Raw genomic sequence first — 105433 nt, 5'->3', positions numbered from 1 at the left:
TTAACTACATATCATATATTGGTCAAATATAAAACAGTTCTTTTGAAATTTTAATATATATAAAAAAAATATTTTTCTTTCTTCATACAGGGCCTGTACAATAAAAATCACGAGTAATGTGGTGTCATCAATATTCACTAAATACCAGTTTTCATGGATTTTGTTGCCGAGTTGATGCACGAAATTAAATTGATGTTCATTGGAATGTAATAACTAATAACCGACTATTGATAGAATCATTGGTTAAAATATCACGTACATGTATCCCTGAAAATGATTTTCACTGTTTCCCCGAAAATTGACGCCCCCATGTAATAATGCATCCACAGTTTTTCCTGTGGTACTTGTTAACGTGACCGTGATGTCTTACAATTAAATGAGAAACAATGCACACACATTTATCTGCAGACATTTTAATATAATCACTCTACAAATTACATGTGTATGGTTTATGATACAGTCAATTCTTTGATCACACCAGTCATGTCAAGTTTGATGAACATTATGAGTGAAAGAAGAATAGAGTGAGTACAAGACAGAAGGAAGATAGATCTTTATACAGGTACAAACTGATATCTATGAATGTTAATACTCTGTTATTGTGAACATTTATTAACAGGTATCTAAAGCTAAGATCAATTTAAATGTACAGTACATATATAATAGAATATATTTCATCTTGTTTGCTGCCAAATTTTTAGATGAAATTCACTGGTATCTACATGTGCCTTGCATGTCAATTTAGTTCAATGCACCTATACAATAAACAACTGATTTCAATTCATATGAACTCAAAATCTTCCACAAAATAAAACCTAAAGATAGCACTATGCAGCTACTAAATGTACTACCTGTATTACCTGAGTTCACTAAAAATGTTGTGACCCAGAATCTAACAAAGCTTTCTTTACAATTATTAGTTGTAGCAAATTCAATAGCACTCCTAATAAACTTATGTACATTTTCAACTATGCCATTCTTACTTAAACTAGCTAGCCATTTATTTGTCAATGTCACACACATTCATACCAGAAATACGGGTATCTACATATAATATAAAATAATTTGATTCTTGTCAATCAATGCTGTGATTTGTGACATGGGATTTCATTTTTATTCTGTGAACACATTATAATTGCTGATATCAATGATATAGGCGCCAAGCTCATGTATAGATGTCTCTGCTCATCAATGGGTTTGTTTAAATACTGCTTAAGTTTTAGGGCAGTATTATTAGTATGTATGGTATCTGTATAATTTTATATAAACAAAGTAGCATTTTGTTTTTCTAAAATGTATTATTTATAATCAGCATTTTACATTTCCTTTAAATGCTACCCCTTTTACAATATATCTTTCTTTAATACATTACCGTATTGTAACTGACAAATATACATAAGCACTCCATACCCTTACGTTTTGTCAAAAAAACTAACAATTATCCTGATTCTTATTATGTATATGTTACACTTTCAAAAATTATTCAAGAACACATGAACATATATTTTTGGTTTTAAAAATATTGCATATAATTATGCAAGTCTCTGACTGAGAATCAAGATGTTACAATACAACTGCTGCCAAATTGAGAGTATATAATAGCTGTACATTTTATACCTGTATTTTTGAACATGAGACACAAAGACACAAACTTTCATTGAATCATTCACACAACCACGTCTAACTCATACATTATCACAGCCTTGTACTTGGATGTACACACACAAACACTAGCACAATCTTTATACATCATGATCTTAAATGTCAAATCTAAAAGGTACATGTTATGCAACGGCATGCAAGTAGCGGTAAAACTTAATTCCCAGTTTTTGAGCTGCTACAAACACAAAACAGAAATTCAACTCCATGAAGCTTATGCACTACATTAATTAAAAACATAAGAACTATGATAAAATTTTACCAGACTATATGTACTTGCACAAATTTGTAAATATATTTAAAAAATGTATATGATAAGAACAAAATGATTTACACATGATTAAGAAATTATTTAAACTTATTAGATCTAAACATAATTCCAGCACTTTCATTTTCTTTATACATGTATAAACGTTGTACATAAAACAATCACTCAATATTCTATTGCACATGCTGCCCGTAAGTATTGAATCTAGAAATTTAAGACACTGACCAAAACATCTCTTTTTACTTAAAACACAGTTAATACATAAAAATTCCTAAAAATACATTTGGAGATTCGTTAACAAAATCAGTGTACATATTCAGTATTTGAAGGGTTAATTTTTTGCACTATAATTCAAAATATGTTTTTCTAGTTTTTTTTAACAAACATTCATAAACAAGAATGAATAATTCTGGATAATTAAATCTCCTGACAAACTCTTAAGTAACAAACACAAACAGTTTGCTACATATGTCAACCATACCAGATGTGAGAATAAAAATCTTTTTGAAAAATGCTTCCCCATAAAACTCATCTACAGGAGGAAAACAAATAATAATTTTGGAGTCAATTTTATCTAAAGCACTTGGACATGATCAAAACCAATGCTTTTTAAAATTACCTCTGTTAGGATACTCTCAAAAATTCAGAGATAAAAGTAAAATCATAGTCTTTAAAATACATTTCTATGCTGCCAACACTCTCTGAAATATATAATGGTATTAACAATAAGTTGATACTCAATCAAGCTAAAATCATCTTGACTGTACCCTGAATTGTTTCCCTACACATGGGGCACTTGTTCTGAGGGAGACTGGGCACACACCCCTCACAAGAGACCAGGTGGTTACAAGGGGAGAATACCACCTGAACCTCCTCCACTCTACAGATCTTACACACAGCACGATTCGACTTGGCAGACAGTCGTCGGTTTTCCTCTTCCAGCTCTCGTAGACGTTTCTGGAACTCACCCTCAGGGTTCTGCTCCAGCTCTCTCACCCTCTGTCTCTCCTGCTGAATTATTCTGTCCTTCTGCTCCAACATTCTGTCCTTCTGCTCCAACATTCTGTCCTTCTGCTCCAGCATTCTATCCTTCTGCTGTAAGGCCTGATCCCTCTGTCGCAGCCTCTGTTTGAGAGACCTGTACTTCTGGCGGGACTCCACCACTTCCTGTCTAGCCTCCACCACTTCCTGTGTGGTTTCCTCCACCACCCTCATACTCCTCTCCAGGGCCTGATGGGTCTCCTCCACTTCCTGTCTAACCTCCTCCACTTCTTCCTCCAGTTCAACTACAATCACATGGTTGTGTCACACTGAGTCAATTATTCACTATAGATTAATTAAATAGATTGTACTACTGGTACATGTATTGATTTTTTATTAAAAATAATATTCTATTGATATATCCAGTATATTTTATCATATACAAAGTAAAACTTCTGATATACATTAATACAATAAATCTGTAACCTCTCCGAGTTTCATATAAAACAGTAAACATTTAAATTTATGTATGTCTTTATAATATCTATTTTAAAACAAATAATATTAATTTTGATACATAAAGATAAAAACAACACAATTAATCACTGGGTATGCTTAAAATAATCAATTACAATTTTTAAGATCAAATAAAAGCTCTGTACATATAGCCCAATAAAAATCAAACTGTTATTACCTATACCTTTCGTTTCATTGCGGATTTCCTCAAACTCCTCAGGAGAAGGCAGGAAACCTGGGAAAAGAATTGAATAAAAGACTTGTACATGTACAATCAAATTAATTGAAAGAAATCAGTGACATCAAATGAAAAAAAAGGTTAACATAATGTTTTTTGTTATTCATCTTATGTAGATGTTTCTCAGACATTCTCTGCTGAATACTACTTCATCATAATATTTTTCATTGTACAGGGAGATAATTATTTATCATTCACATCTCTTAGACTTATAATTCCAGCAACTCTGATTAGTTTTCAAAATATATTTCATGCAGTATTGCATTATTTTACAGTTAAATTATAAAAAATTTCTGATTTTTGAAGGATTCATGGGATTCATTATTTAATTGTGTCCAACTGTTGCACAAAAACGTTCAATATAGCGTATGTCACCATAAAAACTTTTAATTTATTAATGAAATACACAACTTCTGTTTGTAACACACCATTTCATTCATAATAAATGAACAAGTTTTTGCTTGTAAATAAACTTTTCACTCAGACCACAGATTATTTTTGGGGAAAATTTCTTTTAAGTTTCTGCAGATGTATGTCAGTGAATTAATTTGTAAGGAATAATTGAAATAAGTATAATTTATTCTCATTTGAACTTGATTGAAAGTAAAGTTTTCTTTTTTTTATAAACCATTTCACAGTTTATAAAATGTAAATCACCCAACCAAGTTTATTGTTGTATGAATTCATTTGCTGTTGAATCCATTTCTATTTCCTAACTTTGACTTGTCGTCACTTACCACTGGTCTCCAGACATATCTCCAGCACTCTCCAGAACTCCTGGGGTCTATACTTCTTCTCCTCTACCATGATGTGGCGCAACTCATCGTAGGAATAATCCTGCGGGAATCCCGAGTCATCCAGGCGTGAACTCATTGTGAACTTATCAATGTGGTCCACTGCATGCATCAGCTTGTCAAAATCTCTGTGAGCAGCAATACCTGATAAACAAGCAATAATTTTAAAGAAAATACGGAATCAGGTTCCTCAACCAGATGCTGAATCACAGGTATATCCTTAACATTTGATTGATTAAAAGAATTTCAGCACAGCAATAAATAATGGATACAGCTAAATGTACTACATGTATCACATTATAGTTTTAAAACAAGATATCAAAGTGTACAGTCATAGACACTTTGGTTTTTGTGATTCATGGATCTAAATGTTATTCAATACAAGCAAAGTTTAAATTTCATTAAAAATAGCCATCGGTTTCACTTCAAGCTGAATAATAGAATCTCTTTAATTCAGGTTGTAGTGCGTACCTTCAATAAATATTGTAAACCAACTTTTATTCACATGTGATAATTTCTCGATGTTAACCAGTTCTCAAATGTCTCTCTTCATTTTTTTCTCAAGATAATATAAATCTTGATTGAGAAATTTAGTTGGCATTAACCAATTTTCTTCGTAAAACTGCGAAAAAAAGTCATAGCAAATGAAGTTGGTTTACAGTATCAGAAAAGTGCAATGTAGATATAAAAGTCTGCTTTACTAAAAACCCTAAGATATATAAACACTCAAGAACCATTACTGGGAGCACAGCAAAAAGTATAATTAACAGAAAAATAATAAATAAACTTATTCAAAATGTAATGTTTAGCTATATTTTTACACCTCAATAACTTAAATTCAAAAAGATTCTAATGAACATGTATTTGTAGGTAAAACAGACGAAGATCTGAGGGTAATGTACCAGGTACATATGTATATTGGTGATCTGTGTCTCTCACACTGTCAGAAACAACTTACAACAGGGGTTGAAATATTCCAGGAAAACTCACTAGCCCAGGGGCTACTGGTCAGTAAAAAATTACAAGCCCAAAGTTCAAATCAGCTAGCCCAACCATTTTAAGATGCAAAATAAAAATACATGTATAACACAATTACTGCTGTTTATTTCATTTTGAAATGAGTTCTTCTCAGAGACAACACATTTCATGTTCAAACTTTTTTCATATCATAATACAGTTCATATCATTATACAGTTCTGAGTTCTGATTTGCTAGCCCGATGGACTATCAGTTGGTAAAAATGAGCATGCCCGAGTTTTAAACTGACTAGCCCAGGGCGTCGGGCTACCATATATTTCAACCCCTGTTACAATACATACATACATGTAGTACAGTGTAGTACATTTCTTTTTCTTTAAAGACAGTTTAAGTACAACAAACTTTTAGTTACCCAGTTGCATGCCTAAATGATTTCCTTTTAATATGAACACTTCTGTTAATCTAACTAATGTTCAGTCAATAAGATTGGATTTGACTTACCTCCCCTGCGTGTGTTCAAATACTTGATGGCTGTCACCAGTTTCTCCTCGGGAACAATCTCTTCATCAAACTTTTCCCGAAAGTCTTTAACGTACTCCTGCCTCATCTCCTCCTCAATGTCAACCTCAGACTGAGGTTCTGAGGAGGAGGGAAGCAGAGACAGCAGGGATTGAGGTATCCCCTCCTCACAGCAGGTGGAGACACTGACTTCCTGGTCCCTGGTAACCAAGGACTCTCCCACTGACTTGTTGGATACCTTTATCTTAGAGGTACCAATGCATTTGTCAGACACATTTTCTAATCTTGTTTTACTCTGGAGCCAGAATGACAGCTGGACAGCAACAGCAACGAAAATAATCCTACAAACTTCCATGTCAAAAGACAACTTCTTCATGTAGATAATGGCAAGAGCCAAAATGACCAGACATATGTACACATCCTGCCTGATGTTGCGATATCTCCATCGAGGGAGATAACTCAGTATCAGCCTGAGCAGTGACCTCTCCAGGAAGCTGTGGTTCCAGTCGATCAGAATCACGGCCAGGGAGGAGGACATGAAGATGGAGTCCACCAGTAGGGGGAATACTGAAGTTAGGTGACTCACATCAGAGGTCATCTGTAACACAAACAATTAGTTAGCATGGTCTGAGTATATCATAACTAGGTAGTGTTAGCATCATAGAACATATATTGTAATATTGTAATGATAATGCCATTCATGGTAATCAAGTGATTCTATACTCTCAATACCAAGTACTGAGGAGATGTACTTTGAGGAAATAACATTAAAATTATGCCAGACTGAATCTGATTTTAGCTTTTCATATTTTTTTAATATCAATCTTTATATATATATATATATATATATATATATATATATATATATATATATATATATATATATATATATATATATATATATATATATATATATATATATATATATATATATTCATGGGTATTATAGTTTCATAGGGCCGAACCAATTTAATTTCTTGTTTGTCGGACATCCAGTGAAAAAAGGTATGATCGGGCGAGCGATTAAATAACAAAAGTATTGATTTTTGTAGCCAAAATTTTGGGCGGTTCATAAATAAAATTTGTGTGGACAATTATATTTTTTCTACTTGTTTCTGATAAATAAATCAAAACTATCTAAAATGTGAAAACTAGAGCGGAATAAAAACAGAAAACAGCACAGAATTTTCTGGATGTGGGAAATTATTAAGTACATTATTTGTAAAGTTTAATTTAAATTCAAGCACTTGGGGTACGACGAACAAGAAATAATATTGGTGAGGCTTATATTCAATGTACAGTGAATAAAATCTCTGAGTCAAAATAGATGAAATTTACTTTAATATCTAAATTAAATGAAAATGTTTACAATATGTATTAATTTTGATTACATTTTACTTCAATTTAATTTCTATTACAACATGCATTTTAGTACTAAGGTGTAATATTTAAGACTTATCAACAGTTTTAAATTTATGAATTATTCAGATTATGAATAATTCTGATTTGATTTCAATTATTTAAAAAAAAAGGTAGAGGCTCATGTAAGCAGTTACTGTAAAATACATCATACTTTAAGTAACATTGAAAACTGCTGAGAAATATGGGATGTAGTAGGAAATGAGATTTTTTTATCAGCAGAATATTTCCAGACAATCAATGAAGAGTGTGTACACAGATTTTGTCATTTAATTTATTCCAAAGTATAAATACTAAATGTTTATTTTTTTTAATCTTTTTATATTTTAATTTTGATTGTAACCCTCATTTGATTGGCTAAACAAATTCATATATATCGTATACCATAACTTGCCTATGTCACAATACAACGTGCGTGCGAAACATATTAATCCGCTTGACGTTACGTTTAAATTTTGTACAAATTAACATATTTTAACTAAATAACAGGGTTTATAAAGCTTAAACTGCCCCAAGTTATGTAATATTGTATAACATACGTAGATATTCATTCCTTAAAGAACACATATTTTTTTACACTCAGAATATTCTAATTACTTATCATAGACACCAATATCTACAGAATAAACACATTATAGATCTAATGTAGTCTAAGTAAGATAATAAATATAAGCAAAGCATCAGACGTATTGATGCTAGTATGCTGTAGTGTAAGTGATGTGTGGTGTAAGTCACTTGTTAAGGTGTATCACAAATCTACTATCCTACATGTACATATATACTATGTTATAAAAAGTAGTACTTTTGGAGAAACTCGTTCGTTTTTAGTTATAATCATTATAAGAGCTCGCCTACAAGGATATTGATATGACATATGAGATGCAGTTTTATTAGAGCTGTTTAATTAGAAATGAATATGACAAATATGATGCTTTGATGTCCGAATTTCCTCTGATTCTCTTTCTTCTATACCCCAACTGAGTATAAAAAACACACTTCTATATATTTTTTATTATGTTTGTGCAAAGTGCCATTGATTTTTTGATTCATATGTTAATATCTAATTTAAATACTCTTGATACACTCAATCATTTAAAGAAAAATTGCCTTTATTATTTTGTCAAAACTAGATTTTTCCCGGGAGGGGGGTACTAACTTTAAGAGATTTTGGTGGGGAACCCAGAATAATAATGCACTTGACGATGATCCGAATGTAAAGATTAAGTATAATTCTAATGGGTCTTACCTTTAAATGGTTAAAATCCTGTCTTAAACCGTTAAAATAAAATAAAGTTCGTATAAATATTCCCTCGAGATGAGTGTAAACAAACAAGATGGCGGCTTCCTTTCGGAACTCTCGATTCATGGAAAACGCCGGGGGAAAATTCCGCGAAAATATGAACTGTCAAATATTGTCAAACACGTGTGTGGTGGTACTGAACTATTACATTTTTCACTACCGTTTTATCGTGGTTGATGTAAAATCTTATGAATTTAGAAGTCTAAACAATCTGCATCTTCACTAGCCAAGGTTTTCTGATCCGCACTGCTTCTCAAACCCTTGGCATTGTAAATAACATGTTGCGTGCCAATCAATCCAATTTTCAATTAATATATCGCTATAGAATACATGCATATAGGTATTTATAATATAATTAAAACAGCGATTGCATAGATTATAACAAATGGTTTCTAATATGCATTTTACCTGCAATGCTAGTTACCATCATACCTGCATGAAACACCAAAAAAAGTATGGAACGCCAAATTAACATATATTCAAATATTTGTACCTATCTTCAAATAATTGTACCTATCTTCAATTAATTGTACCTATCTTCAAATCATTTGAAGATAGGTACAATTGAATTAGAGATAGGTACAATTGAATTGAAGATAGGTGTAAATAATTATACCTATCTCTAAATAATTATACCTAGGTACAAATGAATTATACCTAGGTACAAATGAATTATACCTAGGTACAAATGAATTATACCTATCTTCAATTCAATTAAAGATAGGTTCAATTGAATTATACCTATCTCTAATTCATTTGAAGATAGGTAAAATTCATTTAAAGATAGGTACAATTGATTTGAAGATAGGTTCAATTCAGACATATCTACAAAGTATTTGAAGATAGGTACAATTCAATTATACCTAGGTTCAATTCGTTTTGTGTATTGTTGAAAATAATGAACGCTCCCTTTAAGACAATTCAACATGGAGGGAAACGAGTGTGTGTGTGTGTGTGTGTGCAATATATTTGCAAAAGGCATCATTTACTTATTAAAATATACATGTATATCAATAAGTAAGCCAAAAACATGTATACCCGAATACCCCATTCAAAAGTGACGGAGTTAGGGTAGTGACGTAGTTAGGGTCACTAACGTTATATACCTAAATAAAAAAACTGGCTTTATTTTTTTCCAAAATTTTATCAAAGAATGTATAATTCAGTTGATATTCACTCTATTTATTAACGCAGTAACAATTATTATGAGTTTTTGTTTGTTTTAAGGCTCAATCTTTCGAAAAGTTGACAAAATCATATTGTCTATTTTATCATCCCGATCCCGATTTTATTGTGACGTAACGAAAATGACGTACTATACAGGGAGTATTCATTATTGCCAATATTTTAGTAATTGAAGATAGGTTCAATTCAATTGTACCTATCTTTAATTCAATTGTACCTATCTTCAATTCATTGCATTTGTACCTATCTTCAAATCAATTGTACCTATCTTCAAATGAATTAAAGATAGGTATAATTGAATTGTACCTATCTTTAATTCAATTTGAAGATAGGTACAATTGAATTGAAGATAGGTACAATTGAATTGAAGATAGGTACAATTATTTGAAGATAGGTACAAATATTTGAATATATGTTAATTTGGCGTTCCATAAAAAAGTGGCATAGCCCATACGAAATAAAATGAGCGCTGTAATTTTTTATACTGGCAAAAATCGTTTTACAAATAAATGTCATTGGCGGATCCAGAGGGGGGGTTCCGGGGGTCGGACCCCCCCCCCCTTTCTCTGGGACATATACATTTTTTTTGAAAACTTTTAATGCCTATTTAAAGGCAATTGTTCCCATTTATAATATAAATACTGTATTTATTTCAAATAAATGCTTTTAAAATTGCTGATTTAGAGAATTGTTTACAACGCACCGTAATTTACATGTACGTGTACATGTATTTCTTATATGAAAAACCCTAACGATTTTTTTTTTCGAAAAAGGTACTCCCCATCAGCATCTGGTGCTCACATCTGTGAGTAAACATGTGGAAAATTAAAAAAAAAATTAACTAAGCAGTGTCGCTAAAAACACAGATTTATAATAACATCTACAATGTATTGTCTACTCTATTTCTTTAAAAAATCAATTATAGTCAATTTTATGCAAGTTATGCTATTTTTCTGGAATACTAGCTATACCGTACCTTCATACCCACATGAAACACAAAAGAAAGCCCTTTTTTGTTTTGTTTCCAAGAATCGGAAATTATGTTACAAAATACCGTGTAAGGGGTTTATATATAAACATTTATAAAAATGCACAACTTTTCAAAACTTTCCTGAATAAGATCGCATCTGTACTAGTGCCGGGTGATGTGGCGCACCCATTATACAGAGGTCACATCATGGGAGGGTAACAGTTGAAATTGACACCCCGAGAAAACCATTGTCAACCGACGCGAAGCGGAGGTTGACAATGGTTTTCGAGGGGTGTCAATTTCAACTGTTATCCTCCCAAACAGGCACTATTTATTTTGTTATACTGAATGTCTTTTTTAAAAATTTTAAGAAAATTTTACTGCTTTTATATAGGAATAACGTGAATTCTACAGCGAACCGTACGCGCATAATTTTCGCGCATGTAACATTTTTTAATGTTACCCGTTGCCAAGTGCGTTGCTAACGCTGAGGGTAATAGTAAATATTATTAACTGCGTCTTAACCAATCAGATTTCAGTATTTAACATGAAAGTATAACAATCTAGTATATTTACATCTACCAAGTATTATTCCCTCTATTTCTTACGGAAACTTATAGTTAAATTTTCTTCCCACGAATTACATATATTCAAATGAAATTACAATTAACTTTTATTTCGTGGGAACGACTTTTATTTTGTGGCCACGAATTAAAAAAAAAATATCTCAAGCATATGTCCTATGCAACCGTAGGTTATGAAGGTACGATCATTGCAGAAAAAATTTACATAATCCGCTCACGCGGGTTATGTATTTTTTCTGCAATGTCGCTGCATGCCTTCATATCCCGAATGAATCACCAAAGAAAGCATTTTATTGTTTAAATATATTTTATACAATAATTTAAATTTGTGATAAAAATGGGAAATCAATAAATGTTTAACTTATATCTGAATACATGTAATACGATCAATCTCCGACTCCTCTTCCTTAAAAGGCCGTAAAATAGAATTTGAATTCCTTTAACAGAATGTGTACGTGTACATTATAGTCAATCATTACACGCATGCATTGTTGGTAATTTATTTAATTTGACAGGGTAGCCTGTCTGTACGTGTACGCACCGGCTTTGCCGACCATTGAAGAATCACGGCAAGTACAATAGAGGCATCTCCCCACTTTAGGGGAAAATTAAAAGCAAATACACAAAATTACGTCTTCTAAAAGCGGTCAGAACTTGTGATTTATCATTGTTTTACCAGAGAGGCAGACAGTTTTAACTACATATCATATATTGGTCAAATATAAAACAGTTCTTTTGAAATTTCAATATATATATAAATAAAATATTTTTCTTTCTTCATACAGGACCTGTACAATAAAAATCACGAGTACTGTGGTGTCATCAATATTCACTAAATACCAGTTTTCATGGATTTTGTTGCCGAGTTGATGCACGAAATTAAAATGATGTTCATTGGAATGTAATAACTAATAACCGACTATTGATGGAATCATTGGTTAAAATATCACGTATCCCTGAAACTGATTTTCACTGTATCCCCGAAAATTGACGCCCCCATGTAATGATGCATCCACAGTCTTTCCTGTGGTACTTGTTAACGTGACCGTGATGTTTCAAATTGAATTATATATTAGTGACTTTATCGACAGGTACTTGAATGTTAACAAATTTTTTTAACTTACCAGGTACAATTAAATGAGAAACAATGCACACACATTTATCTGCAGACATTTTAATATAATCACTCTACAGATTACATGTGTATGGTTTATGATACAGTCAATACTTTGATCACACCAGTCGTGTCAAGGTTGATGAACATTATGATTGAGTGATAGACGAATAGAGTGAGTACAAGATAGAAGGAAGACAGATCTTTACACATGTACACACTGATATCTATGAATGTTCATACTCTGTTATTGTGTACATTTATTAACAGGTATCTAAAGCTTAGATTAATTTAAATGTACAGTACATAGATAATAGAATATATTTCATCTTGTTTGCTGCCAAATTGTAGATGAAATTCACTGGTATCTACATATACCTTGCATGTCATTTTAGTTCAATGCACCTATACAATAAACAATTGGTTTCAATTCATATGAACTCAAATTCTTCCACAAAATAAACCTAAAGATAGCACTATGCAGCTACTAAATGTACTACCTGTATTACCTGAGTTCACTAACATGTTGTGACCCAGAATCTAACAAAGCTTTGTTTACAATTATTTGTTGTAGCAAATTCAATAACACTCCTAATAAACTTATGTACATTTTCAACTTTGCCATTCTTACTTAAACTAGCTAGCCATTTATTTGTCAATGTCACACACATTCATACCAGAAATATGGGTATCTACATGTACATATAATATAAAGTAGCTTGATTCTTGTCAATCATTGCTGTAGTTTGTGACATGGGATTTCATTTTTATTCTGTGAACACATTATTGCTGATATCAATGACAGAGGCCCTGAGCTCATGTATAGATGTCTCTGCTCATCGATGGCTTTGTTTAAATACTGCTGAAGTTCGAGGGCAGTATTATTAGTATGTATGGTACACGTATAATATAAACAAAATAACATTTTGTTTTTCTAAAATGAATTATTTATATTCAGCATTTTACATTTCCTTTAAATGCTACTCCTTTTACAATATATCTGTCTTTAATACATTACTGTACAGTAACTGAAAAATATGTACATAAGCACTTGATACCCTTTTGTTTTGTCAGAAAATCTAACAATTATCCTGATTCTTATTTAATATTATCTGTATGTTACACTTTCAAAAATAATTCAAAAACACTTGAACATGTATTTTTGGTTTCAAAAATATTGCATATAGTTATGCAGGTCTCTGACTGAGAATCAAGATGTTATAGTACAATTGCTGCCAAATTGAGAGTATATAATAGCTGTACATTTTATACCTGTATGTTTGAACATGAGACACAAAGACACAAACTTTCATTGAATCATTCACACAACCACATGTAATTCATACATTATCACAGCTTTATACTTGGATGTACACACACAAACACTAGCACAATCTTTATACATCATGATCTTATTTGTCAAATCTAAAAGGTACATGTTATGCAACAGCATGCAAGTAGCGGTAAAACTTAATTCCTAGTTTTTGAGCTGCTACAAACACAAAACAGAAGTTCAACTCCATGAAGCTTATGCACTACATTAAAAACATGAGAACTATGGTAAAATTTTACCAGACTATATGTACTTGCACAAATTTGTAAATATATTTAAAAAATGTATATGATAAGAACAAAATGATTTACACATGATTAAGAAATTATCTAAACTTATTAGATCTAAACATAAATCCAGCACTTTCATTATCTTTATACATGTAAATACATTGTACATAAAACAATCACTCAATATTCTATTGCACATGCTGCCCGTAAGTATTGAATCTAAAAATTTAAGACACTGAACAAAACATCTCCTTTTTGTTAAATCTTAGTTAATATATAAAAATTCCTGAAAATACATTTGGAGATTCAATAACATATTCAATTGTACACATATTCAATTGATTAATTATATTCAATTCTACACATATTCAATTGATTAATTTTTACACTTTAATACAAAATATGTTTTTCTAGTCTTTCAACAAACATTCATAAACAAGAATATTTTTCTGGATGATTAAATCTCCGAACAAACTCTTAATAAAAAAACACAAACAGTTTGCTAAATATGTCCACCATACCGGATGTTGTTAGAATAAAAATCTAAAAAATAAAAAATGCTTCCCCATAAAGCTCACCTACAGGAGAAAAACAAATTGTAATTTTGGAGTCAATTTTATCCATAGCACTCTGACTTGATTAAAAAAAATCAATGTTTCTTATGATACTTTCAAAATTTTAGAGATAAAAGTAAAATCATATCTTTAAAATACACGACTATTACAGGTAGCTGCTGCCAACACTCTCTGACATATATAATGATATTAACAATGAGTTGATACTCAATCAAGCTAAAATCATCCTGACTGTACCCTGAATTGTTTCCCTACACATGGGGCACTTGTTCTGAGGGAGACTGGACACACACCCCTCACAAGAGACCAGGTGATTACAAGGGGAGAATGACACCTGAACCTCCTCCACCCTACAGATCTTACACACGGCTCGATTCGACTTGGCAGACAGTCGACGGATCTCTTCCTCCATCTCCCGTAGACGTCTCTTTAACTCATCCTCAGGGTTCTGCTCCAGCTCTCTGTTCCTCTGTCTCTCCTGCTGCAGCAGTCTGTCCTTCTGCTGCAGCAGTCTGTCCTTCTGCTCCAACATTCTGTCCTTCTGCTCCAACATTCTGTCCTTCTGCTGTATAATATGTTGCTTTTCTTGTCTCTCTTGCTGTAATGCTTGCTGGTGTTGCTGTAAGGCCTGATCCCTCTGCTGCAGCCTCTGTTTGAGAGACCTGTACTTCTGGCGGGACTCCACCACTTCCTGTGTGGTTTCCTCCACCACCCTCATACTCCTCTCCAGGGCATGATGCGTCTCCTCTGCTTCCTGTCTAGCCTCCTCCACTTCCTGTCTAGCCTCTTCCACCTCTTCCTCCAGTTCAACTACAATCACATGATTGTGTCACACTGAGTCAATTATTCACTATAGATAAATTAAATAGATTGTACTACATGCATTGATTTAAAAAAAAAGTAGTATTCTATTAAAATATCCAGTATATTTTATTAGATACAAAGTAAAACTTCTGATATACATTAATACAATAAATCTGTAATCTCTCAGACTTTCATATGAAACAGTTAACATTTAAATTTATATATGTCTTTATAATATCTATTTTAAAACAAATAATATTAATCTTGATACGTAAAGATAAAATCAACACAATTAATCACTGGGTAAGCTTAAAATAATCATGTCCAATTTTTAAGATCAAATAAAAGCTCTGTACTTATGGCCAAATAAAAATCAAACTGTTATTACCTATACCTTTCGTTTCATTGCGGATTTCCTCAAACTCCTCAGGAGAAGGCAGGAAACCTGGGAAAAGAATTGAATAAAACACTTGTACCTGTACAATCAAATCAATTGAAAGAAATCAGTGACATCAAATGAAAAAAGGTTAACATAATGTTTTTTGTTGTTTCCTTATTTATCTTATGTAGATGTTTCTCATACATTCTCTGCTGAATTCTATTTTTCATCATAATCATTTTCATTGTACAGGGAGATAATCATTTGTCATTCACATCTCTTAGACTTATAATTCAAACAACTCTGTTTAGTTTTCAAAATATATTTCATGAAACACTATATTGCATTATTTTGAAAACAGTTAAATTATAAAATTCTTCAGACTTTTGAAGGATTTATGGTTTTCATTATGTAATTGTGTCCAACTATTGCACAAAACATTCAATATACCATACGTCACCGTAACAACTTTTAATTAATGAAATACACAACTTCTGTTTGTAACATGCTCTTTCATTCATAATAAATGAAAAAGTTTTGGCTTGTATATAAACTTTTCACTCAGACCACAGATTATTTATAAGGAAAATTTCTTTTAATAAATTTCTGCAGATGTATGTCAGTGAATTGAATTGTAAGAAATAATTAAAATAAGTATAATTAATTCTCATTTGAACTTGATTGAAAGTAAAGTTTTTTTTTGTTTTTTTTTTATAAACCATTTCACAGTTTATAAAATGTAAATCACCCAACCAAGTTTATTGTGTGTATGAATTCATTTGCTGTTGAATCCATTTCTATTCCCTAACTCCCCTGTCGTCACTTACCACTGGTTTCCAGACATATCTCCAGCACTCTCCAGAACTCCTGGGGTCTATACTTCTTCTCCTTTACCATAATGTGGCACAGCTCATCGTAGGAATAATCCTGCGGGAATCCCAAGTCATCCAGGCGTGAACTCAATGTGAACTTATCAATGTGGTCCACTGCATGCATCAGCTTGTCAAAATCTCTGTGAGCAGCAATACCTAATAAACAAGCAATATTTTTTAAAGAAAATACAGAATCAGGTTCCTCAACAAGATGCTGAATCTCAGGTATATCCTTAACATTTGATTGATTCAAAGAATTTTAGCACAGCAATAAATAATGGATACAGCTAAATGTACTACATGTATCACATTATAGTTTTAAAAAAGATATCAAAGTGTACAGTCATAGATATCAAAGTGTACAGTCATAGATATCAAAGTGTACAGTCATAGACACTTTGGTTTTTGTGATTCATGGATCTAAATGTTGTTCAAAAGAAGCAAAGTTTTCATTAAAAATAGCCATCAGTTTCACTTCAATCTGAATAATAGAATCTCTTTAAATTAATTTAGGTTATAGTGCATACCTTCAATAAATATTGTAAACCAACTTTTATTCACATGTGAGAAATTTAGAACCTTGTCATCATGATAATTTCTCGCCGTGAACCAGTTCTCAAATGTCTCTTTTAATTTTTTTCTCCAGATAATATAAATCTTGATTGAGAAAATTAGTTGGCATTAACCAATTTATCTTCAGAAAACTCCAAAATAAAGTTATAGCGAATAAAGTTGGTTTAAAGTTTTAGAAAAGTGCAATGCAGATATAAATGTCTGCTTTACTAAAGACCCTAAGATATATAAACACTCAAGAACCATTACTGGGTGCACAGCAAAAAGTTTAATTAACAGAAAAATAATAAATACACTTATTCAAAATGTAATGTTTAGCTATATTTTTACATTTTATTTTTACATTTCAATAACTTAAATTCAAAAAGATTCTAATGAACATGTATTTGTGGGTAAAACAGATGGAGATCTGAGGGTAATGTACCAGGTACATATGTATATTGGTAATCTGTGTCTCTCACACTGTCAGAAACAACTTACAATACCGGTACATACATACTTGTAGTAGTACATTTCTTTTTCTTTAAAGACAGTTTTAGTACAACCAACTTAAAAGATACCCAGTTGCATGCTCAAATGATTTCCTTTTAATATGAACACCCCTGTTAAACTAACCAATGTTCAGTCAATAAGATTGGATTTGACTTACCTCCCCTGCGTGTGTTCAGGTACTTGATGGCTGTCACCAGTTTCTCCTCAGGAACAATCTCTTCATCAAACTTTTCCCGAAAGTCTTTAACATAACTCTGCCTCATCTCCTCCTCAATGTCAACCTCAGACTGAGGTTCTGAGGATGAGGGGAGCAGAGACAGCAGGGATTGAGGTATTCCCGCCTCACAGCAGGTGGAGACACTGACTTCCTGGTCCCTGGTAACCAAGGACTCTCCCACTGACTTGTTGGATACATTTATCTTTGAGGTACCAATGCATTTGTCAGACACATTATCTGAATTTGCTTTACTCTGAAGCCAGAATGAGAGTAAAACTACAATGGAGGCTCCAGCAATGCGACAGTTTTCCATATTGATTGCAATGTTTTTCATTGAGTTGGTATACATAATGGCAAGAGCCACTCCAAACAGACACAGGTACACATCCTGCCTGATGTTGCGATATCTCCATCGAGGGAGATAACTCAGTATCAGCCTGAGCATTGACCTCTCCAGGAAGCTGTGGTTCCAGTCGATCAGAATCACGGCCAGGGAGGAGGACATGAAGAGGGACTCCATCAACACCGGGTAGAGAGAGGTCGAGTGACCAAGGTCAGAGGTCATCTATAACACAGAAATAGGTCAAATATATACTTGATAGCAAAGGTTTTAATATCATCACAGAACTAATTTTGTGAAAAACTGTAATAGCAATCAAATGGCAATCAAATGATTCTATTTTTCAATTAATTACAGTAATTTCATTACAGTACAGAAGAGATGTACTTCCATTAGATAATGTGAGAATGATAGCAGAGTTTTTTGTATAAATATTTTTTAAATCAAACTTTAAAACAAAGTAACTTATCCACAGGGAAAAAGTTATGAATAATTCAAAATTAATTTCAATTACCAAAAAAGGTAGATTGTCATTGACAAACAGTTACCGGTACTGAAAAATACATTATATTGTAAGTGATATTGAGAACTCTGAAGAATGGGACTGTTGTTAGACATTAGAGAGGTTAAATTTTTCATGTGCAAAATAATTCAAGAAAATTACTGAAAATGCTGAAGATTTTGAAAAAAGACTGATCGAAAGCGGTTCTCCTTTCACTTTTCAGTAAGTCACCTAGTTTTATAATTCATATTTAGCCCTAAACTTTAATGGTACAAATTGTTTGCATTTATTTACATGGCATAATGAATATGCAAATATAAAAGATTAAAGTAAAGTTTAAGTTATTTTGTTTAATTAATTATAAAGTATGAATTATATATGATTATATTTTAAGTTTATATTTCTATATCTCAGCGAGATTCGCAGTGACTGAAAATTTTCAGCCTCGACAAATATCGCTGAAGAATTAATACGTACTTTTTACCCATATTCTATAAATAATAATAATATAGCCTCCATTTATTACAGAATAATCAATGACTTATTAATTTGATGTGGTCGGAGTAAGATGTAAGCATCTAAAGCCTATAGAACAACATCTATACCTGAACAAGTGATAGATGTATAGTGAAAGTCAGAGTGACTTGAAGTTGTCCAGGTTCTATCACAAATCCACCCTTATATCATAAAAATATTATATTTGGAGAGACTCGTTCGGGTTTTTTTTGGTTATAAACATTTTAAGAGCTTGTCTGAAATGCTATTTGAATTACATATTAGATGCAGTTTTATTTATTAATGAATCTGACACTATGAAGCAAATGTGTTCGAATTTCCTCGGATACATCTTTCTTCAATAGCCTACCACAGGATAAACACATTCCTAGATTAACTTTATTGTATTTGTGCACAGAAACAGTGATGTGTTGATTGACGTGTTACTAATTGATTTGAAATTCCTTGATAAACTCAATTGTATATAAAGAAAAATCGCCTCAAATCGTAACTCAAAACTAGATTTTTACCGGGAGGGGGGTACTAACTTTAAGAGATTTTGTTGGAAAATCGGCAACAAAAATGCATTTGACGACGTGCTGGATATATAGATAAAGTATTATTCTAATGAATCTTACCTTTATTTGGTTATAATTCCGTTTTAAATCGTTAAAATAAAATAAAGTTGTTGTAACTATTGCCTCGAAGATGAATATAAACAAACAAGATGGCCGGTTTTCTTTCGGAAATCTCGGCTCTATTGAAAACGCCGGAGAAAAATTCCGCGAAAATATGAAATGTCAAATTGTCGAACACGTGTGTTCAACGCTGTTCAAGGTGATTTTTCACAATTGTTTCATGCTTATACTTTGATGTTTATATGAATTGAGAGAGTAATAAAAATATATGTACAGTACATTTTTAGAACAGTGGGATTTTTTTGTCATTGATAAAAATAATAAAAAATTTAATGTATAATGTATAAATTAAAAAAAAAAATGGAACAAAAATGGATTAAACCTGTTGAAAATAGCATGTTGCTTACCAAACTAGGCAATTTATACTCCAGTAATCAATAATGGTAATCTATGATTTTTTTTCTGCATGTGTCGCACAATAATTACAAATGAATTATTTCGCAATCCTAGCAACCTTCATAACATTATATAAGTGACATGAAACACAAAAAATTATGAACTTTTCAACTAAATAAAAAAAAAAAAAACCCAAAAACAAGATGCAGCTATTTTCGTGAAATAGAGATAAATCATTTTGAAGTAACATATTACATTGTGACTAAAAAAGTTCAATGTATATCATTCAGAATTATGTCATATGCATATTAATCAGATTACACTTTTTTATATACTAGTAGTACATGGAATATTAAGGCATTTCCAACCCATTCAATACCTCTAAGAATTGACTGTTCCTTTAAAGGGGCATGGTGACGGACAAATGCCATGATTAAGCAATTGCAAATATCGAATTTTTACATGATTTCCACATATTTTATTTATCATATGAAAAGATGAACTTTTGAAAATTTACGGTGTTCCAAAGTAAACAAATCAAATTAGAAAGAGAAAAATAGAATTACGCGTTGGGTCAACACACAAATATCGAGTTTTCCTTCCACTTCATAGCCACGCAAGCACAGGGGAATGTAAATACTGCAGCGTGGCATACATTGTGAGCCAGAAACCTCTCATTGAAACATGATGTCTTCAAGAACTATATACTTATTAAGATGCATTCTCTATGAATGCATATTTCTTACCACAGACATCGAATAGCTTTAAATTCAAATTCTTTTATCAGTGTGTCAATTCAATTGTAACTATTTTTAGATAGAAATCACAATCACGTGACACTAAACCAATGTCCAAGACAAATACAATATTATTTAACAAAATCAATACCTTCTACATATAAGAAACAAATTGCAAGAATTAGATTGTCATCTCATAGACTTGCAATTGAAAGTGGACGACACGCTAATGTACCAAAAGAAAGACGCTTATGTAAATTTTGTTAAGATATTGAAGATGAATTCCATTTTGTTTTGAAATGTCAGCAGTATAGAGAAATCCGAGTAAAATATATTATAAGAAATATTATTGGAAAAAACCTTCTGTATACAAATTAATACGATTATTAAGTGTTCAAAATTTTAAAGAACTGTATAATTTGGGGAAGTATCTCCATCTAGCTTTCAATATTCATGATAATTAAGAAAAATTCTCTGTTTTTTTCGCCTGTTAGTAAAATTTTATTTTATATACCTTGTCAATGTACTTTACATGTACATGTACATGTACCATACCATTATTTCAATATTGCTTTTAATTATATGTAATAACCTATGCCATAAGATGTATGTCTTGTGCAAATAAAGAATGTAAGGATGTATGTAACTCGGTTTGTTTACATGTGCAATTTCCGGATGAGTTTTAATGACCTTTGAATTAATAGGTGATGACTTATGATGCGTTAAACCTTCCATATGATGAAATTTCATGTATCTTTTTTTATTTCCGTTGTCATAATTAAAAAGTAAAACATCTATTTTTAGTCACCGTGCCACTGATCATGCGTCTGTTAAAGTTTACTGCATTTATAAAGTTGTCGTCATTTGTCTAAAATGTATTATATATTGCGCCTTCTTTATACAAACATTTATCTTTTAATTTCGCAGTTAATTTGTTTAAAGGAGATCTTATTGACTCTTTTATGATATAATTTACGGATATCACTTAATTTTTTTCTGCAGATGACAGTGTTTTATTGTAAGAGTAAACTTATGATTTACAGCAAGCAATATACATGTGCATGTAAATTGTAATACAGTAGAAATTGGAAACTTTAATACGTTGAATGTAAACAAAACCAAAGTCAAAGAATGTTACTATACCTATAGGTGTAGGTTAGTTCCCTTTTCCCGGCGACAGCCTGTAAACATTCTACATTTTGGACTTCTTATCCAAAACCACCTGGCCAAATTCAATTGAATTTAGCACAATGCATCCGTGAGAAAAAGGAACTTAGTACGTTTATGAAAATAATGGGCCACACCCTTTTTCAAAGGGAGAAAATTAAATGTGATTAGAAAAAGATTGACGCTTTTTAAACTACGTGTAAGAATCTTCTTTTCAAGAATCAGTCTGCATGTCTGGAAGCATCCACAGGTTTTGTAAATTCACGTTTGTTCAAATCATGATTCCCAGCGATACACGCAGTGGGGCCACAATGGCGTCTGAACTGTTAAATGAAATATTATAGAAAAGTATATTATTTTATTTTGATTTTAGAACTTAAGAACTCCAGTATTATAATTTATGATACTACTAGCTTCTTCTTATATGCAAGCACCGATTACGATTACTCCATGTATGGAATATGGTTACTGGTATTAAACCATGATATCTAGAAAATTTTTGGACCTAGCTCTGAAGGGGCTCAACATTTGATGTAGGAATTCAAATAAAAAATATGATCTCTAGAAAATTTTTGGACCTAGCTCTGAAGGGGCTCAAAATTTGATGTAGGAATTCAAATAAAAAATATTTAAAACTGCAATGTTATAGAATATGTAATATAACAATACAATAAGTGACGATTCTAATTACTAGGTCCCAAGGAGGTTTTTCAAAGTTAACTATTTGAATACAGTTTTGATTTTAAGTTGTTCAAACCATGACCCCTCGGCTAATGCTTAAGTCACTTGAAAAATCAGTATAGAAACGGGGAAATCTGTAAAAAAAAAAAAAAATACTCCATCAAGGAATGCAATGTAGTTTTATAATGTAGTAAAGCATCACATTTTTTTTATTCTAAATTGTTAAAACAACCATGATCAATGAAATAAATGAATAATAATATATATATATATATATATATATATATATATATATATATATATATATATATATATATATATATATATATATATATATATGGAAAACACCTTGAATCTCTTTTTAAACAAGATATATACTCTACCATATTATCCAGATATTCTAAATTTGTTTTCACACTTGTCAACAAATCAATGATATGCAATATCTTCTTTGATGTGGTTTAAGTGTTTTCATGATGTTATAGATGGAGTGCTCTTTTTCCCAGTATTCAAGAATTACTTGTAACACTAACTTTAACACCAAACCATCATCTCAGATATGTTCATTTAATTCTTGTCGTGACAACATTGACGCACATCTTTCACAAAACAGAATCAACCCTTCTTCACTTTTTTAAAGCTTGTTACCATAGCAACGGTTCTCAATTTTCATATTTAAATTTCTAATTGCACAATCATAATAGTGTTTACCAAAAAATCGAAGATTTGCAGTTTTTATTCAAATTAAATGGAAAAAACATTTTAAAATTTCGGTTTAGTAACCATGGAAACGCTCTAAAAATATGCGTTTCTCCACGAGTGTTTTTCTTTTTTTTGAAAAATGACACTATTTTTAATAATATATTCTACCCCGGAATCCCCAAGATCTGCCCATTACTCACAACTTGCTCTCAAATAAGCATTAAAATGCCATTTTTACATCTTTACTCTCGGTTACCATGGCAACGGGACCACATAGCAACAAACAAATGGTGTAAGGCTTTTTTACTCATGAAAGTGTATCAAATTGTTAAGTATGAAGAAAATCCGTGACTATGCGTGGCCACCGAATTTTGATTCTTACATAGAATTGATCTTAAGAGCATGTCTACGAGAAAACCATGCAAAAGGTGGTGGGAGCAAGGTTCTCTGATCAACTTCATATTTTGTGTGTAACAGTGTGCATCTATATGAATTAATTTGCCACAAAATTTTTTTTGATGTGGTCAGTCTAAACTTGGTTCTGCAGCACTGTTACTAAAAATAGCATTTTGACCCTTTTAAGAATAAAATTTTGTATAATTTACCAAATTACTGTTAAGAATTCTGAGTTTAGTTTAAATATGAATTCAAAAAGTCATTTAGAGTTAACACTAACAAGGTACACTTGTGTAATTCATTTTGTCAGAATTCCCATATATTCTTTCTGTTAAGTGCAGATAGGTCACGAATCTGGCATGTTTCCAACTTTTTGTAAAATTGTGAAAATATACATTTTTTAAATGCTTAAAAGTCAGAAAATGGCACTTTAAATTCACTAAATCTGTTTTTAGTTATAAGAGGATATTTATCTTTACAATATATCAAAAATCTGTCTTTGGACTCTCAATAATATTGCAAATATATTGTCTTAAAGTTGGACATTTTTCTACTTTTAAAACTCTCCAGAATCTGTAGTTTGGCATAAGCTTTACATTGTAACATGTATATTATGAGGAAAAAACCAGACATATTTGTGAGCCAAACAATATTTTACTGAACTGAAGGATTGCTTCAACACATTTCAGGTTTTTTTTAAATCAATGCCATTAAAACACGAGAATCATGGGAAAATGGGAATTTGAATATACATGTAAGCTGAATTGGACTTATTTGCCAGTGCTACACATTCACTGGCGTCGGAAGCAAATTGAAAGTGGGGGGGCTAGACTAATTCGTAGAAATATTGGGAATACCTATACTTAAAAAAAAATCTTACCTACCAAAATGTTTTTCCCCAAATCATGAAATTCCTAATTCGGGAAGGGGGGGGGGGGGGGGACTAGTATGCCTGTGACTCCAACTTCTCAATCTTTCAAGGTAAATGTAGGAACACTTATCTTTACTGCTAGAAAAAGTGTGTGGGGGGGCTGAACCCTCTATGATGCTATGTTCATAATGTTTAGGTCTAACGTTGCAAAAAAAAGTGGGGAGGGGTGCTAAGTCCCCCCTAGCCCCCCCCTCCCCCCGGTTTCCGACGCCTATGACATTAAGACAAGCAGAGTGCCCATTAGATACACAAATGAATAATTACAGGGGCAAAACTACAAAATTCAAAGTACTTAAATAGTCAAAGCCGGGCTCTTTTGGTGTGTAATTTTACATATTTTTTACCACAGATTGACAATCTCTCCTCCCTCCCTCTCTCTTTCTCTCTCTCTCTCTCTCTCTCTCTCTCTCTCTCTCTCTCTCTCTCTCTCTCTCTCTCTCTCTCTCTCTCTCTCTCTCTGTGCATGTATTATGTATTGATCGTTTCATTTTTTATACTTGAACTAGTGATTTTTTAATTCAGGAAGTAGGACCAAATTTCAAAGCCCCCCCCCCCCCCAAAAAAAAAAAACAAATAAAAAACAACCAAAAACCAAACAAAAAAAACCCCCAAAACAAGCAAACAAACAAAAACAAAAAACAAAAGGATCACCTCCATGAAAAAAAATGATTAAACATATCTTTGTTGAATTTAACAGAATTTTTTTAAAAATGTGGAAGTGGTGTGGTATCAATTGCCAATGAATGTCCATCACATTAAAATATCATAGAATAAGGTAGATTTAGTAATTATTTTTGTCCGACAGTATAAAGGATTGAACTTTTATTGTTTGAGGGGTAGAGGGACCCAATATCAAGCCTGAATTACGCTTAAAATTAGTAAATAGCAGCAGAATATCAGCGTAATATAATATAGAGACACATTTTATTAGCATTTCATTTTTTCAATTTTTTTAATCACAAGACAATAAGAGAGTGTAAAAATTTTGACTTTTTTATTAGACTGCTTCATAACTCTGGGACCAGGTCTTCTTATGATGGGTTATAATTAAATAACATCAATCCCACAAAAACAAGTTATGATGTCTATTTTAATATTTGGGATAACTTTTTTATACCGGTAGTTTATGTTTATATTCATATGTGGTTTTCGCAGGTTGAGATCCCCTGGGGAAAGGGTAACCTAACACCTCATTTTTTCCTTTACAACTATATTTTAATTTTAAGAAAAGGTACAAACTTTAATTTTTTCCAAGAGGAGATCAATTGCTAATAAAGAGGTAGGGAGTAGACCTCTCTATTAATTTCAGATGTACTTACTGTGTTACATTCTCAAGAACTTAAAAAACCCTGGCTCCCTCCCCGTCATTTCAAGATTCCATGAAGTCTAACCTTAACATCTAAAGGGTAATTTTTAGATGGCCAGTGAAATGTACACGTACATGTAGAAATGTGATGTCTATTTCAACAGACTCCGATGATAACGATGAAAAATTGCACGAGGCATTCCTTGTGAATTCCGAATTATTTCAACATAGAAAGAATAATCTTAGCGTGACCAGGCTATGCTCAGGTCTTACCCCATTATAAATTAAATCTTTGTAAGAAATCAGTTCTCGTTTTTGTGGATTTTTTCGAGTAAAATATGATAATCTGTGAATGAGATTATCTTGGAAAATTTCCCCTTCATCTATTTTAATTGTACTTCTATCACAAGTTTGTATATTTTGATTAAAATTCGTCCAAATGTGCTGCTTAATTGGGACAGAAAATAGCAGTTTATAGACTAGATACAAGTCTCCATCAAACTTCAATATGTATGTGATATAGTGAATAACACTAACAAGATGGGGCAATTTTTGTGCAATTAAAATCATTCAATATCATAACATATATTAACAACACTCACAGCATTTCTCAATACTTACACATGTAGCCTGAACTTGAACTTGTATAGCTTTGTCAACATTCTGACTAGTTTACCTTCTCTACCGAAGAGCGCAACAGGGGAGACAATTCTAACAGTAGTAATGAAATGCAAATGTAATGAATAAGAATTCTATGAGAAACAATGATATCCACTAATTTTTTTTTAATTAAAAGCAAAATAGGGTGGGGTTTTTTTCATGTTTAATTACAAATATTGACTTCAGTGGATTAAAATCACTTGTAACATAAAATTTCAAAAACCAAAAATTTTTTATTTTATTTGAAAATGGTATGTTTTTGTTAATTTATTACTTTTTAGTCCTTGAGAGTCCAAAGATGGATTTTATATATTTGTAACATTACATCAAACAGTTTCTTATTAACACAAAATTTCAAAAAATAATGTGCCATTTTCTGAGAAATTCTTTCTGAAAAATTGACAAAAATGTATAATTATCATTTCTTGGCATCCTGCCAACATTTACACCCTTGGGACTTCATGGTGTAAATAGATATATGAAAAAAAATATGCAACGATTAAAGGTTTGAACTTCCTCTTTAAGAATATAGTCTTATTTTTTTTCAAACATTGTTTATACATTTTGTAATTAATTACTGAATTTGACAATTTTTCTCTTAACTTTTCTAGATTTTAGAGGATAATTAACCAGAATGCAATACTGGCCGTTACTATAAATAGAAACATCCAGTGCAAAAACAAACATCATATATCTGACTCTAGATGGGTATCCTTTAAACCTATGATAACATTCTGTTCATTCTTGAGACTTGCTGCCGCAGCTTTTTTCCATATTTGCATGGTTTTCTCGTAGACATGCTCTTAATATAGTTGTTAAGGAACTGATTTGGTTGCTAAGGCATACAACTGTATAGATGGTTGCTAGGGAGAAATTATTTTTCAATTAAATCATTTTTCATGTTTCTTTTTGTTGTAAAAAGTTTGAATGCAACAAAAAACAATTTTTTGCATTTTTATTGAAAGGGGGGGGGGTTGCTATGGTGTAAAACTGGTTGCTAAGGACTTTTTCAGCTATATTGTCTTTTTTAATGCATATTATTTTCTTTCTATTATGACTAATCCTCTAAATAGCTCATTCTGCAAATGAATTTAGCTCTTTCATTCAAAATTTGAAAAAATGAAAATTAAGCAAAAATGTGATTTTTTAACATAATTTTCCAGATATTTTTATAAAAAGGCTTCTCTATTTTATTTATGATTTTGATAAAGATGCTCTTGGTCATTTGTATGCAACATACATATACATTATTTGCCTATTTTGTTGCAGAGTTGAAATATTCAATTTTATGTTAGAGGGCTATTTTAGAATTTGGTAATTTTCAAAAATGTCTCAAATATTGGTTACCATAGCAACCCAATAACCAAAACTATTTTTTCTAAAGTATGTTAGTTTAGAAACTTTGTTTATGTAACATTAATCTACTTATAAATTGAAATGTGTTTAACAGTAGAAAATGCCAATAAAATATACATGAAAATCATAGAAAATGAGTTCATTTTGGTATTATAAGCCGTTTCCATGGAAACTTCTGAAATCATTAATAAAGGTGACTTTAAATTATTCATATCCAAAAAAATACGATTAGTACAATTAAGATGGTCAATTTAGAATAGAAAAATGGGGGAATTTTTTTTTCAAGTTTCAATAGCCAAGCTTGATGATTTATGACATTCCCTCTCTTAATTTGAAATACAGTACCCTAGATATCGGAGTGTACAAAGAGACAGGCCTCTTGTTATTATTTTTAGAATTATATCTGTACCATTGTACAATGCTGTATCTCATGCAACGTTTTATATGTTTTATATGTTTTAAAAGAAACAAATAAATTGTAACTGAAGCGCCATGCAGTGCCTTAAATTTATTTATCAATGGGCCGACTCCTTACTTCATATGTTGCCACTGAAAATCGAGCTATTAAATTTTTGTAATGGGGACGTGAATCCAGCTAGAGTGTAACAGTACATAAATTTTGGCTTTCAATGCAAAGTACCTTAATTCTATAATCAGTGGAATTGACCCCCTACTTTTCTCTTTCCACGGCAACTATTTAGGAATTTCATCTTACATTCATAAAAGGATTATGCCCCTTTACACTTTGGTCAACTTTTATAGCGCAATTTTACGCAAGAATACCTAAATTGTGTCAAGTATAGGTAAAAATGCCTAGTGGTTCTTGAGAGTAAAAAATGTACTAAAATGTTAACAAATCTAATGGACATTGATGTATCTGCTCGTTGTATAGGAAGGATTGAGAAAATGGTTAGAGAAAAATTAAAAGATCAATATATGCCTTAGAATTAATGGAACTATAACATTGCTATACAGAATACAAATGTACGTGTATATTATCTTGAATGTGTCCCTTCAAAAACATTGTTTTTTATTCTGTTTAAGCACAACAACAGGTTTTCGTCATTATCAAAACAACACGACTTATACATTGGTACAATTTATTGTAAATGATATATACAAATGTATGCACTGTACAAATTAATATTATACTGGATATGCTAAAAATTCATATCAATATAATATACAACGGCCTCTGAGAGAACTTTATGAATTCAGAGTAGAATAGAGGAAGACAGTGGAGAAATTGACAAAATAGAATCATGTATCTTAAAATATATACAATTAAAAATACAAAAATGACATGGGTTTTGATGTACAGATCAATAAATTAGATTGCAGTTTAATCTTCTAAAGTTCATAAAACTATTAAAAATAAGTCATGTGTTTGGATAACTCTTAAACAATATTAAAATTCCCTGTTTCACAGAACATACACAGTGCACATATGTGTGGTACGTAAAATAATTAAAATAAAATCGACACTACAGCACAAGACATGGCTATCCAAATACACTTAGTACTTGAAAAACAAACTTGTAAAGGTTACAGGCAATTGGTTTACAGCTGTTTACTGGCAAGATACTATTTGTAACAATTTCAGAATAATATGAAAACACTACCATATATATGCACTTCACCTTTAACAATTAACAATATCATATGACATGGTAGTTCTCATGAACACATGCATAGAAATATTTCAAGAAATATGATTACTTTCTAAAAAAAATTGTATTGTGGCATAGAAATGGCCCATAACTGAGACTTTTAATAACATTTTATATCTGTAAAAAGTAAAATAAAAACTATTTTCCTCTGCCTTAAGATTTTTTTTGTAAGTAATGACCAGATCAGAGACTGCGCATTAAATACTTAAGTGCAGTGTCCTCCAAGTTACAAAATTGGCAATGTAGTAAGTATAAATAAAGCTGTAACATATATAATAATGGTATGCAACATTTTCCTAAAAAAATATTTACTATGCTTTTCAATACAATGCACTATTTGGGAATTACAAAGCCTTTAACTCATATTTAGGATACATACCGGGTAACCAAGTCAGTAAACTGTACAAGTGGTCTTTGGTTAAAATTGCTTCCTTATTAAGAACATATGATTTTGCATTAGATATTTCTTGGAATTTGGGACACACAAAGAAAAAAATTCTTAATACATTTACTGTATTAAACACAACCACAAAGACATACAATGTAATTTACATGTGATTTATACATATATCAAGAGCAAATCAAAGTATGTTGAACAATTTATTAAACCTACACATGAAAATACTTTACAATTATTAAACACCAACAAAAGCACAACAAATAAATCTACTGACAAAGCATAGATTAAAAAATCACACAAAATACAACATATTTGGCCTTCTCGGGGGCTACTCACATATAAAACTGAAAAACTCCTGGGTTGACACCATCAGGAAATTATTAGCTGTAACTTAAGAAACCCGGGTTGACACCGTCGGGTAAATAATAGTTCCCGGGTTGACACCATCGGGATTTAAAGAGTATTTCCCGGGTTGACACCATCGGGATTTAAGGAATGGTTCCCGGGTTGACACCATCGGGATTTAAGGGATGGAACCTGGGTTGACACCATCAGGTTTAAATGCAGGGACCCGGGTTGACACCAGCGGGTAGATATAACTAATTACATAATGCATAGAAATTTATCTGAATTGGGGGTAACCAGGCCCAGGCCAGTTTAAAAAAAAGAAAAGAAAAATTTTTTTTTTAAAAATTTTTTACAATTAATTGTGAGAGCCCCAACGACTGCATTGAGAACAAATTAAAATACAAATGTCTCATCTAAAGCATACAAAAGGTGAAGCATGGGGATGGTGGGTGGGATAATTAAAAACACAATGCGTCTGCTTAGCTAGAGTCCGGACAAAGGAATGATGCTACAAGTAGTTACTGAAACTTAATACTGCTAAGATAAGAGAATCACGTGGTGGCTGACCACCAGAGATGTAGCTGCCCATTATGCAATGCATTACCTAATTTGGACATGGAATTTAGGTATCTGCAATAATTAGGGACCCACTGCCTGGTCTAAAAATAACTACTACAGGGTGACCAAGCTTGTTTGCATATAAAGTATAAAACAAATCCTACATGTTGACTATAAAATAATATCCAGCAAATGACTGTTTAAACCTAAATACATGTAGACCACACATTACATGAAGAATGAAAATATACACATGAAAATTATTGTTTTATATGTATAAACAAAATTTTTTATACATAAAAAATAACATTATATATTCACAGTCACCACATGTACTAACACATCTTGGAATGAACACAAAATCTCTCTCTCTCTCCAACAAATCTTGTTTATGTAATAATTTAATTCGTTAAACAAATAAACACATCAAATAAAATTCTTTAATTGCTTCAAATATTACAAAAAAAAAAGTTGTAGTAGAGAGAAAAATTTCCATGTTATCAGTCATCTATACATGCATGTATATACGGCTGATAACATGGAAATTTTTCTCTCTACTACAACTTTTTTTTTTGTAATATTTGAAGCAATTAAAGAATTTTATACTACTGTAGTCTTAATTCTATAATTTCTCAGTACGAAATGCTGTAAAAAGGATATATAATTAATCAAGTTTTTGAGTTATGTTGGCTTTTTGTTGGATTTCAATGAAAAAGATAAAACACAATAGATTTATATAAGTCGAAAAAAAACCAATAGTTATACAATAAAACTCATTGTATGTAGCTTGTTGATATGTGCCAATGCAAGATTATATTGCACTGACTATATTATTGATAATACATGTATTGATAACCGGTACAACACTGGACTTCATTCTCAGTACAATAAACTATGCACCCTCCAACATCAATGTGCTATGATTGTATAAAACATGTGTTATTAAAATATTACACAAATGGGATAAAATGTACTTTAAAATTTTCTGTAAAACCAATTAAAAATATTTTATTGCACATGCTGCCCACAAGAGTTAATTTTAAAAAGGAAAGGTGGATATACATGTATAAACACCAAAAAATTTATTATCCAAAAAATGCTCAACAGATTTAAAACATTTTTACAAAAATTGTACTCTAGTCACTGAATCTTCATACATCAAATGTATAAATAGAACAATTATCATATTACATGTACATGTTCATGCATATATATGCAAATATATGTGTGGAGCACTGAAGTCTATACATGTATATCTTTGGCTCAGTCTGTGCAGATCAAAAAGCTGGCCCCTGGCAATAAAACTGAGACAAACTCACTTTTGATTTCAGTATTACTTAAATGCACCCCTGCGAATGTGTTCGGAATGTTTTCTTTATCTTTGCTAAGTATGTAATAAATCCAGAGGTGCTCGAATGAAAGTTCACGAGACTTCACCGAGATTTGTTTAGTTCCTGTGAAATTTCGAGCGGAAGTATAAGTGTTCAGATAATATTCTCAGAATATGTAAATACTGGTCGTTTTTCATATCATATTCTACTTTGAGTTATGTTAAAACATGAAAATCATTTCAGATGTATGTCATATTTCACCATCTAGAGGTTATTTAAATGAAACGATGATATTCAGAACAGAGTTATCATTCGTGTTCAACCACGTGTAGAGTGGTTGAAAATATAAACATTGGGTTGCTTAATAAAATCATAGCCATGTTTAATGCTTGTGGCGTGCAATACAATGTTTTTTTTTTAAAAAATGGGTGTCTGTTTTGCATAAAAAACTTAGTATATCGAGCCATTTTCTAGGAACATTCTGCATAAAATAGTATAATCTGTTTTAATATTGATGTTGTTACTAGGTTAGGCGCGGATTGAAAATTAATCCTTAGAGGGATCTCTACTAAGCATGTTAATTGTTGCAACAGCAGAAAAAAAACTATTTTTTGTATTGTCACATTTATTTATAGAATACATTTTATCCACCAATTAATTAAGACAAAGTTTAAAATCAATAAACCTCTAGATTTTATTTTGACTACAAGTACCTAGATTCTATGAAAAGACTATAAACACGAGGCACGATTTTTACTGCGAAACTGAAAGGGTCAAATAAAGCCACGTGGTCTAAAATTTAAATCACAATAACATTCGCAGGGGTGAAATGGATGGAATATACACACAGGAAAGGTGAGACAGACCAAAAGTGAGCTCCTCTAAGCTCTAAGATGCCAGTCTCTGGTTCTCATTTGACCATGTTGACCTATTGAGGGGTGATTTCTTGTATGTTAATAATATCTGTTCAAGTAACTGCCATTGAGAAACTATAATATGAACATTATAATGATTATACATCAAATTCTGCATAATTTAAATATGCAATCAACACTGAGAGTTGCCTGAATATACGTTAAATCTCCTACAAAAAGTCCAATCATATTATGGACAGTATTCAAAAATGAGTCAAGGGTAATGACAGATAGCTGCTGCCAACACTCTCTGACATATGTAATGCTATTCAAAAAATAAGATATGACTCAAGCAAAGAACATCTCGATTGTATCCTGAATTATTCCTGCACAAATTGGGCACCTTTCTTGGGGAAGACTTGGCACACAGTTCTGACAGCAGACCAGGTGGTTACAGGGAGAGAGTAACACCTGGACCTCCTTCACCCTACAGATCTTACACATCAAGCGCTGGTACAGATATTGGTTCTCCCTCTCCATCTCACACGTACGTTTCTGTAGCTCACCCTGCTCCAGCTCTCTAATCCTCTCTCTCATCTGCAGCAGCAGTCTGTCCTTATAGTCCAACATTCTGTCCTTCTGCTGTAAGGCTTGATCCTTCTGCTGTAAGGCTTGATTCTTCTGCTGTATGGCTTGCTGGTGTTGCTGTACCATCTGCTGAAGAGACATGGTTTTCTTCTGAACGCTTTCCAGGGCTTGATCTCTCTCTTTCACTTCATTCTTCAAATCTTCTACAACCAAATGATTTCAACAAGATGTAATTTCAAATCATTCTTTTCTTATGGAATATCATACAGTCATTTAATTCATAAAAACAATACATCATTCTGGGTGTGCAAATATGATTTGAATAATTTATGTAAAAAAAAAAACCAAAATATATGTAATTGAAAAAGCATGTTAAATTTCAAAAAAGTTTATCTTCCGTCGAATCATATTTATTCATGGGGGTCAACGTTTCCTGGTTCGTGGGGATGTAATTTCATTGGTAGAAAGTTCAGGATAATTTTGATAAATATTAAACAAATGCTTGCATAATGTATATATACATTCATAGGGACGTAAATTTGTGGGCAAGGGTCACCCATGAAAGTCACAAGCATTGGTCCCCCACAAACAATGATGATTCTACGTACAGTACGTACATTCCTAAAGTATATGGTAGATATATTTGTCATGTGATACAAGTAGATTTAACTTGCATCACAGTTTCCCCTCCCCACCTTCCTTATGTTTTAGAATTAAACACAAAAAATGAATAAATATCCCCTAAATTTGGGAGAAACACCTGGGACCTTATTCACAAAGCCTCCGTAAATTCCGCAGTCGCGCTGAGTTTACGGGAGGCTTGCGGAAACTTTACGGAAAAATTACGGCTTATTCACAAAGCTCCCGCAAACAAAGCGAAATTATGGAAATTTTGCGGAAGTTTTGCGCACTCGACGGGCACCTGCATTGAAGAATTGTGAAAAGCCTTCTAGTATTTTTTTTTTTAATCTTAATTGCTAAGTATGTTGGGTTATTCATTAAAACATTCACGTGTGCGTGTATGACCCATGAGAAATAAAGTAGTGAAGGTATTGATACTAGAAATATTAAATGGTTAGTGCTTTTTTGCATAAATTATATGGCAAATTTATGTAATATTTTGTCAAAGTTTTATAAATGATTACAAGATTTGTTTTACTTGATAATAAACGGGGGGGGGGGGGGGGGGGGGGGGGGGGATTCATTACAGAATATGAAAACATATTGTCAATATTTTATGTCATATTGAATACTTTGTTGTTGTTATATTATAATTAACAGATTCAAACTCCTATTTTTTTAAACTCGAGTTTAACATACTATGATTAAAAGTTTAACAAAAGTATAAATATCATAAAATATAAAGTAATGATTTTTTAAATAAAACCTCAGTATTTTGCATGAGGGTTCAAATTGTGACGTCATGACGTAAAAATGACGTCACTAAAACGACAACGCTGCGATCATGGAGGATAAAAAGCCGCAATTCAGCGAGAAAGAAATTGAACTGCTTGTTCAGGGAGTTAAGGAAAGATCGGACATCATAAATTCAAAATTCAGCGATGTGATCAATAACTCGAAGAAGAAGCAAGCGTGGTTCGAAGTGATGGAGGCCGTCAACACCGTATCTTTCTCGACAAGAACGGTTGACGAATTAAAAAAGAAATGGGACGATGTGAAGAGGGGGACCAAGAAGAGGGCATCTGCCGTACACAAAGAGCGGTGTAAGACGGGGAGTGGGAAGTTAGATATTATGCTGCTTAGCACAATGGAAGAGGACATTGTGTCAGTAATGGGAGAGGAGCGAATCTTCGGATTCAGCTCCTATGTTGACACAATGATTCCCCTTGTAAGTTAACAGCGTTCAATTACCTCGTTTGTGTTACTTATAATTCCATGCCTCTTGGGATGCTGTGAGATAATGAAACTTATTCTCGGCTAGAATCTGGTCACTTTCTCAACTCTCACATGTAAAAGCTTAAACAGTTTTGCAGATTATAGTTGCTTAGAGTGTAAATGAACACATCGGGTCTTTATAGTGTTCCTTAAAAAAAAATTAATGTCGTAAATGATTCCTGTATTTGCTACTAGGCTACATGTACTTTTAAAGTTTTCATATTATCGAATATTTGAATCATGCAGTTTATTATGAAACACGTTTGAGTATTTTATATTTATTTGTTTATTGCCATTGTATGTCTTATTAGGGGTACTGTATAATTATACAGAATTGTTATGAGGTACTCTATAAAATATTATACAAAGGTGACACAAGATGGCTCGAACTCTAGATCTCTCAAAGTTTAATCATGGTCCCATGAGGTTTGAATTATCAAGATTCACCTGTACAGGGAAAAAGTCACGTTTAATTTTTGCCAGTTTTGTGACCCTGAAACCACTGTTGTGTATCCGCATCGGTAGTGACGTGTTTGGATAGAGTGAAAATGGTCGTTCTGTTTGCTTCTTGATAAGTTTTCGTGTTATTTAAGGCTTACATTGTCTACTTTTACATGAAAAAGATCGTCAGATCTATTTAAGAATGTATAAAATCTTTAAAGTTCTACGAATTTTATGTTAAAATTATGTAAATAAGCAGTTCATGTTGATTAATTGTGAACAACGGAACAGGTTTGGATGACCTTGTTTTTCGAAATGGGAACGGTTTGGATACGCATCTGATACGGTTTGGATGTAATTAAATTGTGAGTGTAAACAGTTCCTTTAATTATCCCCTCGTGAAGGGGATATAGCATCGCTACTATGCGATATACATGCCCTCACTGAAAAGCATGCTTTCAATATAATGGATATCGTCATGTGATAGACATATGAAGTCACATTGTTTAAAAAAATAAACATATATACATGTTAAAGACTTGTGCATGTAAGCCAACAAAACTTAATATACCGTAATTTGAATTTGAATTTTACACACGCTTCAAATAACTTGCAATTGGCTTATAAAAATTGCATACAGAGTGCTTTACAGATATGTTAAATCTATTGTATAATCATTCCATCAATATTAATTTCGAAAGATTCAGCCTTACCAAAATCTTTACCGACACAAAAACATGTGTTTAAGACAGTTTCAATTGTTATGCTTCTATATCCTTATCGGCTTTAAACGTGAAAACGTCAAAAAATCAATAGAGATCAGTCAAATACAGAATTATACCAACTTTAAAAAGTTTAAAGTCTGTAAAATCATCTAATGATACAAATATTTTTTTTTCTTTTAAAATTGAAACGATATAATATATCGATACACTGCACAGAACAAACCGTGATAACGTGGATTTTTTTAATTATTGATATCCTGATATGGGTTTCATGAAAATGAAAAAAAAATTCTCTTTTGATACAGAATATTTAACTTATCCAACATTATACTTGTCTATTTTTCTAAATTAAAAATTGAAACGTTCCCAAACAACTTTTTTAGTTTTGCAACAGCCTAACAACTTTGCTTTGGCAAATTTTTAACTATGAAATTTTTATCATTATACTTTCATTTTAAATACTAACGCGGGTTTTGTACTTTTTCTGCAGTAACACCACCTTCATTTCCCGCATGAGTCACCAAAACCTCTTGATATACATAGATACATATTTATTGTTTTGATTTTCTGGTGAGAATTATGATTGAATAAAATAATGTACATATAAAATGGCGATGTTTACTTAGGTCTCGTCATCACTTAATTTTTTGGACCAACTATTTCTAACAACAGAGTAAATATATGACTTGGCAGACATCTATGGTACTTTGTATTATATAGAGAATAATACATACCCTTTTCCATATCACAGCCAGTATCAGCTCGAGGGCTGATACAGGCTGTGATATGGAAAAAGGGTATCTATTATTATATTTATTACATACTTAGTAATAAGAGTTAAAAAAAAAAAAGCAACTTAAACAAAATGATTTTAATATCATTTGAAAGTATTGTGTACATCTATTAAATAAAAATATGAGATCTTATTATTGTTTTACTAAACATGTAGCTACAGAACCAGAATTTCCCCATGCAGGTTTTCAAATTAACGAGGCCGAGTACAGAACGAGTACGCACGCTTTCGCGCAGCGTTTCATTTGGATTGTGACGTCATCTTTATGCTTGGTTGACGCCATGGCGTGATAGTTTCAACTGCAGATATTCAGCGAAGTTTGTTGAAAATAGCTCGTTTGATGCGTAAAATTAATGTTATACTGTGGAATAAACATAAATGTCTCGAAGTATAAGTATATTTGGGCTCGGGTCGAAAACATGAAGAGGATTCAGCAAGCCTAGCCCTCTGTCACGTTTTCATAACCCGCGTAAATATAGCTTTATTCATATATTTCAAGACAGTAACCATGTATTTTATATTAATGACCCTTAATATGTGATGTTATAAATCTTTTTATTACTTAAATATGTCTTAATGTTTTAATAATACTATATATATCACCTTTTCCGCCTTTGTCAAATAAAAAATAGCCATTATCTGACGAATCTGGGAAATTGGGCATACAAAAATCAACTTTGAGAAGACCCCTGGAACAAACCAGGAGGTAAAAGGTTTTTTTCATTTGACCATTTGATGCCTTTTAGCAATAACTTTAATATGTAGAACAGAAAAAGAAATCCCTAGGGCAGAAGTTTTAAAAAAATGTAAAAAATATGCAAAATTGATACATTTCATGCAAAATCCCATAGGGGCCTATGTTAAAGATTAACAAACTTTGAGATGACCCCCTAAACAAACGGTGTGGTAAATGTCTTATTTTTTAATCTTAAAATAATAATTATATATCAGTAGAAATTCATGTAAAAAATTTCATCCAAAAATCTAGGGCAGAACAAATTAGACCCGGCCTCGTTAACTGCTCCTAAACAGTTACTATCATTTGTAGTTTTAAACTGCACTTTGAAATGTCAACTGCAGCAAATGTTTATTTTCCGTTTGTAAACATGCACAAATGTCGAAACGAAAGAAGGCAGAGGAGTTCCGCAAGGGGTGTGATACGGATCCGTATCAGCCCTAGGGCTGATAACCTGTATCAGCCCTGGAGGCCGATACGAGTTTTGTGATGTCATCTGTATCACATATGCAAAAAACGGGTATTCATTACTAAGTAGTAATAAATCAGTATAATCACTGGGAGTGAAATAATTGTAGAACTTTCTTTGTCTAGCGATGTACAGGCTTGGTATTGAATGTAAACGAGGCTCACTTTCATAATATTATTACCAAGCACGTTCTCCGTTCAACTTACTTCACGATTATAAATATCATTTCAGAATAACTAAAAAACACATCATATAGTCGCTTGCCATAAAAGTACATGTAGTAGATAGTTGTCTGTTAAGGTGTGTATATGATATATTGCTTTTCAGGTTAAAGGTGAAAAACATTTTTTATTTTTATTTTTTTTTTTACATTTTATTGTGTTCCCCATGTTTCAACTCATATTTTCTTTATAATTTAAAATTAAAGAAAGTATTCTTATAACTATATTTACATTTTTCAATATTTTTTCATTTGATAACACTAAGTATCAATTTGTTCATATTCAGTCCAATAAATTCAAATGACGTTTGCTTATTAAAATATTTAAAAGTACAATTGCTGTGAATTAAATTAATATATTAAGTAATAAGGAATCATTCTTTCGATATTGTGAGGTGTAATTTTGTTTCGAGCTTTATTGGGTTTGACCACGCCCTGACCAAAATAATCAACTCATGATATTCGATCAAAGAATGATTCCTTATTCGTTAAATAATCAATTTCTGATCAATTATACTGTAATTAACACTAAATATACCATTTTATCAGAGGAAAAAAACATGCTTGTCTAAAGAAATAAACTTAGTCATCCAGTTTTAGTTCCCTTCGAACATGTGGAAGTATTTTGGTTTCATAACGTTTATGAAAATGTCGGACAGGAAAGAAAAATTCATCGTTTGTATATTAAGTTCTTTTCACCTGACTTAAAATACATCTTTTGCATGCTGTGTATAATTTGAATGACCCACTATTTTTTAAAAAGATGTATCTTCGGTTGCACACCGATAAAATGTAAAGTGCTCTCTTTATGTCTAAAATATCAAAAATCCTATAACTTTATAAATTATTCAAACCGTACCATTTGCACAATTTATATTTTAGCATCCAAACCGGAATAATTTATTTATCCAAACCGTACTACTTCTTTAGCAGGTGCATGAAGTTATTGCTATTTTTATCATATCAATGTATTAAAAAGACATCGGTTTGGTTTTATTTGGTTAATGCAATGTTTTAAATTAATTTTGGCTGCTTCAGATTTTTAGTAGGTGTTATATTATCTACGTAATCTAGAAATAGTTCTTGGTTTTAGCGTTAAAATGACACGTTAACGATTGATTTTTCTACAAATAAGTCGTTTTTATAAACGATGAACGAAAATAACGCACACCTCTTTTCAACTGCAAAACCTTCAGAAAAATATGAATGACTATTACGATATATTAATTAGTATTTACCCCGTTGTCGATAGAAAAAAGGACACAACACTCATTGTTTTTGCAATGGATACGCCATTTTCACGTTATCCAAACATGTCACTACCGGCGCAGATACAAGACAGTGGAAACATTGTTGGCGGTGTGCGAACATTACTTTTTCAATCAAAAATTCTATTCAGACACCCAGCAAAGCCTTCTCTGGAGAGAGTTCTTCACAGGATGGACAAGGCGTTACGGTAGCATTACACACACCCAGCAAAGCCATCTCTGGAGAGAGTCCCTCAAAAGATGGACAGGGTAGTCAAGGGGTAACATTAAACACACCCAAGGGAGGAAGTTTCACTGAGTGCACATCGTCAGATCCCCTAACGGTTACAAAGAAAATAAAAAGACGACCCCCATTTCATAATGAGGAACATGGGAGGTGAATTAGAACCGCTATATATTCTATTATCTAGAAAATAACGGACACTAGGCTAATGTTTTAAAAACTTTTTCTGATTCCTTAAATATGAGTTTAGGATGAATTTAATTTATTCGTATAATATAACATTATAATTCCACCAAATACGCCTAATAAAGTTTTTTCCTATAGCCTGTTGCTGCAAAGAGAACTCATAAAAATTCCAAGAGAGTGGTTGGATGTTGAGAAAGACAGACTTGGCAAAGAACGGGAGAGGTTACACATCGAGCGCCGGCGGTTGAAGATGGAGGAGCGGACAAGGGGTGCCAGACCGCATACAAACAACCAGAGGAACGCCATACCCTACAAATGGGCCATGAGCTCTTCCACGGAGCATTTATGCAAATTTAAGGGATATTTTCCATAGAATATTAAGTCATATCTTCTTCAAATTGTTTTAACGCTACACTGATGTTACTTGTATTGAATATATTAAGTTTCATTCTTGAGTCTAATGGAAAAAGATCACACATTTTTGAAATTGAATGTTATTATTTATTAGAACAAAAAAGCATAAAAGACGTACATTGTAAATAAAATACATTTCGACAGATCTTCACGCAATTATAACTGTGTAATTGTTGTTATTTAAACTAACACTGTTTTCATTGCACTCGTTTTCAATTTTCTTAAAAAATCTACAAAAGAAAGGGTAAAGGATTTTTAAAATGAAAAGGTATAACAAAAATATCAAATCAAGAGAGAGAGAGAGACAGAGACAGAGACAGAGAATAACTAGTACGAATACAGTTATACATGCCAACATGAGAGATATTTCTTAGAATTGTTTTACCTAAAACCTATCTCTGATGATCATGGCTCTAATTTGCTGCCCACTTTGATCCTGCACGACGTTGTCCACCCTTTCATCAATATCATCGCCCTCCTGTAGAACTTCAACTGGGACTCCCTGCTCCTCCTGCAGTGGAGGTAATCACGTCTACGGCTGTGGGAAGTGCTACAGTCAATGGACTGCCTACAAAGTTGTTATGGATGTGAATAAGGAGAGAGAGAGAGAGAGAGAGAGAGAGAGAGAGAGAGGGGGTTACGTAAAGATCGACTTAGTACAGAGGGTTCCGCTTAATCTGATAGTCAATTTGTCAGAGAAAAATTATCAGATTAACCGATTATTATATTAACCAATTTAGCGTTTTTGTGCTCTTTAATTTTGGTAAAGAATAAAATACAACTTGTTTCAATACATAATTTATCAACAAAAAGATATAATCTGTTTGTCAATAGTTTGAAATGAAATAATTTACCTTGCATTAGCAATGAAATAGCATTTTAGCCCATATTTTGTTTGTAAATGCTCAAAAGAAAATGTTTCCCTTCATCACTGTTCATTACGATGGTTTCAATGTGGCGGCCATTTTGACAGGAAGTAGTAAGAGGAAATGGCTATTTGTCTGAACATTCCCTCTTTTCACCTGGACAATTTATTTTAATTCTTTTTCTGGTATATAGAATGCTCTTAAATAATTAATTATGCATGATAACAAATTATTTGAATTTTATTCATTAAGTTTTCTACCCCGATGTAAAATTGAGAGTAATCAGAATTTCCTCGATGTCACATGTTCCCAAGCACTTTTGATTCAGAAATTACATGTTTAAATAATTCTTAATGGTGCAAGCCTAGCATGAAATTAACTCAGGCAATTGGTACATGAAAAAACAGTAAAATGTGTACACAGGTAAGGTCAGTCCTGTGTGCGGTCATCCGGAACAACTATCGATGTCGGTAGCTTTCATCTTACGAAGAAGTGAGACACCCGTGTGTGTTGAAGTGAAACTAATGCCCTGTAAAGAGTTACTGTGTACACAAAAGGGGTGTCAACTAATTAAACAAAGGAATATAAAGGTGTTAGAGGGTGGGCTGAACTATCGATGTCGGTATCTTTCATCTATCGACCACCTGACCATCTGTGTGCGTTGAGCTGTGACTAATCCCCTGAAGCACCCATATTTGCAAGTTTTAGGCATGTGCCAAGCTGTTTACACAGTGAGAGGTTATACACGAAGTGTACATGGTGGAAGAGGTGTGAAAACGTTAACTGATATTTGATCGGCCGACAGAAATCGTATCAGATTAACCGAAAATGACATTTTTTTCAATCAGATTATCAGTAGAAATTACAAAGGCTTATATAGCAAATGGATCGGTGTTTTGATTTTATATCAGATTAACCGAATTATCACATTAACCGCAATCAGATTAAGTGGAACCCTCTGTAATAGAAATAAAGTTATATAATAAAATTTCATATACATTTGCATCATTGCAACTTAATGTTTGAAAAGGTTACCGTATCTGTGTATGCACATCCATCTGCTCTTCCACCACCCAAATGTGTCCTCAATCCTCTGTCGGGCCTTTTTATGGGCAGCATTGAAAGCGTGTGGGAATTCCTTAACGGTGTCATCAGGTATTGCTTTAAAGGGTACACCTGATCCCCCAGCAGATGCCCAATGTAAGTTTGGCCTTCCAACCATTCTCTCAGCCTGCTATTACCCCAAATGTAGGCATCGTGTGTGCTGCCTGGCCATTGAACAATAATGTTGGTAAGTATTTTTCGGTGGTCCCACACACCCTGGACGTTGATGGAATGGTATCCCTTCCTGCACACGTATGCATCTTCTCTCTCTGTTGGCAGCTTTATTGCAATTAACGTCCCATCCACGCATCCTAAGGTGTTTGGCATGTTGAACTCTGAGGAGAAGCCTTGTTTGACCGCTAACTGGGCTGCGGGGGTTGTGGGGAACTTGATGCAGTCATTGGCGCGTTTAGATAAAATGTTTGAAGTTTTCTGAATAATTCTTGATACGGATGGTTGACTCAATCCAATGATATCTCCGATAACCTGTTAAAGCACAATCAAAGTTTTATTTTATTGTTATGTTACAGCTAGACAAAGGAATTAATTTGAAATAGTTGGGAAAGCTGAACAGTACCTCAAACTAGATTCAATATTCTCATAACATTAGAAGTCCTTTTCCCAGCATATTATGAAGATTTACTGATTGTTTTTATCGGTTTTTCAAGATTTTTGATAAGTCTGACCTCCTACTTTCAAAAAACAATGACAGTGCCTACATGAGTTGTCAACTTTGATCATGATTTAGGAATACTGGATGGTATCCCGCGCAAGCGCGGAAATTAAATCTCTATACAATAATATGACACAGTGCCTAATACATATGTTGAACCATATTTTGATTCATTTTCGTACATCTACATCTACCGAGTATGATTTCCTCTATTTCTTACGGAAACTTAAGTTAATTCATAGTTCTAGAGATGTAATGTATGCTGAAGCATTGTTTTTCAAGGATACTTATCTATTATATAAACACTTTGAAAATAATCAGATTTTATATAATACGAACAATTTAGATATTTTTGTAGTCTCATGTATTCCTACGCCAGAGTTAAATATAGTCTCGTTCAACCAAACGCTTGGCTCTCTCTGTAAATCTCCGACAAACAGAGAGTCTCTCTTGCTTGTTAAAGAGATTGACGGAGACAGCTGAGCGTCTGGTTGAACGAGACTGGAGTTCAATATCAATAGTGCTTGGATCCATGCAATTTTTAGAATTGTTTCCATTACTTATACATAGTTTAAAATCTATCTTTAAATATTACACAACATGATTTATATGGGGTTTCTCGAAATTCTTGTCTGAAAAGTCTAATTAAAATTCATATTATAAACATAGGTAATCATAGATTACTAAGCTCATCGAGACGGAGCATCACCCTTATGAGACATCACCTTCATAAAACCACCTTTATCATTTTATATGAAAATCATACTTTATGATCCTGGATATTCTTGGATTCTGTTTTGACAAAATATCATCTGATAATTTTTTTAATAATAATCATATGTTCATATGTTAATCAATACAATGATATAAAATTAAATATTGCATCATGTCATATTCATAATATATATCATAAAATACAATTAAATACCGTAATAAACAATAATGAGATATATTGTAACGTATGATATGACATTGTATTGTGTTATACCTTATTGTGTTTGATCACATAATACAATATCATAAAATATAATACAATATAGTATTATATTACAATATCATATTACATAATACATCATAACATTGAAACATGATATTATATTGTATAATATAGTATGATATTGTATTGTATGACACTATAACATATTTGATACATAATATGATATTATATACAATATAATTTGATTCCAACATTGTATCTTATCAAATGATACAATATTAGTGATAAAGTAAAATATCATAAAATACATTATTATATTATACATATTGTATCATATGACACAATAATATATATTACAATATCATATAATACAATTTCATGTGATATGTTAATATATCATATAAACCAATAGCATATCATACAATATGATAAGATATTATATAATATACAATACAATTTCATGTGATGTGATAATATATCATATTATAAACCAATATGATATTATACAATATTGTATGATACAATATTATATAATATTACAATATCATATAATACAATTTCATATGATATAATTCAATATTACAGAAACCAATATCATATTATACAATATTGTATGATACAATATTATAGAATACACTATATGGTATCATAGGATACAATATAATATTTTGCAATATCTTATGTAATTGTATCATGTGATAAAATAATAAATTAAAAATACAATATAATATAATACAATATTGTATCATGATATACAATACTATACATCACAATATCATATCATAAAATGTCAAAAAAATTGATACAATATCATATCTTATTGTATTTTTTTTATAATATAACATATGATATCATATTGTATCATATCAAACAATATTGTTTCATATCATACAATACTATATCATAGGAATCATGTTATATCATTTATCAACAAACACATCTATCTATCAAGCAGGTTTGAGTGAGGTAGGAGATTTCTTTAGCATCCTTGATAATGGAGATCAGGCTCTGCATCTGAAGCAACCTCTGCGTTTAATTTATAATAAAGTTAAATCAACTATTCAAGCTATCATCTATTTAATAAAACATGTGACTGTTCCATCCAGCATCCGAAACCTATGGCTCAGATTCAGCATTCAAGCCCATCAGGTGCATTGGTATCATAAGACGCATCATCCATGCAAGTTTGGTGAAGTTTGGACCAGTAATAACTAAGATATCATCATCAGAGGGCACTAGCAATTAAAACCTTAACTTCCTGCAGCATCCACAACTTATGGCTCAGATTCAGCATCCATGCCTGTCAGGTACATCTGTATCATAAGACACACTATCCATTCAAGTTTGGTGAAGTTAGGACCTGTAATAACTAAGATTTATTTTTTAGCATCCTTGATAATGGAGATCAAGCTCTGCATCTGAAGCTACCTCTGCAATTCATTCATATTACAGTGAAATCAACTATGCGAGTTTAAAATGTTACCGGGTACTATCATCTATTAAACATGTGACCTGCTCCAAAAAACTTAACTTTATCCAGCATCCGAAACCTATGGCTCAGACTCAGCATTCAAGCCTGTCAGGTGCATCAGTATCATAAGACGCACCATCCATGGAAGTCTGGTGAAGTAAGGACAAGTAATAACTAAGATATCATCATCAGAGGGCACCTGTTTCATAAACTTTATTTAACCAGCTCTTAAAACCTTAACCTCCTCCAGCATCCGAAACCTATGGCTCAGATTCAGCATTCAAGCCTGTCAGGTGCATCAGTATCATAAGACGCACCAGCCATGGAAGTCTGGTGAAGTAAGGACAAGTAATAACTAAAATTTAATCATCAGAGGGCACCTGCAACAAAAACTTTAACCAGCTCTAAAAACCTTAACCTCTTCCAGCATCCGAAACCTTGGCTCAGATTCAGCATTCAAGCTTGTCAGGTGCATCAGTATCATAAGACACATCATCCATACAAGTTTGGTGAAGTTAGGACCAGTAGTAACTAAGATATAATCTTCAGAAGGCACCTACAACAAAAACTTTAACCAGCTCTAAAAACCTTAACCTCTTCCAGCATCCGAAACCTATGGCTCAGACTCAGCATTTAAGCTTGTCAGGTGCATCAGTATCATAAGATGCATCATCCATACAAGTTTGGTGAAGTTAGGACCAGTACTAACTAAGATATAATCATCAGAGGTCACCTGCAGCAAAAACTTTAACCAGCTCTAAAAACCTTAACCTCTTCCAGCATCCGAAACCTATGCCTCAGACTCAGCATTTAAGCTTGTCAGGTGCATCAGTATCATAAGATGCATCATCCATACAAGTTTGGTGAAGTTAGGACCAGTAGTAACTTAGATATTGCTATCAATGGGCACCTGCAACAAAAACTTTAACCTGCTCCAAAAACCTTAACCTCCTCCAGCATCCGAAACCTATAGCTCAGATTCAGGACTCAAGCCTGTCTGGTTCATCTGTATCATAAGACACATCATCCATGCAAGTTTGGTGAAGTAAGGACCAGCAGTAACTAAGATATTGCTATCAAAGGGCACCTGCAACAAAAACTTTAACCTGGTCCAACAACCTTAACCTCCTCCAGCATCTGAAATTTAGGACCCAGATTCAGCATCCAAGTCTTTCAAGTCCATAAGTAGGTCCAGATGCATCATCCATGCAAGTTTGGTGAATATAGGACAAGTAATAGCTTAGATACAGGACCTGCAACAAAAACTTTAACCAGGTCCAGACGCCGACGCCGAGGGTATAGCATAAGCTCCCTTTGACTTCGTCTCGGTGAGCTAAAAAAGTGCGTAATTTAAATACAGACTAAAAACTAATTGCCACGCAAGATATGTTGATTTTAAAATAAATGATAATCGATAAAATCAACTCCCGTCAGTACTTCAGTACTTTGATTTTTTCTAGCATTGACCAAAAATGTTTCAAATGTCCTTTGTCAAATAGTAAATCTACATCTAGCTATGCGTAATCATTCTTAATTTTTAACGCTTCATACTGAGAAATAATCTTTCAAAAATCAGTATTGTTGAATAAGCTATATTATTTTTTTTGGCAAAATGTTTACTGTTTTATCCTGCACAAGTCTCTCAAATTCTATATGTATGAATTGATGTGAAAAATAAGTCGAATGATTTTTGTTGGTTAGGATATCTTAACTTAAGCCTAAATTGATATTTGGATGTTCCTAACTTTTTTCCCAAAGTCGAAGCTTAGGAACACACTTAAGTCTTATCTTAGCAAAGTTTCGTTAACATGCCTGTATAAAGGTACTCTTTTTAGTTTATTGGCAAAATGTTATTAGTACATGCATGACGATTGTATCTAGAAAAATAACGATCAGTATTGTTCATATATATACCTGTTGAAATGAGCCTGTCGCATAGTAGCGGAGCGCTGCAAATATCTGTAGTGATGCAGGGATGCTGTGAGATCTCATCGTTGGAGGCTCTAAGTCAGTTGATAGGATATCTATTAAATCGAGTATGCAGTGTCTTGGCATTCGGTACAGTCGAATCAATTCAGCGTCATCGTAGATATCTAACGGATGTGACCGATCTCGAAATACCCTATCTTTTCTAATGGATACTCTGTTATTTGAAGGCTGGAACATTATCTGAAACGCCATTGCATTAAAATGACGTCACAAATAACGTAACAGTAATAAATGACGTTAAATTAGCAAACTTTGGAAAATGAAGACATACAAATCCCATATTATTGTGAAGGAAACTCTAGACTTGTGAAATTTGAAAACTCAATGTTTTCTATATTGTTCATTAATATGTCATTTAAATGATAAGGATTGTTTCAAAGATGAGGCAGCTGGCTGTTTTTAAAATATGTCCAAATATATTAAACGTTACCGTATGTTTTTTTTATATCACATCAAAAATGCGATTGACAAAATAAAAATAAATAAATAAATAAAATACTATCAAAACAAGTGCCCCACTTCCAGAAGGTTTACGGACAGTCATGACCTTCCGTAAAATAGACGCATGTTTTACGGAGTTTTTCCGCAACGTTAACGGGTGCGGAATTTACGGTAGTTTCGTGAATACCAAATTTAACATTCTGCAACGTTTCCGCAACGTTTACGGGTGCGGTAATGTTACGGAGGCCTTGTGAATAAGGTCCCTGATGCAGATTTTAAAAATCTCACTTTTAATTTTTTCTGGCAGATGCAAACTTATGTAAAATCATACTGTTAATATGTTCTTGCAATTCTATATTATCACGATCTGACACTAATTGGTGGAATTGTGGAATAAACATGGCCATAACACACCTTTTATAGTGAAGGAAAATTTAAGGTACTGCGTGTTTACAGTACATGTACCAGTATATGACTACAATTATTGTTTCAGACAAGAAATTAAGAGAAAAATCAACAGTCTGAAAATAAACTTGTGGAAAAAAATTAAGTAAAATTGCAATAATAAATGAAAAAGTATATAAACAATAAAATGCTTTCTTCTGGTGTTTCATTTAAGCATTAAATGATAATTTGTCTGCACTGTTTGGTGTGTAACAGGACCGACGACATCCAAAAATAAGCATTCAATACTTATATATATATTCAAACTGATGTCTATTTGTATGAAATATATGTGTAATGTTGCTGTAAAGCCATTGTATATGCTCTCAGTATTGGATATAAAACATTAATACATGGAACAGCCATATTAACATATTCTTTAGACTGACTAAAAAAATAGTGCCAGAAACTTTGTAGAGAAAAATCTTTTTTATTAAGGTATTCGATGTATAACGACCACATTTTGTACCTTATATATGAATGGTCCGATATTCTTAATCATGATATCATTTTGAAGGTGTTATCAAATAAAAATACTCCACCAAAGGAATTTTCAAAATTTTGATTATGGTCCAACTAATTACACCTTGAATTTTGCATTGAAGTCTATGGGCAACGTATGTTTTATTAAGATATTGTAAAAAGTAACTTGAAATTCGTTAAACTCTCTTGGTTAATATATGCATAAACTTTCTTTTCAATAAAATATGGAATAAAATGAATCATTCACCGCAGATATTTTGACGAAATTAAAATTTTCTTTTTTTTTCATCAAGGGGAGATAACTCTTTAAAAAAATTAAAGTGCGAGATGACCAGCTCCTTATATGTTGTCTGTCATGTGAATTTGGTTCATTTCACTTTCATAGTTATCTAGTAATACATATTTAGCTAGTTTAAAATGATTCAAAATTGTTCAATATCCGTTCATTATACATTGAATACCTTAAGGAGTAAATATAATCTAATTATCATTTTTCAAAAGTACTTATCAAATTGGTTATGTAAGATTGAAAGTTGCATTTAATCTTACAGAAAAAAATATATTAAAAACACATGTCAGAAGACGTTTGTATCTGTGCTCATGGAGCATGAATTAGCAAAGTGTATTAATAAAAAAATTGAATGTCGCAGATTCATATAAGGGGAAATATACACTGATCGTAAATATAAGGGTGTGATTTAAAAGTAGCTTGGATTGCAAAAAATCATTTCTCTGCAATGATCGCTAGCTTCATAGCTCTCATGAATCACCAAAGAAAGCATTTTACTTTTTATATATATATTAACATAAATCTCAAAAGTTAGTAATAAAAAAATACTATAAATTTATCATTATTGTCAATCAGAATGTTACACATAAAGAACAGCTAGTTCCTCATACATGTATTATTCTCAAGGAACACATAAAGGTATAGAAAGGGAAGCAGTTTAAGGTTTCATTATGTCTTAACCTTGAGGTACATGTATATGGAAAATAAACTTTGTATAGTCATCTTCCAGAAATAAAAAATGTTTTTTGTAATTTAATTTTTTGATAACTGTGCTTTTGGTGAGTCACAACTACCCGGTACCAGTTTGTCATCAAATGAACACCATGTAGTATAAAGAAATGGTAAATGTTACAAAAGTGAGACATTTGCTTTAATTACACTATGGCTGTGATTTTGACAATATAACAAAATTTCTAACTTGTTTGATTATTGTAGCTGATATAATTGGCCCTGCTCATATTCTATGTACATTGATGCCTGACGTCATGCATATCTAAGGTTTAAAAGTTGCAATCTCCGAAACAGTGCAAACAATGGGACAAGCAATATCATGATATTTCACAACAAGAGACCCATGGGGCCACATCACTCACCTGAGCAACAATGGGCGTTCAAAAGATATTGTGCCATATGGCCCTCGGTAGAATATCAAAAAAATAAATACTGTAAAGTATTCGAATTTTACACTTATTTTTGCATACATGTAATCTTTGACATTGTACCTTCATGTAATACTGTTATTACACAGAATAAGAAAATCCTACGCAAGTAATAGAACTAAATATTTGGTAGGGGTACACTGTTATATAACTTCTAATTCCCTGTATTTTCGTTCTGCCCCCCCCCCCCCCCTTAATAAAGCAATCAAAATATATGAGAGCATATAGGTACATTTTCTTCCTCAACTACTTACTAGTTATTGTATTATTTTTTTAAATATAATAGTTATTGTATTTTATCAAAAAAAATCCTACATGTATATATGTGAAGAAGAAAATTGCACCTCAATGCGCTCAATTTCTGAAATTAAAAATATTCAACAATTTAATTTGTCTTCTCCATTATAATTAAATGACTGTTGTTTACCTCGCATATACTCGTGACTTTTATAACTTTACTCACACTTGATTGATGAATACACTGGAATGAAAAATGTTGTCACGTGACATGTTAAAGAGCTATAAAAATCAATGTTACCGTATTGACAGGCACATCACTCTAATTTACTATGGCCTATGCACCCATAATTTTCATTTTTATTCAAAAATAACAAATGGCACAAACCAGGATAATTTCAGCGTCAATCGTAGAATTACAAGCAAGATGAGCTCAAAATTTTGCTAGATTTGAGTCATATTTTGCTCAAATGAGTTTATTACATTCAGCTTAAGATTTTTAACTTGGTATTTCCTATTCGGCATTTAAAATGGAAATAAATAAACTCGAGAAAATGCCGAGCATGGAATACGAGTCTTGGTAAAATGGGTAAGCAAACCCGGGCCGGGGCAAAATAAAAGCCGGGGCAGATCGGCAATCGTCAATTCCAATTACGCATTTTTTTGCAGCAATATTTACAGCGAATACAAATAAACTGGTCAGTAAATATCTTGAAATTTTAATGAGATTGGCAGATTAATAACTGTCAATCTTTTGTTTTGCCCTGGCACGGTCATGCCTACCCATTTTACCAAGACTCATGGATGCTATAAATTGCTTGAAACACGCCTTTTCTTTCTTATTATTTTCGTAATAACTCGGATTTGAAACAGAATTAGCCCATAATTTTTGCAATTTCTAATTTCTAAAATGCCGAGAATCTCAACAAGACATATTGCATTATTCTACCATAACACAAAAGATGATACCGAATTACAGATAGCCTGAATGAATTGCTGCATTTTAGTTCTTTCTTAATACATCAGATGTTGCTTAATTTGCGCAGGTAAACAGTAAACTGTTAGATTTACCGAAGTCTCTGTTTGATTTGATATGTAAAAATCAGGAAATACAAGCGACAGTTCCCAGGTTAACGCAAAGCATAAATGAAAACGAAACGAAAATCACAACAAGCTAACACCACCGTCATATGCACGGGCCCTGGAAGTTATTGTAAATATATTGCATGTGCATGTATAAAAAAGTAAGGGTAGGACACTCTTTTTGGGGCGAAATCGGGTTTGACAAAGTCTGGGCGTTCCTCAAACGAAATTTCGCGATAAATCGTTCAAGTATACTTTACTTACGACATATGTATACATTCGATCCGCTCCAATGCTGTTACGTCGAAGAAAAAGGTGTTTTTATACATCCAAGTGCCTAAGAATTTCGCTAGACTGGTTTACATCCGGTTTAATCGCAGTGAATCGAAAGATAAGTTCTGATTGGTTAATAATAAAATAAATCTGCTCGTCAATAAGGTGGCGAAACTGATAACAATTTATGGTGAGTATGTATCAGATGTTTGAAAGGAGTTATGTATATAGATACTGGGTAGTTTGGCCATTCAACAATGAAATGCGAGAATAATGAAGAAGATTGACAAATATCGATAAGAAATTAAAGAATTTATTTCATTATTGACCAATCAGAACTTACCTTTCAATTTACCTTTCGATTCACTGCGATTAAACCGGATGTAAACCAGTCTAGCGAAATTCTTAGGCACTTGGATGTATAAAAACACCTTTTTCTTCGACGTAACAGCATTGGAGCGGATCGAATGTATACATATGTCGTAAGTAAAGTATACTTGAACGATTTATCGCGAAATTTCGTTTGAGGAACGCCCAGACTTTGTCAAACCCGATTTCGCCCCAAAAAGAGTGTCCTACCCTTACTTTTTTATACATGCACATGCAATATATTTACAATAACTTCCAGGGCCCGTGGTCATATGTGAAAATTGTCAACGCATTGAAATATTTAGCCTCAATTTACTTCACAAAATCGGCACCAATGTATTTTGCATGTTTCAAAGATTCCCTTCATACCCGTACTGTTGCACAACAAACAAATTCATCATTGTCCGATCGACCCGTTTATCATATAGTGTATAGTGTCATGGCTGCTTTAAACAAAGAACCTCTTTTTAAAATTATGGAATACGAGTCTTGGTAAAATGGGTAAACAAACCCGGGCCGGGGCAAAATAAAAGCCGGGGCAGATCGGCAATCGTCAATTCCAATTACGCATTTTTTTGCAGCAATATTTACAGCGAATACAAATAAACTGGTCAGTAAATATCTTGAAATTTTAATGGGATTGGCAGATTAATAACTGTCAATCTTTTGTTTTGCCCTGGCACGGTCATGCCTACCCATTTTACCAAGACTCATGGATGCTATAAATTGCTTGAAACACGCCTTTTCTTTCTTATTATTTTCGTTATAACTCGGATTTGAAACAGAATTAGCCCATAATTTTTGCAATTTATAATTTCTAAAATGCCGAGCATCTCAACAAGACATATTGCATTATTCTACCATAACACAAAAAGATGATACCGAATTACAGATAGCCTGAATGAATTGCTGCATTTTAGTTCTTTCTTAATACATCAGATGTTGCTTAATTTGCGCAGGTAAACAGTAAACTGTTAGATTTACCGAAGTCTCTGTTTGATTTGATATGTAAAACTCAGGAAATACAAGCGACAGTTCCCAGGTTAACGCAAAGCATAAATGAAAACGAAACGAAAATCACAACAAGCTAACACCACCGTCATATGTGAAAATTGTCAACGCATTGAAATATTTAGCCTCAATTTACTTCACAAAATCGGCACCAATGTATTTTGCATGTTTCAAAGATTCCCTTCATACCCGTACTGTTGCACAACAAACAAATTCATCATTGTCAGATCGACCCGTTTATCATATAGTGTCATGGCTGCTTTAAACAAAGAACCTCTTTTTAAAATTATGGAATACGAGTCTTGGTAAAATGGGTAAGCAAACCCGGGCCGGGGCAAAATAAAAGCCGGGGCAGATCGGCAATCGTCAATTCCAATTACGCATTTTTTTGCAGCAATATTTACAGCGAATACAAATAAACTGGTCAGTAAATATCTTGAAATTTTAATGGGATTGGCAGATTAATAACTGTCAATCTTTTGTTTTGCCCTGGCACGGTCATGCCTACCCATTTTACCAAGACTCATGGATGCTATAAATTGCTTGAAACACGCCTTTTCTTTCTTATTATTTTCGTAATAACTCGGATTTGAAACAGAATTAGCCCATAATTTTTGCAATTTATAATTTCTAAAATGCCGAGCATCTCAACAAGACATATTGCATTATTCTACCATAACGCAAAAGATGATACCGAATTACAGATAGCCTGAATGAATTGCATTTTAGTTCTTTCTTAATACATCAGATGTTGCTTAATTTGCGCAGGTAAACAGTAAACTGTTAGATTTACCGAAGTCTCTGTTTGATTTGATATGTAAACATAGGTAATCACAGATTACAAAGCTCACTGAGACGAGACATCACCCTTATGAGACTTCACCTTTATGAGACCACCTTTATCATATTAAATGAAAATCATACTTTATGATCTTGGATATTCATGGATTCTGTTTTGACACAATATCGTATATCATCTGTTCAAAACATTGTATGATAATCATATGTTCATATGTTAATCAATACAATAATATAAAATTAAATATTGCATCCTATCATATCTACAACATATATCATATAATACAATAAAATACCATAATAAACAATGATGAGATATAATATTGTAACGTATGATATGACTTTGTATTGTGTTATATGTTATTGTATTTGATCACATAATACAATATCATAATAAATAAAAAAATATATTATTATATTACAATATCATATTACATCATAACATTGAAACATATGATATTATATTGTATAAAATAGTATGATATTGTATGATACTGTATCATTTTTTATACATAATATGATATTGTATCATATGATACAATATTATGTGATAAAGTAAAATATTATATAACACAATATTATATTATACATATTGTATCATATGATACAATAATATATTTTACAATATCATACAATACAATTTTATGTGATGTGATAATATATCATATTATAAACCAATATCATATTATACAATATCGTATGATACGATATTATATAATATTACAGTATCATATTATACAATTTCATGTCAATACATATAATTCTATATTACAGAAACCGATATCATATTATACAATTTTATAGAATATACAATATTGTATCATCGGATACAATATTATATTTTGCAATATCTTATGTAATAGTATCATGTGATAAAATAATAAATCAATAATACAATATAATATTATACAATATTGTATCATAATATACAATACTATACAAAATGATATCATGATACAATATCATAACATAAAATATCAAAAAAATTGATACAATATCATATCGTATCATATAACTTTTTATAATATTACATATGATATTATATTGTATCATATTAAACAATATTGTTTCATACCATACAATACAATATCATAGGAATCATGTTGTTTCATTTATCAACAAACACATCTATCTATCGAGCAGGTTTGAGTGAGGAGATTTCTTTAGCATCCTTGATAATGGAGATCAGGCTCTGCATCTGAAGCAACCTCTGCGTTTCATTTATAATATAGTTAAATCAACTATGCAAGCTATCATCTATAAAAATGTGACCTGTTCCAAAAAAACTAAACCTCATCCAGCATCCGAAACCTATGGCTCAGATTCAGCATTCAAGCCTGTCAGGTGCATCAGTATACATAAGACCCATCTTCATGCAAGTTTGGTGAAGTTCAGACCAGTAATAACTAAGATATCATCATCAGCCTTAACCTGCTCCAGCATCCGCAACCTTTGGCTCAGATTCAACATCCATGCCTGTCAGGTGCATCTGTATCATAAGACACACCATTCATTCAAGTTTGGTGAAGTAAGGACCTGTAATAACTAAGATATATTTTTTAGCATCCTTGATAATGGAGATCAAGCTCTGCATCTGAAGCTTCCTCTGTGATTCATTCATATTACAGTTTAATCAACAATGCAAGTTTGAAATAGTACTATTATCTATTAAACATGTGACCTGTTGAAAAAAACTTAACCATATCCAGCATCTGAAACCTATGGCTCAGACTCAGCATTCAAGCCTGTCAGGTGCATCAGTATCATAAGACGCACCATCCATGGAAGTCTGGTGAAGTTAAGTAAGTAATAACTAAGATATAATCATCAGAGGGCACCTGTTTCAAAAACTTTAACCAGCTCTAAAAACCTTAACCTCCTCAAGCATCCGATACCTATGGCTCAGATTCAGCATTCAAGCCTGTCTGGTGCATCAGTATCATAAGACGCACCATCCATGGAAGTCTGGTGAAGTTAGTATAAGTTGTAACTAAGATATAATCATCAGAGGGCACCTGCAACAAAGACTTTAACCAGCTCTAAAAACCTTAACCTCCTTCAGCATCTGTAGCCTATAGCTCAGATTCAGCACCCAAGCCTGTCTGGTGCATCAGTATCATAAGACACACCATCAATGCAAGTTTGGTGAAGTACGGACCTGCAGTAACTTAGATATTGCTATCAAAGGGCACCTGCAACAAAAACTTTAACCTGCTCCAAAAACCTTAACCTCCTCCAGCATCCGAAACCTATAGCTCAGATTCAGCACTCAAGCCTGTCTGGTGCATCAGTATCATAAGACACACCATCCATGCAAGTTTGGTGAAGTACGGACCTGCAATAACTTAGATATTGCTATCAAAGGGCACCTGCAACAAAAACTTTAACCTGGTCCAACAACCGTAACCTCCTCCAGCATCTGAAATTTAGGACTCAGATTCAGCATCCAAGTCTTTCAAGTCCATAAGTAGGTCCAGATGCATCATCCATGCAAGTTTGGTGAAGATAGGACAAGTAATAGCTTAGGTACAGGACCTGCAACAAAAACTTTAACCAGGTCCGGACGCCGACGCCGACGCCGACACCGACGCCGACGCCGAGGGTATAGCATAAGCTCCCCCTGACTTCGTCTCGGTGAGCTAAAAATCAGGAAATACAAGCGACAGTTCCCAGGTTAACGCAAAGCATAAATGAAAACGAAACGAAAATCACAACAAGCTAACACCACCGTCATATGTGAAAATTGTCAACGCATTGAAATATTTAGCCTCAATTTACTTCACAAAATCGGCATCAATGTATTTTGCATGTTTCAAAGATTCCCTTCATACCCGTACTGTTGCACAACAAACAAATTCATCATTGTCAGATCGACCCGTTTATCATATAGTGTCATGGCTGCTTTAAACAAAGAACCTCTTTTTAAAATTATGGAATACGAGTCTTGGTAAGATGGGTAAGCAAACCCGGGCCGGGGCAAAATAAAAGCCGGGGCAGATCGGCAATCGTCAATTCCAATTACGCATTTTTTTGCAGCAATATTTACAGCGAATACAAATAAACTGGTCAGTAAATATCTTGAAATTTTAATGAGATTGGCAGATTAATAACTGTCAATCTTTTGTTTTGCCCTGGCACGGTCATGCCTACCCATTTTACCAAGACTCATGGATGCTATAAATTGCTTGAAACACGCCTTTTCTTTCTTATTATTTTCGTTATAACTCGGATTTGAAACAGAATTAGCCCATAATTTTTGCAATTTATAATTTCTAATTTCTAAAATGCCGAGCATCTCAACAAGACATATTGCATTATTCTACCATAACACAAAAGATGATACCGAATTACAGATAGCCTGAATGAATTGCTGCATTTTAGTTCTTTCTTAATACATCAGATGTTGCTTAATTTGCGCAGGTAAACAGTAAACTGTTAGATTTACCGAAGTCTCTGTTTGATTTGATACGTAAAAATCAGGAAATACAAGCGACAGTTCCCAGGTTAACGCAAAGCATAAATGAAAACGAAACGAAAATCACAACAAGCTAACACCACCGTCATATGTGAAAATTGTCAACGCATTGAAATATTTAGCCTCAATTTACTTCACAAAATCGGCACCAATGTATTTTGCATGTTTCAAAGATTCCCTTCATACCCGTACTGTTGCACAACAAACAAATTCATCATTGTCCGATCGACCCGTTTATCATATAGTGTATAGTGTCATGGCTGCTTTAAACAAAGAACCTCTTTTTAAAATTATGGAATACGAGTCTTGGTAAGATGGGTAAGCAAACCCGGGCCGGGGCAAAATAAAAGCCGGGGCAGATCGGCAATCGTCAATTCCAATTACGCATTTTTTTGCAGCAATATTTACAGCGAATACAAATAAACTGGTCAGTAAATATCTTGAAATTTTAATGAGATTGGCAGATTAATAACTGTCAATCTTTTGTTTTGCCCTGGCACGGTCATGCCTACCCATTTTACCAAGACTCATGGATGCTATAAATTGCTTGAAACACGCCTTTTCTTTCTTATTATTTTCGTAATAACTCGGATTTGAAACAGAATTAGCCCATAATTTTTGCAATTTATAATTTCTAAAATGCCGAGCATCTCAACAAGACATATTGCATTATTCTACCATAACACAAAAGATGATACCGAATTACAGATAGCCTGAATGAATTGCTGCATTTTAGTTCTTTCTTAATACATCAGATGTTGCTTAATTTGCGCAGGTAAACAGTAAACTGTTAGATTTACCGAAGTCTCTGTTTGATTTGATATGTAAAAATCAGGAAATACAAGCGACAGTTCCCAGGTTAACGCAAAGCATAAATGAAAACGAAACGAAAATCACAACAAGCTAACACCACCGTCATATGTGAAAATTGTCAACGCATTGAAATATTTAGCCTCAATTTACTTCACAAAATCGGCACCAATGTATTTTGCATGTTTCAAAGATTCCCTTCATACCCGTACTGTTGCACAACAAACAAATTCATCATTGTCAGATCGACCCGTTTATCATATAGTGTCATGGCTGCTTTAAAAAAAGAACCTCTTTTTAAAAATATGGAATACGAGTCTTGGTAAAATGGGTAAGCAAACCCGGGCTGGGGCAAAATAAAAGCCGGGGCAGATCGGCAATCGTCAATTCCAATTATGCATTTTTTTGCAGCAATATTTACAGCGAATACAAATAAACTGGTCAGTAAATATCTTGAAATTTTAATGGGATTGGCAGATTAATAACTGTCAATCTTTTGTTTTGCCCTGGCACGGTCATGCCTACCCATTTTACCAAGACTCATGGATGCTATAAATTGCTTGAAACACGCCTTTTCTTTCTTATTATTTTCGTAATAACTCGGATTTGAAACAGAATTAGCCCATAATTTTTGCAATTTATAATTTCCTTCCCATAAGGATTATTTATGTTAAATTACGTTGAATTTGCCTCAGTAGTTCTTCAGAAGAAGATTTTTAAAAATGCACCCCCCCCCCTTTTTTTTTTTTTTTTTTTTTACAGTTTTGAGATTTTCTCCGCTTTCAATGAAAATTTTTCTTTCATTTCTGCAATTTATATTCATCTTTCCATAAGAATGCTTTGAGCCAAATTTGGTTGAATTTGATTAAGTGGTTTTAGAGAAGAAGTTCAAAATGTGAAAAATTTACAGACAGACAGACGGACGACAGACAAAATGTGATCAGAATAGCTCACTTGAGCTTTCAAAATGTCTCATTCATAGTTTTTGTGCGTCGATTAGTTGACGAGTTTGTTGGGATCATGCAAATACCCGAGAACACACCATGTGTTTACATCACAGGCACATAGCATCAGGGGTTTGGGTGAGGAAGGCTGCTTCCCCCTCCCCTCTTTTTTGACAGCTGGCACTGTCTTAACTTTATTGGATAAATGGAAATATCATGGATTTGCCCCCCCCCCCCCTCCACTTTTGTAGGAGCATGCAATAATGAAAAGTTCTGCAAATAAGGAATTCTAATTGAATTGAAGTTATAGTTCAGGTTTTTTTTCATGAATTTGAGAATTCACCCTTTTTTAATTGCTTGTCAAGATGATTTTAATGAAGCTGCCCACACACATTTAAAAATAATTCATGTTTGTATACCCTCTCATATTTCATAAGGTTGGAAGTTTTAAAAAATGCCTTTCAGTTGATTTTGCAATTCATATAACAAATACAATTTGAAAAAACGACTATTTACTCTCCAGCTTTCAAACTTACATGTACTTATGTGATATGTGTGAATTCCTAAAAAATTGAATTAATAAAATAAATGAATTTCAAGTGATATATATGTACATATTCTAGATTGAAGAAAAGACTAACATTTCGTCTTAAATTTGCATGTTCCATTTATAAATTTATGATCAGCAGCGAAAATTAAAATTCATTTCTGATAAGATAGCCTAATTGATACATGCATGCTTCCATTGAATAATTTTGTTTAGTCAGGCAAGCTTTGTGGAAAGCTATTACTTGTAATGATATAAGCAGCTCCTGCTATCCAGTGCACCCATTATTGTGAACTACCAGGTATGCCATGCTTGTATTTACTTGCAATAAATCAGTCATCTCACTGTGGAATCATCATTGTTTGTTGGGGTACAATGTTCGTTTGTAACCCTTGCATGCAATTTACATCCCCATGAACATATACACAAGCATTTGTTTAGTCTTTCTTTATGATAGAACTTGCTACCTATGAAATTATGTCCCCACAAACCAGGAAAATTTTGGCTATACCCATGAACATTGACCCCCACAAATAAAAGTGATTCCACAGAATATGGTGTCAGAGGTACATTAATCGTGTGATTAAGTGAACCTCAGTTTGTGTAATTTTCAGACAAGAAGCATGGACTGATCAATGTTTAGATCACTGGCCATGTGTGAGGATAGAATACAGTGGATTAGTGATGATTACAGTGAGTTTATTCAATGTCTTTCCAGAATGGAGGTAGAAGCACCAGCATCCATATGCAAAAAGAAACAAGATATCTGTGAGCAAATGCTCACTAGTGATACCCCCGCCCTGATGTGAATATGCAAAATAAGCAAAGTCAACATTTAACAGTAAGCTGGCATCCGATTGGTGCAGAAATATATCCCACAATATGGCATGCCTATACAAATAGTGTGTTAAAATTTCAAGCATCTGCGATAAACAGTTGCTGAGAAATCTTTGACGAAAATTTGTTTGAAAATTTTGGTTAAAAAATAAGCAAAGTCGTCATTCAACAGGAAGTTGACATCCGATTGATACAAAAATATATCCCACAATATGGCATGCCAAAACAAACAGTATGTTAAAATTTCTAGCATCTGCGATAAATTGTTGCTGAGAATTCTTTGATGGAAATTTGTTTGGAAATTTTTGCTAAAAATAAACAAAGTACTCATTAAACAAAAAGTTTACGTCAGTTTTGTACAAAAATACATCCCACAATATAGCATGCCTATACAAATACTGTGTAAAAATTTCAAGCATCTGCAATAAACAGTTGCTGAGAATTCTTTGACAAAATTTGTTTGAAAATTTTTGCTTAAAATAAACAAAGTCGTCATTTAACAGGAAGTTGACATCTGATTGGTACAGAAATATATCCCACGATATGGCATGCCTATACAAATACTGTTTAAAAATTACAAGCATCTGCGATAAACAGTTGCTGAGAAATCTTTGACAAAAATTTATTTGAAAATTTTATCTAAAAATAAACAAAGTCGTCATTTAACAGGAAGTTGACATCCGATTGGTACAAAAATATATCCCACGATATGGTATGCCTATACAAATATTGTGTAAAAATTTCAAGCATCTGCGATAAATAGTTGCTGAAAAATCTTTGACAGAAATTTGTTTGAAAATTTTTGCTAAAAATAAACAAAGTTGTCATTTAACAGGAAGTTGACGTCCGATTGGTACAAAAATATATCCCACAATATGGCATGCCTATACAAATATTGTGTAAAAATTTCAAGCATCTGCGATAAATAGTTGCTGAGAAATCCTTGACGAAAATTTTGGTTAAAAAATAAGCAAAGTCGTCATTTATCAGGAAGTTGACGTCTGATTGGTACAGAAATATATCCCACGATATGGCATGCCTATACAAATACTGTTTAAAAATATCAAGCATCTGCGATAAATAGTTGCTAAGATAAATGCGACAAATTTTTGTTATGGACGGACAGACAGACAGACAGACAGACAGACGGACGGACGGACAGACAGACAGACAGACACACAAGGGTAAAACAGTATACGTACCCCTCTCCTTTGGAGCGGGGGTATAATTAAGCCAAATTATAGCCAATGCATATCAGATAGCAACATTCATTTCATGTGTCAGCTCTGAAGCCTAGACATTTTAACTAGAAATGGACGCTTTTGCGCTTTCAAGAACTTGTTTATCTGGAAGCATTAATGCGCCATGTTCCGGTTGCCATAAATGCCACTCTTACAGCAAGAATTGAAGAGACTAGAAGGATTGCAAGCCATAGAACCTGTCAACAACCGACTGATTTGGTGTCTAGCCTACTGGCATTCAAGAAATCCAACAGTAAGCAGGCAAATTCATTATCCACATCCAGTTAGTGAGAATGTCTTACCTGATTTAGCTAAGGCTAGTGTTTTCACAGTATGTGATATGAAAAATCGATTTTGGCTTTGACTAGCCATCAAGCTACTATTGAAACATTTTTTGCAAATTATCGTTGATGTCGCCTACCAATTGGAATCGCTCCTACATGCAAGATATTTTAGCACAACTTAGAACTAACAGTACAAAACCACCTGGTGTGAAAGCTGTGGCAGATGATATGTACAGGGAAGGAGACAGGAAAGAAGAAGCGATTCATGACTATGATCAGAAGCTATACAAATTCTGACACTCACATGTTGCAGTGAGAAAGGAATCAAGTTGAACAAAAATAAGTTCAAACTCTGATTGAAAGAAATGCCCTTATATATTGGATGTATATTGACATCTAAAGGACTCAAACCTGACCCTCATAAAGAACAGGCTATCATGGATTATGAAACCACAAAGAATGTAGCAGATGTACAGAGATTTTTTGGACCTGTGAGCTATCTAGCAAAGTTTATGATCAACTTGAAGCTTATGAGTAATCCAATCCATCCTCTCATTCACCAAAACATTGTCTGGAAGTGAACCGAAGAGCATGAAGTGGCACTATCTCAAGCACTAGTATTCAGATACTTTGACTCAAAAGAAGAAACAACATTTCAGTGTAATGCATCAAGCACAGGGCTTGGTGCAACTCTTTTACAGTTAAGACAATCTATGCCAGCAGAGCACTGACCCAAACAGAACAACAATATGGTCAGATTGAAAAGAAACTCTTGGCTGTAGTCTTCGGCATTGAAAGATTCAACAAATACACATATGGCCGAAAGGTCCTTGTGAAATGTGATCACAAAGCCCTAAAAATAATTCACAAGAAACTGCTTACATCTGCACAAAAGCATCTTCAACACATGCTTTTACGACTCAAGAAATGTTACAGTACATACAAGTCAGGCAGACAAATACATGTGGGCGATGTACTTTTGAGAGCATACAAAAGGGACTGACCAAAGAACCTTTTGCAGTAGAAGTCTTCAAGGTATTTAAAGGTATCAATTAATGTGATGAAATACTAGTACTTACCAATTTCACAAGTTAGAATGCTGAAGATACAGCTGACCAGTGACAAAACTCATGATTTACTTGAGAGAACTTTTCTTGAAGAAAGGCCAAGGGCACAGCAAGGACACAGCTACTATAATCATGTGTGAGATGAACTATCTGTTCAAGATGGTATTGTTTACCTTGAACTCTAAGTGTCATACATAAAGTATTATGTGCAGAAATATGAGAAAATTTCACCATTTGCACATAGGAATGGAAGGGAGTGTCTACTGGCCCTCTACAAAATCTGAATTCAAGGATCTAATGTCTCAAAATTTGACCCTTGCAGAACATACAAACCATTTCAACAAAAAGAAACTCTCATGTCTCTTGCGACTTCAAACCACCCTTAGTCTGAGAAAGAAGTGGACTTCTTCCAGTCACCTGTCAGCGATGAACAATACCTGATCACCATAGACTAATTCAGTAATTTCCTTAAAATCAACAGACTGACCACCATCTTGTTGGCAGTAATGATCAGCAAGCTGAAACAGTATTTTGTGAGACACTGATTTCCAGACAAAGTAATTAGCGACAATGGACCACAGATTACATCGCAGCTGCAATTTACTGACTGAAGTGCAAATAAGACAACAGCCATCCAGCTCTGCCTACCCAAGATCTAATGGCAAAGCAGAAAATGCTTTTAAGTCAGCCAAACAGCTAATCAGAAAAGCAAAGCATAGTAGACAAGACCCATGGCTTGCAGTATTTGACTTCTGCAACATGGATACAAAAGGCTATGGAGAAAGCTAATTAATTGTGTCAACGTCTTGAGCAAAAGACCTATTTGAACTAGAGGTACTGTGAGCAGGCTAACAATTATACCCCTGCAAAGAAAATATGATAACTCACTTAGTATTTCTCTATTAAAAAGTAATGGATGCACCTTTTTTCTTATCGTGACCTTGAACTTGTGAAAATGACCAAAGCTCAAGGTCAAGACAAAATTACAGATCACAATTAAGCAACCTTTGTGTCAAATGTTAGCTTCTAATCATTTTCCATTACAAGATATGGCCTAGAAAGGAATTAAGAATTTCCTTTAACAATGATCTTGTACAACAAGTTCATGACACATCCTCAAGTAATAAGCAATCTTTATATGTAGTAGAAACTTCGAATGTTTCTCCATAAGATAGACATTGACTTGATGGATGAACAGATGGACCATCAATAATATTACTAAATACACCAACCAAAATTATGTTTGTGGGGACCAAACTGTGTTTGCGGGGACAAACCACAGGGGCATCGTATCCGCTCTACACTCTATGACATATATATACGGTAAATAATACACAAGGGAAGAATCGAAAGTAGGCCCCGATTTGTAAACAATGTCAAAAAACAACTTACTTGACAAAAGTTATGCAAATCCTCCCACTTAATGTTGCAAATGTTGTCAAAACACATGTTCACATTGAAATATTCCTAATAAACTAGGTAAAAAGCGTTTTCATCCCATTAAAACCGCTGCCTGCTGCAGACATTCAATCTTTTCGGCCAAGAAAAGATAACCCTGTACTTTTTTTGGTTAAAATTGTGTGACGTTCAAACAGAAAGTGAATTTATGCATTTATTGTATAAAATTGTGGTTTTACATGAGGGGCTGTTGATGAAAATAGATACAACAGTATACTATTTACACCCCTATCCTATAATCTATGGTCATTTACTGGTAGGAGTTCTTGCCATATCTGAGAGGGTTTATGTAAATATTGTTTTGTTCTCTTCAATACATATTTTTTTTAATTTGCCCATCATGCAAGAGAGCACAAAAAATGGAGTCAATGTAGTACTGGTATATGGGTTTTATTTTGGACAGAACTTTTGTGAATTTGCCAATATAAATACATGTATTTACCTATACCTTTCTGTTCATCGTAAAAGTCAGTGAATTCTGCTGGAGATGGTGGGTAACCTGCAAAAAAAGATAGAGGGGATGAAAATTAACAAGGGGTCCGCTGGCCACATCGCTCACCTGAGCAACAATGTGGTATAATACATGTAGATCCTAAACAAAAAAATCTGTTTCCCCCTAAATATTCTTATATTTTTAATCAAGTCCCTTTTCTAACAAGATGATTTTATAGTCATATCACATTCAGCATTGCAGCTGTTCTCAAAAAGACCCTTAACAATTGCTTATATACAGGATATAAACCTACATCAAACTCTGAACCCCTTGTGAGGCCCAATAATCATCCAGGGGCCAAAGTTTAAATAATTTTAAAGGTATATGTGTGGAGTAAAATTTTTTACATGAGTTTGAGTTAAAATTTACATCATGCTTCTTATAATTAGACGTTTCACAAATTCAAGGCCCTTAAAAGATGTTCTTTCTGTAGTATTTTGTCTCTAAACTTTGCTACACGTCTGGTGAATATTAATGTAATCCGACATTTGTAATGCTACTGCACATGAGTGTGGGAAATCTAGTATTGTAAATACGATGGAAGAACAGTTTGTTTACAAATTAGAATCGTGTTTTTTATGTCTTAAATTAGCATCAACGACACGGCAAAATGAGTGAATGAGTGAATACCCCATCTCCCTGAGGGATGCATGTACTAAGAGGTACTTGTACTTGTAGAGGTACATGTTCTTGTATTTATTCTTTATTCAAAAATTCCTCTAAACTAAATTCAATTGTGGTTTATAACTTATAAAGTAAAGACATGGAACACATGGAGCATGTACGAACCTGGCTAACAAAAACCCTACAACTTCATGATAAAAATTTTATTCAGCTTTAATTCCTATTTCTTCAATCTACATGGTTTCTACATGACAATCTTCCCTTTGTTCATATTCTTGTCAGTCTGTCTCTTTTTTCTTTCTTTGCCAAATTTGTCAAACTTAAAGGTATACCTATCTTTTCTTTTGGCCATTGTTGTGATAGACTGAGTGTGGTATTATTATAAAAATTATTTATTAATTTCTTTATCTTTTAACCCGATTGATAAAAACTGCTAATTTATTGTGAAGATCTATCTTTATATAACATATCTAAATCAATCAAATATTTCTTAGCATAAAAAAATACGCCACATATACCTTTAAAGAATCAGCAATATATAAAATGCTTGCATATATTAAGTAAAAACATATATAATAACATTTCAGTTTTTGTGAATAATTGAAACGTTTTCCCTTGTACAACCAGAATCCACAATGTGGCCCTACTATTCCTAAAGATTGTGATTTGAACAAATTTGAATCAACACTGTCTGAAGATTTGAACAAATTTGAATCAACACTGTCTGAAGTTGCTTTCACTAAAGTTACCGCTTTTCTTACTAGCAAATGTTGTTTTTTTTAAAAAGACTTAAGGTAGATCCCTACTCAGGGTTCATATTAAAAAAATATCAAGGCAAAACAAAGTTTCAAGTGTTTTAATTTATCATTAAATATGTAACAAGTGTGATTATCATTATTTTATTGATTAAAATGAAATATTAAAATGAAATGTTACAAAAGTGCAATTTCAAAATTTTTACATAATTTCTCATTTTTTAACTTATCTTAAAAATTCTATGGTTAAACACCATTTTTTAAACTTTAAACAAGAGATGTTTGTGAAACATTTATGCCCCCTCCCATGGAAACATCCACTGACAAAGAAAATGAAGGTAAACTGCAAATAACTTGTATTTTTCTACGTTCAAGGGCCATAACTCTGTTGAAAATTGCTCGATCGTACCCAATATCGAACTTGACCTAGATATTATCATGATAAACCTGTATACCACATTTCATTTCAATATGTTCATCCTCTGTGAGAAAATGAGCGGAAACTGCAAAAAACTTGTACTTTTCTACGTTCAAGGGCCATAACTCTGTCGAAAATTGCTCGATCATACCCAATATCGAACTTGACCTAGATATTATCATGATAAACCTGTATACCAAATTTCATTTCAAAATGTTCATCCTCTGCGAAGAAAATGAGCGGAAACTGCAAAAAACTAGAATTTTTCTACATCCAAGGGCCATAACTCTGTCGAAAATTGCTTGATTGTACCCAATATCGAACTTGACCTAGATATTATCATGATAAACCTGTATACCAAATTTCATTTCAATATGTTCATCCTCTGCGAAGAAAATGAGCGGAAACTGCAAAAAACTAGAATTTTTCTACGTCCAAGGGCCATAACTTTGTCGAAAATTGCTCGATTGCACCCAATATCAAACTTGACCTAGATATTATCATGATAAACTACTGTAATAAACAATTATGAGATATGATATTGTAACGTATGATATGACATTGTATTGTGTTATACAATACTGTATTAGATCACATAATACAATATCCTAATATATAATACAATATAGTAATATATGATACAATATCACATATAAACATAATACATCATACCATTGAAACATATGTCATTGATATTATATTGTATAATATAGAATGATATTGTATTGTATGATATTTTATCATATTTGATACATAATATGATATTGTATCATATGATACAATATAATTTGATACAACATTTTGTTTTCCCTTGGACTGAAATGTCACATTTTCATTGGTTTAAACATAGAACGTGATTGCCTCATATATATCTCTATATTTGTTCTTTGAGAATTAATATTAGGCAATATGGCCGTCATTGGTCGACGCTTCGCTTACTCATCTCGACATTTCATAGTATTTAATACATAAACTGCATGCCGTAAGTTCTTAAAGTATTTGGAGTAGTTGCCCTTTGAAATTCTTTAAAATTATAGTAGTTGCCCTTAGAATATTGACATCACATTGTTTTGTCTGGAGCAGAACAAAATGGCAGCGTCGAAATTTGCTCAAATCTCTGCAGAGGAAAGGGAGAAAACATTTAAAATTGAATAGCAACAAAACATTGTAGGTAAACATGGGTGAAGCAAAGATTTTTAAAGAGTATTTGAAAAGTGAGATGGAAAATTTTGAAGAGTTAAAATAAGTTAAATTGGACGAGATGTTAGTCATCTTGTACATGGCTGTGTCTTGATCATCGCTATTTGTGAAAAAATATGTCGCTTGATAGTCCTCGGGTAAACAAAACACTTATTAGGTTAGTTTCTGACTCACTACAGAAATATATTGGATTGATCAATCAACCCAATATATTTCCGTAGTGAGTCAGTAATTAACCTAATAAGTAATAGTATCATATTAAATGATACAATATTTTGTAATAAAGTAAAATATCATATATAATACAATATATATGATACAATAATATGTATGACAATATCATATAATACAATTTGATATGATAATATATATCATATATATAAACCAATATCAAATCGTATGATACAATATTGTATAAGATTACAATATCATATAATTCAATTTCATGTGATATAATTCTATATTACAGAAACCAATTTCATATTAAACAATATTGTATAATACAATATTATAGAATATACAATATTGTATCATAGAATACAATATTATATATTGCAATATTATATTTAATAGTATCATGAGATATATTAACAAGAGGCCCATGGGCCACATTGCTCACCTGAACAACAGTTCCTTGTAACATTCTATTTCATAGCATATGTTATTTCCATCTTAAACTTTGAACCCTTTTCTGGGGCCCCAGTATTGGTCCGGGATTTATGGTTGGCTTTAACAACTACACTATTTGAGGATCCTTGCATTGTAATCTCACAAACTGCAGCATTGTAGTTCTCAAGAAGAAAATTTTTAAACATTTTCCATATATATTTCTATGTTAAACTTTGAACCCCACTTGGGGCCTCAGTATTGGTCTGGGGGTCTTGGGGCCCCAGTATTTGTCCGGGGGTCACGAGTTTACCAATTTAGAATCTACAATAGCCAATGATGCTTGCATAGTAATTTCACAAACTATTGCACTGTAGTTCTTGAGAAGAAGATTTTTAAACATGTTTCCTATATATTTCTATGTTAATTTTGAACCCCTTCTTGGGCCCCAATGTTAGTCTGGGGGTCACGGCTTCCACAATTTAAAAACTTTACAATTTGAGAATGCTTGCATAGTAATCTCACAAATTGAAGCATTGTAGTTCTCCTCCATAAGATTTTTAAACATGTTCCCTCCTATCTTTCTATATGAAACATTGAACCCCTTCTCCTGGGGCCCCAGTATTAGTTTAAAGTTTTCACTATTTGAGGATCCAAGTAAAGTAATCTCACAAAGTATGACATTGTAGTTCTCGAGAAGATTTTTTTAAAGCATGTTTCCTATATATTTTTATGTTAAACTTTGAACCCCTCTTGATGCCCCAGTATTAGTCCGGAGGTCATAATTTTTAACACTTTAGAATCTACAATTGCCAAGGATGTATGCATAGTAATATCCCAAACTGTTGCATTGTAGTTCTTGAGAAGAAGATTTTTAAACATTTTTCTTATATATGTTAAACTTTGAACCCACCCTGGGGGCCCACTTTTTGCCCGGGGGGTCACAATCTTAACAATTTAGAATCTTTACTATACATACAATTAAGCTTATGTATAAATATTGGCATTTCTGGTGCAGTGCTTCTTGAGAGGAAGATTTTAAAACATTTATCCTATTTATTTCTATGTTAATCTTTGAACCTTGCCTGGAGCCCCAGATTTAGTATTGGGGTCACGATTTTTATAATTTTGAATCTTCACTATACATACAAGCTTTTGTATAAAAATTGGCATTTCTGGTGCAGTGGTTCTTGATATGAAGATTTTTAAACAATTTTCCTACATATTTCTATGTTTAAGGTGTAGCCTGGCCCACCTGGGGCCCCAGTTTTGGTCCGGGGGTCAAGATTTTTACAATTTAGAATCTTCACTAAATATACAAGCTTTTGTGTAAATGTTGGCATTTCATGTGCAGTGGTTTTTGAGAAGGAGATTTTTAAACATTTATCCTATGGATTTCTATGTTAAACTTTTAACCCCGCCTGGGGCCCCAGTTTTGGTCCGGGGGGGTCAAAATTTTTACAATTTAGAATTTTCACTATATATAAAAGCTTTTGTGTGAATATTGGCTTTTCTGGTGCAGTCACTTCTTGATAGGAAGATTTTTAAACATTTATCCTATGGATTTCTATGTTAAACTTTTAACCCAGACTGGGGCCCCAGTTTTGGTCCCGGGGTCACGATTTTTACAATTTAGAGTCTTCACTTTATATAAAAGCTTTTGTGTAAATATTGGAATTTCTGGTGCAGTGGTTCTTGAGATGAAGATTTTTAAACATTTTTCCAATGTATTTCCATGTTAAATTTTGAACCCCACCTGGGGCCCAAGTTTTGGTCAGGGGGTCACGATTTTTACAATTTAGAATCTTCACTATATATACAAGCTTTGTGTAAATATTGGCATTTCTGGTGCAGTGGTTCTTGAGAAGAAGATTTTAAAACATTTTTCCACTGTATTTCAATGTTAAATTTTGAACCCCGCCTGGGGCCTCAGTTTTGGTCCGGGGGTCACGATTTTTACAATTTAGAATTTTCACTATATATTCAAGCTTTTGTGTAAATATTGGCATTTCTGGTGCAGTGGTTCTTGAGAAGAAGATTTTTAAAGACATGCACCCTATTTTCACTGTTTCATAATTATCTCCCCTTTAAAAAGGGTTGTACCCTTTATTTTAACAATTTAGAATCCCCTTTTCATAAGGATGCTTTGTACCAAGTTTGGTTTAATTTGGCCCAGAGGTTTTTGAGAAGAAGTCAAAAATGTGAAAAGTTTACAGACGGACGGACAGACGGACGTGCTGACGGATTGACGATGGACAACGGGTGATCAGAAAAGCTCACTTGAACCTTCGGTTCACGTGAGCTAAAAATACAATATAAATATTATACAATATTGCATCATAATATACAATACTATACATAACAATATCATGATACAATATCATATCATTAAATATAAACAAAGGCCGGTACGGCCACAAAGCCGTCGAGCTGACATTTTCTTTTATATAGATTTATAAAATGATATCAATAATTTGAATTTTAGTACTAATAGTCGTGTATCAAATAATACATATTAGAATAAAAAAAGTAAATGAATAATGTTTTGTGTGCCTTATAAACAAAAATCAGTATATTTCCTTATAAAATAGGTTGTGATGCGTTTATAATACAATAACTCATCATGGTTACAAAAATCAAAGAAATTTCAAAGTTCAAAAATAAATTATATTTTTTTTTCTGCTTTCAACAGTCTTTGTACAATTTTCAAGGTTCATAATTTGAATACATTTACAGTGTGTCCCTTATTATAATAATAAAACATACTTTTATTTATTTCAATTCCCGTTTGAAACAAGATTACCTATGGTATGGTTGTTTACCAACAAATCCACAACACGTGCTATTTAAAATGCTCGACGAAACCAACTGCATTATCGTGTTCATTTATTGCTACAAAATCACTTTATACGTTTATCGCTTACATTCATTTTGGAGGCCGTGCCCGATAACAAATAAATTTACATATCAAATTTTATTTCTATCGGGCACGGTCTCCAATTAAATTATAAGCAATAATTTAGTGAATGTATTAATCTGCCATTCTTGATTAGGCAAATTTATACTTATGCAATGAGTTGTCAATAACCAGGGAGGCAAAATTGGATTTTTTGTACACAATGTAGTTGAATAAATGGAATAATAATCTTGTAATACATTTAATACTTTAAGGAACTTATTTCTTGTGCGCATTTAAAAGGCGGTGCAGTGCATGAATTTTTGGACGATTGCCAATCCAGACGATCGCTAGAAGACTGCCGAGCATTAGCTCGACGCCTTAAAAAATTGATACAGTATCATATTGTATCATTTAACTTTTTACTATATAACATATGATATTATATTGTATCATATTAAACAATAGTGTTTCATATCATACAATACTATATCATAGGAATCATGTTATATCATTTAACAACAACCACATCTATCTATCAAGCAGGTTTAAGTGAGGTAGGAGATTTCTTTAGCATCCTTGATAATGGAAATCAGGCTCTGCATCTGAAGCAACCCCTGCATTTCTTTTATAATATAGTTAAATCAACTATGCAAGCTATCATCTATTAAACATGTGACCTGATCCAAAAAACTAAACCTCATCTAGCATCCGAAACCTATGGCTAAGATTCAGCATTCAAGCATGTCAGGTGCATCAGCATCATAAGACGCATCATCCATGCAAGTTTGGTGAAGTTAGGACCTGTAATAACTAAGATATCATCATCAGAGGGCACTAGCAATGAAAAACCTTAACCTCCTCCAGCATCCGCAACCTATGGCTCAGATTCAGCATCCATGCCTGTCAGGTGCATCTGTATCATAAGACACACCATACATTCAAGTTTGGTGAAGTTAGGACCTGTAATAACCAAGATATATTTTTTAGCATCCTTGATAATGGAGATCAAGCTCTGCATCTGAAGCTACCTCTGCGATTCATTCATATTACAGTTTAATCAACTATGCAAGTTTGAAATAGTACTATTATCTATTAAACATGTGACCTGTTTCAAAAAACTTAACATTATCCAGCATCCAAAACCTATGGCACAGACTCAGCATTCAAGCCTGTCTGTCAGGTGCAGTAAGGACCTGTAATAACTAAGATATAATCATCAGAGGGCACCTGTTTAAAAAACTTTAACCAGCTCTAAAAACCTTAACCTCCTTCAGCATCCGAAACCTATGGCCCAGATTCAGCATTTAAGCCTGTCTGGTGCATCAGTATCATAAGACGTACCATCCATGCAAGTCTGGTGAAGTTAGGACAAGTAGTAACTAAGATATAATCATCAGAGGGCACCTGCAACAAAAACTTTAACCAGCTCTAAAAACCTTAACCTCGTCCAGCATCCGAAACCTATAGCTCAGATTCAGCACTCAAGCCTGTCTGGTGCATCAGTATCATAAGACACACCATCCATGCAAGTTTGGTGAAGTACGGACCTGCAGTAACTTAGATATTGCTATCAAAGGGCACCTGCAACAAAAACTTTAACCTGGTCCAACAATCTTAACCTCCTCCAGCATCTGAAATTTAGTACTCAGATTCAGCATCCAAGTCTTTCAAGTCCATAAGTAGGTCCAGATGCATCATCCATGCAAGTTTGGTGAAGATAGGACATGTAATAGCTTAGATACATGCCCCTGCAACTTTAACCAGGTCCGGACGCCGACGGTATAGCATAAGCTCCCCTTGACTTCGTCTTGGTGAGCCAAAAAGTGTCACAAGCACAATTTAACCAAAGTACTGAAGTACTGACGGGAGTTGATTTTGTCGATGTTTATTTATTCTAAAAATCAATGATATGTTATTTTGCATGACAAGTACATGTAGTTTCTAATTTGTACTTGAATTACGCACATTTTTATAATATGAATTTTAGGTGGACTTTTTCGACAAGAATGTCGAGAAACCCCCATATGAATAACGTTAAATAATATTTAAAGATAAAATGAATTCAATCAAACTATGTATCAGTAATAGAAATATTTCTCGAAAATTGTATGGATCCACGCAAAATTGAACTCTAGTCTCCTCCAACCAAACGCTCGGCTGACACCGTAAATCTCCGACAAGCAAGAGAGACTCTCTGCTTCTCAGAGATTTATGGAGACAGCCGAGGGTCGAGTTGAACGAGCCTATATTGAACTCTTGCGTAGGAATACATAAGGCTACAAAAAATATATAAATTGTTTGTACCATTTCAAATCTGACTATTTTCAAGGTATTTTTAAATAAGTTTCCTTGAAAAACAATGCTTTAGCATACCTTCATCGAATTTATCGATTATTCTTGTCAGCAGCGATGATTTGTGCTGAGGTCCAAACACTGTTTCACTTTCGGTTTGTCCAAGTAACTGCATAGGAGAGTTGATTAAAATCAACTCCCAAAAATATATCAGAAAACAGCATTTCATTTCTTTGCTTTGATAAACACTAGAACTCTTCTTCAAAACTACATGTATTGAGTACAAATTAATTTTTTTGATAAACAGTACCTTTCCTCTGCATATATAAACACAAACGTACTAAAATCTCAGTACAAAAATTCACGATTTCCAACTATTAGACTCATTGAAGATCAAAACCTTTATATACTGGTAGACATTGTTTACACTTGACCGCTTCTATCAAATTCAGAATTAACAATTAAACATTAAAGAATTAGAACCAAAAACGGTAGATCCGAACAAATATTGTTTTTTATTTTAAAGCTTATCATATCTGCTAAATTGATGACGGGTCTGAGTAGAGATCTACCTTAAAGATATTTAGGGTCTTCCGTCTTCAGCGGAAGACCCTACTATTATTCTATTGTTTCTTTTTCACTTTTCTTATTATTAAGGTCTTCCGTTTCCAACGGAAGACCTTATTGTTTTCGTACTGTTTCTTCTTATTATTTTTTTCCACAAATTTTGTGCACGCGATTTCTCAGAAACTATTCAGCCGATTTTGCCCATTTTTTCACAGATGATTGCCAGAGGTCATAATTTTAGACGTTTTTTGAAATTTTGAAATCGTCACTTCCGGTACCGAGTTACGGCGGATTTTCTATTTTTTTACGACCTATTTTGTGCAGAGCTGATCTCAGAAACTACTAGAGATACGAATACGAAATTTTCAGGATAGGTAGTCTATAGTTTGAAGTTGTGCACTATTATATTGTTTTACGCCAGTGGCGCCATTTCTGTGAGCTCGCCTAGGCACAAAAATTGGGTAAGAATTTTCATTCAAAATTGTCATACGTTTTGATCTGTGTCTTTTTATCAGTTGACATTTTGTTAAATAATATATAACAAAAGTGGTAGATAATCAAAAGTTCTTTCCAATAAAACCAAGAAGAAGGGGCTGGCCCCTTTAGTTAGGGACCAAAAGACTCGTAAAGTCAATTACGAATAACTTAAAAACGATAAATATTTTGTTATGCATTATAGAATCAAAGTTGTTGAACACTACATTATCGGTTTGAAAAAACTCATCGTCAGGCCCATGTTTGACGTAATTAGGGATTTTTATCCAATATTTAAATTTTTTTTTTAAGGGGGGGGGGGTGTTAAATATGAAATTGTATCAATATTTCATGGTATCATTTAAAATAACAAAAAAAATCGGACGGAAGACCTACTCGTTACTCGTAACTCGTATCTAGTTCTTTTTATTCTTTTTTTGTCTTACAAATTTTGTGCACGCGATTTCTCGAAGATGGCTAATTCGATTTTCTTCAAATTTTGAGGGTTGATGTGTCGGCATCTGAAGTTTGTACCACCGTTTCAATTTTTTGATAACCACTTCCAGTCGGAAGTTATCGTCCGTTTACAATTTTTAAAAGTCAATTTTGTCGGCTAGAGATCCAAAGAACGAATAAAGATATAGGGCTGAAATTTTCAGTGAGGATAGACATTAATTTTACCTGTTGCAACATGGTCATAAAAACGTCCGCCGTCACTTCCGCTCGTCACCGGAAGGAAAGATAAAAAATCGTTTTTTTCAACTTTTTGCTTTTTATATATTTTTCTAACGGGTTGATAGAGACTCTTTTACTGATTCAGAATATGTAATTTGTTTTGAAATCGATTGATGTGTTCCCAAGATATTAAGCATCAAAGTCCTGAAGCGAGAGTCCGAGTAGCACAGACGTTAGAGTCGTGGACATGTGCCCAGGCGACCCGGGTTCAAGCTTCGGGTGCCGAAATTTTTTCCCCTAATGTTTTGCGTTGATTAACAATTTAGTCTTAAAAGTGAAGAATTTTATCTCATTTACTCATAAATCGGACGGAAGACCCACTCGTTGCTCGCAACGAGAACGATCTAGTTTCCTATATATTCCTATGTTTTTTTGTAAAAATACTTGCTGTGTATACATATGTGTGTTCTTTATGCACAGTATCTTTTCAGGAGAAATTATCAAAATACTGAAAATCAACTTTTATTCAAAAGCTAGAAAATTTCAAGAGGTTTGTGAGAGCCTCATTGTCGTGAATTTTTCTCACCACTAAAAAGTCATTAAATGACTCTGACTCACTGTCCAGATGATCTTCATTTTTAATAAGTAATTAAACTAGTCATCACTAACAAGTTTTTCTCTGGTATTTTGAGAAATAAAGTCTTCATAAATAAAAGTTGGTTAAGGCCCAATTCACAATAGGCGCAAGAACACTTTACAACATTTTGGCATCAGGTCTCTTCAAAATTGAGAACATGTACACTATTTAGATGCAACCAAATGCGATCCAAATTATTGCAATGTGACAAACAAAAATTAGTACAATGTTTTAAAACGTTTTGTGTACTTGCAAGAGCAATGAACAATTTTTAAAGATGGTCAGATAAATCGCTGCTCTTTTTGCATGTGTTGTGCAACCATGAGACTGGCTCAACCTGTCTCATGTAATCTTGCAATGTTTTACTATCATTGCAAGAATTATCGGTTTCAGTTTCCATGCTTTGCCACTTAAGTAAACACTTGATACACTAGGGCTATTTTCTCCCGTGTTATTTTTGCTTCTACTTACGGCTTTTGCCCCGTCTTGAATTCGCCCAAACAATGTTGTGGTAAAAGAGATATAATATAAGACATTGGAATTTGCCAAGTCTTAATCTGTTGACTGACAAAAAGAGAAAAGAGTCAAAATAAAACTGAGGCGAATAGTTCCCTTATATGATATATTCTGTATAAGCATATCTGTTTCAGGCCACAACTGACCTTGATAAGGTTGTTGTTTTTGTCATCTTCTAGGGCGGTATCTTTACTTGCATTCAACTATTTCTACGGAAGAGTATAGGAAACTGGTGGTGTATATAAACCCTCTTTGACTTGTAGGAGGATTCGTACGATGAAATGACTGATCTGGTCTTTCATGTGATCCTAACACATATCTTAGAACATATTTAGCTATCATTGTACAACAGTCACATATAGACTCAAGATGTATCACACGATTCAATGCGTTTACATCGCACAATGGTTGCTCTAAATTGTGTTAGTTTGACATGAATACTTTTTATATGCTATTATTTTGGCAACAGTTTACGAACCATATCTGTTTTTTCAGCTGAAAATATATGTTCGATTATTTTATCTCTTCTGCTCGTGTGCCAATTGTGAAAGGGGCTTCAAACATTAATACTCACATGAATAAACTCACATGTCCTTAAATTAAAACATGTTGCTCTTGGAAAGAAATGCAAATTTAAATAGAACCTTAGTACATGTATAAGTGCTTTGCCTGACTTAAAGTTTTTTTTATTTAACCCAATAACCATACCATAAGTTTCCAAAAAGTCTTTCACCACTTCCTTCAAGTCACCACCAGAACACCACTTTCCTTCTACCAAAATTTTATGTAGTTCCTCCAAGGAGTATTCCTTGAAAATTCCAGAGGCATTCTTGCGAGCCTCCATATTCCTTATGTGCTCTATTGCATGCACAAGCTTGCCTGCATCCCTGTGTTCTTGTATACCTGAGTCGGGAATGAAAAATATTTCTTTCAAAAGAAAAATTCTTCAGCTTTTTACAGTTTTGTCTACTGTGGTTTCATCAATATTCGTTGAATACCAATTTTCGTTGATTTCGTTGTTAAGTTTATCCTTGAAATTAAATATTCATTGAACTGCAATTCCTACTAATATTTTGTATTGATAGGGTCATTGGCCATGAATTTACGTATCCTTGAAACTGTTATTTTCACTTTATCCACGAAAATTGATACCCTTGAATATTAATGAAACCACAGTATTTGTCACACAAGAACAGCCTGATCTACTTTACTCTGTCCCGAGTTTTTGCTTTTACCACTTTTTGCTTGATACTTTCAATAATCATAAATACCTTTGTGCTCAAACTACATTCATCAACTAATATGAAAAATGTCCAGTTTGTTTTCATTCCTGTGAACTAGCTGTTATGAGTGAAAAATGATAATTTTTCAATGAAGATATCTTGGATATATTCCCTTTTATCGATTTTAACTGTATTTCTTTCACAGGTATGTGTATTTTTATTAAAAATCATCAAAAAGCGATGGAGGCAATAACTTTGGACAGACTATATTGGAATTATAGTTACAGAATTCATATGAAAATAAATCATGGGTTCGACAGTTTATGCTTTTAAATTATATGATAAAGCGCCAAGCACAGGTGCTTGAGGACAGGATCGACCCCCCCCCCCCCCCGACCCCCCCAAGTATATAGACCCCCAGGACTTAAATTTTCTTTCTTTTTTTTTTTTTATAAATTATCCTTTTATGACATATTTCTAAACCAATTTATTCATCCATTGCTAAAAATTACATAAAACAAACATTTAAACTAGAACTGTCCTAATGGGACTAATACCCCCGCTAGGCTAATTTCAAATAGGACAAATAATTGAATTGAATAATAATTAAGGTTTGGAACACATACAAAAAAAAAATTCTAGAATTGTAAAAAAAAAAAAATAGTTAACAAAGAAAAATTAAAATCAAAATTGTCAGAATTTCACTGTAAAACATATCTATAACAGTAATACATTTACAAATGTATGTATTTGATGATATATTTTTTTAATTTAATTGATTTAAAGAAAAACCAACAAAATGACAATAACCCCTCCCTTTGCAGTGAATAGAAATACCGGTAGCCAAGCAATGCTCTTCTGTTGATAAAACTTTCAATATCTTTCTAATAAGAGTCTTGACAGATGCAATTAGTTGTTTCAAATTTTCCTCACTTTCTCCTATGGCACAATTGAACTCCATATCAGAAAATTGATCCCATAGGACTATGATTTTCTTTGATGAGCTTGTTAAATTTAATAAACTCCCAAAACATTACCATAATTACCATACTATGTAAAAATATGTAAAAAAGAAAATTTAATATTACAAAGAATTTTAAAATTGCCAAAACACTACAATCATATCAGTAATTTTGAATTTCATTTAAATTAATGCCCAATAGGGTCACTTCATCAAATTACTTGACAAATAAATTTAAACAACCTCTAAAAATAGTTTAACTTCTTTATTAATAATTATATTATTTATTTCCTTATAATGATAGACCTTTTGGTTTACATGAAACAGTTTTAAAATAGCCCCAAAACCATCACCCATTTTACAGATTATCAATTTCCCCTAAACACATGCTCCATCTGAGCCATGGCTCAGATAATGGCTCCCTTGGGACAAATGAATTCAGCCAAACTTGTCTTTGATGTTCTCATTAGCTCCTAAGAATTTATCATTGACAAACAAAAACTTTGCATTGTCAGTTGATAGAATACTTATAAAAAATAATTATTTTTTTATTAATTAAGACATAAAGACAAAAAAATCCATCTGGATGTATTTATATAAATATATTTTAGAGTGTTTTCTATCAATTAATTAATAAAATCTGTAAGGATTACCTCCCTTACTTTTCAACATAAGTGTACAATATATAGAATAAGGAAAATGAATACTGTCATAAAATCATTAAATCTTGTCTGATCTTAAAAAAAATTGCAGGTGCACATCTTCAGATGGTGTTCAACATATGTACAAATTTTCAAACTGTTCCATGCAGTAATAAAAAATTCTATAGGGGGGACAAAGTTGCGTCTACAGACAGACGGACAGACGGACAGACAGACAGACGGACAGATGGACAGACGGACAGGGTGAAACCAATATACCCCCCTAAACTTCGTTTGCGGGGGTATAAAAAATAGACCCTCTGTTCATATAATACAAGAAGGTTGCTAACTTCGTCCATGTAGAACCAACGAAAGTAAGGGTTTATTGCAAGGAAGATAACTCGTAACATAACTTTTTTATTTTCTCTTTTATGTAATACACTCAGTATGAGTGCCTTCTTTTAGATTTTCCAGTACCCAAGACGATAAAAAAGTTTTCAGTTCTTCGCGGCATGATTAGAATTCATACTTCTAATGAATTGTACTTTTTTCGAGTTTTGCATGCAATTTTGTAAATCTCTCGGAGTTATCTTCCTTGCTATAAACCCTCACTTCCGTTGGTTCTAGATGGATCAGTTCAAAACTTGCAACTTGTCGGTGAAAATTGTACTATTTGCCTAATAAATGTATTTACTCGGCATGGCATGCAGATATTCAAAGAAGGAAATTATCCGGCTACGACATGAGGTCACCCTTTTTACTGGTAGATGTAGTTTGATAGTACATTTCAACAAATATTCATTGGCAGTGCCTCCCGGCTGGCAGACGAAGTTAGCAACCTTCTTGTATTATATATGTAGAGGGTATGATTTTTAAAAAAAATGTTTGTTTTAGGTAATTTTGGGCATTAAATGTATAAATTAGATTAGAAATATGTGTCATAAAAGAATAATTTATTAAAAGAAGAGGCCCATGGGCCACATTGCTCACCTGAGCAACAATTGCCTTAATTCAGATCAAATTAGCATTGCAGTATCAAAATAACTTGACAACTAAGTACAGTAGATCTTGGTAAAAAAAAATTGAAAATCTGCAAATTTTTATCCACCTCTTTGTTCTGGTAAGTACCAAGCCCCTTTTGTTGTTGTGCCTGTAAGAAGATTTTTCTCTATTCCTATATACCCCCCCCCCCCCCATTTCGTGGCCCAACTTTCCTCTAGGGAATCATGGTTTCATCAAACTTAAATCTGCTTAACCTGTGCTTTCACACCAAGTACTAATTTTTGGACTGAAAACTTTCCAAGAATATTTTTTAAGATTTTGTCTGTATATTCCTATGTAAAAATTCAAACCGCCATCACGGCCCCGCCCTACCACTAGGGACTGTGATTTTGCAAACTCGAATTCACACTACCCGAGGATGCTTCTACACAAGTTTAAGCTTTTCTGGCCAAATAGTCTTTAAAAAGAAGATTTTTAAAGATTTTCTCTATATATTCCTATGTAAAAATTCATCCCCCATTGTGGCCTCACCCTACCACTATTATTTAAACAAACTTCAATCTATACGATCTGGGGATGCTTCCACTCAAATTTGGGCTTTCCTGGCCTAAAAGTTTTGAGAAGAAGATTTTTAAAAATTTTCTCTTTATATAAAAATTTATCCCCATTGTGGCCCCGCCCTACCCCCTGGGACCATGATTTGAACAAACTTGAATCTACATTATCTGAGGATGGTTACACACCAATTTGAGCTTTCTTGGCCAAATAGTTTTTAAAAGAATTTTTTTTTAAAGATTTTCTCTGTATATTCCTATGTAAAACTTGATCCCCCCAAATTGTGGCCCCACCCTACCCACAGGGACCATGATTTGAACAAATTTAAATCTACACTACCTGAGGATGCTCACATTTTAATTTGAGCTTTTCTGGCCTAATAAATTTTGAGAAGAAGATTTTTAAAGATTTTCTCTATTTATTCCTATGTAAAAATCCGTTCCCCATCGTGACCCCACCATACCACCAGGGACTATGATTTGAACAAACTTGAATCTACACTACCTGAGGATGTTTCCATTTTAATTTGAGCTTTTCTGGCCATATGGTTTTCGAGAAGAAGATTTTTAAAGATTTTCTCTAAATATTTCTATGTAAAACTTGATCCCCCAATTGTGGCCCCACCCTACCCCTGCGGACCAGGGGTTTGAACAAACTTAAATCTACACTATCTGAGGATGCTTCTACTTTAATTTGAGCTTTTCTGGCCTAATAGTTTTTGAGAAGAAGATTTTTAAAGATTTTCTCTATTTATTCCTATGTAAAACTTGATCCCCCCAAATTGTGGCCCCATCCTACCCCCGGGGACCATGATTTTAACAAACTTGAATCTTCACAATCTGAGGATGCTCCCATCTTAATTTGAGCTTTTCTGGCTTTATAGTTTTTGAGAAGAAGATTTTTAAAGATTTTCTCTATATATTCCTTTGTAAAACTTGATCCCCCTCTTGTGGCCCCTCCCTACCCCCAGGGACCATGATTTGAACAAACTTGAATCTACACTACCTGAGGATGTCTCCACACAAGTTTAAGCTTTTCAGGCCGAATAGTTTTTGAGAAGAAGATTTTTGAAAAATACCAACAAATTTTCAATAATTCTCAATTATCTCCCCTTTAAAGAGGGCGTGGCCCTTTATTTGAAAAAATTTGATCCCCTCACCTAGTGGTGCTTTGTGCCAAATTTGGTTGAAATCTGCCCAGTGGTTCTTGAGAAGAGGATGAAAATGTGAAAAGTTTACAACAACGGCGACGACAACGACAGACAACGACAAATTGTGATCAGAAAAGCCCACTTGAGCCTTTGGCTCAGGTGAGCTAAAAAAGAAAAATTAAGTCCCGGGGGTCTAACGTTATATACGGGGGGTGGGTGGAAGGGGAGGGGGGGGGGGGGGGGTCGATCCTGTCCTCAAGCACCTGTGGCGCCAAGCACATGAAGCAGTTTATAAAAAATGCTAAGTGTAAACTGTTCCAACCTTAAGTTTGTATGAGTTTAAATTTCATAGCTATTGAACAGGAATTGAAATGAATTAACTTCATAAAGCATAATAAATTGTACAAAATTTAGATGTAATGACATGATTTATATTGTTTAGATATGGTTCATAGTGCAAGCAATTGTGACATCATCAAAAATGTTTATACAATTATATTTACATTTGCAGTGTTTTCTTTTATAAACCAAAATAGGAGCCAAAACTTTCATTTCTGTATGAACTTCTTAACAGGTCAAGAGGTAATATTTTTGATGTCACAATAATCACCACACGCGTTTAATAGTTATCATTCTGAACAATTGACTTTCTCAAATGTAGATATTAAGTAATAAACAGCATTGCTAAAAGACTTCATAGGATTTAAACAAATAATTTAATCAAGTGACCAACCACGTTCATATCCCAGTGAACTTTTCCACATTCTTTTTTTTTCTTAATAACTTAGGGAAATTATGGAAACAGCCATGTTAAAAAGTCCACTTAAATTGTAAATTATTTTTATATTACCAATTAACAAAAGTCTTGTTGCATTACTGGACATGATTTTTTTTCTACATGACAATTTTGGTCCTGTCCTAGGGCCTGTCACACCAAGGGCCACAATTTAGGAAGAGGGCTTCATGGAAATTATAACCATGCATTTAGTCCCCCCCTCCCTCCAACAAGGCCTTAGAGATGGAAAGGTCACAAATCTCACCATTTAAGTTCACCTTATCCTAGAGATGATTCAAACCAAAATTGCAAGTAACAATTGGCCTTGTATTTTTCAACAAAATTAAGTTAAAAAAATGTAAAAGAGTTAATGGACGACCAAATTGCATGACAGAAAAATCAGTTGCAGTGGGTCATCTGAGTAAAAATTAAAGCTAAATTTGTGTTCAAGTGCTTAAGTGAACACAGAATAAAATTTTGGTGTTACTGATAATCAAACAAGAGAATTTCATTTCAAGGTGATAATAGTGATAAATTTTTTTGCACCAATGTATACGTACTTGCCCTGAAATATCTCATTTTACAGTATCTCCTATTTGAAGGGAACCTGGCATTTCATTTGAAAACAGATGTAAGCCATTCACCTTAGAATGCTTTCTGCAAATTGGGTTAAAATTGGCCTTATGGTTCCAGAAAAGATGACTATAATGAAGGACCACAGACTTAATTTGATTTACTATTAATAACAAATGCTCACTTGCACCTTCAGTGAAGGTGAGCTAGAGAGAATCTAATGACCAAAGTTCCTGTATTAAAAATTAGCAAAATCGTCTCCCCATATTCATTGAAAGTTTTAATTCTCAAATTAAAAATTCAAGTGTAACTTGCCTCCCTTCAGCTTGTTCAGGTACTTTAATGCAGTCACTAGTTCCTCTTCATCATACTGTGACTTACAGGCCTCCACATAGGACTCGCCCATCTCCTTCCTAATGTCGATCTCAGGTGGAGGTTTTGAGGAGAAGGACAGTGGCAGGAGGAGCTGGGGTACCCCCGCCCCACAGCAGGTGGAGACATTGACTTCCTGGTCCCTGGTAACCAAGGACTCTCCCTGCACTGACTTGTCGGATACCTGTATCTTTGAGGTTCCAATACATTTATCAGATACATGTACCTTATTGGCTTTACTCTGCAGCCAGAATGAAAGTAAAATTACAATGGAGGCTCCAATAATACGACAGTTTTCCATGTTGATGGCAAAATTTTTCATGGAGTTGTTGTACATAATGGCAAGAGCTACTCCAAACAGACAGATGTACACATCCTGCCTGATGTTGCGATATCTCCAGCGAGGGAGATAACTCAGTATCAGCCTGAGTAGTGACCTATCCAGGAAGCTGTGGTTCCAGTCGATCAGAATCACGGCCAGGGAGGAGGACATGAAGAGGGACTCCACCAGTAGAGGGAAGAGAGAGGTCATGTAACCGAGGTCAGGGCTCATCTGTAAACACAAAAAAGGTCTGATATACATTGTATAGTTTTATGTTCCGTATGTTATTAACATCAACATGTTAATCATTTAAATTGGTAAGATCTATCCTAATTGATATAAAATTATTTAAGGAATGAATTTAATTTCTACCTATGTTATATGATATAACATAACTTGGGGCAGTTTACGCTTTATAAACCGCGAAGCGGTTTATAAAAAAGCGTAAACTGTTCCAAGTTATGTTATACTCGTATAACATAGGTAGAAATTAAATTTATTCCTTATAATTTAATTTTCTACTATTAAAATCAGATAATACGGCCCATTAATTAGTCAAAATATGTAATTTTGTACAAAATTTAAACGTTACATCAAGCTGATTAATACAATTCGCAATTGCGTCGTATTGTGACGTAGGCAAGTTATGTTATACGATATATATGAGTTTCATTACCCAATCAGATGAGGCATTACAATCAGAATTAAATTATTCCCTTATATTACAGTCTATTACAGTATATTATACATGTAATTTGTATATTTACTTCATCTATAAAAAGTGAAGGCAAATTATATTTGTCGCATTCAAATTTTTCATACTCTTAAATTTCAAAACTAAATTCCCAAGAATGACTAACATACTTTTCAATACCACAAGGAACATACGAATCTAGTAGCCTTATGCGGCTATGTTAAGGCTGCCCGATTAATTTCACAGCGATATGTAGAAAGTCACTTGTCTGTACTTCATAAGATATGACGTCATAGTTAACTTTGACTTCATGATCTGCATACGTTTCGATCGTTCATAGGGAATGTATCGTAACGTAATAAGTGATATTCATTGTGCATAATAAAACCGCTTCATTCCTTTACATAGACACTGTTGTAAATAATAGTGATACTAAATTCAATATCATCGATATGGAGTATAAAAAAATCAACAGTTTTAAAGCTTCGTAATAGGTAAATAACTATTCATAAACTCATGGTTTTGAGACCCCCCCCCCCCCTGCTACGTGTAATCTTATGAATGGTGATATGTATCTGCATATAAAAAACAGCTTGGCGCAAGTGAAAGATAAAAACAATCTTAGTATATTTTACGTGAAATCGGGAGAGAAAATAAGTACCAATGTGAATCTTGCTGGGGGAAACCTACCGATTGACCTGATTTTGTGTAAATCGAGCCTAAAAGGTAAAAATGTGCCTAATTTCGATGGGGGTGCGAAATGTTTTGACAACATTTCAAATAAACGAAATATTTACATGAACCCCCAGCAAGAACTGCAAAATAAATTACTTATCGAAGAATTTTTCATAAAAATATTTTTGATTTAATGTCATTATTCACTTGCGCTGATGCGATTTTAATAGATTAATTTGATTGTTAGAATACACCCGTCACGTGCTTATTAATAAGAAGAATATATGACGTCACAAAAATACATCAAATATAGTGTTGGATGTCACTTTTAATTTATGTAATAAAAGTTTAAAGAAACTCGCTCGGTTAAAGTATTTTTCGATAATTAAAATTATAGTATCATTTTTCGATATATATTTAGCTTCGGACAGCCTTAACATAGCCGTGTAAACTAATTGTTCTGGAACAATAAGAGGTCTTTCCACCTTATCATTCTTTATGTTTAAAACATTTTAGCTTCGATAGAATGTATGAAAAGCTTTCCCTGCATTACTTCATTTAAAAAATGATAGGAGTTTTTTTTAATTGACCTTGACCTTTGACCTTCATGTCATTTTGATTGGCCGAGATCAACTTTTCATTTTCAAGTGGACTGATGTCTCTACGATGAATGGTTCAAACACTGTAAGCATAAGATGACAAAGATAAACAAGAGGCCCATGGGCCACATCGCTCACCTGAGGAACAATAGGTATGGTAAAATCAGCTTAATGGAGTCATAATACAAACTATCTGGACAATGTACAATAATACATGTAGATCCTGTATAAATAAAATCCATTTTCCCCTGGATATTCTTATGTTTATAATCATTGGTCCCTTTTCTAACAGGATGATTTTATAGTCATATCATATGTTGAGTATTGCAGTTCTCAAAAAGATCCTTAACAATAGTTTATATATGGGATATAAACGTACATCAACCTCTGAACCTTCTCGTGAGGCCAAAGAATTGTCCTGGGGCCAAAGTCTTAACAATTATAAAGAATCATCTGGCTGATTAGTTTCTGAGAAGATTTTTAAAGATTTACCCTATATATTCCTTTGTTAAACTTTGACCCCCATTGTGGCCCCACCCTACCCCTGGGGATCATGATTTTCACAACTTTGAATCTACACTACCTGAGGATGCTTTCACACAAGTTTCAGCTTTCCTGACTGATTAGTTTCTGAGAGGAAGATTTTTAAAGATTAACTCTGTTTATTCCTATGTAAAACATCGACCTCCCATTGTGGCCCAAACCTACCCCCAGGGTTATGATTTTCACAAATTTGAATTTACACTACCTGAGGATGCTTCTACACAAGTTTCAGCTTTCCTGGCTAATTAGTTTCTGAGAAGAAGATTTTTAAAGATTTACTCTATATAATCATATGTTAAAATTCGACCCCCATTGTGACCCCACCCTACCCCCAGGGGTTATTATTTTCACAACTTTGAATCTACACTACCTGAGGATGCTTCCACACAAGTTTCAGCTTTCATGGCCGATTAGTTTCTGAGAAGAAGATTTTTAAAGATTTACTCTATATATTCCTATGTTAAACTTCAATCTCCCATTGTGGCCCCACCCTACCCCCGGGGGTCATGATTTTTTACAAATTTGAATCTACATTACCTGATGATGCTTTCACACAAGTTTTAGCTTTCCTGGCTGATTAGTTTCTGAGAAGAAGATTTTTAAAGATTTACTCTATATATTCATTTGTTAAACTTCGACCCCCCATTGTGGCCCCACCCTCAGGTGAGCTAAAAAGGTTAAGTTTACAATACGTTGGTTTCTGGAAGAACAGACTTTCAAAATTTTCTTAATAAATATTGACAAATTTTTTACTTTTTTAATCTTTAGTTTTTAAGATATGTGTACAAACATAGAATTGTGAGCAAATCTTTGTATCTTGCTTATAATTCGAAGCTTAACACTCAAATATGGTTAGTAAATAGAAACTGTAAACAATTAAACACAAGAAACATGCACTACATGTATAACAAATAAAGAACACAATTTATTTTTTCGAAATTATTCATATATATATTACATGTATATACCTACATATTTCCGTCAGCGATATCAAACTCTATTTAAACTGAATAAACTCGAGAAAATGCCGAGCATCTCAACAAAACCTATTGCATTAATTGTGCCATTACGCAAAAGATAATGCCGAATTACCGATAGAATAAATTGTATTTCAGTAGGCACCTACCCCTACATCAGATTTTGCTTAATTTGCGCAGGTAAACAGTTAACTGTTTGATTTAACGAATTCTCTGTTTGATTTAATACGTAAAAATCACGAAATACAGACGATAGTTTCCAGGTAACAAAGCATAAATAATGAAAACGAAACGAAAATTAGAACAAGCTAGCACCAACGTCATGTGTGAAAACTGTCAATGCATTGAAATATCTAGCCTCAATTTATTTCACAAAATCGGCACCAATATATTTTGCATGTTTCAAAATTTCCCTTCATACGCGAACTGTTGCACAACAAGCAAATTCATCATAGTCAGATCGAACCTTTTTCGTATAATGTCATGGCTGCTTTAAACAAAGAACCTCGTTTTAGAAGTATGGAATACGAGTCTTGGTAAAATGGGTATGCAAACCCGGGCCGTGGCAAAATAAAAGCCGGGGCAGATCGGCAATCGTCAATTCCAAATACGCATTATTTTGCAGCAATATTTACAGCGAATACAAATATACTAGTCCATCAAATATCCTGAAATTTTAATGAGATTGGCAGATTAATAACTGCTAATATTTTGTTTTACCCAGGCCAAGTCTTGTCTACCCATTTTATTGTATGCCGAACCCGAACCTATTAAACTGATTGAAACACGCCTTTCCTTTATTATTATTTTCGTAATAACTCAGATTTTAAACAGAATTACCACTTAATTTTTGCAATTTATATTTTCCTTCCCATAAGGATAATTTATGCTGAACTACGTTGAATTTGCCTCGGTAGTTCTTGAGAAGAAGATTTTTAAAAATGCACCCCCCTTTTTCTACAATTTCAAGGTTTTCTCCGCTTTGAATACAGATCGGACTTTTATTTCTGCAATTTATATTCGCCCTCCCATAAGGATGCTTTGTGCCAAATTTGGTTGAAATTGGATAAGTGGTTTTAGAGAAGAAGTTTAAAATGTAAAAAGTTTACAGACGGACAGACGGACGACGGACAAAAGGTGATCAGAAAAGCTCACTTGAGCTTTCAGCTCAGGTGAGCTAAAAACTTTCAGAAAATAACTGCTTAAAGGAGACATCGGATCCTTTGGATTCTGTATACAGGGAAATATTGCCCCCATTTTATTTTCGCTCCTTTCGCTCTCAAAGCCAGCAGGCAAATTAAAGACTGGGTGAATTTCAATGTCTGAGATTGTCTACAATGTAAGACAAAACTGTGTCTGGGCGAATTTAATCTGGGCCAAAACTGTTTGCAAGTTAAGAAGAGCAAAAATTATGTGTGGCGAAAATAACCCTGTATACAGTATGCATAGATTGAAAGATCCTTGAAGTCAACTATAGACATTAGTAAAAGTAAGAAATCCTACTTTATTCATAAAAGAGTTTTTTCTATACTCAGATTTTTAAATGACCTTGTTTTTTGACATTTATAACATTTTGGTTGGCCAAGGTATACACTCCCATCCCAAGTACCAGTAGTCCAAAGTATATACAACAAATAGTAAAAAAGTTGAAAGTGTTTTTATCAAAATTTAAATACTTTCAGGGGGAATAACTGATAGAATAAGGCCTCAGATCCTTTTAGTATAAATGGATGGAAGAACCCCATTAGTAAATGTTCCAAATCTCTATCTCTTATTGTTTTAGAAAACTAGCAATAACAAGCATTTCCTACTCAAAGGGCGTTAACTGTGAAAGTTCTCAGAGTTTTCAGACAAAGTGTCATTTGGTACCATAACTTTTAATCACCAAAATATAAAGTATAAATTATTTCAATAAATCTAATAACAATAAGAGGCCCATGGGTCACATCGCTCACTTGAGGAACAATATGATAAAATCAGCTATATGGAATCTGACATGAGATGACATGTACATGTATGTATAACAGAAAACAGATTACATGGAATAACTCTGTAGTTTTAAGAACTGGCTATGTCAGTATACAACTTATATCTAGTAAACACTTGATTATAAGTATTGTGTTGGTATTTTATCATAGATAAGAAAAGAATTCTTTTACTCGTGGATGAAAGAAGTAAATTAGAAAATAATAGTAAATTCTTAATATGTAATATACCAGTAAGGTCAGAATAGTACGTGTTTGTGATTGAGGGGAGAAGCACCACTCCCAGATTTTAAAATTTCGCTTTTATTTTTATGAAAGGTGGGAACTATAAGAAATAAGGACAAAATTTTGCATTCGCAAATTTATGATCTCACAATTTTAAACAAAACAATGGGATTGCAGAATTAAGTGCTCATGTAAAGTTATAAAAACAACAATACCCGGTACATGTCAAAATCTGTGTCACATCCCATATTGTTATACTTTCATGTTAAATACTGAAATCTGATTGGTTTAGACGCAGTTCATAATCCGTTCTATTACCCTCAGCGTTAGCAACGCACTTAGCAACGGGTAACATTACGAATTGTTACATGCGCGAAAATTATGCGCGTAAGGTTCGCCGTAGAATTCACTTTATTCCTATGTAAATGCAGTAAAGTTTTCGTTAAAATTAAGACATTCAGTATAATAAAATGAATAGTGCCTGTTTGGTAGGATAACGGTTGAAATTGACACCCCTCGAAAAGCATTGTCAACCTCCGCTTCGCGTCGGTTGACAATGGTTTTCGAGGGGTGTCAATTTCAACTGTTACCCTCCCAAACAGGCACTATTTATATATTAACCCTCTGGCCTTTGGCCCTTGGGCAGATATTGGAGTCTCAGGTTATTGCTGTGATACAGATTTTGCCATGTATTTTTCTCTATATATATCAAAAGAATGAAACAAGTGAAAAGCTGTCAATGTGACAGCAAACCGGTTTTTCTTTTATGTAAACTGTATCCATAATCCATGTCAACCCTTATCCAGTGAAATGGAGTACCCTACATGTATATGCAACATTTTGCCAAAAAATGACTAAGTTCAAAAGCTAGTATTTTTTTCATAAATTATCGGAAATCAAAATCCTAGCAATTTGCACACCTCTGATATATGTACAATTGATCTGCAAAAGAACAACTTCCTATCTTCAGAACTGTAGGAGGAGTTATCCGTACAATGAGGGTACCCTATATGCAATATTTTGCCAAAAAATGACTAAGTTCAAAAGCTGGTATTTTTTTCATAAATTATCGGAAATCAAAATCCTAGCAATATGCACACTTCTGATATATGTTCAATTGATCTGCAAAAGAACAACTTCCTATCTTGAGAACTGTAGAAGGAGTTATCCGTACAATGAGGGTACCCTATATGCAATATTTTGCCAAAAAATGACGAAGTTCAAAAGCTGGTATTTTTTTCATAAATTATCGGAAATCAAAATCCTAGCAATATGCACACCTCTGATATATGTACAATTGATCTGCAAAAGAACAACTTCCTATCTTGAGAACTGTAGGAGGAGTTATCCGTACAATGAGGGTACCCTATATGCAACATTTTGCCAAAAAATGACTAAGTTCAAAAGCTGGTATTTTTTCGATAAATTATCAGAAATCAAAATCCTAGCAATATGCACACCTCTGATATATGTACAATTGATCTGCAAAAGGACAACTTCCTATCTTGAAAACTGTAGGAGGAGTTATCCGTACAATGAGGGTACCCTTTTCGCAGCCGCCCGCCCGTCCGCCTTTTTCACCATTTTAATAACCGGATTTTTCCGTTGGAAAACCCGGTTAAAAATTGACCATTTTCTTTTGTTATACTTTCATGTTAAATACTGAAATCTGATTGGTTTAGACGCAGTTCATAATCTGTTCTATTACCCTCAGCATTAGCAACGCACTCAGCAACATTACGAATTGTTACATGCGCAGAAATCATGCGCGTACGGTTCGCCGTAGAATTCACTTTATTCCTATCTAAAAGCAGTGATGTTTTCTTTAAAATTAAGACATTCAGTATAACAAAATAAATAGTGCCTGTTTGGGAGGAGAACAGTTGAAATTGACACCCCTCGAAAACCATTGTCAACTTCCGCTTCGCATCGGTTGACAACGGTTTTCTCGGGGTGTCAATTTCAACTGTTACCTTCCCAAACAGGCACTATTTATATAATATTAACTAGGGTTAAAAATTATTTGACACTTGACAGTGGTGAAAATTGAAAAAATGATAGGCAGCACGTCATTATGTTTGACCTTTATTACAGTAACTATATATATATATAGATTATTACATGACAATTTTTATATCGCATCCTATATTAGCCCTCAGTCGCTGTATATCAGCCTTTGAGCCTGATGGCGCTGTCGAGGGCTGATATAACAGAGACTGAGGGCTAATATAGGATGCAAAATGTATAGAGTAAAAAATTGCAATGTTATGATTTTTTAAATTATAAACTTATTATAATATATAGTAAATATTTATAAAATATTAAAGAAACAATAAAAACATCATGTGGTGAATGATTATTGTTATAAAATCGCTCCGTGTCTTTATATTCCATATCTGATAAACTTCGTTTGTATACCACATTGACGTCGACGTTACTTTTTGATGTCATACTATGAGATTGTAGTTGAATGAGGCATACCATACTCTTTGTCATAATAGCCGACGATTAAATGAGAGTAATGTGATATAACATCCGAAGATTGCCGGAGAGGGGTGTGATATAAATCTTTTATCACACCCCTAGGGTTTATATCACACGGGTAGGCGAATTTTCAGTTTATATCACTCGGGCCGAAAAGGGTATATTTTCTATAAGTATCCAATATATCGATATATGATATCACTTATCGATTTGAGGATTTTTTTTTCTCAAATTATCTTACTTTTGTTCCTAAAATCTTTGTCGATTTAATGGGCCTTATACCAAAAATACTTTACTTTTTAAGAAAATTGCTAATAATGTTATCAAACTTATAAATTGATATTTTTATTATTACATGGAAAGAGATCAAATATGGTGTACTGGTAACCTGAAAGCTTTTATAGCCAGCAAAAAAGCATCTGTCAATGTATAATTGATAGCTAGGGTACTGTTTATATGTCTCAAATCTACCGGGTAATCATGCACTCCTTAATATGCAGTTTATACAAAAAATCTTGTTTGTTTCTCTTCAAAATAATTTTGGAGTTTTACGGAATTGCTACTTGTAACTTAAATCAGAAGCGTCTGCATTAGAAATATGACAATTTATGATGTTTATGATAGGAGTTCCCGAATTTCCTCGGTGATAATTTTTAATTATCCTATTAAAAGACTTCAAAATATTTTTTTCCTATGGACTATGATATATTCATGCAAAGTTTCATTGATATATTACTTATTTTGTTGGTTATATAGACACAAATCAATCACTAAACTGAAACTCAGGTGGGGGAATGCGGCGTACTTACTTTAAAAGATTTTGAGGGGAAATTAGTAATGCACATGCATCCTAAGATACGTTATCATAAAGCTTTAACATAGTTCTTATGTGCTTTACCTTTTGTTTTAGTTAAAATCCTCTATAATTAAAAGAAAATAACAAGATACTGGTGTGACAAACGCAAACTCTCCCGTTCGGAACACTTCAAATTTCATTAAAAAATCCGAAAAATTCCGCGAAATAAATAGTCTGGTACCCGCCCCGCCACTGCGTTTTCACTTCGTTTTGAAACGAAGTGAAAACGCAGTGGCGGGGGCGGGTACCAGACTACGAAATAAATGTCAAAATCACGTGATACACTTTTTTCTTTCTCAAATGAGTTTATAACAAGGCAAATTTACGGAAGCCCTGGGTCGCGCTCCATTGACCTGTTCCGTACACGTCCCAGACAAATTCTCGCGCAATGCGAATGGTGCACACAGAACAATGACTATGGCGGCCAGTTTGCAATTACAGACGTTAATGCCAATATTTCTTGACGAATTGTTTGAAAATGAGGGGAATATGCGTCAACATTTTCAAAGATTAATGCAACTCTGCGCAGCAGCAATGTTGTCAACGTAATTAAACCATAAAAATATATGAGTTTCCGTGAATTTAAGCGTTAGAAGCAGGCGCGGATCCAGAATGTTTTTCCATAAGGGGGGGGGGGGGGGGGGGGTCCGAGTACGTGTTTATACTTTACAGGAAAAAGTTATCCGATTGGAATATGTTTATAATATATTAAATTTATTTTATTCATAAAAATAATAACTGGTTTAACGACGATTTTATATATATAAACTATTAGTAAAAAACTACATGTAGTTAAAAGAAATACATTGTATTTTATATATTGTAGGACAAGGGATGATAAAACTAGAATAGAAATGTATGCGGAAGAAACTGTACCTTTCTACAACCTGGATGATTTTCGGCGGTTCTTTCGGGTTTCTAGAGCAACATTTGAATGTTTATGTAGAAATATTGCCAACTTTCAACAATTAAAACCTGGATGGACTGGAGGAAGAGAATTTATTTCAACAGATAAACATTTGTTAATTACCCTATGGTATTTAGCAACCCAAGATAGCATTCACAGCATATCAGATAGATTCAATGTCACCGAGTCCTCTGTTATCAGATGTCGCACAAGGATCACAGACATTTTTGTTAATAATCTAAAACATGTATTTATCGTCCTCCCTTCAGCTAATGAACGCCAAGACGTAATGGACAAGTTTGAGCAAAAACAAAATTTTCCAAATGTATTAGGTGCTATAGACGGTACCCATATTGCCATAAAAGCCCCTAAAAATCATCCCGAAACTTATGTCAACAGAAGGGTTTTTTCTCAATAATCTTGCAAGGAATTTGCAGAGAGGACCTTAGATTTGTTCATTGTGTTGCTGGATGGCCTGGAAGCTGCCATGATGCCAGGGTGTTGAAAAATACAGATATATGGGGAAAATGGTTTGAGAGTTTGTGGCAATGGGCATTTTCTTGGAGATGGAGCTTATCCATTGAGAAGTTGGCTTCTTACTCCCTACCGAGACACAGGACGTCTGACACCCCAACAAAGGAATTACAATTATCGTCATTCAGGCACAAGAGTAACTATAGAACGCGCATTTGGGTGTCTAAAAGGACGTTTCAGAAGATTGCGATATTTGGAAACTTCAGAATTAAAAACATCGGTTGAGGTCATTATTTTATGTTGCATTATTCATAATATATGCATCCTGAACAATGAAGATGTGCAAGATTTTTTTGAAGACAATCATCAAGGACCTTATGTGCCCCAAGGAAATTTAGTCGACAATCAGGCAGAAGGACTAAGGAAACGTGATAATATTGCACGAAATTTACCTTAAGTGATGTATTTTACATGACATGACTTAAGATTTGGAATACATGTATCAATATGTAACTACATATGGTTCAGGTCTTGTCTTAATTTGTCATTACACAATTCAAAAAGATATAATCATTGGTTGAAACTGTTTTATTGAACACAAGTATGTATATTTAACCTCAAATAAAAATAACAATAAAAAATAAAACAAAATCTCATATTTTTTATAATAACAATGAAATAAAACAGAAATTGGCACTATCTGTGATAAGTATAAAAGTAAAAAAGAAACAAATACAATCATGTGTTGTACTTTGCTTGTTCATAAAAAAAACAAAGACATCCTTACATCTAAGGGGTAATCTACCAGATATTTCCCTTTCAATAATAGTTTGCTGAAGTAGAAGGTAACAATAATGTTCAACATTTGAAAACTTTTATGGCTTTGCTGATTTGCTTCCTACACATAGGACATTTATTACCAGCAAGATTTGACGCACATTTCATACATGCTATCAGATGTCCACATGGAACAAATACAGTTTCTGCAATTTTCCCATCCTCCATGCATATCTTGCACTCGTCTATAAATGAAATATAAAGCATATTTGTATAAAATGCATGAATTGAAATTCAATCTTATCATGTTTAAACTATTTTGTTTGGCTTGATTTTAGAATTTCCAAAAAATTTCCGAACATTTCCATCTTTTCACGGTGTCTCCTTTCCACTTGTTCTTCAAAGCGCTGACTTTCATTCTTCATGATTTGTTCAAAGCTATCTAGAACATCATTTGTGCGGCGTCTTTTTGAACTTTGATTTAACTTTTCAGGAGACACGCATTTTCTCTTAGTAGAAGTTGTAGGAGTGTCAGGCCTACCTGAGTCACTTTCTTCTTTGCTTGATTTGGTTTCTGGGCTCGACTTGTTCTCTGTTCCAACAACACATTCTGGTTGAACATTAGGCTTGGCTGCCATGAACTCTAATTCTTCCTCATAAGGGTGATTTCTTCTTTCTGCCCCACTTTTTTTGTTGTGATCTTTAACATTCTTCAAACCTCTCATCAAAGTCTTCCACCTCCCTTCCACCTGCACTGCACTAAAGTTACAGTTTCCCTTTTCTCTTAGTACTTTGGCAATTTTGTTCCATAAGGCTTTCTTTCTTAACTTCCCACTTGTAACCAACTCCTCATTCTCCCTATATTGGCTGATTAATAGAAGTGTTGCAGGTCTAGTCCAAAGAACTGACGAGTCTGGGGCAATCTCAATGGGCCTCCCATCTTCTCCTTCCAGATCTAGGCTTTCATCCTCCAGCTGAAGCGTCTGAACATCATATCCACCACTACCTATTAAGAGTACTATACATGTACATGATGTAATAACTTAATTAAATAAGAAAAAAAAATTAAATATGAAACAAAACATTACTTATTAACTATTTTTTTTTGCAGAGGCATTACATTACATGCATTGTACATGTATACAAGTAAAAACCACTTATATTTGGGATATGTATCAATACAATTTTTCTAAGCAAGTTCTTTCTTCATGTTCTTTCAGGTGGTTCAGGCATTTTTAATGACACCCAAATTCCTAAGCCAATTATGATGTTTATGTTTACAGGCATAAGGTTTTTTATATTATGCATTAAATTAAAATTGTAAGTTCAAGAACATGCTATGACCTCAAAAGGCAACCACAACTTAAATAGTTTAATTATTTTTGTATTAATGACATCAAACAGGACGTCAGTGGCGGCGTCGAAAAACCTTTACGTTTATTTTTTTTTTTTTGGGGGGGGGGGGGGGGGGAACGGGGGTATTAAGCACGCTTTTTTCGCAAAATACATATAAATATACTGCATATCATGCTGAATTTAAAGCTATACCGTTTTTCAACCCGAATTTCCCGTGGATCTGCAGTTCTGCAGCCTCTAAATTCAAATGACTGTTCTTGTATATATATTGTACACAATAATCGCTCATAGAAAAAAAATACACAAACAAAATACTCAAAAAATCTGCCTAAACATGCTAGGCCCCCATTTAATGTTGCGAGTTGTCGTATAAACAAGGCACATTTTAGAAATAATGATGTTTAGATTGTTAGAAGAACTTAAAATCTATGTAATTAGTTTATATTTACCGGGATCATCACATGCATGGTTTGCAAACTCCTCCATGTCTCGGAAAAGGCGGTGACATGTATCACATTCAAAGAGCGTGGCTCTGTTTTGCGCATTAGTCGCCATGTTGAATTCTGACTGCACTACCTCTCGCACGTGGACAGAGAGAACAGTCCGAGAACAGTGTATTTTTGAACTCCTTTGACTTTGCACATGTGCGGGGTGTTCCGAACAGTCAATGGAGCGCAACCCTGGAAGGACATTGACTTACTCCTTAATTGTTATGAGCCCTGAGAGGACATATTGACTTCCTTCTTAATTGTTATGACTTAGTTTTGTATGACAAACATGTAACTATTATTTGATAAGATTTTTTTTAATTTCGAGCAATGAATAACACGTGGTGGTGGCATACCGGTCAACATGGACACTGACACCAACACTAGTTCCAGCAAAGAAGATTGGTTTTTATTGATATAAAGAATATTTCTTTTAAAATGCACCAAGATCGAAGTAATTATATAGGGGGACATATATGGTTTTGATAATTCAATCCGTAATTCTGTCACTGTCATGTGCCAACAAACTTTACCTTTATTTTAGAATAAATAAGTAAAATTTTGTATGAGAACTGAAATATTTTTTATATTACACCGGTCTTTATTTTTGCTCATTTTGAGGGCAAAAAAAATATTCTCTGCGCGTACATAGATTTTAAAGGGTAAGATTCAAAATTTTTAATTTAACTTTAACCTCGGGGTTTGTATTCCCGTACATATGTGAATACAGTGTAGTATGGTCTTTGGTATTGATAGCTGGCTTCTTTCTGGGACACTTTGTTAAATACAAATTCATCTTAATATTATTCTTTCAAATTGTTAAAAATCTGAATTTGCTGACTTTCTGAGGGTAAAAAGGCAGTAACTGCTCTACATTCAGGATCTTGTCTAGCTTATAAATCAGCTGATATGTAAAAAAAACCAACTACTCATGATATATCATGATAATTCTATTTATATTGTATATGCATTTATTTTACAAAATCTTGAATAATAATTTACACTGACTAACAGTTATTCATTTGAATATTTTGGAAAGTTCTTAAACAAGGGCAAAAAATATTACAAAGTCAAAAGATTAAAAAAAGAAGAACATTTTATACCCAAGAAAAGGGGTTATCATACATGAATATTTTTATCGTTGTTTTCAAACGTTGCATGCATGTATCTAGAAGATTGAAGGTCCAGAAGACAGTATAAGATTATAAGTTTCCCTCCCTTTTGAAAAATTTAAAATATCAAATTTGCATATTAGTAAATTAACTGAAAAAAAGACCCCACGCCAACCTCCTGTACAAAATTGTTCCAAGCATAATTTTGGGTAAAATTGTAATGGGCTGTACTTTCAAAAAAATATATACTTTTACTATGCATACATTTACTAGTTGGCTCGTACAGGAAAGATTCTTCTCTTTTTTTTATCCAAATGAGATGTATTTGAAAATTGATTCTAAACATAAAAAACCACAATAATACATGCATTATTTTTTAAGCATTTTTATTCTCAGATACAAAATACATATGCCAATATCTAAAACTTTTCAGACAGCCATTCAATTAAATTGAAATACTTATTAAATTGGACTGTCATCACACTTTTAGGTATAAAGACGTTCTTTACATGTACCAGGGGGTTCAGGTTTAAACACATGCTTATATAGTAAACTGGCAAAGCAAGTCTTAATTAAATATTTGGGTTTCTAATCCTGATAATGGAGTTGATTGTCGTAGAGATGAAAAATTAAAATAAAATTAGAAATAACTAGAAAAATAACAAAATAAACAAATAAGTGTTAAGAATTAATAAATAACCAGTAAATAATAAGTATTAACAATTAAAAAATAAAAATTAACAATTAACAAGCAAGTATTAAGTAATAGGTAGTAAGCATTTAGAATTAATAAATAACTAGTAAGTATTAAATAACAACAAGTAAATAATAAGTACAAGCAAGAAACAAGAAGTATATAGCTTGAGTACGGAAGCCCTGGAAGGACATTGACTTACTTCTTAATTGTTATCAACCCAGGAAGGACATATTGACTTACTTTTTAATCAGTGCTAAGCTTTATTTATTTGTTACTTCTTAGGTACAGTAGACGTATTTTTAAATTTAAACATATTATGTTGAATAAATTCAATAGGATTGGACAACAGGCATAGCCTATGTATACCCTCTTCTTGTATAATAGGTCATGTTGCATAAATTTTCATAATTATATAGGATAATATACTTATCCAACTATAATCATGTATTTGAATAATAACATATTACGTATATTATTTGTGAATTACAGAGCTATAATAATATATGAGGATCTACATTAAAATACAGTAATACAGTAGACGAAAAATGTGGCTAGAATTAAGCTGCATTTACCAATAACAGTCCAGCTGTCAAATTTTATCTTAATTGTACACATCATGTAAAAATTGACAGGGGAACACAAAATAAGTGTTAGTTGCTTGCAACCTCTTTTTCAATTCCATTCAAATGACTATATGGGTGAATGGTGTTAAACGTTTTATGTATGGAAAAAGTACGTTAGACCAAAGAATAGAGGCTAGGTGAGGAGCTCTTAAGAAGCTTGGGATTCATTGGTGGATTAATTTATCTAAAGATATTGTTGATACTGGAATATTCGATGTTTTCCTCATGGACGTCTTGCAAACTGATTTGGATAGAATTGCGAAACACTGAAATTATCATGAAATTCGGCCACAGAGAGGATATGCTGAACTGCCTTCTGAAAAACCAGATCGATGTCTTGTATTTTGTGCCTGAACTGACAGACGGACCAGACTTTAAAACACCTGTGAATGATGAAAATGTTAAAGCAATACGAGCTGTATTTTTTAGAATTTTATTTTGCTGCAAAAACCTGCTAGTATGATAAGTCTGCCTGTAACTTAAACTTTTATGATAAATAAGATTTTAAAAAAATCATTAATTTTTGTTAGGAGGAAGATTTCACTTATAAGGAATATATAGCAGATCAATTTATGTACAGGACGACAATAATCCAATTTTGCTCCAATTAAGGCTTCTTAATGGCTTTTCCCACAAAACCAGAGCTAACAGAAATTTTAAAACCATGATAATTTTTGTCATTTTAGTAGAAAATAACATTTTCTTAAAAAAAAAAATTACAACATGAAAATTGCAGCTCATATTGCTTTAACGTTTGTATTAATTTGTATGGAAAGAAGAAAGTTGTAGCGAAGAGTTCAAAGAACTTGTGAGCTTAACAAAACCCTGTGGTGTTCAAATCCCAGTTCATCTCTATGAAGCTTTGGAATTATACATTGAACTCAACGACGTTCTCTCAGACTACCTAAGAACAAATTGCAAAATTTGGGTCGTGTGTGTAGAATCTTTTAATGACATTGTTACTAAAATATTTGTGTTTCATTACTTGTTCAAGAGCATTTCAGATTGTTTTGTTACTGCTGCAAATATACAGAACATAAAACTAAACTATCTGTGTTATTCCTTTCCACACATGTTAATATAGCATAAATCTCAATAATTTAGCAATCACTCCCTTCTTTCGATACTACCAATTACATTATGTATCTAATGCTCCCCTCATAACCTAATGAGCTTTTCGCCATCAGATTCAAGACATCATCTACACATTCTAAAGTTTAACCTCAAGAGTACATCTCATATGATAAAAAATATACTAATCTAAAAAAATGAAATGAAGTAAATGAAATATAGAAAAATTATATTAAAAACAAAAATAATTGTAATATACTTTGATGATGAATAGCAAAAGCTGTATTCAATTTGGAGCAAACAAATCAGTTTAAGTTGAGCTGTTTCATGCAAAAAATTATACATCTTGTTAAAGCTCTCATAGTGGCGCAAAATTTAAATTAACCAAGCGATATTTCTTGATTTATTCATTGTTCTGTGATATTTATGAAAAAAATATTATCAGATTCCTCTTTCTGAAAATAATAAAGAACCAATACAGTAATTGTCAAAATAAATCAAATTGATGTTATATCAAATTTATTCAAAGTCAATCAAACCAAAATAGTGGTAGGACTCAAACTACATGCATATACTTCTTGTTTCTTGCATTTACTTATTACTTACTTGTTGTTTTTTAATACTTACTAGTTATTTATTATTTCTTAATACTTACTACCTATTACTTGCTTGTTAATTGTTAATTTTTATTTCTTAATTGTTAATATTTATTATTTACTGGTTATCTATTAATTCTTAACACTTATTTGTTTATTTTGTTATTTTCTAGTGATTTCTAATTTTATTTTAATTTTTCATCTCTAAGACAATCAGCTCCAATCTCAGGATTAGAAACCCAAGTATTTAAATAAGACTTGCTTTGCCAAATTACTGTATATAAGCATGTGTTTCAACCTGAACCTTGATACCCCTGGTAAAGAAGTTCTTTACACCTAAAAATGTTATAACAGTCCAAGTTAATAAGTATTTCAATTTAATTGAATAGCTGTCTGAAAAATTATAGATATTGGCATATGCATTTTGTATTTGGGAATAAAAATGTTTGGAAATAATGCATCTATTATTTTGGTTTTTTATGTTTAGCATCAATTTTCAAAAACATCTCAATTGGATAAAACCCTCTTTTCCGTACGAGCCAAATAGTAAATGTATGCATAGTAAAAATTAATATTTTTAAAAAGTGCAGTCCATTACAATTTTACTCAAAATTATGCTTGGAACATATTTTTTTACTGGAGATTGGCCTGGAGTCTAATGTCTTTTTCAGTTAATTTACTATGCAAATTCGATATTTTAAATTTTCCAAAAGGGAGGGTAACTTATAATCTTAAACTGTCTTCTGGACCTTCAACCTTCTAGATACATGCATGCAACGTTGGGAAATAACGATAAAAAAATTCATGTATGATAACCCCTTTTCTTTGGTATAAAATGTTGGGTTTTTCTTTAATCTTTTGACTTTCTAATATTTTTTTATCCTTGTTTAAGAACTTTCCAAAATAATAAAAAAAAAAAATAACTGTTAGTCAGTGTAAATTACAATTTCAGATTTTGTCTAATAAATGCATATACAAGTAAATAAAACTATCATGATATATCATGAGCTTTTTTTTTTTTTTTACATATCAGCTGATTTATGGGCTAGACAAGATCCTGATTGTGCAGCATTTACTGCTTTTTTACCCTCAGAAAGTCAGCAAATTCAGATTTTTAACAATTTGAAAGAATAATATTAAGATGAATTTGTATTTAACAAAGTGCCCCAGAGAGAAGCCATCTATATATAAACAAGTCAATACCAAAGACCATACTACACTGCATTCACATACATGTATGTACGGGAATACCAATCCCGAGGTTGAAGTTTGGTAAAAGTTTTTAAATCTTACCCATTAAAATTTATGTAGGCGTAGAGAATATTTGTTTGCCCTCAAAATGAGTAAAATTTAAGGCCGGTGTAATATAAAAAAAATATTTCAGTTCTCATTGGTATTCTAAAATAAAGATAAAGTTTGTTGGCACATGACATTGACAGAATTACGGATTGAATTATCAAAACCAATATATGTCCCCCTATATATTTACTTCGGTGCTTATATAAAAATATTTTTTATATCAATTAAAACCAATCTTCTTTGCTGGAACTAGTGTTGTCAGTGTCCATTTTGAGCGGTACGCCACCGCCACGTGTTATTCATTGCTGGAAATTCAAAAAAAATCTTATCAAATAATAATTACATGTTAGTCATAATAATAAGTCATAACAATTAAGTAAGTCAATATGTCCTTCTAGGGCTGATAACAATTAAGAAGTAAGTCAATGTCCTCCCAGGGCTTCCGTACTTGAGTCCTGATTGACTTTAAATAAATTTGATATAACATCCATTTAATTTATTCTGACAATAACTAACTGTATTGGTTCTTTATAATTTTTAGAAAGAGGAATCTGATAACATTTTTCTCATAAATACATGTATCACAGAACAATGAATAAATCAGGAAATATCGCTTGGTTAATTTAAATTTTGCGCCACTATGAGAGTTATGACAAGATGTATAATTTTTGGCATGAAACAGCTTAATTTAATCTGATTTGTTTGCTCCGAATTGAATACAGCTTTTGCTATTCATCATCGAAGTGTAGTACAATTATTTTTGTTTTAATATAATTTCCTTTTATTCCAATTACTTCATTTCATTTCTTTTTAGATTAGTATCTTTTTTTATCATTTGATATGTACTCTTGAGGTTAAATTTTAGAATGTGTAGATGATGTCTTGACCCTGATAATTCCTGTGATTCGCTATTCTATCCAAATCAGTTTGCAAGACGTCCATGAAGAAAATTGCAGACATTCTTTCACAACTGGATTGTCTAAGTCGAACATCCCAGTATCCACGATATCTTCAAATAAATTAACCCACCAATGAATCCCAAGCTTCTTAAGAACTCCTCACCACGCCTCTATTCTTTGGTCGAACGTACTTTTTCCATACATAAATCGTTTAACACCATGCATCCATACAATCATTTGAATGGAATTGAAAAAGAGGTTGCAAGCAACTAACACTTTTATTTGCTGTTCCCCTATCAACTCGTAAAACTCTTGGAACAAATTTAACATGATGTATACAATAAAGATAAAATTTGACAGCTGGACTGTTATTGGTAAATGCAGCTTAATTCTAACCACATAATTCGTCTACAGTATTTAATACTTATTGACTGTATTATAATGTAGATCCTCATATATTGTTATAGCTCTGTAATTCACAAATAATATACGTAATATGTTATCATTCAAAACATGATTATAGTTATATAAGTATAGTGCCCTATATAATTATAAAAATTTATGTAACATGACCTATTATACAAGAAGAGGGTATACATAGGCTATGCCTGCTGTTCAATCCTATTGAATTTATTCAATAAAATATGT

At 33.0% G+C, this 105433-nt stretch overlaps 4 protein-coding genes and 3 pseudogenes across 7 annotated transcripts; 2 read left to right on the top strand and 5 right to left on the bottom strand.

Moving 5' to 3' along the window:
• Positions 1-1460: 1460 nt before the first annotated feature.
• Positions 1461-8738, bottom strand: LOC128167921 (uncharacterized). 2 transcript variants are annotated; one of them, XM_052833912.1, is made up of 5 exons: positions 8619-8738; positions 5936-6551; positions 4400-4600; positions 3603-3659; positions 1461-3213 (listed from the first exon to the last, which is right to left on the bottom strand). In XM_052833912.1, the coding sequence occupies exons 1-5, from the start codon at positions 8736-8738 to the stop codon at positions 2669-2671; spliced, it is 1539 nt and encodes a 512-aa protein (XP_052689872.1). In that variant the 3' UTR covers positions 1461-2668. The 2 variants fall into 2 exon arrangements, with proteins under 2 accessions (XP_052689872.1, XP_052689873.1); XM_052833913.1 differs by having other exon boundaries at positions 3609-3659.
• A 5978-nt stretch (positions 8739-14716) lies between these two features.
• Positions 14717-20074, bottom strand: LOC128167026 (golgin subfamily A member 6-like protein 10). 2 transcript variants are annotated; one of them, XM_052832515.1, is made up of 5 exons: positions 19976-20074; positions 17941-18565; positions 16674-16874; positions 15856-15912; positions 14717-15473 (listed from the first exon to the last, which is right to left on the bottom strand). In XM_052832515.1, exons 2-5 carry the CDS (start codon positions 18563-18565, stop codon positions 14875-14877), a joined length of 1482 nt encoding a protein of 493 aa, XP_052688475.1. In that variant the 5' UTR covers positions 19976-20074; the 3' UTR covers positions 14717-14874. The 2 variants fall into 2 exon arrangements, with proteins under 2 accessions (XP_052688475.1, XP_052688476.1); XM_052832516.1 differs by having other exon boundaries at positions 15862-15912.
• A 13742-nt stretch (positions 20075-33816) lies between these two features.
• Positions 33817-85658, bottom strand: LOC128166025 (uncharacterized). Its single transcript, XM_052830940.1, has 3 exons — positions 85070-85658; positions 66161-66217; positions 33817-34259 (listed from the first exon to the last, which is right to left on the bottom strand). The coding sequence occupies exons 1-3, from the start codon at positions 85656-85658 to the stop codon at positions 33817-33819; spliced, it is 1089 nt and encodes a 362-aa protein (XP_052686900.1).
• Positions 35491-41370, top strand: LOC128167896 (myb/SANT-like DNA-binding domain-containing protein 4; annotated as a pseudogene).
• On the bottom strand, positions 41813-43445 carry LOC128167897 (uncharacterized; annotated as a pseudogene).
• An 8344-nt stretch (positions 85659-94002) lies between the features above and the next one.
• LOC128166024 (putative nuclease HARBI1) lies at positions 94003-96324 on the top strand (annotated as a pseudogene).
• On the bottom strand, positions 96323-98673 carry LOC128167016 (uncharacterized). 2 transcript variants are annotated; one of them, XM_052832506.1, is made up of 3 exons: positions 98450-98673; positions 97186-97650; positions 96323-96889 (listed from the first exon to the last, which is right to left on the bottom strand). In XM_052832506.1, exons 1-3 carry the CDS (start codon positions 98553-98555, stop codon positions 96726-96728), a joined length of 735 nt encoding a protein of 244 aa, XP_052688466.1. In that variant the 5' UTR covers positions 98556-98673; the 3' UTR covers positions 96323-96725. The 2 variants fall into 2 exon arrangements, with proteins under 2 accessions (XP_052688466.1, XP_052688465.1); XM_052832505.1 differs by having other exon boundaries at positions 96753-97650.
• Between the last annotated feature and the right edge of the window lie 6760 nt (positions 98674-105433).

The sequence above is a fragment of the Crassostrea angulata genome, chromosome 10 (genome assembly GCF_025612915.1).
Source record: "Crassostrea angulata isolate pt1a10 chromosome 10, ASM2561291v2, whole genome shotgun sequence".
Classification (NCBI taxonomy): Eukaryota; Metazoa; Mollusca; class Bivalvia; order Ostreida; family Ostreidae; genus Magallana; species Magallana angulata.
The sequence above is the reverse complement of the archived record's forward strand: the minus strand, read 5'-3'. Positions and strand labels throughout refer to the sequence as shown.

Coding starts and splice junctions, on each gene's coding strand:
- LOC128167016 (XM_052832505.1), bottom strand. CDS start 98,555: ATGGCGACTAATGCGCAAAACAGAGCCACGCTCTTTGAATGTGATACA. Junction 97,651..98,449: donor CCATGCATGTGATGATCCCG/GTAAATATAAAC, acceptor TACTCTTAATAG/GTAGTGGTGGATATGATGTT.
- LOC128167026 (XM_052832515.1), bottom strand. CDS start 18,565: ATGACCTCTGACCTTGGTCACTCGACCTCTCTCTACCCGGTGTTGATG. Junction 16,875..17,940: donor CCTGAACACACGCAGGGGAG/GTAAGTCAAATC, acceptor CTTGTTTATTAG/GTATTGCTGCTCACAGAGAT. Junction 15,474..15,855: donor CAATGAAACGAAAGGTATAG/GTAATAACAGTT, acceptor ATGTGATTGTAG/TTGAACTGGAGGAAGAGGTG.
- LOC128167921 (XM_052833912.1), bottom strand. CDS start 8,738: ATGAATCGAGAGTTCCGAAAGGAAGCCGCCATCTTGTTTGTTTACACT. Junction 6,552..8,618: donor AGGATTTTAACCATTTAAAG/GTAAGACCCATT, acceptor TTTGTGTTACAG/ATGACCTCTGATGTGAGTCA. Junction 3,660..4,399: donor GATATGTCTGGAGACCAGTG/GTAAGTGACGAC, acceptor TTCTTTTCCCAG/GTTTCCTGCCTTCTCCTGAG.
- LOC128166025 (XM_052830940.1), bottom strand. CDS start 85,658: ATGACCTCTCTCTTCCCTCTACTGGTGGAGTCCCTCTTCATGTCCTCC. Junction 66,218..85,069: donor CCTGAACAAGCTGAAGGGAG/GCAAGTTACACT, acceptor CTTTTTTTGCAG/GTTACCCACCATCTCCAGCA. Junction 34,260..66,160: donor CGATGAACAGAAAGGTATAG/GTAAATACATGT, acceptor ATTTGGTTGTAG/AAGATTTGAAGAATGAAGTG.